The 144,179-nt window shown below is 36.3% G+C and overlaps 1 protein-coding gene across 3 annotated transcripts; it reads right to left on the reverse strand.

Annotated features, from left to right (window-relative positions):
* Positions 1–31,986: 31,986 nt before the first annotated feature.
* On the reverse strand, positions 31,987–104,074 carry LOC128814074 (cadherin-7). 3 transcript variants are annotated; one of them, XM_053989652.1, is made up of 12 exons: positions 103,865–104,074; positions 73,508–73,802; positions 65,920–66,039; positions 63,442–63,609; positions 61,913–62,100; positions 49,584–49,837; positions 45,725–45,861; positions 43,558–43,679; positions 42,031–42,148; positions 39,766–40,017; positions 38,603–38,614; positions 31,987–32,499 (listed from the first exon to the last, which is right to left on the reverse strand). In XM_053989652.1, exons 1-12 carry the CDS (start codon positions 104,072–104,074, stop codon positions 32,006–32,008), a joined length of 2,370 nt encoding a protein of 789 aa, XP_053845627.1. In that variant the 3' UTR covers positions 31,987–32,005. The 3 variants fall into 3 exon arrangements, with proteins under 3 accessions (XP_053845627.1, XP_053845622.1, XP_053845637.1); XM_053989647.1 differs by lacking the exon at positions 38,603–38,614; XM_053989662.1 differs by lacking the exons at positions 38,603–38,614; positions 65,920–66,039 and having other exon boundaries at positions 103,865–104,003.
* Between the last annotated feature and the right edge of the window lie 40,105 nt (positions 104,075–144,179).

The raw sequence follows: 144,179 nt of genomic DNA on the forward strand, positions 1-144,179 counted from the left end.
CAAGAAAGAGGGAAAAGAGAGCAAAAAGTACAAACCTTTGCAAGTCTTGGTTCTGTAATGATCTGAGTGACAGCTCATATTTTTCTGAAACTGAATTCAATGGAGATATTTCTATTTCTTTTTAGCTGATGAAAAGGAAGGATCATAACTAGTGTGTAGCCTGGCTCCAACCATCAGAGGAAGTAAAAAGAGATTTATGAAAAGATGGGCAGCTTTTCTTTACCAGAAGTAGTTTGCATACTCATGGAAGCATTAAATGCTTCTCCTCCTTTCCTCTTAATTCTTGAAAGCATTATGAGTAACTGTTAGGATTTTTTAAAGAATTTTGCACTAGAGTAAAAGCACCACTATCAAGGAAAGAGAAAAAAGAAAATATTTGTCAATAATATTTAGGAAGTACTTAGAATTTTGGGAATTGATCAGACCAGAACAAAGTGGACTGAGAACTACAAAATCATCAGTCTGTGTTCCTTTACTTACAATATTCCAAAACCTGGGTAGAAAATCACCCATTTTCTAAGAATCAATTTAAAGAATACTTCTGAAAAGGACATTGGAGACTGATGTCTAAAAAAAACATGTGTAATTTTTAAAAATGTTGGCACAAAATTATTTATATAGATAAACCTCTAGGGCACTTGACTCTTTTTTTTGTTTTTTTTTTTCCCTCATTGTTGTGTTGAGAGATACAGTCTTCCTGGCCAATATTCTGTACACTGCTTAGACATTTTTTCAAGAAATGTATTATTCTTTTTTTTTTCATATTCTGCAAAAAGTAGAAGCAAATATATGTGGATGAATACTTTTACTTGTAATTGACAAAGTAGGCAACATTAACTCTTAAAATTATATTTTTGAAAACTAGCACCAAAATCAGCCTCTAATGGGCAAGATTCATGTTTATTGAATATGAGCCACCTAGAGTATCACATGTAACTAATCCTTTTATTATCTTAGAACATGTGTCATTGCATTCATAACAATATATTAGGTATTGCTTAAATATAGAACGGTTTCCATTATGAGTGCATAAAGGAAGAAAAAATGTTGCTGAATACTGACGATTCTATGGCAACCAATTTTTCTCTTAATTAAAATGTTTGTATTTAATGTTTTAAAAATACTTTCATAGAGAGAATACGAGAGACATGGATTGCATATTTCTGCAGAGATACCACGTATAAAGGAATTTTATAAATGCAAAGGAGTATATAGGAACTCATTTTAAAGTCTCCTCTCCTCTCTGTTTCTCATAATTGGAATGAACGTGTTTGGCAATATTATGCTAACTAGTAGGCAGTGAGTCACTATAAGATGCCTCTGTGATATAATCTGTAGTTCACATTTTATAGCTTATCTTTCTATGAATATTCCCTGCAGTAAAACCATAAGATTTTATTTATCATACAGTAAAATATTAACTAAAAAAACCCTCTATTCTGCTTATATCCTTCTGTGTAAAATTCACCTCTTTTGATTGATCGCTACTGCAAGCCTGGAATTCAGGTTTCATTCTCTTTGTCTGTGCTCATTCCTTCCTTTTATACTCAGGTGAAACTAGACCTATTAGCGTGACACTGACAAAGATGCTGACATGAAGTGTTTGAAACAAAAGTTTTTGAATTATTAATGAAACTACAAGGACAAAATCAGATTATTCAATGGAAGCTAGGATCTTAAAAAGACCAATAATGGGTACTAAATTTTAATGGAGTTCCTAAGAAACACTGAAACGCACCATTTCATTTGCCGTTAACCTTTTTGATATGCTGCTCTTTGGACTTTAAGATCTTTTATACAGGGTGTCTCTTAGTGATAAGGACAGGTGACTGTTCCATTTAAGTGAACATGCTTAACTTGAACATGGCAGAGGAATTAAAATCAGTGTGGGATAAATATGAAGGGATACAGCAGCATTAGAAGATACCACCAGAGACAGAAAGGGGAAGAAGAAGCTGTGCAAAAATAGATAACACTTGGTATCCTAAAAAAAAAAAAAATCACTCAGAAACAGAACAAATATAACTTCAGAGATAATATAGAGGTGTGTATGTCTTCTCTGAAGAGGGGCTAACAGGATCATTCTTAGAGCTCATCATGCACAAATAGGTGTAATCCTAATGGAGGAAGAGACCACACAATCTAATGTCACTTGAAGCCTTGAGAATGAGCACTAATCTCATGCTGTGATGCAGGACCTGGGCCTACAGAATCACAGAATCACAGATTATGCTGAGTTGGAAGGGACCTACAAGCTTCATCGAGTCCAACTGTTGCATCCCGCGTTTGGGTTTAGATTAGGGGTTCGGATCTATGTTAGCTAGCCGAGTTCTGTGTACCCCCGTGCACCCCCTGTGTTTACCCCCCCCCCGCGGTGGCTCGCTCCAGGCTGCCTGCCATTGGAGCTTCCCCCCGCCACTCCTCTAACCACTCCCTGAGAATTCAGTGTCTGTCACCCCGATCCCATGACCTTTTCATCCCGGAGCCCCATGCTCACCCCTGCCACGTCCCCGTTGGTCGCCATGGTTCACGTCATTGCCTGTTCCCATTTGGGGGGGGGGGGGCTCCTGCTCCTCTCGCCCCGCCCCTGATAAAAACCCCGCACCTCCTGGGTCCCGTGGCCATTTCCTCCACACGGGCATTGGAAGCGCGGGTCGCGGCCTCTCTGCCGCAGCCCACCACGGCCATTAAAACCTTCCCACTTCCCTCGTCGGTGATTTGGACAATTCCTTCCCTCTTTGCCTCGTACCCTCACGCAGGCGACAGACCCTGGCAAGCCCCGACCGGCGCACTAAGGAAGCGGCGCCCGGGAGCAAGCAGCGAACCCGGTCTCCGGAGGGAGGTGGTGCCGCTCCAGCTGCCAGAGCTGCCCGGAGCCAGGAGAAACAACGGAGTGCCTCATCCAGCTTCTGGCCCTGGATAGCACCATCTTCAAGAGTCACACCATGTCCCCAAGAATGTTGTCCAAACAATGCTTGAACTGTGTCAAGCTGGTGCTGGGACCACTTCCATGGGGAGGCTGTTCCAGTGCTCAACCACCCTATGGGTGAAAAAACTTTTCTTGATATCCAACCTAAACCTCCCCTGACACAGCTTCGGGCCATTCCCTCAGGTCCTGTCACTGGTCACCAGAGAGAAGAGATCAGTGTCTGGCCCTCCTCTTCCCCTCACAAGGAAGTTGTAGACTGTACTGAGGTCTCCCTTCACTCTTCTCCTTCAGGCTTAACAGACTAAGTGACCTAAACTGCTCCTCATATTGGTTCCCCTCCAGACACTTCACCATCCTCATGGCTCTCCTTTGGATATTCTCTAATAGTTTAATATTTTTCTTGTATTTCAGGGCCAGAAACTGCACACAATATTCAAAGCAAGGCTGCATTAGTACAGTGCAGAGTGGGACAATCCCTTCCCGATTGCTGGACTTCTCTCTTACTGAATGGATCCAACTTGGTTAAGTTTTTAAAGCAAAACTGCAGGGATTTTTTTGAAATTTTATAAAAGTGAAATAATTTTATAAATGAAATGATAAAGAATATTTCAACAATTGGCAGAAAAATGAAGTCTTCAGTGCCTGCAGTTTTCCTGAACAAAAAACAATGTGAAGTTTCTTCTGCTCCCAAAGAGGCTGTTTTATAGTATTCTGATTTCTACTGGGAAGTTTGTGAAATCTGTGATTTTGGGAACTTTGGGGATGTTACATTTCTTAATGGGAAGGGCAAGAAGGACTGACTGATGAGAGACCGCTAGGAGGTATCTTACCTGATACTAACCTTTAGCCTTCAAAAATATACCCACTGCAGGAAAGTTGCTTCTGTTCTTTCAAACCATAGGCACATATGCATAGCCAAAAGCAGCAGTAACAGAAGCAACTTATTTCCACTTTTTAATCACAGGCTTCAAAAATACCCTATCACCATGTTGTGTTATCATGTTATTCAAAGAATATTTTGTATTCATTCATTTTATATTTGGGTCACTAACTCTGAAATATTTTTGTCTGTGGTCTTTGGGTAAAACTTTTAAAATTTTCTTAAAACTATATATTTTAATTCCCCTAAATCAGTTTGTTGGAGTATAGTGCTAATAATGCCAAGGTTGTTGGTTCAATACATGTATGGGCCACTCACTTAAGAGCTGGACTCAATGACCTTTCTTGGTCCCTTCCAACTCAGAATATTCTGTGATTCTGTGTCCAGACAACAGTTATCATTATTCCTTCTTTCTTCACCAGGTATTTTAATAGGTTTTTCTGTTGTTTTGCGGGGGGGGGGGGGGGGGGGGGGGGGGTTCAGTTTGTTTTTTTGGTTGGTGGTTTTGGGATTTTGTATGTGTGTGTGTGTATTTGTGTGCATGTGTGTATATTCAATTTTTCCCTTTTCTTCATTTTGAAGTACTTTAATGATTCAGAAGAAAGCTATATTGGAACACTCACTGACTAAAATGTTAATAAATTGTCTTCAATTTTTATTTTCTCTATTTTATTCAATAATTTCAGCCTTTCTGCCTTTAGAGAATCATAAAATCTTGACCTATATTGTTTATATACTTCATAGTCTTGTTGAAGGGTTTGAAAAATGTAGTTACTCAAAAGAGGCAAATAAAATTAAATTTTCTCCAGCAGATGTGATTAAGAAGAATCTCAGTTTTGACATGTGTAAAATTTCTTACTCAATATGAATGAGGAGAAATAAGAATAACAAGGAAGAGAGTCTCTGCTGCAGCTGTGTGGGGTGATTGAAAGAAAAATTACTATGAGATGCATTTGGAAACAGGAGTGATCAAATTGTCTATTTCCTGAGGTCTCCTCTCCTCTGTGATTCCTTTTTTAACAGTAGATCACATAGAGCACCTGGAGATGACACGCTCTCTGCTTTGTATTAGTGTATGTATGGATAAGTTAAAATATAAAAATCAAGTATGCATTCAACAATGAAATTATTTTAAAAGTTTTTGTCTTTTTAGGAACACTGAATTGAAGAGTTTAAAATTTATTACTAGACGTGTGTAAGTGATACTGGAGGGGCATATGTTAAAAAGGGAGAGATTATAAGTTCAGAGGTTGACTAGAGGAGGGAGTCAGTCACAAATATGGACTTATCTTGGCTTAAAACCCCTACCCACCCTGTTCAAGATGTCTCTTGAAAGTGTTTTGGTTTTTTTAAAATAATTCTGAACAGTTGTTAATTAGGAGAGATTTCTTAGAAAATCTGTAAAACTTTCTGCTCCAGACTTACTACTGTTAATAATTAAGGTAGATAGTCAGTAGTCACTTATATATATATTCATTTCTGGAATTTTAATACATTTTAGAAAGTAATGCTAAACTGTGATTTATAGGTTGGTCCCCAAAGTAAGTAATGCTCTTTTAGTATCTCTAGGGCTTCTAAAAACTTATGCATTCAAGAGAGATTTGATTGCTTGGCAAAGATAATGATAAAAAGGACTTGAAAAACTTGCAGAAACATAAAGATCAAGGTATGAAAGAGGTAATTTGGTGCAAAACATACCTGCTGAATTTTCTTCCTAGTTACAGCACCTTCAAAAGCATGAAGTTTCTATGTATGATGTGAAGAGAAATGAACAAAAAAAATCAATAGCTTGTTAAAAAAAACGTTGGAATGTCAGTTAGCTGACAAAAGGATATTTCTTTGTGGAGGATTTTGTGAATGACAGCTGTTCCTCTCACCAGTAACTGATGAAATGGAGGTGACTGCTCACAGAATAATAATAGCAATATGAGGGGCAAAGGAAGAAATGTGACAAAATGTCCAAGAAATATAATATTTGGCAATCAGAAGAAGAAAAGGGTGGTAAATATACTAATTGCTGTCCAGATTTTATATTCTGATGTTACTTTTTCAGCAAAATAAAGCAAGGTATCAGATTAAATACTAAGTAGAATTCCACTGACTCATTTAAAACTTAAGATAAAAATAAATTAAAAATTATAAAGGGTCATGAGGTTTTCAGAATAATCATTAAATTCACTACTGAACAGAGGCCTGTCCTCATCAAGTTCATTATAATTCATAGAAGCATAGATAACTTTAGGTTCAAACAAAACTGAAGCTCACTGAGCCAAGCTTTCTACTGAAAGCAGGGTTAAATTCAAACTGAGATCAAATTGCTCCTAGTCTTGTCCACCTGAATTTTGAATAACTGTCAATAATGATAGCTGAGGGACTGGGAGATTCCAAACCTATAAACATGAATTTCAACAGCTTGAGCTAAAAAGCCAATCTTTTGGCAAGTCTTATGTACTTATATATATTCATATCTTTTGTGAATTGAGGAAGGTTGAGTGCTTAGCCTATATTCACCAGTCTGCTATACCGTAAATCATCTTTAAAAGAGATTAGGTAGCTCCAGCCTGTACTGTGGAATAAAAAGTCTTGTGCTGTACAACTTGGGCTTGTAATGCTGAGAGTTATGCTGACGAGGGCAACTTTAAGTGTGTCTGTACCTGACACAATATACAAAAGAAATAAAAGCCCGGCAGCATACCAGATGATTGGAGGAAATGCTCTGACTCAGAAGGAAGTTTCAGAAATAAATTAAAGGAATCAAAGGAGAGCAGAAAGTAGTTTACATTTTAAAAGTGAGGAAGACTTGATGAGACAGCAAATATCCAGAGAAAATTCATTGCTCAAACATCTCAAAAAAGCAAGACATAGAGGATAAGCTACTGCTAAGGAATGTTCCATATTCTGATCCGAGCACAAGCATAACTTTAACATTAGCAGCAGCTGGGGAAGATATTGTCTATAGAAAGAAAAAAAAAATCTATTATTATTATTATTATTGAAAGTATTATTAAAAACAAAAAAGACTCAATAGGTCTATTCTTTTCATGCTCCATGCACTTTGCCCCATCCTTCCCTAGAGCAGTTTTTAATGTTTCTTAGGTGAAAATCACTCCTCCTTGCTCTGCAGACTAAGATACTTTTCTTACTTCTCCCAACATTTTTTTTCTGCTTGTCAGAACAAGTCCAAATGCCCTGAAACCAATAAAGAGTAACAAAAGTTAAATCCAGGGTGCATTTTTATGTAGGTCTTTCCACATTTGTTAGTTCCCAAGAACAGATTTCTCGTTTCTTTTTGCTTTTTGCTTTTTGCTTGTATTCTTGTAGTGAGGTAAAAGTATGTTTGCTATCAAAACTTCATGAAACATACCTTCCCAGAAAGCTTCTGTTTTTCCATATGTGACTTTTCTGGAAGTGGGGATGTCCAGGCTGAGATGATGATCAGAAGCAGCACTGTCCTTGTTCTGTCTGCACCTGTCCCCACAGCCCTGTCTTGGGCTCCAACAAGACGGAGGTGCCCAATGCCAGGGGCTGGTGCTGCCCCAGTGCCGTCCTGGCTGCCTTCTCCTGGCTGGGGTGGTGGGTGGGCCCTGGCTGCCAGGCTCTACTGTTCCATAACCCCAGCTGCCACAGAGCCCCAACATCTTCCTGTCAAATAATCAGGAATGAAACTGCAGATCATTTTCCACATGTTCAGCCTGTGTATGAACTTTATATAGTAGTGTTATAAAAATTAAATAAACACTGAATAGGAATGAGAAAATGAGAGGTCCTTAATTGTTTTCAATTAATTTTAATTGCTGACATTTTAAGCAGCAATTTAGATACCTGAGTTCTTCCCTTCCCGGTCTCTGGATGACATTGTGACTTCTGCTAATTTTTTATTGCTTTGGGTTCCCTCAGAGCTGTTTAAAAAAGGAGAGCTTTAACAAGTGAAAAGTTTAAAATCCATTTTGGTCAAGTGACTTCATGGAGACAGAATAGCATTTGAAAGGTTAGCAGTTTATTTCAAGGAGGGAAAAGGGATAAAAGGAGGCAGCTCATCAGCAGTAGACTGAAATCCACCTCACCAGTTTTGTGTATTTGTGTTATATATAGCCAGTGCTGCCACACACACATCATGAGCTATACAAAAGCAATTTTTGGAACCATTTGGACTAATAAAAATAAAGAGGTTTTTCTGATATAAAAGTGGGGCTGGTTGTTTTTTCTTCACTTTCTTCACTTTGGCTGGTTGTTAAAATAGGACAAACATTTTAAGGTAAATCTTATTAAACATGATGGAAGAAGACCAGCAGCCCATACTGACAATAAAAGGCATGTGGAATTTTAGATACCATAATCCATTTATAAGTATAGTCATTTTTCAGATGAATATTTCTTAAGATGCCACTTGCAAACACTTGCAAAACTCCCTGCAGTTGTCAGCTAGATTTGTCTCTCGTACTTTCCTATCCTTCACTGTGTAAATGCTGACACCTTGCTCTTTTCTTAAATCCACAAGCCATTAATTACTGACAACTTGCATTCTGCTTCTGAGGTACCTTAGTGTCTACAAGATCTATTTCAAGTTCAAAGTTAACCATCTTATGCTATGTCAGGGGTTTGCTGCTGCTGCGGTTGTTTGTAGATAAATAATTGAAATGTTCCACCTAGCTCATATGAGTCAATGTCTGTCTTATTCTACCTGTGCAGCTCCACACCACTGACAGACTTCTTGGTGCCAGTGTTTCCAGCATTATAGCCTGCATAGTCATTTTTTATGCACATTAGCCATTATGATCGAAAACTTTGATAATCTGCTTGTTTCCTGTCAAGACATACTGCCAAAAAAAAATCGTTCTGTAGCCCTCATGGTCAAAAATCACTAAATGATCAGTGATGTGTTCAGTGAAAATGGGAATGAGTCAGATTGATTTTCCTGAAAGACAGAACTTTTATGTATTATGAATAAATAATTTAAAATTCCTCTAACTTAATCCTGCATTTTAACAACTAAAATATGCTTCCACCAAATGTCCATTTTTATAGAAAATGGTTACATATTGTACTTAGATAAAGGTGCAGCTGGATCTTTATCAGGTCCCAGTTTTGTAAAAATATAAAAATTTGATAATTATCACTGTTGTGCAGCAGTAATAAGCTCACCTGGGGAATGTTGCTGCAGTTGTTTCTTTGGCTACAAATTTCAGGCTTACATGTTCTCTCTAGTTTTCACCTGCTTTTTTTATTTTACATGGAATAAAACAGCTTCAGCATATCAGACTTAAACCTGGCTTGGTCTGTACGTCTGGTCGTCAATGGCATCTTCCAAGGCAGTGGGAATGGAGTTAGTATGACTGGATCAAGCAACAGGCATCACTCAGAACTGAATCACTGATATGTCTGAGCAAAAGATGAAACTGAAAACAACAGCACTTGACTCCCTCTCCGCCCTCCTCCTCTGTTGTAAATTTCCTAGTTGTTAAAATAAAAACCTGGAATTATCTCTTAACCCTTTCATGCTTTCTTCCTACCTTTGTCTCTTTCCTTTTCGCCTTCCCTATTTTTAATTGAGTAATCGAAGACTGGCTGTGTTTAAACTAATAACCAGTATGGAAGCATGCTAACTGTGCAATGATAGACAGCTAAACTGAACTAATATTCAGGAGGCTCTAACTACTTTGAAATTATCTAGACACATAGGCACCTGGTTGCTAACATTCTAATCTGTCACTTGCTAATTAAATGTGAGACATTCACGTACAGACTTCACTTATAGCTTGTAGAGCTTTAACTACCCAACTTGGTAGAAATTGCAGTTGTTTCTTGGCTTTTTTAAGAAACTAGGCATTTAATTGAGGTATTTCATTTTACTTACTCTCGCTTTGTATTCCTGGAACCTATATGGAGCTGTTTTGTCTACTCCTTCCAACATAAGAGGATCAGACAGCCCGTTTTTGAAGTGCATCCTCCATGACCTGATACGATTATTCTTACTATAGAATTTAGATTATCTGTGTATCTGCCTTTGGAAACAAGATGTCCCTAAAAGCTGATTGGAAGAGTGTCCTTTGTTGCCCCTTTGCACTGGCCTTCCAAGCTGGCTAGCAATGCAGAGGACAACTGCATTTCAAACTGTGAAAACCATTGTAATGTATCTAATTCCTCATCCTTTTCTCGTTTTAAAACCAATAACTAAATACTACTTGAATCTGTGCCTTTGATACAGTTTTAATTTTTTGCGAATTACATTGATAGAGAAATCATGTAACAGCCAAGTCAAACTAACCACTGAACCTTTACTGAATTCCACAGGACTTTTAAGAGTTCAAGGTCTATGAAGCACAAAAAGCCAGAGTAAATTGTATACTCTTGAAAGAACATATTTGTTTAATTTCTGTTAAAGGAGTCATTTTTGAAACTTGTTCATTGTCTGGCTGTACTTCAGCTTCTGACAATCTTTCTTCTAAACCTCTGTGGCTGTAAAGCACTATCTGTGAAACAAATTTTAGGGTCTGCATCCTGATTAGTTATTTGGGTTTCTTGGAGGGGGGAATTTTGTTTATTTTGTCTTGTTTTGTTTTCAGCTCATGCAGAAAGAAAATATGTGATGAAACAGAAACGAAACAAAAATGGAGAAGGTAAGAAGTAATGTCATAACTTAATAGAAAAATTGTAGCAAGATTTAGTGCAAGCCCTGTAGAAATGAATGATTTTATTAAAAATGAAACAAAGTGAAAATAAATAAATAAATAAATAAAGGAACCCAACTACATTAGCTGACATTGACACCCATGCTCACATACAGACACCAAGACTTTTGTAGCTTAGCATCCCCTTCAGTGTGCAATGACCAAGGTTCATGTACAATAGTAGTTGGCCCCAGGATTATGCAGGTTCCAAAGAATATCAACTCATCAACTCCCCAGTTTTTCTTAGGTGAGTGATTTACTTGCCCATTTTTCATGTGTCTGTTGGATGCTTCAGAGATTAAACTTTCCATTTTGTTCAACCTCTACAGTCCTTCAGAATTTACTTAGTTTTTTGTTTATTGAATTGGATGTTTTGAAAATCAATGCTACATGCTATCTTAGTGTTCTGCTTTTTCTTCCATTGCTTCTATAGCAGAAAAATCCTATTAATTCTCCATTCACACCAATCTTAATGATTTTACTGCAGTTCCATAGAAATGAAAGTTGCAAAACCAATTTCCTCTCAACTAATCATGTCAACTAAGAGATTAAAATCATCTCTCAAAATGCAATAGCCTGGTTTTTGTGCAGTTTGTAACCAAGCTGTGCCAACAAGTAAGCATTACTGCCTGGTCAGATGTGGCAGCTGAGGGATATGCATGAACTCATAATGGTTCTTGGTTCTCTGATGAGTAAACTTATCATTACCAAAGAATATCAAGTCTCTGAAGTGAAGTATGTTTATACAGCAATGGGTAGTTTGTTTTGAGGAAAACAAAGTATGAGTGGGATCAAAGGCAGGAAGAACATATATGGCTAGAGATGTGAAAGCACTTTCCATTCTCGACTTTCAGCTGGGTAGTAAAGACTAGGACATATCATGTGCCTTGTGTCCTGGAAATACAGTTCCCATCTCAAGCCTCAGGAAGTTTTTTGAGAACCTTTCAGCATATCCTCTACTTGCTAAGTTTCTTCTAAATCAATTTTTCACTTTTGATTACAGGGCCTTTTGTTTGAACTATAGCCATTTTTAACATATTTGTGGAATATTATCTTATCTATGTCTTAACATACCTCTCCAGATTGTCAAGGTTTCCTTGAATGACATCTATAAGATTGATCATCTTCTTATCTAAAATGCTGATGTAGTATTAGAAATCATTCACATACATATGTTGTCATTTCTCAAAATTACAGCAGAACATGGATATTTTATATTTGCTGCAGTTTCATCCAAACTGCAGTTATTAACACATATGAGTAAGACTGTGTGAGGGGGAAGGAGAACACAAATGATGGATGATTACTCTCCATTATACTGCTGAAAAGCAGCCAGTTACATCCTTCTTTGCTGTAGACCTCTACTTTCAATCTGTGAATAAAAAAAATCTAAGTACGAATGAGAAACACACAGTCGATCACATCTTGTAAAAGATTTTGTAGGATCATATGTAATAACAAGCATCTAAACCCTGTTGAAGTTGCAAACCTGCAGTCCTTCACTGTAAACCTCGCTTTGAGTACATGACAATTGATTAGGGTGCAGCAAGATGTACTCAAAGAGCGTAAAAGATTAACAGATCTTTTAATTAGGTGTTGTATAATCATTCCATGCATTATTAGATATTTTAGTCCCCTAGCACTCTGAACAAAGTACTGAGAGGTACATTACAGCACCTCAAAATAATACAGAAAGAGTTTAGTTTTCTAAATATGCGTATAGGTTTTAAATAGGACTTCTGCAGAGATGAGTAAGTAGCATTTTATACAGGTATACCACAAAAATGTAATTTTAAGTGGATTTGAATGCATTGGTAATCCATTGGAAAATTGAATACAGTTTGAATATTTTAACACCCGTCTGAATTAATAATTAAAAAATGTTTAATGCTATTGCAAACAGTAGGGAAAAAAAGTGAGTACTCATGAAAATGCATGTGTTACTTCTTATTCTGTATTTTCTAACTTAAATGTTAATCATAAAGAAAGAATCCTCTTCCCTGTCTTTCTTGGTCTGGTTCCACACTGCCTTAGGTAATCACTATCTTGTGTGCAAAGAAGTGTGGGTATGATCAGAATAGTAGCATTTTACATGCAAACTGAAAAGCTGTAAGAAATTACAGAGGCATCAGGCAGTAAAAAATTTGGATTCCCTGCCTATGTTGGATTGTGCACTGCTGGCTAGTATCCAGTTTTGCAAAGGTAAAAGATGCACAGAAGATTTATAGACAGGTGTTCTGTTAGGCAGTGAAACTTTAAGCCCATACTTTCTCTTGCTCCTCTTGTTTTTTTACCAACTTATTTTTGTTCTTGTTTTTACTAACATACAGAACCACAGACCACCCTTCAGAAAGCATATATAGAGTTTGTCAAAAGACTGAAGTTATTTTCCTGGCAAACTTTTGCTAGTAAAAATTAAAAAAAGCCTATGTCAAGAAAAAAAATCACCTAAAATAACCAACTGCTGGTGTTAGAAAAGTTATGGTTCTGAATGTCTTTGTGCACTACTCATCCCTTGAAAGTTACACCTGCTTTGGGGAATTACTGTTCAGAAAGACACATTATGTTACCTCAGAAACAGCTGTGACTGCATGTGTATATTTAGATAGAAGGTATTTCCTCCACATTTCTGTCTGATATGTCATTTACTTTGTATTTAAGCTGTTAATTCAGTCAGTCCTTTGCTATCACATCTGGTTTCTTTTAGTCTTAAATCTACCCAGTTGTAAAAGATGGTCTTTTAAGTATGTACCTCTGCTGATGCTGCCACATTTCTGTTATTTCCAAAATTTCTACAGAAAAAAGAGTAAAAGAATGTTATTAACATATTTAGGACCAGAAAGATAAATTCTATGCACCATCTTTAGAGGATTCAATATTTCATTAAGACAGGTCACCTAATAAAATCACACAAGGTGACTTCATTTCCTTTCATTTCACTTCACAATTGAGAACAAGGATACTTGTCTGTAAGACAGATGCTTGGCAGGAATGAAGTATAGCTAGGTACAAAAGAGACTATAATTTTGGAATCTTATTTTTGTTACTGGAATTGAATTGTTGTGTGGCCTTGGTAAGTCATTTAAATTGTCTGTGCCCTGATTCTTAGCTTCCTGTATCAACAGGGTTTTAATAGTTGGCTAAATGCTACTGAGCTTCAAAAATACTTTGAATTCTTCACACACAGCATGTAATATTTATCTGAAATATTTTCACGATCATTATTATTTTTATTCTACACTGACCTTTCCCTAATTAGGGGAAACAGATGCATTACTGATTTAAATGAAGCATGATTCTGCTGTGAGTGAATCTAATATTTTAAGTCATTCTACTTTCTGTATATGAATGATATTTACTTCAAAAATATGTATTTCATAAAGCTCGTATGTAAAAAGTAATGCTTTAAAACAGATAACAAAAGAACTGAGAAAATACGCCCAGCAATTTACTGCTACTGTCTTGGCATTTTCTTGATAGAAAATAAAAAGTAGTGAAGAAGAAAAATATTATTAAAAAATCATACAAGTCTGTTTCCAAACGGGTCTACATTTATTTTTGCATATAAATATAGCAAAACTCTTGATTGTAATTATATTTATTCTTTTAGTATTAAACTTATGATTTTCTCCTTCCTTAATCTCAATTTACCTTTTTATTTTCATCTAACAAAACCTCTTTTTCTTTTTTCCTCATTTCTCTGTTAGAGTCCTGTAAAGAAAAATACTGCACGTCTTCCAGATTTCTTGCTCTTTTCTGTTCAGTGATATATATAGAGTAGCATCAGTCATGATAACTTAGTGATGAATAGTCCTGCGTGCAAATATCATGAGGCTATTCCTGCCAGCCTGAGCTGTCTTTTTCCAATTAACTCCTGGGAGAGTGATCTTGAGTGACCTACAGTAGAGGCATGATAACAGGTAGTTTCAGATATTCAGCCCAAAATGAGAGAAACTGGAAAAGGTGAGATAAGTTTTAGTAAAGAGAAAAAAAAAAAAAAAAGAAAATTCAGACCAGCTTAAGTAAAACCAGTGATTTTAGATATATATACATTTGCAGTGTTTAAGGCACTCTAACTTCTAGAATTTTGTTCCTTGCAATGTCAAAATTGTAAATTTCAAAATGTTGTTTAAGACTCTAACAAACAAGGGTTACACAAAATGGGGTATTACTTCTGTAATCATGTAGGGGGAAAATAGTCAATCACATAGCTTAAATCCATAAATAAATGTAAATCAGTAAGAAAAGAGAGCTTGCAGGGGAAAAAAAAAAGTTTTATAGCAATAGATGTCGGTGCTCACCAGTTATAGATTGAATGGCATATTCTTGGACAGACACTGGGAAATCTAAACTTAAAAGAAATAATAATAGTGTGTTCTTTCAACCAACTGAAGATTTCAGTATTTCAATATCAGATCGAAAGCTACAAAAATGCACAGAAATAAAGCTGAGAATATCAAGGACATTGACACTGTCTTAGATTACAGGAAGAATATGAGCATTTGTCAGATGAAACTATCTAGATAAAGAGACTGAAAACAAATTGAGACAAATTTTCAGTGTTTTCTGACAGTCAGTCTTTGATTACTTCCTGACTATTCCTCTAATGACATATGATGATCGCTTCAGTGTCTAAGTATGAAATACCATATAGATACTTGAAAAATTGTAGTATTGCTAGACCTATTTTTGGACCTGTACTGTAATCAGTGATCAATCTCCAAATGATTTTTGGGAAGAAGAATGAAAGATGGAACACCAAAACAGCAAATTTATTTGTCTAGGATGCAGTCTTGGTGACATATAAATTTGGCATAGTACCAAAAAGCAGGGTTGGCATTTTTGATCAATGAAGCCCTTATGTTTATTTCAACAACCTTTAAAGATTTAAATTAGTTGAATACATCTAATCTTTCATCATGAGAATTAGGATTTTTATGTAATCGTTTTTTTCTCTAATCTTTTCAACTTCAGTGTTAGAGCCAAAATCATTAGAAATGCTAAGCCAGGACCTTACTTAGAAACACCTTTCTGATTGTGATGACATTATTCATGACCACCTCATATCCCTCTGGTCATGCATAGGCATTGTCTTCTAAGGCAGATCGTTCTTGTCCTTCTTACATCTTCACACTTATAAAGAAGGTAATCTTCACTCCACATGTGTTTTACTATCTCTTCTAACATTAATTTTTCCATTTTCACAGTCATCCTTACTGTCTTTTTCTATATCAAATTCAGGTAAATTTTATGCTTATCAGTTGAGTCATATTGTTTACAATATTTTGAGTAAGATCATGACAATATGTTTCAAAATGGGAGTAACACTTTCCTATCTGTAATGGGAATTCCTTGTTTGATGCACTCCGGGATATTATTATTATATTCACAACCATGTCACAGTCATCCTGTTACTCACCAATGTATTCAAGTTTTCCTTTTCTTTCTTGCATACAATGAATGTAGTTTACATTTATAAGCTCAAATTCTCATTAATCATAAAGCATTTATCTTTAGAATTTATATTATTTAATTTAATATAATTTCCATTGCTTTAGCTCCCAAGTTCATCCAACTCTTCCACTTAGTGATCACTTTCTACTTTCTAACACTTCCACATTTCAGGGTGCCCACTTAGCTCCTGCATGAAAGTTTCTAATGAAAATGTTAAACATATCTACCACAGGAAGAATGACTGAGGGAAATCATTGTCTAATTTCTTCCCAGTCTGATTTGTTCAACTCAGCTTTTGCTGTTTCCTGTTACCTGGCTATTAATAATTTCTAATGAATATAAGTCCACTTCTCTATAGGGAACTGTATGAAGTAACTCCAGACAGATTGGGATGACTTGACTGTGATGATCTAACAGATCAGCTGTCAGAAAATATACGTATATGTGTATTTCAAAAAAATATATACAGAGTGTATCTACTGTGCTAGGTCATAATTTTATAACTTACTCAAGGGTCCACAGAGTTACATGGATTTGGCAATTTTTTCCTGAAAATAAGTTCGAGGCCATTATGCAGCGCCGAGGCCTATTATGTGCATATTTCTGATGTGTTTACAGTGCTGTGTTTTCCTTCTCTTCAATCAGAGACTATTCCCATCATTCATTCATAGTACTGGATACATAGTACCTACATAGTACATTCGTAGTACATACATAGATACATAGTCAATTTCAAATTATGTTTATTTAAAGGACTATATTCTTCAAGACAGATGCTAAGGGACTGTTCTATTTTTTTTTTAGAATTTGCAATCTAAAAGTTTTTATTCCCTTTCAGATATCCTTACTTCTGACACATAATTCTTTTTTGTTGTAATTTCTTTGGCATGGGGTTATTTAATTATAATTGGTTACTATTTTTTTCTATATGGCAGTTACATTGAAAAAAAGAAAGTCTGAAGCAAAATTATTCCTTTGGCAATTGCAATAGATTAACATTGATCTTTTCTCCTTTGTGATCATGCATTAGTATCACTTTTCTTCTGTTTCCTTTTCCTGCTGACCCTTTTCTATTTTTATCTTTGTCATTGACAGATGTAATTTTCTTTAAAAGACGCTGCTTAAATATATTTTGACTGTTTTTTTTTTTTTTTTTTTTCTGTATTTCCTTACAATTTTGTCATAGGAAAATTTCTTGGAGAGTCTTTTTCCATAGTTTGTCATTGTTTTCCTAATAATTATTTGGAGATATATTATGTTGCTTTGTGTTGGTTTTCTTTTTCTTCAGGAAGGCTTGCACTTCTTCCATATGAGTGCCCCCTTGCTTTGAATGAAAAATCATGCTCAAATTTGCCCTTTTTACAGAAAATAATTCTTTGCTCATTCCATTCCAATACTTGTGTTCATCATTCAAGCCAATCAACGTCATCAAATAGTAATAAAAAAGTTAGAGACTAATTTTTGTCTTACATTTCAATATATCAGATTACTTTCTGTGGCTAACTCTGTTATAAATTTGCTTTCTGACCTAAAAGAATTTATTTCTCTGCTTCATTTCAGCACATGGTAGCGATATCTGCCTCTCCATGTGCAAGAATATTTTGTCGCTAAAGTTATTATGATATCTATTTTTAAATATATGCCTAGAAAATTATAGTGTTTCAGACATGTTTTAGTTGTTACTTCCAGAATTTTACTGAGCTTATTGAATAGTGAGCTGCAATTTCTTATAGGTGAAAGGGAAAAAAAAAAAAAAAGCAAGGAAAAAGAAAAACTTTGAAACTTTATCAAAACCTGGATTTAAAGTCTATCTAAACACATATCTCATTTAATGATTACTTTTGACATGATTTGAACATAACAGATGTTTTGAAAGTTGAGCATGGTAGGATATCAGAAAGTTTTTATGACTGACCTTAACTTGAATTATCTTTGCTTAGTCAACAATCTTGTTTCCAATGCTAAAAGAAAAATGCTGAATTAACAGTTCATTAACATCTAAACCTTTCTTGTTCTTGCTGTGTGATGGCTAATACAGCTGGTGTGACTTAAAAAAATGGCCTGAAGGAAACATTTGGTAATCAGATGGACAGAGAAAGGATATTTTACTCAGTGTGCTGTTTTAGTTCTTTTTGTCTTTATTGAGATTGCTGAAAAAGTTGTTAAATTAATTGTCAGCAGTTATGTGAGGACTTACACTCTATGACCTAGTTTCAAAACAAAAGTAATTTGACATAGGTTCCCTGATTTTCACCTGAGTGCAGTCTTTCAAATATTATTGACTAGCAACTACTTCCTAGTCAAAAGTCAGTTCATATAGGTATGAACTAATACCTATAGAATTCCTTCCTAATTCACTTTTGACTTCCTGAGGCATGGAGTCCACTGTCTTACTCCATCCTTATGCTATACAGTGTCATAGCTTCTTGAAAATCTTTTCTTTTAGAATTCATAGAATATGAAGGTATTACATTCATATATGTTTATATTCATAGAATATACATGGAGAGAAAGAAAACATAAGGCAGTGTATTGATTTTCTTTTGCCTACCTTATATAAAATGAAGAAAATTCTGACAACATGTAAATAATGGTAGAGAAATTCGTTGAAGGTGGATCTAGAATGCAGCACTACTAGAAGCACTGATTACAAAACCCATCCCTGAAATCTAATTTTGCAACTCAATAGTGAGAGTGCCTCATACATCTTATGCTTTTAGAGACTGAGAAGTTGTATAACAAATCAGATTTATTAAAGGAGAAAAGAAGTGAAGGGGAATAAGAAGATGAGAAATAACAGAAAAAAGTGCAGGAGTATGGTTTTAACAGAAAAATAATGTGAAAAGTCATTAAAATCATGTAAAAATTCATTTATTTTCAAGATCCCAACATGTTTTACCTTCATAAAACTGGTGTACTATTGCTGCTAATTGACCTTTAAATTATACACTAATATTATATTTTATGTATATTTTAGAAATAGGAGAAGGCTAAAATAATTTTCTTGCAGACTATAATTTATATATTTATTCCTCCATGATCAATTACATTTTCTGAAGTGCTCTAAGTTTAATAAGTCATAGTTAACAGCTCTCTGATGAATGCACTCGGTTGTAAACCAGATGTGCTGTTTCTAAGCTGGTTAAAGTTGCATCCTTTTAACCTAACATCATGTCATCTTGTACACACTCAGTCTTCTGCCTGTTATGTGTAAATTAGACTTCCCTATGTCCTTGGACAATATGTATAAAACCCATTACATTTCCTCTCTGTCTTGAAATGCAAAAGTCAGTAGGATTGCACTTCGAGAAAAAAAATATTAAAAATAAAAATAACAAGTCATTTCAGGAGCTATTACATTTTTGTCCTAAGCCCAGGTAGTTTGCTAATCATCTAAAAAATCTAATTTTTTGACAGAAACAAGAATCAGAGTATCTTGTCTGATACTCTGATTCTTGCTTCTGTCAAAAAATTAGATTTTATAGAAGACTAAATAGTAAAAAAAAAAGAGCCTTATTGATGTATGGTTCTTCATCCAGCACATGGAGTGCATTGGTTTAATGCTGTCTGGATGCCGGGTGCCCACCAAAGCTGCTCTACCACTCACCTCCAAAACTGGACAGAGAAAATCATGAGTTAAGGACTGGGATTCACTCACTGTTTACAGTCATGGGCAAAGCAGAATCAGCTTGGGGATATTAATGGAATTTATTGCCTGCAAAATTAGAGCAGGATAATGACAAGTAGAACAAATCTTAAAAACACCTTTCCCCCACCCCTCCCTCCTTCACAGCTCTACGTCCTCCTACCCAGTGGTGCAAGGAAACAGATAATGGAGGCTATGATCAGTTCGTCACATGTTGTTTCCGATGCTGCTTGGGGAGAGAAATCTTTCTCCAGAAGCTTCTTCAGTGTAAATGCTTCTCACAGGCTACAGTTCTTTTTTAACTGATCAAGAGTGGGTCCCTTTCCACAGGGTACAATCCTTCAGGCACACCCTTCTCCAGCATGGATTCCTCACGGGTCCTATGAGGAAATCTCCTATTCCATGGACTGCAGAGAGACAGATGCTTCACTATGGTCTTTACCACAGGCTGCAGGGGAACTCAGCTTCAGCACCTGGAGCAGCTTCTCTCCCTCCTTCTCCAATGATCTTTGGTATCTACACAGTTGTTCCTCTCACATATTTTTACCCCGCTCCTCTCTGGCCACAATTACATCTGCACAATAACTACTTTTTCCCTCCAAACACATTATTTCAGAGGAGACATCACGATTTCTGATTGGCTTGATCTTACCCAGTGGCACATCCATCTTGGAGCCAGCTGGCATTGGCTTTGATGGACTTGGAGGAAGCTTCTGTCATCTTCCCACAGAAGCAACCCCTGTAGGTCCCTTGCTACTAAAACCTGGCCAAGCAAACCCAATACATAGAGATAGAAGGTATAGATAATTAGAAGTTTTAAAATACTTCATTTTTAAATGGTGAAGATTCCCAAGAATAATTAAGGAGACTTTCTAAGGAATTTAGCTTACAGGATTTTAGTGTGAATTGTGCTGATAAAGGTTAATGCGGTGCTTTGGTGATTTGTAGATAAAAGACTGGTAAGATCACTTTCAATACAATAACAAAACATCACAAGGTGAAGCTTATATATGACCCTTTTTTCTCCTATAACCAAATTTCCTAAGGTAGAAACTTCTGTCACATTCTGCTGTCTAAAGGATGTTGTCCTCAGATGTCTGGTCTCTGGGGAATTTGGAAGATGAGGGTCCTGTTGTGATCATGGCCCTTGAGGTCTTTAGCTGCCCCACTGTCATTGGTCATGTGACTAAATACCTCTAAAATTCTGAGGCTGAATACACTGAAAACCATATTGTTCTCTGGGTCAGTTCACTGCTGCTCTAGAACCAAATACAGCACCAAATATTTGTCACTATATTGGACAAAATCTGAGTTACCAGAAGGCAAATAAAACAACTGCAGTAGTTACAAACAATACTCTTTGAGAACTTTGAAGTCATGTTTCTCTGGGTATTGTGGGGTTTGGGTTTTTTGTTTTTGTTTTTGTTTTTGTTTTGTTTTGTTTTGTTTTGTTTTGTTTTGTTTTGCTTGGTTTGGTTTGGTTTGGTTTGTTTTTTTTTTTTTTTGGTTTTATTTTTCCCTCTTAAGCATGTTGAAAGCAAACAGTAGAACACATGTTCTGTGAGTTCCCATTTAGTTCTGAAAATAATTTTGCTGTCAGAATATTGACATCCATTTTAATTGACTCAGAAAAAACATCAGCAGTCCATATTTATTGGCCTGAATCTTGATTAATTATTTCACACGTTATTTTTGGACAGCATGATCATCTTTAAATCTAATAATCAATTAGATTATTCTGTATCAATTAGTTTATATAATTTCCATTCACCAAAAAATTACAGAAATAAAGTGATAGACCAAAACCTGTTTTTCTACTGAAGTTGATAAGAGCTTACCTGAACTGCCTCTACTTTTGTTTTCTAACAGAGTAGTGATTTTGCTTTTCTAACCTGATGATTCCTTAGGCACATGGCAGACTAATCTTAGATATATTGTTTGGTGAGGTAGTCTGTTTAAGGCCATTAGCTTTTCTCACATATTTCTTTGCCAAAAAACTTGCTAGTGAGGAAGCCTTTAATTTGTTTAATTCCTGATTTCCAAAGAGAGGATTGATTTTCAAAATTACAAAGACATTGGGTTTTCTTACGATTAAATGGCAAGCAAGATGAATTAATTATCCCTCCTCAGATGGAGCTTCCATTTCAATAAAGTTTTTAATTTTTAGTCTCATATTAGTTAAACCATAAGATTTTGAAGATAGATTTTTTTTTTTTTTTTTAATTAAGATTGGGTATTAACAAGCTTCAGCTGTTGAAATAAGTTAGCTGAGGAGAAAATACATTCTCAAAACCTTTCTGGTTCCTTGTAAATATGTCTTCTTTCATATTAAAACATCAATCAAGTATTTGTCTTTACCTCCTTAAATACTCAACAGAAGACTATGTAGCTTCCTTTTACTTCAATACAAAGTATACTACTCCTCCAAAATATTTGTATACCACTGTTTCATTGTGGATTTGAGAGAATGCTTTCTTCAATGACAGAATGACTAAGCAAATTAATGTCTCTTTCTTTGAAACTCTATGAGTCATAAAATGTATGAAATTAAAGTATTGGAAGTCATTTTGTATGGTTTTTTTTTCCCTACAGCATTCCATCCTACTGGTATGACTATCACATTGCATTTGTATGCCAAAGAATTTTCAGGACTGACTGTTGTTTTCTGAATCTTTCTTGCCATCCTATATACAGCATTGAAGTTGCATTGCTGCTGACATTGGCTAGGGAATAATTTATTCCAGACTTATGCCAGGAATGAAATAAACTAACAAAAACCAAACAAACAGTTACATGAATGTTGCCATATTATATTCATTCTGCAAAATATTGAAAGGGCTCTGTTCCTCTTCAGGACTTTTTGTCAACAGGTGACAAAGATGGATCAACCAGTGCCACAGATCAGATCACTGACAAAGCTGGGCAGATAACTATTATCTGAAAATAATCTGATATTCTGATTCCAAGATTAACAATATCTCTTTTTGACAGTGTCATTGTTATTAGTTGTAAGAGTAACATCAATATTGCTGTTCTGTTTTTATGGCTTAATCAACATCTGGGATCAGTGGTATGAACCACCATACACAGGGAATTCACAAAGTTACAACTCTCCTCTAGGAAATACCAGCTAGAGAAAGAGATGAGCAGTGGAAGGATGAAGAGTGAGGCAGCAAGACATTGTCATTCACTGTGGGGAAAAGACTAAGGCAAAAATTACAGAAAACCGGGAAGTTATAACAGTACGGAAAGAACAGGGGGGAAATGCAGTTGCTGTTTCTTGGATAGAATGCGGTCAATGTGCCTGACTTCCCACACACAATATATGAGAAGGAGAGATGAAACTGCCAGTGGAGCAGAGTGGAGAAACGTTGACCAAGCTCAGTTGAAATCCTTGCAGAAGAGGGAACTCAGCGATACTTTAGCTGATAAGCCATGCATTAGCTGCCGACTAAGAGAGATAAAAAGAGATGTCTTGCTGTTGAACCAGAGACCAGGGTCAAATCTCTCTCATCATATATAATACTGACGCTCATCTCCATCCAAAGGTTACCCTCAGATGTAATACTGATCCTCACCTCTGTCCCAAAGCTACCTGTCTCCAGGGTATGAGCACTCCTCTCTGAGCATGATGCATGCCTAGAGTCACTAAAGCTTCACCTAGACACCAAGAATATTATAAAAGTTAATAACCGGGATAAGTTAGGGAAGACTCTATAACTGCCAGGACCATCTGACAAGCTGAACATGTCTTCTCCCCCATGGGGATGTCTATTGGGTAAGAATCATACTCCATGCACACTGAATAATTATCTCTAGGTAGTTTTTTCAGGGATTAGAACTTATCCATATATTGCTTTGAATAAGTTTTTGCAGTCAAATACTGTTACCAGCAACCTTTGGAGCTTAACCTGTCAGAATTTTCTATTATACTAATAATATTGTTCCGTAAATTGTTCATGTGAGTCCTTGAAGGATGCTGGCAGTCAGTGGCAGTGGGTAACTCTCGACTGCGTGGACCTGGGCGGGGGTCTCTCTTATGCTGTTAGTGTGTGTCCTTGAACAAGTTAGTTGAACTGCCCTCCGTTTCAGTGGACTGTTCAGTGGAGAGTCCCCATAATGGGATACTGACGAACTGGTTGGGCACAAGGATCTTGGTTCTCCTGAGGTCCAGTCCTGACACATAAATCAAGCACAAGGGGTTTGAGGAAATCTTCCCTTTCATGTAACATTCAGCCTGCCCTTCCCATACCATCAGTCTTATTTATGTTGTAGGTGAGGCCAGACTTCCAGACTGCCAGTCTGCTGCAGCTTTGGTCTGTTTTTGCTTTACCTCTTCATGAATGCAAAATCGACCAGAAGGCAACATAAATCTTTTCAGCTTCTGAAGTTGTGTTTTTTGTAGTACACAAAGCCCAAACTAAAGTAAGACAACTCTTAATACAGATGATGCTAATTGGCTAAATTAGACTGATTAGAATGATTGTCATTGACAGATGCCTCCTGGGTTTCTGTCTTGCTTTCAGTTGTAGTCAATTGGATTTTCATCCATATTCACTACAGGTGTTAAATTTGAAGACTTTACCCTTTCTGACTTCTCTGCATATATCTACCTGTTCCCAGAAAGACAAGGACTATAGATTGTTGGTTACCTCTCTTTATTTCCAAGGAACAGCGGCTTCTGAATATTTAAATAACTCCACATTTTATAGTAGCTATTTCAATTAAAATCCCTTCATGGGGATGCTTTGTGCAAGAGGCAAGTTGGTGTACATTAATCTCTGAGTCCTAATAAATTATATTGACCTGTGCTAAGCTACAGTTAAAGAAAAAAAAAGTCATACATAATATATTAACCTATTTTTCATGATCAGCTGCTACTAAATATAATTTTTTAAATAATGTTTTATTTTGTTATCATATACTAACTTCCACTGAAAGATAAATCAAGTCACAAACTACTAGAAATTGAATGGGAAAAAACATGAACAAATATCCAGACTGAATCAATAGCTGCATCAACAGGCTGTATGTTAATTACTCTTTTTTTAATATTTGAATAAGATGAGGCCAGGCAGGCCAAGCACTGCAGACTGCTGGAAAACAATGTTCCACAGGATGGAAATATTATTACCTGAAAGGAAATTGTATTCTAGTAGAAACTGGTAAAACATTATTTTTCACATCATTAGATTATCTATGAAACACCAGAAACATCAGAAAAACCTTGATACTTTTAACCTCTCTGTAACTTTTTTGCTACAGCCCTTTTCTATTATTTAACAAAATCTGAAATATCAGCAAAACAAAATATTTCCAAACAAGATTATGGTTAATTTGGATTTTACCTGCAGTCACTGAAGTCAGTAAGGCTACAGATGGTCCCACAGTCTGAGGAAAATATAACAACTTAATTTTGATAGCCTGAAAATTCTCTGTGTCATTTATTTTAATGAGAAACTGTGTTTTGCTTTGGTTTGGTTTTTTCTCCAGGCAGTATTTTACTATTGCTACTGCATCAAATGTAAACCTTTCCTAACACTGTCTGTATTTAGCATGTGCACAGAAATTATTTTTATGAGCAAGGGTACTATTCAGTACAGCAAGGTTATGTGCATTATGCTGATAGTAAGTAAGTAGCTTATGCCATTAAAAACATGCTATTAAGCTACTTGCATTACCATTCTGAGATTGTGTCTTCCAAAATGGGAAAGTCAGTAGAAAAGATTGTGTAAAAAGAGAAGGTATCCAACTCAAAGCAACAATCTTCCATCATGATGATCTAAGTGATCATTTATCTGTGTCCCCTAACAATGGACAAATCTTGACTCCTCTTGAAAGTCATAGGAAGATCTGCCAAATACTTCAATATGATCAAGATTTTGCCTAGCATTTCATCGGTGAATCAGTAAACACCTCTTTCTCCATAAAATTTCAACAGTCTAATGACAATAATAAAGATGTTCTGATCATTAAGGAAATAGAAGAACATTAAAATTCACACTGAATATTCTTGTCAAACTCAAATGGTCTAATGTGGCTTGAATATCTGGGTCGAGATCACACTATCCTAATTTATTAGTAGTTAGTCTCAAAGAGAGGAAAAGCTGTCAATGTATGAGGAATACTCAGGCACAACAATTATTAAAACACTGCATTAAATGTTAGTGCACATAGGGGCATTTTGTACTTGGGCTGTTTTACTTTGCATTTTTTCCTTTTTCTGTGCATCGAGACCATGATATAATTATGATGAAACTGAGTTACAGGTAACAAACCTTTACAATTCTAAAATATTACTTAATTAAATGTGTAAAAATTGCTGATAGTAGTGCCAGAATATTTTAAGGTGTTAAGATTAGATCCATGTCACTATTTGAATGGTGTTAATGGCAGCTTAACTGTGGAATTTGTGAGTTTGTGTTTCAAGAAAATGACAGATTAGATTCACTGCAGTCTCTTGATCCTCTGTTTATCTTTTTCTTCATAGCTTCTAGACATCTGTAGTAAGCACATTTCTCTCTCTCTCTCAGGATTTCTCATAGAGGTGCACAGAGAGAAAGAAAGAGAAAACAATTTCTATTTCCCCTCCTTGTTTGTCCTATGTGGAATGTGCTTGGAGAATTGTTTACCTGGGGTGATTGCTTGATTGGATTCTGGTGAGGATTGTTTGAGCCTGATGGCCAATCAGATGCACCTGTGTCTGGACTCTCACGAACAAGGTCACGAGTTGTGAGTCTTAGATATGGTAGTTAGAGAAAGTAGGTTTGTAGTTTTAGTATCTTCCTTTATATAGTATATTAATGTATTTTAGAATAGTTATAATAAAGAAACCATTAAACCTTCTGAACTAGGGTCAGACATCATCATTTCTTCCCACTGAGTTCACCTGCATATTATCACAATAGACATCAAAGAGAGGGAACACCTCAGGACTTTCTTTTTGTTATTAACAGTACAGAAAAATGTGGGTGTGGAGTCAAAATAGAAGAAAAGTCAAGATATACATAGCTGGTACGGTTTTGACCAAAGAAAAACAAACCCAAAAAATTCAATGAAAAATGTCAGCTCATTCAAACATAAGCATTTCAGCAAGAATACCAATTTTAATGTTAAAAAAAAACATAAACAGACAAACCTCACCCCCCAAGACCCCCAAACCACAAAAACTTCACAGGTCTCAGGCAGTCAAGACATAATCAGAAAATAATAGAATGTGAATAGAATGACAAGGTAAATGTCTTTTAGCCTTTGTGAGGAAGAGACAAGATCTAATTACCTACTGTGTTCAACTTAGATTTGACATGATTTTGCTTTGGTGGACACTGCAATTCTGACTTTGACTGAGATACTGGTGAACAGAAGAAGAAAGTAAAATTCTTGATTTTTTTCCCGAGAATTGGTTCAGCATCCATCACAACAGGTTTATGACCTTAGTTAATCATCCAAATATTAAAATTCATTTAACTTTACATCATTTCTAGGAATGGGAATTTCAATCAGATACCATCTCTTAAAAATATTCTCAGAAATCACAGTCTTTGTGACACTTCTAACAGATTTTAAACTACTTTGGGTCAAAATATGGCACCAATTTGCTTTCATTGTGGGAGAAATATTAAAAGTTTTGCCTGAGTCCAAATTATACTTTTCTTCCTCAGTCATTGATGGGGATAAGCAAAGTTTATGAGAGTAGGATTACCTTTTTCCAGATACTCTCTGATTAAAAAAAGGTATTTTAAAGGGAATGGTTTGGGAGTGGAATGTTTAAACATACACACAATTTTAGAAAATATGTGCTCACGTATGCAGAGTTTTTGCAACACTCCACTGTGGCTTCAAATGAGATTTTCTTCTGATTTCCAGAAAATTCTTATGCTGATTTCTTCTTTCATTGTGTTTGATCAGATATATAAGGCTTCACATAAAGATTCCATTACAATCGCTTGTCATATAATGATGAGGTAAATCCATTTTTTTCAACCAATATATTTCTGTAAGCAATTGTATGGTCTAAGGTTTTGCAGATTTTATGTACCATTGGGAAAGACTTTTCTCTTTTGTGAGAAAAGGTAAATTATAGTAAAAAAGTAGAGCTTATGTTATGTAGATGGTTTTTTCATTCCTTCATGTAGAAAATAGATTATATTGTGTACTGAGATTTCTCTAGTTCAAAGAGCAAGAGTTAAGGAAGAAACATATAAAAAAAAATCTATGAACAATAAAATACATTTTTAGCTGCATTAAAAATGAACTGAAGAATAATTCTTGGTGTGGAAGGAGTCATTCTGGGGTGAAAATATATCTTAGGATGTATCTGAAAAACTTAGAAGTAGATCTGTCAAACTTAAGGATGGCATAGTTAAGAAAGCAATTTTTAGAGCTCTTGGTATCTTGTAGACTTTCCCATTTCTGTCAAATAAATAAAGTGACATTTCTATTTTTAGCGATTCAGTTTTAGAGTCACAGACCAGTAAAAATATACTTGACCCTTTCTATTGCTAATGAAGTGAAGACAATGATGCCTCAAAGAATTATTACTCTACACAGATTCTAAAGTAGACAAAAAAATCTATATTTAAAAAATTAAAATCTGTCACATGATGGACTGCAACCAAGAATTTAATACTAGATTTAATATATGTAATTGTGTTCACTTTTCAACTCTTTAAGGATCTTAAAAGCCAATGTAAGTGTATGCTTTATTTATATTTATTTCTTTTTCAGAATGTCAAACTATGACTTTTCTTTATATCGTACAAGAGTATTTTTCCATAAAAATAAGATGCTGCAATTTTATATTTTATCACATGCTTTCATCCAAAACCTCTAAAATAAAAAAAAAATATAGGAAAGTTTTTTTGTTGTTTTTTTTTTTTAATTAATTATTGCTAACACCTGAATTGTAAACAGGAAAAAAAAACTTAGAAAATACCTTAACTTAAAGAGGACATTGTGATGACTCCTCCCTCTGCCTTTCGCAACAACAAATAAAAGAGAAAAAGGAACTTATTTTTTTTTCTCCCTTAATTCTTCGAGTGTAGGAGAAATTTCAGTTGGTAACATCAAAGTTCATGAGTCCTACAGTGATTATACTAAGCAGCCATCAGAACTAGGAGGCTTAGAAAGGCCTGTGCTATGTCTCAGTGGGAATATAACCTAAAGTACACTGTTTATTCTTTTGAATAAGGAATATAAGTCAGAATGTCCATTGTTTGACTGTTGAATTCAGTATATTTCAAACTGGTCAAAACAGAGGAAGTCTTTACCTTAAGTCTTTTTCAAACAGCTTAATTTTATGTAGGGTTATTTTAGTAACACTCTTAAAACTGTGCACTTTTCAAAATTCTTGGAAATCTCAATTTAAAATAAGCCTATTCCACTGGCATATGGCAGAAGGAAAGACATGTTATTCCACTGTAAGATGGGAGTGATTGCAATGTTTGACCTATTTTTTATCTAGGATTTGTGGCCTCTAGTTAGATACTGAAGCTCTTCAGAAACTTCAATAAATAAGTTTGATTGGAAGTCTTTTTAAAGGGCTATTCTAATTAATTAATTGCCCAAATAATTTCATTACCTTTCCAGGACAGAGAAAATGTTTTTTTACATTTTATAGTATATCGTCAGTAGAATATACTTTATGCCATCCAGCTATGTAACATAAATAAGACTCAACAAAAGAATTCGAATCAGATTACAAAGTGTAAAAACCTATAGTCATGGTAATTTTTGGTGAGCATTATACAGTGTGCATATTACACACACCCTTATGTGTATGCTATAGTAATATCTGTCACCAAATGGGATTTCCACCTTCCTTTCTTACTGCCACAATACAATCAGCAGGTAAGCATGTAGAATGGAACAACAAAATTAAATTAGAACTGTGCAAGAGAAAACATATAGATGTGCAAGAGTTTTTATGGTATCAGAATAAAGCATATTTTTTTTCTGCAGAAAGCACATGAAAGAAACCCCACACTAACATAGTATCCTAATAGTGGAGGTTTTTGGGTTTTTTACAGATACAGAAGGTAGAAAACCAAGGTAATTGGGCTGTATATTCTAAACCACATTTAAATCTCTTGTGAATGTTATGTGCTAAAATCAGCATTTTTGACATCTTAATCCAGATGCATGAATTATTTTCCCACAAAGAACAAGGAGATTAATGAAAAACTGTTCTTTCAGAACTTTTCTGATTTAATACCTGCTTATATTTTGCAGCATATCTTGCTCTCATTAAACTGCATACACATGGGATTTTTTTCCTATTTTTTAATATTTTTATTGAAAATCTTACATGTATGACTAAAAGTCATGGACGATATCTTTCAGTTCCGTTACAAAATCTGTCATATATATATATATATATATATATATATGCTTATATATATATATTTCATACAACTAGAAGCAAATCTACTGAATTATGAAACCATGATTGTCTATTAACATGTAACTCAAATTAAGTATGTTGTAGATGACTAAAATTATTTTTCTTTTCTGTTGGAGCTGAAGGCCACTTTCACATAATTAATTGATAATGCTGGGCTGCAAAAATTACAGAGCCTTAATGACAATTTTCCATCCCCCAGCCTCACATCACTCATAAATTAGGATTTCAGTACAAGGATCCTTCTCTCAGAAAGAAGTACTTTTAGAGTGAGCATCATCCTCTGTGGAGCACCTTCTGTTCACAAACACAGTTCTGTAAACAATTCTGTGTACCTCTCAGTAATTGCAGGCAGGTCAAGTAATTTCAAGTTAGATACAAGCAAAAAATTTGCAGGAACAGACTCTAATTTAGGAATTCATCTACATTTTATCTAAAACAAAAAAAAAAATCTGAAATAATACCTAAACCCACTATTTTACTTATATATGAATATGTCTTATTATCTAGTAATAAATCATGAAAGATGAAGTATAAATATTGTCAGAATCATAAAAAAGTTGTCTTATTCTAAGAAATCCTACTTCAAAATCATACAGTATGTTAACCAACAATAGTTGTCCTTCTGTTTTGGCACTCCTGAACTAGCATAGAAATCACTTGTAGTGAGTTAACACCTTGGGGAAATAATACTTATGTGCAGCAGGATATAAAGATAACCTCTGAAGTTAATAGTATTACATTGCTTAACATAAGAAAGAAATAGAAAACATCTTTTACTGTGATTCATCTGCAGCAAAAGAGAAGGGAAGGAGAAGAGCGAGGTGTTTACAGTCTTTGAAGCATATAGCATGTTTAACCTTGAAAATTAAATCTTGCATTAAACACACTCCCAGCTACCTCTGCAGTCTTCTTTCAAAAAATTCAATGTACAAATATCTTCTTCAAATGTCTCAGACTTTGTAATGGCTCAGAAGAACAACTACACATCCTTGGTGCTGCTCTCCTTTCTGTGGGATGAATGGTGAGTGGCCTTGTTTACTGTAATTTCTCCACTTCCATGCTTCATTTCCTACATTTATCCGAGACTGGAGAAAAATCAGCATGTTCTGACAAGTCTAAAACCATGAGGCAGTAAAATGGACCTGAATTTAGTGGAGATTTGAGTTCCAAAATAAATATAACACTTCATGTCAAACAATAATAAAAAAGGATAAATTCTCCTGTACAAATCAGAAGAGAGAATAAAAAATAGCATATAGATAGCAACACCTTTTCTATACCTACATGAGCATCACAAAACTTCCCATCCATAAGACTACACCTCCATATTTATCATTTTATGTGGATTTTAGGCTACTTTGTAAGTTGATGACACTCTGTGGCATTTCTTAGTACAAACAATAATTTCTCAAAAGCTACCCAGAAAATTACAGAGATTTCTAATTAAATAACTCTGAGAACAAACAGGGAGAAATACAAAAAAAAGTTTCCTGGGCTTTTGTTTGTTTTCATTAGTCCTTCTGCTTTTGTTCTAGTAAGCTGTATGCACACAGTAAATAAAATTTGCTAAAAAAACCCTTGCCTGTGTAAATACAATGTACTGTAATATTGTATTGAGTTACATATTTGAAAATTTATTTCTTCTTAAGACAGAGACTTTGTATTCTCAATACATCAATACTGTGAAGGCATCTACAGAGTATCACCAGCTCACTGAGGTGACTGTATAACATACTCTTGAAAGTGAGTTGCCTCTGCAGGTATTTGAGGGTTGCTATCTATTTGAACGTGGCTGAGCATTTCATTTTATCAAAAATGCCTCCAAATGCTCATATTCTGTGTGGTCAGTGCAGTCCCTAGGACAGTCTAATGAAGGTATGTTCCACCAAGGCAAAAACAAAAAAGAAACAAACCCAACAACCTAAAATTTTAAAAATGGGAAAATATTTACAACTTTCCTCAGTCTGTTAGGTTGAGTTTTCTGTTTTAATATTCTTCAGTGCATTTTCAGAGAAAGGTTCCAAGGCTAGGAGTATAAGCATTCTGGTCCGGTCCCATACATATCTGCAAGCCTTTTAAAACGAGGGCCCCAGTCACTGAGGTAATCGTAGTTCTGGTCAGAGTTTGAGCTGATGGAATCTAAAGAACTGAGCGACTCTGCCACCGAGCCATTCCCCTCAAATGCGTATGTCTGCAGGGAGTCATAGGGCGGCGCGCAGGGGTCCACGTCAGCTTCTTTTAGTCTTTCCCAGATAAATTCCCTAAAAATGACATTATCTGGGATACTTTTAAAAGTCGGTCTGCTCAAGAACTGAATCTCAGGTGTCACGTCCCTTCTGGTCTTGGTGTCTCGCATGATGTTGAGGTTCCTCAAGGCAGCCATGTCAAAAGCCTCTGTGTCTTCTTCTCCACCACCCTCATCATCGTACCTGACAATGTTTTCTCTGATATCTCTCTCTTCATCAAAAATGAGGGGCTCTTTTTTCCGTCGCCTCATGGTGACAATCAGCAAGACAAGAACTGGAACAAAGAAAAGCTACTGTTTTAGCAGTGCTGAAGTTTTCTTGTATTTTTCCAAATGTTGGAAGTAGTCATTAATTAATATGGCAAAGATCCACGTAAATAGCAAGAAATTTATGCAGTTTGATGTGAAAGCTAGCTGATTATGAAATAACATTTAAACTATAAGATTTTTAGAGCCTAAAGAATCTATTTCCCAAATCATTCAGGATTAGCATCTTCATCTCTAATTCTAATACCCTATATTGTCTGCTAAACATAAATTTCAATACTGGTTCAGCCTGACTATGACAATCTCACAGCCAAGAAATTATAATAATTTTTAAAAAATAAAAAGACCTTTTCTTGAACTCTTAAATGCCCAAGTGATAAAAGCACATTCATAAATTGACAGAATAGAATTTAAAAACCATGGTTTGGAAAGTGACTGATTTAAAGTGTATGACCAATATCTGCTGAATAAAAACAAAGTTTAAAAATTTTATATTGGACAACATCGATTTTTTAAGCAATGTGTAAAATAAGACCATCTTAGTTCATGGAATAAAGCCACCTCTATATGAGATCTCACTTTCCTGAAAAGTGCAAAGTACTGCACTTGAGATTTATCCCTTACATCTTATGAGAACTGCTCGGGCTAGAGTTTACTGGATTAACCAGTACTAGAAATATAATTGGTTATTTAATTTTAACCCTTAAAGTTTCTTTCAGCTTGAAAGCTAATATTAGGCTGCAGTAGAAGCCAAAAACACTGAAAGAAAATAGCTCAGGGCTCCTCTTGTTCTAATGCAGTTTTGGTAGAGAAACATCACTGGTGACATACAAAATATGGAACCAGTACTATGAATATTGCATCCATCTGTGGGACATGATGGAGTGTGAATCATCCTCCTGGAAAATAATTAATACTATATTGTAGCATCTGGATAACATTTGCTGAGTTAATGACACCCCTAGGAAATCACAGGCATCACTATGATTGAAAAAATAACAGTATGTTGAAAAGTGTCATTCCACATTTAATTAATCTCTTCTGATTTTATGATTATTTTTAATGTTAAGAATATGTGATTATATGCATTGATAACATTTTCAATGTTTACTTACAATGCCAATTAAATGCTGTAGAAACATATGTATAAGCAAAATCTAAAAGGTGATAGAGATAAAATTAAGCTTGAGGTTCCCTAGGTAGTCTCAAAAGTGGCCTCCACAAGTTGCATGATGCAGGACTACCATTCTTGAAAGCCTTTTCATGGAGTGATCTTAAAGTCAGTATCAATCTAGTCATTGTGAGGAATGACTTAATATTAGGATCACTTGGCTAGAATAAAGCAGTACATCGTACAAGAAAGAAAGCTGTATATGTCTATAGATGTTATGGTACTATTTGGAATTGGCTAAAACCAGAAATGCCTTTCTGCACTATTTTTATTTCCCTTTGCAGCCACACATGTCTAAAAATAAAGCTGCAAATACATTTTTTTTCCCCCTAAATTTTTTCACAAATATATTAGGCAACAATTCTTTCCTCTTTTCTCAGTAACTACCAAACACATATCCAATAATCCATCTACTAATAGATGTCTCATGACTATATTACTACGTAATCAACATCACCCTTTCATATTTTTTGCCCCTGGCATCTACCTAATTCATCCTTTATGTATTGAATTCAGAAGACACTAGTTTGGGGCATTTTGCTTTGAACAATATTTACATATGCAGTTTAATAACATGAAATGTTGACCTTTAAAGTGACACTTGTGAAATTTCAAAGCATTCTGATATTTGTATAATAAGCTGTAAATTATACGGCAGAGAACATAAAATTGTCATCAGATACAATTGCACTCCACTCCTAATGTTTTTCTTTATTGTAAAAGATATTTTGAAGTGAAATTACCTTGCTGACAGTACAAATAGATATTTCAAACAAGATTTATATTGGCATAACTTCTTAATGATTGTTTTTAACATTTACTGCCACATTTTATTGCCTTATAAGTAAGCAGCTAATAATTTACTTTACTCAATAAATGCATTTTTACTCTACTGTCCCTCTTAACATACTTCATGTTGAAAGTTAAAGACATGCTAATAAGTGTAAAATACGAAACTTAGTAGAAAGGTCTGCCTAAAGGTACAATACAATGAATGTTTTATATAGTGTTCCTTCCACCTCTCACACTTGCTTGAAGCCAAGAAAAATATAGAGTCTTTCTAAAGGTTAAATATTTTAGCATTTAGATAACTTTATAAGATTATTAATTTCTAGCCTTTCCAGCAGCCATGAACAATAAAGTTTAACCTCTAAATGAACAAAGCTTTAGCTGCATTGCAGGAGCTGCAGAAATGAATACAAACCTTAAACAATTTTCACTGCTATTTAAATCAAATGCAAATAGTTTCAAATTTTTTTCATTTCTCATTAAGTCATGGTGGGCTTTTATTTCCTACATTTATGACAAAAGCAGACATTAAGTCAGTAATTAGGGACTGTCTGAACTTTTAAAAACCTAATTTCATGATTCTTAGAAAAGAAATAATACAGTGGAAAACCTTTAGGCACAAATGTATTGCACATTGAGGGCACTAGATTGGCTCCAAACAGATACACCCAACTCATATTAAGGAGATGAAATGACAGTTTTCATATGAAATACAGATTTCATATGTGATGCAACAAATAAACAAATCAATCAATATTTTAAGCTGCTAATTATAAAGTCTTAGTAACCAGAATTAAAAAAGACTGATTTAAACTAACCTTTTAATTCTTCCAATTTACCTACATTTTTAGAAATATTGATTTCCTTTAATAGGTACAGTAGCCAAGCAAAAAAAATTGTCTTTATATTAGCTGTAGTAATGCACAGTTTTATCATTGTGTCTAATATACATTTAATGTTTGTAGTTTCAGTACACCTAAATCAGTCTTTAAACAAACACCTTCAAATGCAAGAGAGGATTTTTGCTTTGCCACTTTTCAGTATGCTTTCTGGAATTACCATGAATTTTCCAATTTGGTATGATCTGGTAATTAGTCAGGTTTAGTTCACCTAAGCATATTTCTCTGGTTTAGTATTAATTTTTCCTTTTGTACTCAAGGCAAATGCAACAAAATTGTAAGGAAGCCATAAAGTCATGAGAGGCCCTGAGGGAGAAGACTACATGCAGAGCTATACAGAAAGGCGCAGAGCTAAATCACAAGCATTACCATGAATTGTATACACTACACCCCTAAGCCAGGAATTTACTATAGCAATAAACCACATCAGCTGCGAGCAGATCTGCACACTGGTTTATGCCTTAGGTGTGTCATGATTCATAAAGCTGATGATTGGAGATCCCCAGCCATCTAAGCAGCACACTAATAACCTATTAACTTTACCTTGCAGTTGCCAGTACAGTCAAATCAGGTTTGGGGATTACAGAGGCCAAGACTCGGGAAACTTGAATTTAATTCCCACTTAACAAACTTCACCTCTACCTGTTGTTTAATCAGTTTGGCCTGATATTTGCAAAGTGACTGTGACCTTTAAATGCCCGTACAGAGTGACCCTAATCAGCTCCCTAACTTTCAGAAAACAGCTGCTGCATTTCATATTCAACCATCTTCTAGAAGTGCTGCTTTGGGTTTAAATGTTTTGCCCCAGTTACACATTTATCACTTTTAAAACTGCAAGGCCAAACCCTACACATATTACATAGTCACATTCTGTACACATTATACCTATTTAGAGAGTAGAATTCTTATGACTAGAACTGCTTCTTCTTGTTTACAAATCACAGTTATGTGTTCTGATTTAATTTGGGTTTTGCAGGTATTTTGATAAAGATTACAAATTTGATGTCTTTCACCTGAAAAAAAATTATTTAAAGCTGTATTTTCAAGTTCTATTAACATATTATCCTTGTAAACTCTAGTGCCACACCAATAGGAAGCTTTCTTCAGCTTTCCTAAGAAAATAGGGGACACAAATATATTACATTCTGAGGTATAGAAGACAAAAATTATGAAAAAGTATTATGCCAATATAGCTTTCCATTGCATCAGTACAAAGAAAGTACTTAACCTCTCAAATGTGATGACATTATCTACAGGTGAATATTCTGTTTGTGTGATTTTATGTAGACATTTTATGCTGAACAGTTGTTACAAAAGCAATTACTGCTTCTGGAAGATGCTAACTGAAAAACAAATTACCTTGAATTAAATTACCATATAATTTTCTGAAAAGTTAAAAAAATTTCACTTGCTTTCCTCAAAATTATGTGTAGTTCAAAATTAATCAAACTGCCTTTTCATATGCTTTTTATGATTTTTTAGATTTTTTTCTTTCTGTGAAACTTAGCCTTACTGCATAATTAGAAAGCTGTTTTGAGTAATTAAAAAAGTACTGGAATTTTCTTGTGAAATAAAATTTACAATTTAATCTCCATCAGTCAGTCTTAAGATAGAAAGAGATTTTGTTTTTAAATATTTTTAGCTTTTAAAAATTATTTTTGTTTTGAAAAATAGTCTATACTCTGTTATATACAATTAACATAAAAGAGTGTAATTTAATAATGTTCTTCTTTCTTAGAGTCAGTGAAAACATTGTGCTTATCTAAAACTTATTGGTCACTTAAGTAAAAGTAGTAACACTAAGAAATCCCACTGAGACAATCCCGGTCTTGGTAAAGACAAATGGTTATAAAACAGCCATAGGGATGTATGGGGCAAGATCAAAAAGCATATCATACTAACTTTAAGAAAGTAAGACCTGGTTGAGAATTCAGGACCCTGGTGCCAGAATGCATGTATTCATTCCATCTATGCAAATTTCATGCTTTCTCTGCTTTACAACTGGCACCAACATTGAGATTACATTGATTAATGTGACTGAATTTGCACTGTGTGTTAATCTTGGGTTAGGAAAAGATATTGATTCAGTAGACCGTATCCTCTTTTCACTGATAAAGTCTTACCCAAAAATGTGCATCCCTTGTTCCAATCATGGAACCATTTGCCAAAAGCTGAAGCCTGTTTTTTATGCTGTACTAGTAGATCTTCAGCATTTTTTTGAGGAACAAATGCAAAGAGCAAAAGGGCAAAAGTAAATTCCTAAAAATACCACCATGCAGCTGGTCCCAGAAAACATATTCTAGGAGTAAATGAGAGAAGAAGAAAGGCTCTGGGACCAGGCAAGGAACTGGGTTGCATTGGGCATCAGGGATGCTTAGGTACCTCTTCCTTGTGGACACTGGCATGTGGCCGAGACTAAAATGGGATACAGTACCAAAATGCAGCACTCAAAGCCAGGGTTATCATACAAACACAGCCTAACCTGTTCCTGCAGCTTTGAACTGTACTCAAAAGGAATAATTTAGACTAGAAGTGATGGTGGCATATACAAATGTCTTTATGGATAAACAATGTTGATGCCTTCAGCCAGATGACTTTGGAAAACCAATATTTTTGACAAATAAAATCGGTGGTGAGGTGGTAATATGCAAGATTTTTTTACCAAACCTTTGTTCAGAACTCTTTAAAAATAACTGGAATAAAAGCTCAAGTTTGTTGGTTTATTGGTTGTATTTTGACTCCTGATGTACTGAGTAGAATAAGCAAGTTATTTGGTGCCATTCAGTGATCTTCTTGAAATCCGACTGCTTCTATTTAAGAAAAGTTTATGACCAGACCAAGCTGCATGGTACCTACAGCAGTTTCCTATGTAATCTTCAGAAACTAGCTTTTCACGTATAACAAAAATTGTGAGATTTTCTTTTGGGATCAAATGAATCACTATGGTTACAGGACTTTTTATTCCTAAGTATATTGGACTAAAGTTTAAAGTGGGTGTTTTTTCATTGATACTAATGCCAGTTGATATAAGAGAATATTTTTATATCTTTTTGAACTCTAACATTTAGCTTCATGTCCAAATAAAGTTCATTTGTGTACATAAATTGGCTAGAAATGCTACCAGAAAAATGGTATTTAAAAAATGTTCATTAAAACTTTTGGCAATAATTCCCTTCCATTTCTTAAACCTAGGCCTAACTACCATGTGTTGAGTGAGAATAAAGTCTTATGGTGTTAGATTTTTTATGTCACGGAGATGGAAAACTTTAGAAATGCCATTTCCTATATATATATAGCTACTGAGTAAGTTGGTTGCAGAGATAGTGATCTTTATTACGCTGTAAAAAAAGTATGCAACAGGTTTTTCATTTTGGAGTCCTTTAGAAATATTTTAGCAGAAGCAACATTTCTTTCTAATGGTTTCCAGTGACATGAATCAAAGTGCAAAAGAAGACATATCTGTTCATGGTGGAAATACTGTCATGGATAGAAGTTTGGACACAAGTCTCTTGATTTGACCTATGCAAATTGCTTTGATAACAGTGGCAGATAACACACCACTGGGATTATAGCAACATAAGAAGATTGTGGTCTTCTCCCTTTCCTTAGGCTGGTATGTACAGATAGGGAATAGAAATTTTTTTTAATTGATTGCAACACTGATGAAAATTCTTGTGTGCTGAAGCGGGTACCCTGTTAACATAAGAATTTTCAGACAAAAACCAAAACTTCATTTTGCTCACCTTATCCTTCATCTTTATTTCTTGATTTGACCCTTTACTCTCCCATTTACTGTTTAATGACTAGGTATTACAGGAGAAATGCTAGGCAAACTAGGATGTTGACACTATTCCACTCTTTTCCACTGCCTTTTATCTAGTTGCAGTTTCACTGCTCAACATAAAATCCAGCTGTGCTACCATTTGCAGAAGTAACAAAAGATCACTCTACAAATGATGTCAATTAATTATGATTCTCATGAGTAAATTGCATCTGTTGTATTTTCTGAATATCTTTTGTTCTATGCAAATCAGTAAATGTTTAAAAACAGTTATGCCTGTGGAAAAGGGACACACTGCTACTGGTTATATGGTGAGTATGTTAAACCAAATGCTTCCATAAACTGCATTGTCTATTTCTTAAATATTGCATTTGATGCAAGTAATATTTTTTTCTTTTACTGTTATTTCTTATATCTGTCTGGAGGCAGCTTGATATAGAAACAAAGTATCTAAATTGATAATCCCAATCTAAAGGGTTTTTTGTGCTAATGATACAAAATGCTGTTCTTTCTTGAATACTATCTGTGCCTGTCCACAGAAATCAAGGCAGAGGGGAATGTTGAAGCTTATATGAATGTATCTTTTGCCACGATACATTGAATGGAAAATAAGGGTAAGAGAAAGAAGACATACCTAGCAGTGTCAAGACACAAGCCAATATTGCTATCAAGGCTCCAGTGCTGAGTCCTGCAGGCAAGATATATGCTTCTGCATTGCATGTCTGAGCAATACCATCTGCATCACAATCACAGACCCTGATGGTGAGAGTATTAGTGCTACTAAGTGAAGGTGATCCGCTGTCCACTATGAATATTGGCAAGTAGAAAACAGACTGTTCCTGTCTTCGAAACCCATTTCTTTTGGTTAACACTGTCGCAGTATTATCTAGACAAAGGAATAAAAAGATACATTATAAAATATGTGACTTTTCTAAAACACAAGCCTATAAATAGTATAGCCTTCTACTTAAAGACTTTATAAAAACATTTATATAATTTCAACAAGTTTACCTTACCCAGTCATATACTTTGAAGCTACAGAGGTAAGATCAACCAAAAAATCACATGCAACTAAACAAGAAAATTTCTATTTTCAACAAAAGAATATTTCAAAAATGCAGAGGTCCATTTGTTTTCAGCTAAGCTTACATTTTAACAATCTGGATATACAGTTGAAGATGAGATCATGATAAAAAAAAAAAAAATATCCTTCAGTGATCAGATTAGGTATCTAAATACATGTTTCCAGCTAATTTACAAGCAACTATTTCTACTATTTACAGATATAGACATCATATTAATGGAAGCAATGACCATATTAATAGGAGAATAGGTTCTGAAGATCAATGAAATACTTTTTTAATTCAAAAAAATTCCAGTCCGTGCACAAACAAGGGAATTGTGCATGCAACAAAGAAATGCTGTTGTCTTCAGACTCTTCTGAGATTCAAGACGGCTATTATAATTAGTCTAAAATGTATAGTTTGACACTGATCTGAGTTGTGTGATTAAAAAGCCTGTGTGTTCAATAAGATACGTGAAAAACTCACTGTGTACAACACAGATTGAGAGCTCCTGAGAGGCAGGGAGTTACATTCCCCAGGTTGTTCATTCTGCTGGTCTGTCTTATCTATCTACTTACCAAGCTATCCATAGGCAGACATATTGGTAGCCAGTAAAGTTATCTTATTATGTCATCTATTATGATCTATCTGACAAAATATGTGAACATCTCTTGATATCACACGAGAGATGCATAAAATTAACTAATGTTGAATAATGCAGCTGCTGCTGTGTCTTGTACTTCCACTGATTTTACAGGCATTACAAAAGTCTAGTATTACTTTTATCAAATTACAAGTTCTCTGGAAGAGTGTCTCTTTTCATTAACTACTTTAAAGTTTTCATTAAGTCAGATTTCTGAACAGTCCTATTCTAATGCACTTTTATTATTTTGATCATTGCTACTATTTGAGACTTCAGTTTTAAACTGCAAGCTGCTCATATGAAGAAAATTAAGCATTTCATTAACTATATGTAAGGTAAGGCAAGGAAGACTTAGGTGAAAGAATTTTATTAGGTCACACTTACTGAATATTATTCAAAGTCTGTACAAATAGTGTTCTTCAGTGTCCATGTTTGTTTTTCCTGTTTTACTAATAGGATGACTTTGTAGCTCTGGCCAAGTACTGATCCATAAAAGAGCAATGCAAGAGCAATACCCTGTCTATTTAGTTCTGTTTGCTACAGCTAATAGCTAAACTGCCTGACACGTGCCCAGCTGCTGTACTGTGCAGTGCAACTAATGAGGGCAGTAATTAGAGTGTGTTCTCAGATATTTTAACTAACAGAAATGGGATGTCAGTGGGAGTCTTTGAGGAAACAGTCATAAGACGTCTGTGCAAATATTTTCATTATCAAAAGCATTCTTCAAAAGGGGATATACTTAGTTACTGAAAATATACGTTTTTCTAAAAACCAAACAAAAGCCCCACAAATCACAAAACATCTCCATCTATCATGTGCTCATTTTTATGCCCTGAATTATAGTAATAAGACATGAATTCCTGGACATATTTCAGTCACTGCTCCAAGGTAAAATCTAATTTAGATAAAAACCTATAAATACATGCAAAAAATGTGAAGAGTGACTGATGGGAAAAAAGAAAAAAAGGAAAGATTTAAAGATTTGATGCTGCTCTGTTTGGCTCAAGGCTTTATATGATTCAAACAACAGCTTAATTCTTTTGACAAATAGTCTACAGATAAAATTATTTGGCAGGCTGATTGTAGTTTATATCCTTACCAGAACAGAAGTTTATGTAGGTCATAATAAGCATGCTGCATTGAAAATGGAAGGTGCTATTGGTGAATATTTACCAAATCAAAATTTTCTTACCTTTGTTGTCCTGCAATGTAAAATTGTGGTTATTTGCTGCCTCTGCTGTTAAACTGAAGTAGAACTGATGGCCGTTTGGTGGGTCATCCTTATCAATTGCACTAATTTTTTGGATCACCTGTTTTGAGATACATCAGGGTTTCATTGAAGCATATGAACATGTACATTACATAACCCCTCTGTTACCTACAAAAATATCAACCCTCCCTCAAATTCTAATCATCTTGAATTTTGGTTTTCTAATCTCCTAAGGATGTAGAGTCTATTAATGTTTGACTCAACTCTTTACCTGTACCAAATTTATTGGCCAAAGTAATGCTGTGCCGCCTCTGGGAGAAAGTTAGGTCCTGCCATTCACCAGAGCTTGGAATAATAAACTACATAGCAACGGAAGAAGTGTGTCTTCTGGACACTTCTGGACACTAGTGTAGTTATCAGTGGCTGCAATCAATGTTGTAAACTTTCACAAGGAAACCATGATGTTTTTGAGAATTTGAATTCATGTACTTTTTTTTTTTTTAATATAATAGAAAACAGAAAGGCACATCATAAGTATATTATTATTGTTTTCTGGAGTTTCATTCCTAACATTTTTTAAAATTTCATTTTCTAAAATTCTGTCAAAATCTACCTCTAAAGAAAGTATCACCAGTGCTTAAAATCCACAAAAATTGGAAACTCCAATTCTCTGGTCCAATTCTAATCAGAGCACAGGGAAAACAGAGAGGGACAACAATAAGAGCATGCATAGTTTGTGTTTCTCATGAATACAAGCTAATAATCATGGTGGGTTTTTATCAGAATTTAAATTATGGGGTGATTTTGAAATGTGCAATGAACATCTACCACAGGAAGGACAATACACTGAGAGAAGGCACAAAAGCACAAAGTCTTCCTAGATGTATGCGGGAACTATGCAGGTGCAACATCTACACATTTTCTGGAAGTGGGAAGAGAGACTGAGAAAGTACATGTATTTTGTGAGGTCTTCCAAAGTAGAGAGGAAAAGGCAAAATATGCGGGACACCAAGGACAAACAACAAGTGATAGATTTATTTAAGTCTAGGACTACTTGGAAGATATTTGTGTAGTTGAAAATATGGAAATAAAAAATAAGAATACATTCACATTGTGAAACTGTGTCCTTAAGGTCCACACTTCCTAAGGGAATTAAAAGTATGTACTCATTTTTGGAATGGTGGACATTTAGTCTCAGAATGACCTTTGTTTTACTGTTTCCCACTTCCCACAAAAATTAGGAGAAAGTATGTGTTCTCAGTATAATTCAAAATTAGGTGAGTTAAGTAAAATGTATCAGTTATACAAGTAAGAAAGCCAGAGATTTTAACTCTACTTTCAACCAATAATTTTTATACCTGCATCTTTCCTACTGTTTGCTTGTATTGTTCATCAGGGCCTCATTCTTACTGTTATAAGAGGATTTTTCTTTATCTTAAAGCTGGAAGGCTTTCCTAAAGAATGGCTGATTAGCTGGTAAAAATAAACATAAAACCTATCAAGACACACCTGACCAGGCTGAGCATTTTCACAGACAGTTGTCTCATACTCCATGGCAAACTCAGGGGCATTGTCATTGATGTCAAGGATTGTGATGGCTACATAGCCTCTCCCAATCTGTGCTGGATTCTCTATAGGAAAAAGTCCAATAAAACAATTAAGAGGAGATCCTTGGAAGTTATTCTGAAGGTCATTATGTTTTTTATTTGCCTTCTTCTTTTGGATATGCATGTCAAATCAATTATAATCCCTCCCTCAAATACAAAGGAAGCTCTTGTCTTGATCTTCTGGACCAATATTTATGTGCTCCAGCTGCTTCAATTAACCTAAGATTTTACTCTCAGGATAAACTGGAAATCTTACTAATCACAGCATTGAGTCAAATCACATGGAAGAATAAAAGTAAGATGATGTAAAATCATCACCAAACTATCCAGAACATTACTATTCATATGGGGAATAGCATGATTGTTATGGGTTAAACTTTTTTTTTTTTTTGCTGAACTTCAGATGGATCAGTCTGTTGAGAAGTCAAAACCAGAATTTTATCAGCTATGTGTAAGAGAAAAGAAGAGAAGGCTGCATTCTGAAGCAAATCCCAAAGTATTTAAAGTGCACACAGAATTAAGTATTTCAATACTGTCATTAACATGTTGAACACCTTAAATATGAATGACATCCTAAACTGATACACTAGCTAAACTACGAGTATGTTCAGTCTCCAATGTCATACTTTAACCTTCAACACTAATTTTATTTTGGACTAAGCATAGGGACATCAGTGAGTGCAATATTTATTTTGCTTCTCTTTTGGAGCAGGGAAAAGGGCTGTTACAATCATTTTTTATCAAAAATGTTGATATTAATGTTACAGCAGGACAAAATAAAAACTTTACAAAACTTCAAATATGTAACTATCTTTTAATAGTGTATTGCAACCACATTTTAATAAATATTTTAAGCATCCAAATGTAAATCACAAGGCGGGTTTGTTTTTTTTTTTGTTTTGTTTTTTTTTTTTTTTTTTTTTTTGTTTTTGTTTTTGTTTTTTTTTTGTTTTTTTTTTTTTGTTTTTTTTTTTTTTTTTTTTGTTTTTTTTTGTTTGTTTTTTTTTGTTGCTTTTAAGATCACATGTGAAATACCAGAGAAGTAAGCCTTTTTGACACCAAATTTTTCCTCTGCTGAACTAAGCTTATTGAAAACCACGCCGGCATGCATATAGATTAAAGCAATACAAGTTTTCACTTGTGCTCCTAGACTCTTCTTTCTCTTCTTTCTGTCAGGTATGCCCCTTGTCTTCTTCATCAGTTTTGCTATAGGAAAATTTTTGGTTTCCATTTTGTGTTTTCAGACCAAAATTCTACTTGTTATAATACAAGATAGATTATCATAGAGACACTAAATGATAAATCTTAACTTTCAGGTTAAATATTAAATGAAGCTCACGCAACTCAAGAAGTGATGATTTTTACTATAGCAAGCCAGAGAATTGATAACTTTTTATTGTCACAGCCCAACACAGTAGTAATGAAGATGAAATTTGAAGATATAAATTCTTCAAATATAAAAGCACTTCACAAAATGTATTCAAAGCAGAAAAAGTTTGTTTTTGAACCTTCATTAGAATTCTTGTATGAACTTGAAGCATTACATTTTTAACACTTTTTATCTTACACCAGAAAAAGACACCAAATACAAATTAACTTCTACAATAGTAGTAGTATTTCCTGACTCTACCTTAGAGTCAGTAAAATGAAACCACATTAGCATTCACATCCCCTTTTCTTTATACCTTCTAAGAATGCTGTGGTTGACCAACAGCAATCAACTCTGAGTGCCCTCACTGAGATGGGGTAACCACCCTCCCCTATCTTCCATATCACCTTTCCTGTAATGACACTGAGTGTGAGACTGCTGACTTAACATATTTCATATTCCTTTGTACTTGTCTTTCAGAAGACAAAAGAATACACAAGGTGTAAAGCAAATGAAAGAGCAAACACCTAAACTGTTGTATTTTTAAATTATCATATAGATTTCTTTTGCATTAAGCAATATGTTACTTTTATCTGCCACAGTTTGCAACTGCCAGAATTTCTCTGAATGAAGCTCATCAAAACCAAGCCTGAAGCTTTACACACAAACTGTCAATAAAAATCTTTCTATGTATACTTACGACTTTCCATAGCCAAAACTGTGATATTATGAACAGCATTAGTTTCCCTGTCCAAAGATTTGGCAGTTGTAATGACTCCACTGTTGGCATCAATATTGAAATATCTCTCCAGATCTGTGTTTCGATCTATTGAATACCTAGGTAAAGGATGAAAGAAAATTTTACTTTATGCTCATTTACAGCATGTAAAAATCTTTCACAATTTCTTATTAGAGGGAAAGTGCTTCTGCTGTTTCCTTAGTTTGAGCATTGCTCAGTCCGGTTTCCCTGGGGCATTGAGTGAAGCAAAGGCGTTTGCAAAGGTGAGAGAATTACACAGTGACTTGTGCTGACAGTGGCGGGCTACACTCCCACAGTGTCCACTTAAGCGAGGTTATAGGTATTCCTCTGTCTTTTCTTTCTTCCTCTATGCTGTAAAACAAACTCAGGAATTAATCAAATAGCATCCTCCTGAGAGGCAGCTAAGGAAAAGGTGAGTTGGAATTTGCTACAAGGCTGTACCAGCCAGGCACTGATCCCATGGGGCTGGCAGCCTGAGCGTAGGGTTTTCTATCGCCAGCACAAGAGCCCCTGAGTCACCCAGAGCTTCAGGGGAAGGGGGGAAAAAGGAAAGATGATACAGCCTAGGGTCAAGGGATTGCATGTCATCACTGTCAGCTCACAGTGCTTTACTGTCATTAAACAAACACAGGTTCATGCCCTGAACTCTTTGGCTTAACACATCTTTACCTCCCAATTTGTTTTCGGAAGGGGAGCTCCTTAGGAGCTCCTTAGCAAGCTGAAAATAGCATAAGAGAAAAGGTCAAAACACCTGTGGATGATTTTCTTATATCCCTTTTGAGAGTAAGGGACAGCTCATTAGGCAGATTTAGATTTACAGCTAGAGTATTTTTGACATTAGATTTATAATTGGGTCAGATTCTTGCACTCTCATTTAGGTCAAGTATGTACTCCAGAGCACTTCCCTACACTCAGGATGAATTAAAATGTCTGAATTGGATCAAGTGTGATTGTTGCAGTTACTGACACACTTATGATATATTAGATTATTGATATAACATAAACCAAATTCTTTGTACAACGTGGAAAGAAAGAATTATGCAAGACAGTTAAAAAATGTGGCTTCCTAGACACAATGATCTTATGAAAATATTTGTTTGTTCTATGTTGTACTACACATCTTCTTTACTGTATTACTGTGTTTTTATCTTTTCCTCTTAACTGTATAATCTAAGTGCAGAGCCTTGTCACATAATTAGAATTGTTTACCTGTATTATGTCACAGTGAGAGAGAGAATAACAAGTCATAACAACAACACTAACAGCAGTTTTTGTGGATTACTACTTTCCCTCTTTCACTTTTTCTTTTCTTCTTTCATTTTGTCTTAACTGTAGGCCATTTTTCACTTTATTTCTTGCCAGCGCTGTTGTTTATTTGGTCAGCGGTGTTCTACAGCTGCTTTGAGGCTGGCAAGTTTCCCCATGAGACTATACCTGTCACCTCTGCTGTGTAGTCAATCTTGGCAGGCCTCTCAGCTGAGATTCAATCTCCTGCAGATTTCTCTTAGAAATCCTTAGATTTCCCAATTATTAAGACTATCATTATGCAACTTGAAGAGTCGAAGGAGGAGAAAGAGAAGAAGGAGAAAAGAAGGAGGAGATGGAGAGGTGAGAAATACAAAGAGGAAGAAAGCAGTAAAGGAGGGAGACAAGGAGGGAGAGAGGAAAAGAGGGTGGAAAAGCAAATAAGTTACATAAATTGGATGAGCTCCTTACGAAACAAGGAGAAAAATAATTCTATGAATAGGAAACAAGTAGTTTCCCTTCTTTATAAGCATTGTATCCATTCCCAAATTCTAAAAATAAAAATTTAAATATATTTAATCCTTTAATTCCTCACTGCCATAGTACTTGAAAATCTTTGAGCTGCAGGAGTTTTAAATCCTTTATTTAAGTTAGTTCAAACATCAATAGCTCTTTGGTACTTATGAGATAACCCCTTGTTTTCAAAACATTTATTATTTTCCCTAGTCCTTGGTATTGTCAAGGTTCTGCATCTGATCTTGTCATTTCAACATTTTCTGAGTTGTAACAAATCTAGTTTTTAATCAGTATCAATATAATCCAATGTTTGGAAGTTGGAATACTTATTTATAGATTAATAAACAGATCATGAAAAGTTTTATGCATTAATCCTCCTTAGCACATTCCAATTTTAGGTGAATCTGTCTCTGATGCATCAGAGCATATGTAGAACAGCTTTAAATTATATTATCTTTCAGTACTTTTGACCATGTACATAGCAGGTTCACAAGCACATAGATAAATCCTCACTACTTTTCTTTTTTCCCCTCCCTCAAATTCCAAGAAACTTTGATGCAGAAGGAATTTCAAGATGCTAGCAGGTGATATAATTTTTTTTTTTATGCTGGAATTGTAAAAATTAACCAGATCAAGGCCAATAAACTCATATTTATTTTTACAAAGGAGTCAAAAGCATTAATGACCTGCATTAATGGAATTGTGTTTAAGCCTATTCTTAATGATTCTGATAACCAGATATTATACACCAGATGCTAACATCAGTGCCAGAAAATACTGCCACAGCAAAGATAAATTTCACAAGTAAATCCATGGCAAACATTCATCTAGGACTTGTTTATACATTATAGGAATCAACTATTTTGAATATGTTGTAAATATATAACAAAAGAGATAGAACATTTGCGTCACCTTTAGGAGTGAAACATATGCTTTACTTTTGCAAAAGATCTCTGCTTTAGAAATTACACTTGATTCCCAAGTTCATTTTCAATGCATGAAAGACTTAACATTACCAAAACAAGTACCCACAAAGATCTTTCCTATGCATGCACTAAATGAGCAATAAAAACAAATGAAACTAAGCACTAACTTTTAATTGTGTATGAGTTCCTCCCCCTGCAGGTTTTAAATTCACAGAGTTCCTAAGTTATAACCATTACTCTCTAGATTCTTTGCTTGTTCCTTTGAGAATTAACACTCTGCATAGGAAAAATTACAAGTAGCTCATTTCTGGTGTAGCTAAGGTGGTGAGTCTTTGCCCTTGAGCTCTGACCTTAGATACAGGCAAACATAAGATTGAGAATTTGTGTTCTGTTATGGTTTCTTAATGATCTTAGACATTATATTGCGGAAGGTTTGAAGGTTTTTCAGACGTTGAAGACAAAGGAAGAGGGCCTTGACAGTTTATGAATCTCCAGTGATCACACCTCTTCCCATTCAAATGGAAGATGTTTGGCTGCAGTAAAATTTACAAAACCAAAGCCTTTAATAATTCTGACTAGAAGTGGATGCATCTCATCCTGTCAACTTTTCTCATGTGAAGAGTTTTTACGAATGTTTCCTGCTGTGGGACCTCCACTTCAGTTTCCTTGTGGGAATTTATGTCCTATTACATTCTGATTCCTAGTGCGCACAGACTATGAATCATTATTCAAGCATACGTGTATATTATAGATATAATTTTTGATCCTGGTTGATTTAAGAGAACATAACTTGCTATAGATAATAATAGACTCTTCCCAAGCATAAAGAGAAATAAATATGAGCATTATTTTTAGGTGATTTCTTTTTTTTTTGGGATTCTGAAACTATATCTTCTCTTCTTTGTTTCACAGAGATTTCAACTTTTTTTTTCTGAGGTTCTGTAGTTCAGATTATAAAAGTTAAACCATGCAAACTCAGAGAACATCTGAATGTCCCTCTGCAAGGGAATAAAACTTTTAATGACTTCCAGTGTAACCAAAGCCCCTCCCACCACAAGATGAACAACTTCAATGCAAAGGCTGAATAAATAATTAAGAACTCTTGCAATTACCTGACAGGACTATTTGAGGCATCTGGATCATGGGCTGCTACAGTTCCAATGATAGTGCCAACCTTTGCTGCTTCAGACACCACCATGGAGTACAGATGTGAAGTAAACACAGGTGGCTCATCGACATCCTCTACAATTATCTTCACTGTTGTCATATCACTGAAGGGTCCCAGACTCAGGAAACGAGGGTCAACATGCATATTGGCTGCTTCTATCCTCAAGGTATAGCTTGTCTTAGCTTCAAAATCCAGCTCCTATACAGGCGAAATTATTTGGAAATTTTATTATTCAGTGATGTTGACGCAAAACTGTTTTGCTTAAAACTTTCAGTAAGTATAAAATGAAAATAACTTTTCCATTTGTATACAACCATCACTTTTGACTGACTGACCACAGTTGATGGTTAATTTTTAGCTTTCTCAAAACACTATTTGCAGTGTCTCACTAGTGAATATTCTGCAATTACTTAAGTGATAAAGATAGTTCTATGTTGTGAGAGAAACAAATTTATAAGATAATTGCAAAACTTTCTGTAACTTCTATGAGGACCAGATTCTCACTGATTTTTTCACCATTGTGAATTAATACTTATTTTTGTCTTATTAATATTTCATCTAAGCTCATGGCAAATACAATGTGACATACTACCAAGATATAAGAACTCAATATAATCTTTACAGGTTACTTACAAGTGAAAACACCTCATTCAGAAAATTGTGGGTGGGATTCTTTTCTGTTTTAAATTTCTTTTGAATTTATTGATTTTTGCATAGTACTTGGATTGAATAAACAATCTTTTCTCCAAGCTCTTATAAATTTGTGTAGAAAATGTGGCAATGACTTAAACTACACTGTTTATATCACAATATTTTGTACTGAGATGCAGTCGGGAGATTGTTTTGGTTTGTTTTGTTTATTAAGCAAAATACATGTAATTTTTTTTTGCCTTCCTTCTGCTTTAATTTTCTTCAATGGAAGTACAGTTTCTTTTTGAATAAATACGGCATTAGAATCAAAAACTACTCCCTCAACAAATAAGACATCTGTGATCTGAGGACATTCAGATTCTTCAGAAAGAAGAAAATTTTATTTGAAGAAAGAATAATTGTAGCACACAGGCCATTACTGAAAAAAAAATCAAGTTAATATTAAAACCTTTTACGCTGTATCTATAATCTTAGTTTGTCAGCTTGCACCAAACATCCAACTAACTATTCCTTTGTAATTCCAAGTTTAATCATTTAAAAGCAGCAGCAAAATACTGAAGCACTTCCAAAGCTGCAGTCTGGTTACTCAACTATGTCTTCAAACTATAATTCCAAGTGTATAAAACAGATTAAAAATGTTTTTCTGCAGTTCTGCTACTGAATACATCACAGGGATCTGAGATGTGCTTGCAAATTAATCCTCCAGTATCTGCAAAACATTCCAGTATTCACTCAGAGGAGCAGCAGAGGTGAAACACACATCTGTTGACCTACAAGGGCCTAAGTTCTCCATCTAGTTACAGTCAGATAAATCCCAAATGAGCATCTTAAAGTCAGCGATTATGTTGATGCGATAATACAGCTGCAAACAGTCTAGATTTAAACATGAAAAAGAAACTGCAGCACAACACACTCAGAAAGGCACTGAACTTCTACAAACTCTATGTGGCAGCAAAAGGCTTCTCCAAATGGGAATACTTGTGATCCTCATATTATGCAAGCACGCACTTCTTGCATTGAATCAAAGCTGCAATATTCACAGCTCTTGGAAAACATGCTGAAATAGAAAGTTTCTCTGGATATTATTCACTGTACTGGATACAACTGGTCAGCATTCATTAGTAAAGCATGTTTATTAGGTTTTTTTTATTTTCACCTTGGTTTTATATTTAAAGGACAATGCATGTGTTGTGAAACAACCTCAGAGCCATAATGCAAATGCAATGTGATGTTGGAATGATGAAAAATGCTTCAGCAACTTCATTCTGTGGTGATAACAATTAGGCAAGTCATATGACCATATGAGTAGTAAGGTTAAAGAGTGGATAAACTCTTAAGACATCTTAAGACATTGTATTATCTAATAAAAGCAAACTATTAATTAAAAATTATGACCTAAAAAATCAGCTTAATAAATAAAGAAATGGTAACCCAAAAAATGTGAAAGGCAAAAGGCTAACATTTGTTGAACTAAAAAAAAACAAAAATAAAACCAAAAAAACCCACTAAAACCAAAACTCCTCCTCAATAAACAAAACCACTGACCCTTTTGTAAACAGTATATTTTCAGTCAGAATGTACAAAAGTGTGTAGTGGAGAATGGAAAGCTAATTTATCCTCGGTATCTGTTGAAATTGGATGATTGAGATTACAGTGATACCTAATCAAACACATAGAAATTTATCATGAGACTGCAGAAAAGATAGCAGCTTCTGATACACTAATGTCAACAGCACAGTCCTTCAAAGTAAAAAGAATTATGAAATTTCTGATTTAATAGACAAGATTTATACCATACATGTAATTGAAAAAAATATATAAATTTTAATTTTGTTTTAATACAAAATTAATTTGCACATACAATAAAATTTGCACAACAAAAAATAAATACTATTTAAATTAATTTTAAGACACTCCCATGGCTCTATATTGATTAAAGGATGCTACTTTAGATCTTTATTAACTGAAATCATAAAGTGTTTTTTCATATAAATGTTTATCATGAAGGAATGTTAGACTAGTAGGGAAATCACCAAAATATACACTCATGAGTAAAGTATTTCCTCATAGAAAAGGATGAAAAACTAACATGGTGTAGATAGATATTCTAAACAGTCTTACTTAGTGTGCATGTTCAACCTTCTCTAACTTACATCTGAGAAAACCACCATATGGTCCTTAGTGTGATTGTAGCAAAATTCTTCCAGGAAAGATATCAGCTGGTGAATGTCTGTTTTTCACCAGTCACTAGTAAGGAAATCTCAGTAACTGAAAGAAGTAAACATCTGCTCTCAGCAACATCAATCCTTCCACAGGATTCCCTCAGATATCTTCTGGTACCCAATGCTGCTGGCAGCATTCAAAATGGATAAGGATTCTTGTTAATGAAAAATAAATAAATATTTTTTTAAAATCTAATCTATGTACATATACAGTGGAGACAGTGTTTAGGAGAGGGTAATTATGGATGGATAAATGGATTTTACAGTATCAAGTGATTTTATTGCAGTGGCAATAATGTTATATTCAATTCTTTCTAGCAGAGCCTGTCTTCTGTGACGTGTGGTAATGTCTACAACAGCTACAGTCATCACCTTCAATCTGTTGCTCTGAGGTATACAACCTCAGATCCTATGGGGAATACAGAGGTATCAATCAGAGTTTGAGGCAGAATATAATCTGGGAAAAACAAGCAAAATATCTAAGATATGATTAATGTACAAGAGCTCTTGACCTGGCATAAATATTTCAACATTTCTCAGATAATATAATGAAGAAATTGCATGCTACACACACTAATGAAAGACAGAGAAAGTGGTCTGAAATATTTTCTTTTTCTGTTTCTTCTTATCTAATTATCATTGGTGTCTGTTTTACAGACAGCATTATTTAAATGGCTTTTGGATCATGCCTTCATTGTTTCTTGCTATAACAAAAGCACAAGACTCCAGTGATGGAACTCCAAGTTAACAGACTGCAAATCACTATATCAATGGTGAAGGTTAAACGGACAACATATACTTCCCGTCCTTCAGTACAGTGAATAGAGCTTAACAGCTTCATTAATATCTGTGCATTACTATTATCTGATTAGATCCTGTGCAGGATCCATAATCTTTCCTTTTGTGAGGCCTGTCTTTATTTCTTTTCCTTTTATGGGGTAAGAATTTTATCCTCTCTGAAGGAAATTGCAAAACAAGTCTTCTATTTTAGAGAGGCTGGATATAAAGTTATAACTCACAGAAAGCCCATTTTTATAATGTTCATTTTTATTGTATGGTAACTTTGTAATAATGTACTTTTCAGAGGTGAAAATCCCATTTTTAAGTCCAGTTGAGGTTTTACATTGAAAACTGCAGTACATCAAACAAATGCACACAATCTCTCAAAGGAACCAGGGAAGCTTCAAGTTCTTACATTGTAAACTCTGTTATAGAATTGAAAGAAAAATTTATAGCTAAAAAAAAAGAATTGTTAACAGTAACGGAAAGATAGCTTTTCACTCAAAAGCTTATGCATAAACCCTCTCCTTCTCCCAACTCCATTTTATAATTGCCAGTATTGCTTTTAGAATGAACTCAGGTTTTAAAATAATCTCTTAGCAGTCAATTTCCATGAGAAAGTACTTTATAACATTATTTTTTCTCTTTAACATGCATACCTGTTAATGGTATTGTGGTGGGGCTTTGTATTGAGGGTAGAAATGAAGGCAAAGTGAGTAAGAACTCTGCCATGGGAAATCTTAATGCTTGTCACTTTCTGCAGTAAGACATTGCAACCCTTACTTCGCAGAGTATTTAGGGGTCTTCGGTCTTTTTTTCCCCCCCACTTTAATCCACGAAAATCTCTCCATAGACTTCCAAATAGTTTGAATCAGGTCTCATAACATTTCAAAAGGTCACATATGATACATTAAAAAAATATACCTTGCAGCCTTTTTTTATTATTAAATTACCATAACTACTTTAAGTATGAAATATTTGGTAAAAGTGTAGGTGGATATAGAGAATCATGTTTTTATCTTTAGATATTTTGCTACTAAGCTATTAATATTACTGAAGTCTAACTTTAGCCTGCAGCTTTGTGGATAAAGTGAGATCTGTACTTAAATGATGCTTTTTTTAGTACACTGTTTCTAGGAATAGTGCTTTGGAAACCACAAGAAATAATGTTTTGTGTATGTACTTTGCTTCGAAAGCAAAGCCAAGACTCCATTCATGTGTATTAAAATTTGATTCTGTCAAAAATCAACATGAATTTGCTTCAAAATTGTACATAGCTTTGCATGGACCTTTCAAAATCTGTTGTATTAAGTGACTGAATCATCATTTGCTTCCATAAATATTTCTTCAATTCTAAGGTTTCTACTGCAGAGGAAAATCTGACACATTTTTTAAAACTCCAATATATGCAGAAAAATTACGCTTTTTCTCCAAACACCCTCAGCACTGTGAAATTGAGTTATGCAAATGATCTGAGTCCTTACTAACAGAGCATTGATAGCAGTATGTAAATTACAAATGAAACCACAGGAAGGAATTGATCCTACTCTACAGATGGAGAACTGAGTCACAGTGTGAGCGAAGAAAAAATTTTGAGATACTTCTAAGAAATATAAATGCCTGATTTCTGTTCATAAACTCTACAACTCTTTTTTTTCTGAAAAGATCACATAAGATGGACGTTTTGCTAAATCCAGCTTAAAGGCAACTTACACATCTAGTTTAGTTTGACTTTGGAATTGGCAGCCCATGCCTTCGACCTGTGCACTTTTCACACTTTTGAGTTAGAAACTGGACAGGCTCAGAGAGCTGGTAGTGAGTGTAGTTACATTCAGTTGCCATCCCATCACCAGTGGTGTTCCCAGGGCTCAGTGTTCAGTCCCGTCCTGTTTAATACCTGTAAGTAATTTGGACAGGGGGAACGAGTGCACCTCAGTAAGTTTGCAGACAACAATAAGTTGGGTGGGAATGTTGATCTGCTGAAGGGCAGGAAGGCTTTGCAGACAAGCTGGATCAATGGGCTGGATCAATGGGCTGAGGTCAGTTGTGTGAGTTTCAACAATAAAAGTGCAGGCTTCTGCACCTGAGTGACAACAATCCCTGCAGTGCTACAGGCTGGGGGCAGAGTGGCTGCAAAACTGCCCATCAGAAAAGAACATGGGAATGTTGATCATGAGCCAGCGTGTGCCCACATGCTTCAGAAGGCCAATGGCTTGTATCAAACCAGTGTGTCTGGAGGGACAAGGGCAGTGACTGCCCCACTGTACTTGGCATGGGTGAGACCACACCTTGAGTCCTGTGTCCAGTTTTGGGCCCGTATTCAGGAGGTGTTGGAGTGTAGGGAGAAGGGCAATGGAGTTGGTGAAGGGTCTAGATGATAAGTTGTGTAAGGAGTGTCTGAAGGAACTGGGGTTGTTTAGCCTGGAGAAAAGGAGGCTCAGAAGGAACTTTATTTTCTACAACTACCTAAAAAGAGATTGTAGTGAGGTGAGGGTCAGCCTCTTCTCCCAGGTAACTAGGGATAGTACAAGACAACACAGCCACAAGATGTGACAGGTGAAGGTTCAGGCTGGACATCAGAAAGACTGTTTTTCACTGAAAGGGTACTTAAGCATAGAAACTGACTGCCATGGGGATCATCATCCCTGGAAGTGTTCAAGAAATGACTGGATGTGCCACTGTAGTTTAACTGACACGGTGGTGTTTGATCAAAGACTGGACTTGATGAATTTGGAGGTCTATTCCAACCTTAATGATGCTATCTTATGATTCTGTTCTCTTCTATTCTGTTCTATTTTATGAATTACCACAGAGACTGTGCTAGAGTGCAGAGATTAGCCAAACTCACATTATTTGCAACATCAGAATTGTAGCATGAACTTCTCCGAACAGGACAAAAATAAAAAAGATTTCTTCTGTTTCATTTGACAAGTGAGAACTTTTCATTTATTTGTTAGTATTATTTAACAAAAGAGAAAGCGATTAAATGAAGAAGTAGGAAGATTTCCACAGGGATTTGAAACTGCTAGGCAACAAATTGTATGAATATAGTAGGTTACAGGAAAATTATCTTTCCTACTACTTTTCCACCCTTTGTTTAAGATGAGAATACTACTTATGGGTCTCATTCACTTGTTATTTATAACGACTTCTGAAGAAAGAAGAAAGACAAAGAAAGTCAAAATTTGTCTACTAGAATTTTTCATATCCTATTTCAGGTAATGAAATAGCTGAAAATAGCCTAAAATTGATTTACACACTTTTATAAACCATCGTAGATACATGCTGGATACATGTTTTGCACATGAAATTGGTTAATGTATTGCCGAAGAGAGTAGATTATTTTTTTTTAGTGCCAATAACCAAGTAAATGGTTCAAAACTGTTTTACTAGCTTCTGTCATCAGATGATCTTTTAGCTTCTCTGTTGCATCCCGGGTTTGGGTTCAGATTAGGGGTTCTGATATATGTTAGTTAGCCGGTTCAGTGTACCCCTGTGTACCCTCATGTTCCCCCCGCGGTGTTTCGCTCCGGGTCACTTACCATTGGAGCATCACCATGCCAGTCTTGTGGTCACCCCCCTGTCCACTCCTGAGAGTTCTGTGTCTGTTACCCCGTCCCTGCATTCCCTATTCGTCCCGGAACCCTGTACACACCCCTGTTGTGTCCCCATCGGTTACCGTAGTCCACGTCACTCCCCCGTTGTCTGTCCCCATTGAGGGAGGGGGGCTTCCGCCCCCATTGGCCCACCCCCTATAAAACCCTACGCGCCCTCGGTCCCGTCACCATTTTGTCCATGCAGCACTAGAGAGTGGCCGCTGTTCTCCATCACAGCTCCACGTGACAATAAAAGCTCTCCAGCCAGCTGCGAGGACAAGGTGCACCTCCTTCACCTCTCTGCCTCACCCCAGCGCCGGCCACGGAGCGTGGCCAGCCCCCGCTGGTGTGCTGAATGCCACAGCGCCCGGGCCACGCGGCATCCCAGTCCCACCGAGAAACAGCGCCTTTAGCCGGGCTCTCCAGAGCTGCCCGGGACTGGGGAAAACAACGCAACGCCTCACTTCTCTAATCTTACAAAAACCAATTCTACCCAAACATAACCTGCTGTCATTATGTAAGCCATAAATTAATGAACAAAATTAGTCCTTGTCCCAAATATTTTAAAAATGCTGTGTGTGAGGGTTTTTGTTTATTTGTTTTTGTTTGATTGGTTTATTTGGGTTTGGGTTTTTTTGGTGGGGGGTGGTGGTTTTTTGTTTCGAAGGAGCTTAAGCAACTTCCTGAAATACATGAACTACTTACTTCATTCATTTAATTATGATTCAAGTATCCTAACTGGGATAAAATAAAATAAGATGCAATGAGTATATGAGAGTCCATACGGCTGTAAAAGCTCTACAGTGATAGAAGCACACGTGCTTCTTAGTTGTGCTGCATAAGGTATAGTACAACCCTACTCTTTATTCTTGGAAAGGACAAAGACCAAGTAGATAGAGACACAGAGAAAGCATTCTTCCCTTGTCTGCTTCCATATGGTCACAAGAATAATTACAGGAGTGCCAGACTATTGCCAAAATGTTATTTTGAGCTGAGGTTTAGTCTAGTAGTTAATCTACACTGACATTAGGCACTAGGTAGTAACAGTACTAGCATGTTCAGGGACAAGTAATCCCTAGTCCTGCCATGGCTCTAAGAACTATGAGTAGAACTACCACTACTATTCAGAAAACAGCACTGTTCTAAAAATGTTAGAGAAAAATCCAGCCTGAATAAACTATGCAAGCCAGAGAGATATCTGGGTTTATAGTAGGGCAGAAGAGTTATAAAGGAAGGAATACACTCCATATATTTCAAAGAAAATCAGTATTAGTAGTAAAAACACAATTTTTTTTTTTTTTTTTTGCTGACTCGTGATGTTATGAAGTACAGAGAAGAAACTTGTTCAAACAGGCATGGAAAACAATCCAAAACAAAGAATTAAGCATACCCAAATCTGTTCATCAGTAATCTTGAGATACACCTTACCATGTAACACTTTTGTCATTCTAATATCATGGTACTTGGTGTTTCTCTGTTTCAAACCAGATCAGTTTCCTGCAATTTTTGCTCATCCCTGGGCATTTTTCTTTAATATTCCATAAAATGAGTGTTGTGGAATAAAAATAAAAAAGAATATAAAAATCTATCTTTACATGGTGAATTCTTAAATCTCACTTGTCTTCCTGCAATTTTCTTTTCTTTCTTACAAAAACTCTCTTTTTTTAAAATTTAATGCTACTTATGTGTTAAAAGAAGTGTTAGTTTTGAGTGAGGAAGTCAACTTTCGAAGTTGTCTTGAAGTGGTTATACTTCTAAAAACAGAATGCAAAATCCTCAGCTTGTGTGTGGAACTCGGATAACCAGGTGCCAAACTTTCTCCAACACCCAGCACAAAAATGAATGGAGAAGTGCCTTCAGCTGCTCAGTTACTGCCGGTGATTTTCATGCCCAGCCTGCTGAGCTTTATGTACAATTGCAGCAGAAGTACACAAAACTAAAGCACCCATTTGCATTTAGAACCAAAGCGTGCCTTTTCATTAGTCTTTGCCTTGGCATTTTACTGCCTGATGTGTACACAGACATGACATCTAAGCATATCAATAATCAGAATTTGAAAAGGATAGGCTTGCATTTTGAGGCTGAGCTGTTTCTCAATACCTCAGCTGATTTTAGGGCATGAAAAGGAGAAAGATCACTCCATAGTGATCTGGCAGGTAAGGCTCAATGATTGAAACCTACTTAACCTGCATACGCAGTTATTAATAATGGTCTTTAATTCAATTTATTGTCCAGAAGACAGTGCAGTTGCCTGTTAGGCACTGTGCCTCAGCTCCTCACTTCTATCCTAGACAATGCTCTCAACAAGGCTGGCAGGGAGGGTCTTTCAGCACTGGGCAAAGCACAAGGTTCCCTGGAGTCAAAATGAAAAGCTAAGGACATCCTGAGGTTTGAGGGTGGCCCTCACTGTGAGGAATCACCTTTGGGTATGTCAGAATGTGTCGGGTTTGGGTGAAGGGCAGTCAATTTTCCCCACAGCAGAACAGTGCTGTGCTTTGCATTGGTAGCTGGAAAGGTATTGACAATATGCCAGTTTCTGGCTACTGCCAAGCAGTGCTGGCACAGCATCAGTGCTGTCTCTCCAACATTTCCCACACAGATGGGCAAGATCTTGGGAGGAGGCACAGCCAGAACAGTAGACCCAAATGGACCAAAGAGATATTCCATGCCACAGGGTGTCTGCTCAGATATAAAACCTAAGAGAAAGGCGAGGGTTGGAATGGGGGAGTGAGCATTCATTATTTACAACCTTTGCCTTCTGAAGCAAATGCAACCTGAACTGAAGCCCTGCTTCCCAGGAAGTGGCCAGGCATCTCCATAAGGAATAAAATCTTCTGTTTTTTCGTTTTGCTTGGCATGCATGTGACCTTCAGTTTTGCTTTCATAAATTGCTCTTATCTTGAACCACAAGGTTTTCTCCATCTTATTTTCTCACACTGTCCTGCTGAAAAGGGGATGATAGACTAGTTTGGTGGGCACCTTGCACTAGCCAAGGACTACCTACCATACAGAGGAAAAGAAGTCAAAAATTGTAGGAAAATTAGAGAAAATTTAACAAGTCAAATTTAACAATTTAAGAAGTCTTAAGTCTTGTGTCAAAATATAGAAGTATGTAGGTACAAAAATTAAATAACAGATTAGACCATTTGATCAGGTCAAATATTTGTACCTTTTTAATGTAGTCTAACAGCTATTTCATAGAGCACTTCTCTGGACAAATATTCAGTATTGAAAAGTCCAGTTCAGCTCCCTAGCTAAAATTATTATAGAAATAATAAATGTCAATTATTTGGTCCACTGTATAGCACTGAAATCAGGATATTCGAGGAATAAATACCATGATTACAAAATCATAAAAAAAAAAAAAAAAGAAAAAATGGAAATGAACTCACTAGTTCTCATATTAGATCACTGAAGATCCTGACTGATTCAGTGTTGCTCATTGTGGCACTGGTAAATGTTCTGTATCTAGGACAGGCACATTTCTCCCAAATCATTGCCCAAAAACTTTAAATGAGCAAACTGAAGAAGCCACACTGAATTTGGCTGTTGAACAAAAAGACTACTAACTTTTCATCACTCGTATTTCAAATGTACTAAGCAGAAGTACATTTTGTAAGAAGCCTAAGATGGATGTTTTTTCCTTGAAAAAAGATTCACATTACACATACTTCAAGGGTGAACATACTTCATTTGTTGTGACATCTCTTGATGATTACCAGCTCTCAACAGGTGTTAAGGACATCAGAAAGTTAGCCCTTTGATTTGCAACATCTTGCACTCTTAACTTCTTTCAAAGGAGAACTATAACTTAAGCTTTATATTGCTTGAAGAAGAAACTGATACATCAGAGAAGGGAAAAAAAACTCCAACAAGACAAGACAAAAAAGCTCCCCCCAGCTGATAGGTGAAGTTTACAAAGATTAAAGAATATATAGTTTACAAAGATTAAAGAATATATAGGAAGAAAAATATGTTGTGGAATAATATTAAGTACAAACATAGGTCCTTTCTTGGAAACATAGGTACATGTATTCCAAAATGCCAAATCATTTCCACACATTAAGGATATTAAATTGTTGAGGAATCCATGCAGTGTAGGTAGCTGGGTAAGCAGCTGCAGTGGGAGCTGCAGGTTGAGCTCTGGGTGGGAAGCCCAGGCTGTGAAATACCACCCCTTGCATAACAAAGGTCACAGGGACCTTGCCAAGCATTCACAAATTAAGATTAAGAAATTATATGAGAGGTTCTCCTAAGGTGTTGTATTTCTTTTATTGTTCAAAAATTTTATATTTTCTTGAAAAATATTTCATCACATTTTTACTTTTTAAAAGGGTAGTCTAAAATGTGTTGCAGCAATGTAAGAAAGCTTACTTTTAATAATTTTATATCAACATGATTTTTCAATTTCATAACGTTTTCTAGCTGCACATGTAGAAAGCTATGAAGAAAAAATACTTATTTAATTTTTCAGTTTTTTTAAATAATATTTTTAATAATACATTATTACATTTAATAATACATTATCTTGTAAATCTACTACTTTTGCTGTTGCATAATTTTAAATTAATAATGTGTCCTTTCTGAATAGTATCACCTCAGCTATAGACATCCAGATAATTATTTTTAAAGTTAATTTCAGGATCTATTTTTTATTTGGAGTTTCCATTTTTGCTGCAAGATATATTTTCACACTTTCTACTATTTAATACAAAGACAAATGAGACTAAAGTTTAGATTCCCATTCAAATGCTGTGCTTTAAAACATCCACCTCACAAAAATACAAGGTCTTGTCAAAGAAAATGCAGAATATTTTTCAGTATAAGTCATTAAAAACCTCATAATCACACAGTCAAGTCAAGATGATAATAATCACACAGTCAAGTCAAGATGGTATATTGTCAATATACCAATGGAAACTTTTACAGCAGACAAGGCACTTAGGAACAAAGGCTCATACTCTCATTACCTGTCCCCATCTTGAAGAGTTCTAAACAGAATCAGGGGGTAAAATCAGACTCACCTTCTGAATAGTTATGATTCCCTCCTGGGTGTCTTTGTCAACAGAAACCTTGAATACTCCCAAACCATCACCATCCACAATCTTGTACTCCATTTCAGCATTAGGTCCAACATCTGCATCTGCAGCTTTTATTCTGGCCACCACAGAAGCCACTGGCAAAGACTCTGGGACATTATACTGATATGATCCTACAAAATTCAAAATTTTAAAGAATTCAGAGTCTTCTGGGACTGAAAGCCAAAAAAAAAGAAATCTAGCTTTCTTAAATCTACCTTCCTTTAAATCATGTGCCTGAACACCTACTCGGGCTACAAGAATATATTTTTCAGTTTTGAAATAGAATTGCCCTTTTTGTTAGGTTTCATTTGTGATAGAATCTAGGTACAACAGGCATAACTTCTTCATATGACAACAAAAGTACAAGGTAAAGATGCAAAAATAAAACTCAAAACTTAAATGCAAATCATGACGTGAGTCCCTGATAATGCATTTTTACTTTGTTTACCAGAAAAGAGGAAATAAATGTAAGTAAAATAATATCAATATAAAGACTTATTATTCTATAGCTTTATATCTTGATTAGGCAGCTTACAATTGGAATATCATTAGAAACTAATATATATTAATTCCTTTAACAGTAAGTGTACCATCTTGAGAATTCTAGCTTTTTTTATTCAAGCACAAAATGATATATATGCTGTCAAAAGGCTATCAGAGTGCATTCTGTATCCAATAACACCCTCACCTTCAAAAACAACTTCAGTTATTTTATTATTATTTCAAGCAGTTGGTGGCTTGAAATAACAAGAAATCTATTATGTACAGATATATTTTTTCTATCGTTGGAGGTGAGGCTGGAGCCAACATGAATATATCCTTCACATTACTCTCTATGTTACCATGCAATTTTTTGTTTTATTAGTAAAAAAGCACCCCAGACAGAACTCTATTAATAAACTGAGCTCTTCTGGTTCGAGCATACTACTGTGTGCTCCTTTCTTTAGGTTAAAATGAGAGCCACCTTGGTCAAAGAAATCAAATGGAGGAAAGGTGACTTCCCAGCTCTTTGGTATTTAACTCTTTAGGAAATACTGTAAGCACATGACAATATCAAAGGAATACAAAGGATTAAGGGTAAAATTAAAGAATCCTGAAGCCTAACTGGCAAGACTTAAATATCTGTTAGGATATATTTTGTTGCTTATTTATTCATAGAGAGGAAGTAAAATGCATTCATAAATGTCCCTTTTGCTGTACACCATTTCAACTAATCTGGTATGCATGAGACAAAGAAAACCAATAATTATTAGACAAAGAACAACAATTATTATTATTATTTGAATAATAATAATAATAATAATAATAATAATAATAATAATAATAATAATAATATAGTCTTGCAGTCAGAGTTTAACAAAGAACTTGACATGGAAAATAAGCACTTTCTGTTTAGAAATAGCACAGTGTGTAAAGAAAATGCCAGTGTTTAGGAATAATATTACAAGTCACTTATTTACAAAGTAACTTACTGCGTGGAAAGCGGGGCGGGTTGTCATTAACATCAGTCAGGGTGACAGTTACAGATGTAGTCCCTGACAATCCCCCATTCTGCCCAACCATGTCCTTTGCTTGGATAACTAACAGGTACTGGTCCTTGGCTTCTCTGTCCATATTCGGAAGGGCAGTCTTGATAACACCTGCAGAAAGACAAGGTGTCAAGGATCACACAAGCAAAAATATGCTGCTGTAAAAGCTGAGTTTGCCTTTAAAACATAACAGTGGATCAGTGATTGCATCAAGAGTGGAATGAATTAATTCCAACACTAATATAACAGGGTTTGACTAGGAGTTGCGCTGACATACCGTAACCTTATTTTAAATGGTCACCAAATCCACTAATTTTTATTTACTGAGTAATGCAGTAAATGATTGTGTTTTTCAAGTATCTTCTTCCTGAACTAGTCTTCAAAGTGTCTTGGGTAACGCTTCCTTCCCTGGAAGATGTAATCTTCTTTATTTGATTTCCCACTCTTTTTAGAGCTAGGAAGAGCAGAATATTCTGCATTCATTTTTAAAATTCTAAGGTCAAGATTAATTTCACTATCTTTTGGATACTCATTCAAGACATTCACTCCTACCAATACTGATAACATGACACACTTTGCAGATATATGTAATTATCTTATTTTGCCATATACTGGGTTTACCAATATCCACTTCTAAATCATTAGCATAATTAAGAAATTTTTTTAATTTAGTAATGAAACACTTAAATATCTGAAGTAGTTTTTGTTATGTCCATTTGATGATCTGCATAATTAATTAATTTGTTACTAATTGACATGAAATGAAAACTAGAAGAAAATTCCCTGTTTCATTCTTTCAGCTCTGTTATACATCAAAAAATAAATATGCCGTCTCAAAATATGATGATTTTATGAATATTTCATGGACAGTACATAATACAGCTGCTAACCCTGATTTTCAGAGAGGCAGCCGTTTGCTCCTCCAGCACTTAGTGTCAGCAGTAAAAGAAATATAAACTAAATAAAGAAGAAGCACACTGGGACACATCTCTTCATCTGCTATTTGTTGAATGTTTGCTTAGAGTTTTATTTCTTTTTTCCCTTATGAATGTTGGACTTGCCATTTATCACTTTTGGGTTGAAACATTTATTTCAACAACAGACTGCCTGGCACTATTTCACCCATTTTACAAGATGTGTAAAAATACAATTAATATATAATTTAATAGTGTTATTGTTTCTACCTTGCTTTTCCTGGCATGCTTGTTTTTCTGTCATAGTTAAATTACCAGGCAAAGTTACCCAATCATTTGGAAGCAAACTGTCATGCACACAGGAAATTTGAGTATCACATCAAAGTGATGAAAATGTACGCAAACAATTCAGTCTGAATTCATCAAGATTTTTATTTAGCAGAAACTAACATATTATTGTTCAAGGGCTGCCTGCAGCCATCATCACAACATATATGGTACATATGCACACATGGAGAGGGAGAAAGAGAAACAGAGAGAAAACCACTATGAAACATACTCATTGGAGGGAAAAGGACAGTGCTATATATCCCTGCTGAGCATGGATCTCTTGCAATATGGACATAATTATGCTAGTTATTTCTACAAATTTAGATGTTGCTAAATAGAGTGTGACTCTTTGGTCACAATATTGGGACTCAGGTCTGATTCACATCACAGATTGTTTATGATTAAAAGGTGGATTTTTTTTTTTTCTCTTTTGTCTCAGATTGGTTATATACAGAATGAAGATTATAATTCTTCTCCTTGCAGGTGTAAATGAAGGCTCAAGCACTAAACTGAAATGAGCAGAGCAAGAACCTACTTTCCTGCATTATAAAATGATCCAGCAGGAAGGGTAATATTTCTTAAACTAACAGAGGATTAAAGGTTGCATTTGGTTGTGGCTTAAAAATGTTCACAAAATTTCAAGAAAATTGTATACATAAAGTTTCACCAGCAATATGCTTTCAGAGTGGCAGCAAAATATTTTATCTCATATGCAAAAGAAGCACAGTGCTTTCTTCTTCAAATTAATAAAGAAGGGATTCCTTTCCCACAACAAAACTTCAGTTGGAAAAGTAGAAAATTAGAATGTAGAATAGAGAGTAACTGAGTCTTAAATCTATTCTTATGGAACCCAGATATGTGACATTTACATATTTCTGAAATCTGAAAAAATGTTCAATGAATTTTGAAATTTTCACTGAAAAGAGAGATGACAATGGGCAGCAGACCAAGTAGCTGGTAGATTGAAAAGACAATAAATTCTATTCCAGCAAAGTTTTTTTATTACATAGCTCAGACATGTGGCTTTCATAATCTATTCTACAGAATATGAGATTAAAAGATCAACAAAACCCAAACTTATTCAATTAAACAAGAGGTCATATTAATAAGTTCCTAGCAAGTTTTAACTTTTTCCTCTTTTTCTCAGCATTATTGCAATTGGTTTATGTAAATTTACCTGTTTTGGGCTCCACAGAGAAGTAAGGCTGTCCTTGCAATATGCTGTAAACCACTCGAGCACTGTTGCCGTAAGTAGGATCATCCGCATCAGTGGCTGTCACTTGAACCACAGAGGTACCTGTAAAATGTTTGAGGGACTGTTGCACATGAAAGATAGAAAAATCTGAACTACACTTACTCTATATGCTGTGCCAGTACATGTCTGGAACAGTGTGAGGTGGGTTTTTAACAACTGTTCATCATTTCCATGCTGACTCTGTTTAGTGTATCAGGTTCTATTTGTAAATGAATAGTATCAGCTATTACAGAATTCCATTTTCTCAGTCACAAGCATTGACTCACAGCAGCAAAAACCATCTCACTCATTAGCTCCTCCTCTCTATCTCTGCCTTTGCTTGGTGGAGGATATGTCAGCAAAATTTCTGTAATGATGATGAAGCCTGAAGTCTGTTTGCATATGAAATACAGTAGTAGCAGTTTTCCTTTTAAGAGAAGTCTGCTTGCTGAAATTGTAATGACTCATTAGAAATTCAAACATACATACATATATATTTTTTACAAATTTTGATAAATATACACAAAATTATTGTTAGTCTATAAAATTATTTACTGCTTCATAAGGAGATGGCTGAAGAGTTTCTTTCTCAGCTCAGAGAAAACCTGGTTAAAGTTGTCTCTAAATTCCTTTAAGAAGCAGTAATTTCCCTCAATAATCTGCAATACTAATTTCCTTCAATATACCTGCAGTATCAATTGTGGTAATCTATTGTGTAAAGATTCCTTGAGAAAAAAAAACTGTATGAAAAAAATCTATTTTAAATAGATTTCATTTTTTAAAATGAAAAAAAAGTCTATTTTAACAGGAATAAGAAAGAAATTTCTAACTGGCTAATGAGAAGGTTATGCTTTGTGAGGACCTCATTCTACATCCAGCTCTTATTCATTATGTTCTGCATGTCAGTTCCCATTTGTTTTGTTCTAGACAACAGCTTTCATCGTGTGTGCTGAGAGCAGAATAAAATAACACTTGGGAGCCAGGGCCTTGGCCGTGGTCACCATCCTTTGATAGACAGAAAAGATTATTTTTTCTCACTGGCAGATTGTCTGTAACATTCAGACCTTCCATTGAACAGCCCAGGGACTCATTTGGAGGTGAGATTGCAAATTAATATTGTATCAATTTGGCAGGTGTCCAGTAAAGGTCTTCAAGAGAAGATCAAATTGCTTCATAGACTTTATTTAGACACATGATTAGAGAAAAGCATTTGTTAAACACAATGTTCACTTTCTGAAAGGACATGTTTTTGACATGTGAAAATGAGACCAGCAAGCCTTGAAATCACTTTTTAAGAACAAAGTGCAACAGCAAGTGTCCAGGGTGAACTTAACATAAATAGTATTCTGGTCAGTTTTATGTGGAAATGTAAAGTTTTTCTTTCAGGAAATGGGAGAAAGCTCTGAATTTCTTTTTATTTTACATAGTACATCACCCATCCATTTTCCTTATCTTTTCCATTCTCTGTTAAGTAGAACATCTAAATGGAGCTTGGGACTAGGTTGAAAGTTTGGAGAAATTATTAAGTGCAGCCCTCCATAAAATGGAGCAGACTGCAAAGGATAGTTCCTCATTTTAAGAATTCTGACCAGAAATGATCATTTGTAAAACAAATTTACTGAGGTTATGGCCTAGTTAGCCCACATTCTTGATCTCGATTCCTGAAGTATCCATGACAAAGTAGTATGGTTGCAATTCTATTTAAATGCAATTTTTCTGTCTTGTGACCTGTCTAATATTTTTGGACAGGGAAAAGGTTCTTCCCAACCTGAAATTTTGCATGCAACTGTTAAGTAAAAAGAAAATTGCTAGTTAATCCATCAAGTCATTTATCAGTTATGAGACTTAAAATACATCCATTTTCTGTTCACCAGTAACTAAGAGCTTTGATTCATTATGTCAAACTGATTTTACAGATTACTCTATAATGTAATTTCATACAGGGACCTATTTTAAACTTGCCAAAGTCTATCCAGCTTTTGAGAACAATGGTATCATAATGATTGTTTGACATCCCGTGTTCTTTGTGAAAGCCAGGCTTACCACATTTACAAAGTCACTAAGTCCTGCCAATGAAGCTTACAATGTCTGCAAATATTGGCAAAAGTGCTTATAAACTTCTCACACAGTTATGTCTTTCCCCCTGTTCTTGCTGCCTTCAAGGGCCCCAGACCAATACAAGATCAAAGAAATTACAAGCTCTGCAATCTCAGCACAGACATTTTCTAAATGCTGCAAGTTTAGAAGTGCTTGTTTGCTGTAAAAATCTATTGATGTAGTAAACAAACCCTCTACATTCCAGGAGACAAATAAAGTCATTATCTCAATTTGATTGTCTCCCTCCTAAAACACATGAATACTACAGAAAAGGGTGGTTTTTAAGTAGAAATTCTAACATCAAATCTTTCTGCGATAATTACATTTAAATGTAATCAGTAACTAAAAAATAATGATACTTTTCCAGTCCTTCTGTGATAATCAATTTCTTCTAAACATCACTGGGGGAAAGATCTAAAACCCATGATATTGTCATTATTTCTTTATTAATTGCACACACACAGAAAAAAAAGAGCTTTTGGAGCCCCATGCTGAGAGGGAGATTTCTGCACAACATTTTTTTCAAGAATATGCAAGATAACAGAAGGTATTCTAATTATGTGAAAAGTCCTATGTGTAGGAAATCTGTTCCAAGGAAACAAAATGCACAGAAATATCTGTATTTGAGGATTTACAGAGATTTTTTTCCAGAAGAAGCAGATTGCTCTTGAAGAACAGGAATTCCTTCAGAGTATGATAATTGCCATGTATGATAATTGCTGTCCTAATCTTTCTGCAATGGATTGATGTCAAACTAAAATACTTACTTCCCTTTTAAAAAAACCTAAATCATAAAGTTGTTGGGATACTTACAGATAGTAAATAAATCTAAAAGTGTGAGGAAAAATGGGTAGTTGCATCGTAGTTCCAAGTACAACATCTTAAAAGAGTTTGTGCTCCTGCACTGAAATTGTCTTCCTTGTGTCCATGAACGCTTTGCCTTACCCTCTAGCAGAGACAGTCAGCTGTCATACCTGCATCCAAGGTTAGGACTTACAGGTAACAGGGAAAGTCAACAAATGGTACCACACCTTTACTCCAACCAATAAATCTTGTTTAGTCATCATTGTTCAGAGCCCTGGAGTGCAAGTGTAGACAGGACACTGACCCTACCCCAAACTTTCATTAATGTCTTAATATAAACTGTGGCTTTGCAACTATAACTTAAAATATTACTTACAGTTTGTGTACTTTGTATGGATTGAAAAAATAAACGTGCATATTTTATTTTAAAAATAGCTTTCTCTTTTAAGTATGGATTGCTCTAAAATTATCTTTCTCTACAGTTATGTCTTTTTAACAAAACTTGGAATCTGTTCATTAAAAGGAATTCTACATGAAGCAACATCATAAACTTTTTCAGCAATTGTAGCAAGTGCTGTGAAAAAATCTGTGCTGCTTATCAAAGTGTTTCATGTAATTCTTTTCTTGATAATAGTTAGTTACAGACTTAATTCTGTGTGACTGGTACAGATTTTTGATTTTATTTTCCAGAATTTTTAAGATAATTTGTAACATAATATTTATTAGACATTGATAGAGATTACTAAATTACAGTAATCTTAGAACTTGACCTATTAACTCTGATATTAAGGTAAAAGGATGGGAGGATATTTGCAGAGATGACCTTGTATTTAGAATGCTATTTGTACTTAAATTTAGCCAAGGCTCAACAATGTTCCTGACACTGAAGAGATTAACCTTTTCGATGATAGGAAGAGAAAAAGCTAAACTGATTGCTGAAAATTGAGTTGGAGATCCTTCAAAGGTATCCATTTTGAATCTCTAAGTGTATTATTTTAGAAACCTCTACAGAGCTTTTTAGAAAAAAAGTTACTAGCTTTTTGCTAGTAACTTACAGGATATTTTATGCAAATTTTGAAATAATGTTTTATGAGAAATGATTCTGTGACTTCTATTTTAATATTGGTGAGATCATTCAAAATAAAACTGGTTTCTAAAACTAGAATAATTTAACAAATACATAATTTTTAAACTGCACAAACTCTTATCAATTTAATTTTAGCCACATTAAATTGAAAATAGAGCTTTAAGGCAGTCAATTATTAAAAGTATTAATTTATATCAGTTAACGATGTGTACTATGTCTAACATACAATTCCATGATGGCACCACATCTCTACATGATATCAGCTGCTACTAAAAACATTAAACACCTTTACTATCAAGTTATCCAGATCTCGTGCATAATCCTTCCATACAACAATCCAGACTGGTTCTGCTTGGTACCTTGTGGTATTTCTATGCTTCCACCACCAGGTCTTACCCACAGCTGATGCAGCATTGCTTCCACAGCCTTTCCCCTCCAGGAGTGTGAAAAGGGAGAGTCAGAACCCTGTTGAGCTCCTCCCTCCCCTCCCACAGCCTCGTTATGTTGCCTTCACTTGGTGAAAAAACTCAAGAATGGCTCCAGCTAAGCAGCAAGATCAGACAAAGGGAAGCAGAGGTGGCTTGTGCTTGGAGAAAGACACTTCATGCAGGCTCTCAAAGCCCACAACACACTGTATCAAAGATGTAAGCCTGATACAGTGCTTTTGCTTTCTTTACTTTGTTATATAATTCAGATATTTCAATCCATCTCAGTCAGGGGTAATAAATGGCAAGAGATATATTTGTTGTGCTGGGTAACAAGCAAAGCTGTTGATATGGCTGGAGAGAAGAGAGGATTAAACAAACCAAAACTATGTTGGGCATTGGAATTCTCATCCCTACTTCCCTTGGTTATAACTCAAACAGACCAGTATCCTTTTGTTTGAAATATAATGCTGCTCAGTTTTTTAAGTACCAGACACACTTAAAAAAAATGACAAAACCAAATCCTTATGATTTTCAGATAAGCCATGTCTTTGGGGGTTTTGCCATGAATAGATTTATAAGCCATCGAGATATTTACTCTGTTCAGGATAATCAATATAATTGGGCCTGACCCAAATATAATTTAAACCTGACCTGAAGTCATTTCAAATAAAAGAAGAGATTGACTTCAATTAGCCTTAGATAATGTCCAAAAATATTTGTCAAAAATACAGAACCATTATACTTGCATAACCAGCCTGTAGGTTAAAGGTTATAGTATTCTTAGCTTTATAGTTAATTTGGGTTTATAATCCTTTGATCTCTTTAATTTCCTTTAATATCCAATTAAAAATCCTTGTCATGGATACAATTTTAAACAAAATAAGAGAGAGATACTTTGTATCTCCTTAATATTTCATGGATGCTCTAGGTGATTAATTAAAAATTATGTTATATGAATAAAGTATGAATTGCTCTAACTATGTAAGACAAAATGTGACAAAGTGCAACAAAGTCTGACAAAGGAATTTCAAGTTAATCCTTAACTCTGTAACAATGCAGTATTTGGTAGGTGTGTAATACTAACCATGAAGATGTTTAAAAATGCAGTTTCAGGAAGTTCATGGATCTGAAACCACCCTTAGTTGACACAAATTTCGTAGAGTGCACAAGTCTCATTGAATAATTTTGCATAATACTTACCTGAATTGAAAATACATTTGGTGTTGTATAGTCCATATGGGAGAAAATTTATTTTACTCCTTTATGATGTAAAGATTCAACAAGATATGCAAAGCAGCTCATTTTGAAAAATAGTCCTTACATTCTCCACTGCACACAGTGCACTCCCCATAGATTGATTTCCAATATATTTTTGGAACAAATGGAGCATAGGAAGGAGTAGAGGCATGGATTTGTACGTGTAGGTAAACCTCATATATCTGTAGTAGTTGTCTGTACATCAATATGCCAGTGCAAGAAAAGACAGAGGTGATAAATGCAAAAGTGAAATATGGAGATAATTTCTTTTCAGGCCATAAGACAAAAGTGGAAAAAAAACCTAATAGTTGCTGAATGCTGCATTTTACTGAAATAATCTTATTCTAAAGTAAAAGGGCAACATATTTAAGGAAAAAAAGATGTATTTTAACACAACATATTTTTGAAGTGGAATATTTAGGTTTTACAGTCTTCGATTATCTGTTGTCTAGATTTTTTCAAAGTTCAGAAGTAAAAAGATCCCAGCAACTTCATCTCCTCCCTGTTACTCTGCAAAAGCTATGGTGTCTGTCTTTCTTCCAAGGCTAATATTGTCTCTTCAGCCATCCACATAGTGCTTGAGTGACAATGAGCAAATGCCAAGTATCAATGAGAAATAGCGTCTATGTTCACTGCTTAGTAAAATAAATGTATAGAAAACTCATTAGCAATGCTTTACTTATCTTCTATTGACTCCTAAACTGAGTTTCACATATATAAGCAATGTTTGCTACTGATTGCTGCAGGACACTTAGCTAGGGAAGATTCTTTTTCTCTCTAGCTCCAATTTAGATGCATTGTTTAACATTCAAAAACACAGGAGATCATACTGAGGAAACTACAGCAAATTTTATATGCAGTCTTACTGTAAGGCTACCACATTTTAATATGGTTTAAAATCAGTTAAGCAAAGAAAATCTTTATTTCAATCACCACAGAACTCTCTCAAGCTGAAGTGAGCCTTCCCATATACATATTTGCAGTAAAGTAAGATATTTTGTTTTGGTTTGTTTTTTTCTTTTTTGTTTTCTTTGTTTGTTTTTTGTTTGTTTGTTTGTTTGGGGTTTTTTGTGCTTGCATTTACAATTTCATCTTAAAGTAACATTTACCAAAACATCTCCAGGCCAAGACTTAATCTGGTCTGAAAGAGTCAGCTTTCAAAGGAACAGTGGCACCTGACAATGGATGAGCATTTGGTCACTTTATAATGAAGAGATAGTGGATTTGATTTTGAAATTCTTCCCTAATTCAAAATCAGGAAAAATCAGCATTCTTAGTTTCCAACACAGGGTCTGAAGCCTCTAAAACACATTCTTCTCTGATTTCAATAGAACTTTGAACTATCTCAAGTTGTATCCTGGTTCCTGCTGCTTGACTATATTCCCCAGAAAATGGAATTTCAGTGTAAGAAATAAATATCCAATAAACTATTGCTAAAATGTACAAAACTTACAAAAAAGGTTATGCTATTCACTAGCAGGAATTTGAAGACTTTGTTATGAACAGACCTTATCTGAATGAAATTATAAATTATAACCTCTGAATATCATAGCATAGGTGTGAAACTTATTACTGTTAATGGGAATTATAAAACAAAGCCTCTGGGCCTGGAATGAGAAGTGCACCATAAAATGGTTATCTGAATCCTTGCATAGCTATTTGAGTTTCACAACATTTTTGAAAGGGTAAATACTTAATCTAGCTTGTTATTTCCAGTTTAGTCTTGAAATATCTAACTGTTGCAGGTGCCTCATAGATAATTAAGTAGCTTAGTGTGAAACAGTAAAAAATAATGAAACTTTTAAAAAGGCAATAGGAACAAATTTCCCACAACACCAACAGTGTATTTTGCACTTACCCACAGGAGACATCTCAGGAACTCCAGCAGTGTAGGGACCATCCAGAAATTTTGGTTCATTGTCATTGATGTCCTGAATCTTAATGACGAACTCAGACTCTGGCTCCACGGGTTTATTAGTCAGCCTATCTAGTGCTTGTGCTCGGAGCGTGTAGTAGGCCTGCTCTTCTCGATCCAGCCTCTTTGTAGCATGAATATCCCCCGTGTTCTCATCAATAATGAAAATGGAACTTGCCCCTTCGCCTGACAAGATGTATTTGATGGAACCATCTCCTTTATCAACATCAGAGTGAAGCTGGTGAAAAATTGATGAGAGATGAGATTAACTTACAAGAGAGGCAGTGGCATGGAGATATGTAAAAATAATTCCTATGTTGAGCAGTAGTACATGAAATTTTATTGTTCCTGGAAATATAAGCTGAATGTTTATCACACACAGCATGTGAGGGACCATTAGAATCTGTAAATTTGCTCCTTTAAGCACAAAACCATCATTCTTTCCTGCAAACAATCTCACTTTTCTCATGCCAGATTTTCACATGGACAAACACATGCACACATATGATCATAACCGTGACTTTATTCCTATCTGAATGTAACCACATTGTTCACTTCAGCTTATAATCCTTCAAACAAATGGCAGTATAAACTTCATGTCAGTGTGTGTTTGCTCTTGTGTGTATTTATGTATTCTCTCATGAGCAGTGACAGAATTCAAGAGAATGGCGTGAAGCTAAGTCCGGGGATAGCAGGAAAGTTTTTCAACAAGAGGGTGCTTGGGCACTGGAGCAGGTTCCCCAGGAAAGTGGTCACAGCACCAAGCCGGACAGAGTTCAAGAAGCATTTGGACAATGCTGTCAGGCAGTTGGTGTGATTCTTGTGGTTTCCTGTGCAGGGCCATGGGTTGGACTTGATTATCCTGATGGGTCCCTTCCAGCTCAGGATATTCTATGATTCTATAAAATGAGGTAAAATGTACTGGTTGATAAATTGCTCACTACTAACTGATGAGCCTGTAACTTCAATTCTTCACTTCCATGTCTTTCTTTTCATTATCTAATTACAGAAAAATGAAGACTCTGATAAAGATCAAGGTGTCTTGGCACTTTTGAAGCACACAGCAGTGTGCTTGAAAAGCCAGGTGCAGTTTCCTGGCACTACTTGTAGTAGGCATACAAGAAATATACTTGAATACCTCAAAATGTATCTTCCATTAGAAAGGCAAGACAAGTTCACAAAAATAATTTTTTCCTCATCACTCAAGGTATTTTAATTTACAGAGCAGTATTCCACAGGTTTTCTAGCTCTTTTATGTTCACTGAATTTCATCTTCCTGTTATAGAGCATGGACTTAAACACCTCTTACATATTTCTCAAACTTGCATCAAGAGTGTAATTGATCTGGATATCATGTTATCATAACATGCACATATGATATATTTAATACTGTACAGGGGAAAAGAATATCAGTAAAATTTAAAGTACTTTATTGCTTGTTAAAAGTGGATTAATTTGTAAAGAGCTGAAGACAATGTTAAATATGCTTGGATTTTCTATCTCATATCTTCTTTGTTCCTGTCCTAATTCCATGTTATCTTGAGTTTGGAGGTACGTCCACTGTCATCATCATGATCATCACAATTTCCATCACTAACTTTTTTTTCTTTCTGTTAGGAGTATCACTGTGACAGTATTCACTTCCCAAATACATGCAGAAAATTGTTATCTTGGGCATGACTTAGCACAGCTGCAAAATCTTTTCCTATTTCAGCAGGGTAGTATTCATGCTCAGTTTTGAATTTTTCATCTGGATAAAAAGCTGCCTATTTCTTACACATTATTTCACTTACACTGTTTGGATATCTCATACTTATGCAATTACAGTGCATTCCTCTCTTTTAAGACAGAAATGGAATGCGGAGCTTTGGACTGGATTAGGGTATCTAAATCAGATTAGCTACATTATTTTGAAATATGGTTTATCCTTATTCTGCTGCTGCCTAAATCCAGAGACACCTAAACAAGCCTAAGATTTCTTTGGTGGAGTTCCCCAAACATTTAAAGCCCTGCTTCTCTGCACACTCAGGGATAAACAATGCAGACACCGTGAGCAAGCCAAGGTAAAATGTATCTCACATTCAGGCTCTTTTGAGATCCACAACACTGAGTATTCCTCAGTCCCAATGGGTGGGTCTATTGAACAAACCATACCTCTGTTCAACTCACACATCTGACAGCTGGGCTTTTCAATGCTTTTTCAAACTTAACTGGAAGAAGAATCCATCTTCCCCACAGAGGAGCAGTGGCCTGTGCAAGTAAGAATCTGTCTCACTGGTCTTTGATTTTGTTTGACCTTTTTTTTCCTTCCACTTTTCTTTCTCTAATACCTACTTCAGGGTGCATAAGTCTCCTGTGTGCTACAGAGGAACTGTGTGTGTTTCCCTACATAGCCTATAGTCTAGACTGAAATGCTGAACATCACGTTACACAAGAACTGAGGTTATGGGATAAAAAGATTCAATGCCTTTGTCTTTCTTAAGTGATTCTGTTTTCTCCATACCCCATATTGTAGCTGGTCTTTCTGTGGTGGCTGAGACTCTCACATTCTCCCTGCCACCTTTTCTGGCATACTTTAGGATGAGAGAAAAGCAGAGGACACCAGCATTTCATCATGTAGAGCAGTTTTCTAATGTTAGAGATGTACAAGTAAATCTCTTCAAGCAGAGAAAGGAAAGTTTCCATATCTCAGTTACTGAGAGCAGCACAGCTCTGTCCCATGGGGATGGAGCTGAGCCCATTAGCACACTACAGTGGTCTCAAACTGCAGGGCTGCACAGCCTACCTTTTACCCTGTATTTACACCCAGCCCTATCCTGAGTAAATAACTTTGAAAAAAATAAAAAAAGAGACCTTCAGGGGAGAGTCCAGTAAATCCTTGAAGATGCACTGAGCAAGGCTTTCATATCCCAGGGAAAGGAGAAATTCTGTAGCTTCAGCATTTCCCATTTGCTCACTCAGTGGCTTACTGATTAACAACACATTGTTCTTTAAGGAGTTCCACTTTGAGGTGCATAAATCTCATGGATTTTACTACAGTGGCTGGTGACCTGGAGTGAAATGCTGAGCAGAAGCCACTTTTTGGAGCGATGCCTTGGTAAGAAAACTGCTACCACATGGATTAGTAAAGTGATTAGTGAGGACCTTTGTTATTCCAAGGTTAAGGCTCTGGAAATGCAAACTTCTTTGCATCTTTTATTAAAACTTTGTTCTAATAAGCATTTAAAAACTGTGCTGGCCCATGCTCAAATTAGTAATGTACCATTCTCTACCTACTTAACCCCAGGAAGGTGATATAGCTCAAGATTAAGTTTATCTTTGGCACTATGGAACAATCAATTCAGTATAAAGCACTCTAAAGAGATTTTCTTTCAACACTTTTATATGCTTTTTAGAGGAGATCTGAGAAAACTTAAAAGTACAGTACAAGAGAACAATGCAAAAAATAAAAAAGTACTTTGCTGAAAATATTGAGAATTTTGATGCAGTTTTCATGTCACCTATATTCCAGTTTCACACGATATAATTCTTCCATACAGTGATCTTCAAAGTCATTAAATGCAGAGCATCAATGCTTTGTAACTATGAACAAAATTTTTGAATTAGAATGTTATGTATCATATTCACAGCTCTGCTACTAACAAACATGACTGCAAACTACCTGGGGTTCCAGCTATTTAATTTAACATTGTAGGAAGTGAGAAGTACAATTTTCCACATAATGTTGGCTTTAGAAAACACTTTGTATATTTTTTGTTGTTGTCAGGTTTTCTCGTTTGCTTTTGTTGTTGTTTTGGGGCATTCTTTGCCCCCTTTTTAATACAAGAAAGAGATTAAATAATAAGACCCTGGATTTTTATTTGTTCTTGTTATTAATTTGGCAACAATTATATAGAATTATATTAGTCCTCAGGACAGTAGTACTTTGCAGGAAGGTTCCAGAAAGCATCTATGGCCGTGCCATCTGCTAGCTTGTCTTTCACTCCTTCCACTTTCTACAGGGCCATTCTTGTAGGAGACAGAACTGCAGCTCAACCCATAGCTGCACATGGGGACTATGACTTTAGAAGTAGAGAGGCTCAAGACAAAGTTACTTTCCAATCCGTGTTTCAAGAGACATGGAGGATTCAAGGATTCACTGGCTAAATATCATCTGGTTCTATTCTGGGTAATTCCTGACAATTCTTCTTTCAGAATCAGTTTGCCATAGATATTGCAAACAAAACACCGTGTTTTCAGAAAGAGGAATGATAGAGACAGTTGTATCCTTGCAATTAATTTCATCCATTGCCACCTCCACACAATACCTATGATGGTGACTCTCCAGTTTGCCTTCCCTTTCAACTAGGATTATTTGCAGTATAAGATTCACAATCTTATAAGCTGATCCTATAGCTTTTTTTGTTATATACTGCATACATTTGACATGAAGATTCTAAGAGTTCTGGGTTTGTGTGATCCCTGCATGTACAAGAGCACATGAGAAGAGGAAAGGGAAGCAACAATCCTCTAGAGAGAGATGATGTATTTTTTGCCAGGAGGATAACTTTTGATGTGCTAGGAAAGTTAGCAGAGAGCAAATAGATCTAATAATAAAAGTCACATAAGCCTTGTTGAGGCAGGGGGACAATGCACATAAAAAGTGCACTTTTTCTTGTTCTTTAGAAGATAATTTATTGAGTGTCATCTGTTGACTCTGAACTCAAGGTAAAAAAAGCACTTAATCTCTTTAGGCTCTCAGTTTTAGAAAATACTTGCTTGGATATGTGTGCGAGAAGGAAGCAGTCAGCTTCACTAAAGAGCAAAGGTGCTATTACCATAACTCTTTTAAAAAGCTCAATTTTTTCCTCATGTTTTTTTGGCCCTACAGCAATATAGCTTAGTCTAGGGTGTCCCCTAACACACTTATGTCTATGTGGACTTTCAGGCTGGTGATTAGTCTAGGGAAACCTAAATAAAACACTTTTTTCAAAATTCCCAATGCTCAACAGTTTCTAGATACTGCCTATGTTAAGATCTGTAAAACCAAAGATGATATCCTTTTGCATCACTTGCCATTAAAGTACTAAAGCAGTATTTCCAATAGAGAAGGAGACTTATTTTTCTCAGTAAGGAGAGATACTGCACTGCATTATTAAAAGCATTTAAAGTACTAAAAGCAGCTTATCTGTCCACTACTCGTCTCGTGTATGTCTGAACGGGAGGTTTGCTCTTTTTCCGATTTTCAGTTCAAGCTCCTTTGAAGCAGGTGCAATGTTCATATGCCTCTCTTGTCCGATTTCTCTTCCCTAAAGCTCTATCTGCTTTTGCTTCTCTCTGTGCCAGCATGGTTAATGATTCATTACAAAGTTTATAGATTATTGGTGAAGAAGAAAATCGAAGGGAGAACATGAGGAGCTGATGGTTTTTTGACATTAGCAGAATAACAGAAGCAATGGAGAGAAAGAGATGGACAGGGGAAACATTAGATGCTTCAATACAATCTAGCTTCATTGCTCTCTGAGACCATAGGAAATGTACCCTCCTTTGCAGAACTGAAAAGTTTTCTTAAGGAGGATTTGCCTTGTCTGTATCCCTTCCTTTCTCTCTATGAAAGTAGCTAGAAAGAGAGGAGAGGAATGAAAACTGCCTTCTCCTCATGCTCTGTGCAGCATCCATTGTTATTGGTGATATGGAACTGGCACAACTGAAGCTTTTTCCTGCCTCCTCACAAAATGCAAGGAGGCATTAAGAATCAAAAACAACCACAAAAAAGGAAAAAAAGAACTCCAAGCCAGAAACAATCTTCTTGTCCATTTTATAACCATAATTTACTATCACAAAACAACTAAGAACAGATTGTGGGAAGAATAATCTTTTCTTCATGCCACCTTCTCCCCTTCATCCTTTCCGGGAAGATTTAAAAAGGATATATAAAGATTAAATGTATAATTTCTAAAAGGCTAAAAAAAGCTGGTGATTTGAAACAAAACCATAATTTTTCCATTTATATTAATTTTGGTCATCACAACAGTCAGATTCTTAAAATTGCTGTTCTTGGAGTCAATATTTACTATGGTTATACATACAAAGTTTTCAAATCCTCTTTCCCCTTAGATTACCATTGTTAATATGTGTTTTGTGATGACTCATAAAGTACTAGATATTTATAGGGGTTTTATCTCCTTTTCTTTTTCTTTTTTTTTTTTTTTTTTTTTTTTTATGTAACACTATATCTCTCAACTATCAGGATAACTAAGGGTTCAGTGCTGGTGCTTTGGAACAATTTCAATGCAAATAGTAACTAATATTCAAAATTCAACCTAGACAGTGTAGTTAACATTTCAGTAAAATCTAATGTGCACACATACCACGTTTCTGCAACGTCTAAGGACTTCACAAACACATTAGTTACTAATAGGATCATTGCTCTCAGAGGGAGCCATGAAACTATTATTCTTTTAAACTGAAACCATATTTCAGTATCAACAGCCTAAAACATCTTTTTAAATTTATCTTTCAGTCTGATTACAGAAGTCATGAGGGAAAGAAAAAGATTCCTCAACATTTTATTGATGTCAGCAAAGGCCTGTGATTCATATAATTGACTTCATACCCAGGCACCAGTGAAAGTATTATTCAGTAGGTAATGATTTTCTTATAAAAGTCCATTCTCCAAGAAATGTTGAGAAAGTGATAAAGGAGCTCCTGGAGGGCTTTTGTTTGCTTTTGGTTTTATTAATTTATGTAAAACTATAGCTTAGGCCTAGGCTCAGAAAGAAATAAGCTCGTCTACATTCTGTACTTTCAGCATAACAGATAATACTGAAGACAAGAGTTCAAGTCAATATAAATGGCTATACCCAAAACTCCAGCATGTTTAATTAAAGTTTGAACAGAAGGAATATGCTTGTAATGCTGCCAGAGTTTCCTTGTCTCAGCAATGTTGTCAGCATAGTAGGGAACCAGCACAGACAACGGTGTCACTGTGGCACAATTTGCCACATTGATGTACAGGCAATTTCATGCACTGTTTTGTTGCCTTTGGACTTGCTCTTTGTCAGGCAAGTGCAGAAACAGTCACGAGGGAATATATCAAGGTCTCATGCTGCAGACCACATTATAACCATGTTATATTTATCTAACACAAGAAGTTGGTGACTGGGTTACTAAAAATCTGGTCAGCCAAGACAAGACTTCTCTTCTGACTTGATTTAAAATATCCAAAACAGTGTCTGGAGTGCTCAGAGCTGATCAAAGACCTAAGAACTTCTGAGATAATTAAGGTCCAGGACATTTCAGAGATCTCTTCACCTTCAGCACTGACCCTACAGGCTGCCTGAACTCAGACTGCCTCTGAATCATATTTTGTTTTGACACAGGTAATACTAGGGTCTTATGAATGACCACAAGGCAGATATATAACTGCCCAGGATCACCACAAGTGCAATGAAGTCATCAGAAATTACCTATCAAATGAACACATTTCAGATTCAAGGTAAAACTGAGGCACATCCCTTTGGAAGTATCAGTTTTCATCCCACAGATTATAGTCCATAACAGTCCTCCTACAATCAAAATGTATGACATTTGGTGTAATTTGAACCTCCAAGACCTTCATATTTGCCAGTACATAAAACCAGTGAGAGTAAATCTTCATCTACAATCAAGGTATTCAGTCATTAATAAGAAAGGAGAGGATGAGGTAAAATAAATACAAATGTTTAACAGGAAAGGGAGGAAAAAATTAAAATAAATAAACAAATAAAAGGTAAAAATATTCAGGAACCAAAAGCCAAAGTGAATGAGAACATGGATACATCTGAAGTGCAAGAATAGTATTTCAGAGTAATGTTGTATAACTTTATAAGCATCTTCTTTTCATACACTGCTTAATGCAACAACAATTTAAAAAGATGATTACCTGAATCTGGTCAAGTGTCATTTTACTGAGGATGTGCAATACCACTACTCCAAGTGCATTAAAAACAAAAAAATTAAGGAGGTAAAAAAACAAAAATAAAAATTGAAATTTAAATTGCCATTGGTTTTCAAGTCCTGAAACCAGAGGAGAAAACAAAATAAACATGATTAATGGGCAGGGAGCGTAGCATAACTGTCAGCTGACTTTGAATGAACTAGGTATTTTTCTTTAAAAAACCTTAAACAATCCTTATTTCTGCTGTTAATGCAGTTTTTTAACTCCTTCTTTTCTGTTACAGAATGTATGTTTCTGTGCCTAAGAAACTAAAATAGTAAGAATTTGTATTAATTTACTTATGCTCTTCCATCATCAAACTTGGAATAAGCAGTAAGGTTTTACTATTCCCTCCTTCCTCTGTATTGTTTCCAAAATAAAATGTTCAGAGATACTGATGGAAGAGTTTAGTTAAAGCCCTTATACAGCCCTTATACTTTTAAGTGGTGGATCAGTGCTTCAGGAGGATAATAATCTTATCACCTCAGCCACATGAAGTGAAGTGAATATTTAATTTTGCCAGCCTTTCTAAAATGGGGGTTAAAGAGGAAAGGGAGCAGTGAAACTTCATATCCTTGATGGCTATTATTCAAACAAAATTCAAATTAGAAGTACTAGAATTCTAAAATTTTCACTTCACAATATTCCAGTTAGCATCTAAGTAAGCCCTTAAGGCTTCTAGGCTGAAGACAAAGTTCAGAAGAATAGTTCCCGTAGAAATAACTGATACTGTTATCTAAAGGCTAGTGAGTTGAATAATTAATAGGAAATACTGAAAACTTGATGTGATAAGATCATCCATGTCACATTTCTATATTTTTTCTCTTAATAATACTCAGCTGTGTCTGTAGTGTTCTCTCTCCTCGTGTATACTCATATAATGTAGCTCTTTACATAGCCAGAGATTGTATATCTATACACACATTTAAGTGCCTGTATGTACCTGTACACATGTGCATACACACACACGTACCCTTCCCTTTTCTGGTCCTTTTCCAGTCTCTGCAGCTGCTGTAGTCACAAAACTGTGCCTTTTCCACTCCCCAGTTTTAATAAGAACACAAAATGCCCTGTGGCGACAGGGAATTGTGCAGCCAGACCATTAAGTTTACTGCAGCTACAGGAGGAACTCAGAAGCAGCTGCTGCTGTGGATGGAGCTGAGTGGGCATATGTAGCTGGCTGAGTATTCTTGAGGAGTTTTAATGGGCCATCATCATGACATGTCACTCCCCAGAATGACTATTTGTCATTCACTCTCTTAAAAAGACAGTTTGGCAGCTTTGGGAGGTAAAAACCATCTGCATACTGTGCATCATCATGTACTAATTGCATAATATTTATTGGGGATGGGGGGGACAGCAATACTGTATTGTAGCACCACCAAGAGCCTATAGATAACATAACATGTTTGTAACAAGAACTGGAAAATAGGAGACCTGCTTTCCCCTCATGCACTGGCTTCAAACTTTTCAGAAATCGGCTTCCTAGAATGGAAACAGACCGCACTGTTTGCAGACAACATGCACACTGAAATCCTCACAGAGATTTTCAATATTCAACATTGTGTGGGTTTTCTAGTTCAGTTGTTTTCTCTTTTTTTTTTGGTGTTGGTGGTAGTGGTGGTGCTTTTTTTCTTCCCCACACTACTCACAGTCTATCAGTATTCCTAGGACTACTCATTCTAAACATGTCAGTAAAAAACCAGCATCATTGACAAACCAACATAGAATGGATTTGCCATCTGACTTACTTTTTATACAAAAACAGCTGGTTTTTACTCAAATAAATTTAATTTTTGGTTAAAGAAACCAATGACTCAAATCTCATTTATACAAGTGCCTAATACAATTAAATCATGTGTAAATACCACTGCAGTGAAACTCTATTTATTTACAAATTCCTGAATGTTTACTCTTACTAGCTCTATTTTGGGTCTTACTTCTTCTCCAGGAAAGGGCCTAAGTTCACTTCCACACGTGCCAACAGCATTTCCACATGATCCATATCTATTCATAGTGCATAAAACAACTTGCTGTTATATACTAAAGCGATGGATTTGCTGGTCCAGTGGTTTAATTTATTTTGTTGCCAAGAATCACTGAAGCTGTAAGACAAAATTCCCTTAAAGTCACTATACTCTATTTCAGCAGTATAATAAATTTGTTTCAAGGATGCTTCCTTGCTGCATTCCCCACATATGGCTTCTACGAATGTGTTCAGGCTTTAAAAATGTAGCATGGCAAACAAATACCAAAGTTTCCAGCATACTTCATAGAAGAATAGCTCTGAGCTAGCAGATGTCCATGGGCTTGAAAAGTTTATGTATGTGTAGCAGCTTGCAGAAACAGAACCTTCAAGAACCTTCACTCATTCTTCTTCTCAAATTACTTCCTCACTATACATGAAATAATTTCTGTTTGCACAGTATTAACACACATACAGTGAAGTACTGTTTCTTGAGCATGTAATTTTCTTGAATGAAACGCATACATAGATGTAGAAATATATATATTTATAGTAATATGAATATTTTCCCTTCTTATACCATCGTACATACTTCTATTAATTATTTCAGGACTGTTTTTTTTTTTTTTTTTAGTTAGTTAGTTAGTCATTATGACCAGACAATGCATGCATGCACTATCCCTTATATCACAGAAAGAAAGGAAAGAGGGTAAGTGAAACAAGAAAGGCAGCAACAGAATTTATGTACCTTCAATAATCAAAAATTAATGCTTTTACTTTTTTTCTGTCCTTGAAAACAGAAATAAGACATTAGAATACAAATATGGTAATTAGAAAGTTTCTCCCATAATGCTTTTTCCATGCAGCCATAATATTTGGGCCTAGGATTTCAACCATGGAAAATGAGAGCACATTAGAGGATCTATTTTTTCATCTCTAACTCTGTAATCTATAGAATTACCTGTAACAGCACTGCACAGGAAAAATAATCATACACACTTCTTGTTTGACTACCATATCAATAATACCAAATTTATAAACAAAAATTCATTTGGTATTAAAGTATTTTCTGAGATAAGATACTGAATGTATTTATTTTAGATTGGAAATTATACCTCCCATATTGTCTCTTCTTTGTCAAACTACTGATCTATAGTTTAGAGTGATTATCCTCTTTCTGCTTCAACTATCCAAAATAGCTTGCAGCATTGCTTGGTTGATAATGATTTTTCTCATAGGAACCTGCTTCCAAAGAACATTAGTACCAAGGACTAGACACCCAGAGGGTGTAGAGCTTTTTTCATTTGTTTTCGTTTTGGTTTTATGTTGTATCAATTCCTCACATTTAATTTGCTTTTGAAAGTTTAATGCTACTAAAGATAGACTCATAATCTTACCTTATGTGTTAGTGGGAAATGCTGACACCCTGACAGACTGGAAGACAATGGTAAAATACCTAACTGCAAAGCAGTGTAAATAACTAGGGTTAAGTGTCTGGAGAAGTTTATAAAGTACTGGACTACAGAAGAGAGTATGATCTGATAATTTTAATGGTTAAAGACTTGCAATGCAGAAAAAATGAACTTAACTGGGTCCACGTACTCACTAATCTTTAATTTCCTGAAAACAACTACAGACTTGTTAATTAATATTTACAAAACTGTCATAACAAAGCAGAATTTACATGTTGGTCTAAATACTAATTTTAATTTTTAACAAAAATGATAGTACAAATGTCAAGATAACAGTGCTTGTTATTGTGTTTTTCTTCATAAAAACTAAATTCCTATTGTCTTTCTTTATGCAATTCTATATGTTTGAAAAAATGCAATACTTGATGCTGACTTCCATGAAAGATATAGTCAACTTTAAATTGACAATTTTCCACATGAACAAATTGGTTATATGTTATAAAATATTTCACACCATCCAGGTATTTCCCAAAGCATTTTTCGGAAATCTAATCCCATAGGTCTTCTCACTAAGATCAAGGGGACTACTCCTAGACCTAAAGTGCAAAATTAAGATTTTGACACAATGCCCACATTGGACATAATTAGTACTTTGGAAAGCATGTTGTGGAGAAAGTCACAACTGCCCAGAGCTGACAGTGGGTCAAGGAAATTAGTCAGTAACAGAGAATTTGAACACAAAATTTCACTATAGCATTTTTAAATGAGTGAATTATTTCATATGAAAAGGGCAGGAATGAATATCTATAGTAAAGCATTATAATTTTATTGTTAGTATGACAACATATGATGAAAAACCAGTGCATAGCCAAATAAAGTGGAGAGTATTAGATACCTTCATGTAGACACTTATCTTGTGTCTTAAAATGAGCTCAGGTAAAAAAGAGCAAAATAATTCCTTGGTTAATTTGTTCTCATAAAACAGAGGTTACTGTTGCTAGTGTGTTTACATTTCATTTAGAATCTCTTTTAGAGTCTGGCTTGATAGACACCCTAATATTTCTGTGAATGCTTTCCATTAACTACTGCAACCCATTTCTAACTCTGCAGTAAAGGTAAAGTTAAAACACTGAATGACAAATAACACGCTCTTTTTTTCAGTAGATTGTAGCACAATTTTTATTTTCTTTCCCCTACTATTATGTATTTCACTAAGGGTAGCTTATCATATTGATTTTTACCCAAAGAATATTTCTCAAGTCCATCCATCCATCCATATATATATTGGCTTGTTAATTCACAGCCCATTGTTCAAAATTCACTTCAAAACTTAGGGAAATTTAATCTGGTGCTACATCAAATTAAACCTGGTTTAGAATTTTCTAAATTAGGAAATCATCCTTATCCATATAGATCATGTCAGGACTTGCTTAACAGTCATGAAAGCTGGTACTATGCATATGTCTGAGTATCTTTTTGAAACAGCCCCTTAACCCCTGTTCTAAGAGGAAGGTTGCTTTAATGAACATGTGTGTCACATATGCCTAATTATAAGAAGCAGCATTGAAAGATTAAGAGATTTCCTTACATAAATTCACACGGTAGCTATTCAGTATTCAGAACAAGCTAAAGCAGAGTATGCACAGTAAATATAGACACTTGAAAGTCTGCTTGAAACTGTTCAGATCATTTAAAATGATCCTTTGTGAATAGATACTTTAAGAAGTTTGATTTCTCCCTAGCTTTTTTTTAACCATTCAAATTTGCGGGCCTGCAAGGATTTTCAGATATAACCAGGCTGATCTCAAGATAGTAATTCATATCTTGATAAGCATTTAAACTCCACAGGATTAAAGGCTGGGAAATAAATGCTTTTAGTGCCCAGGTTTTCTGCTTGTTTTTCAGAAAATATTTGAGGGGGAGGATAATACCTCATTCAAACCATTAAAAACTGCCTTAACATGAACAATACTAAGTTAATTGTAAATCCTCCCAGCTTAGAAGGATTTTAACAGTTCTATGTAAAAGGCAGCGTTCTCCTAGTGCCTTTTTCTATGCTGTTGTTTACAACAAGCATTTAACAAAGAAAATCTCATCAAATTCCTCTGAAGTAATTATACCTTGTTCCCTTAAATCATATTTTGTCATTTCAAATGATGTGAGAAGATATTTATGATTTAAGATTGAACTTCACTTGTATTAAAAAAAAAAAAAAAAACAAGGATATGAGATTTGCCATACACAATGATGATGCCAAGATTTTTTCATCTGTTTTCACCATAACATAATCTTACTGTATTTTTTACTCATTGCCATTAAATGTCAATGTATGTGCCACTGATAAACAAATTTTGAGAAAATAGTGAAATGGAAGGTGTTATTTTACACTGCTCGTGTATACTTGCTGAATCTACCTTAAAACTCAAATTGTGCAGACCTTTTTCCAATTCTGTAAGCTATCTGGATTCTACTGAAAATTTTAGTGTCTTCTTTCAAAACATTTCTGAGGCTTCCAGTATTTCACATATATTGAGAATTTTCAATTTCCATAGAGGCCCCTCTGATTATATAAAATGACATGTCCTTTTGACACTATAAAGAACATTGATAAGGGTACATAACTCAAATTCTTATGTGGCCTCTGATGAAATTACAGCACTCTTACCTAATAATCATTTTCTTGTTGATCCCCTTCTGAGTGAGCTTTGGTTCAATGAAAATAGTGCACACAGTGAGAATGAGAACACTCCCTGCTTCTGAAACACTGTGGTGAACATGAAGGTACAGGAGTTACTAGAATTGTGCATTCTGTTAGCTGCAAACAAGATCAGTCATCTGAATTTACTCACCTCTACCTCAAATGTTGTAACTTAAATGACTGTTGCTATTTTCTCTGTCATACTTGTGGTGTACCATCAAACATCTCTGTAAGGGATCTTTTATTATAATATCTGATTGTTTCATTACAGTATCTGATCCATTTTATAACTAAATCTGAAAACAATTAATTACTCTTAGAGATTAGAGTTTGAATCACTATAATACTTGCCCCCAGCATCCAGGACTGATCTTTGCTGTTTCACTTGACACAGCATGTAAACTTCTCTACCAGATTGTCTGAGCACTCTCAAAGCTTAATTGATCCAATTTGCATGTCTCATCCTGGCAGAATTGTGCATCATTTCTATCCTCTTGGACTAAGTGATCACAATCTAATCACTTTGTATACAAAACAGATGCAAAGTTTCCAGCTCCCTTGCATGCATCCATATTAAAGCAAGTCTAATTTGACAAACAATCTGATCTTTCTGTATTTTTATAGGCTTACTGTCTCATTGATAGGCCTTCTGTCACTAATTGTAATGTTCAGAACTTTATGCTCAAGCATTTCCACTTTTGTCTCGTACCTTCTGTGTGGTCCATTAAAATGATCATTTCATTTATGGAAGTCCCCTTAGGGAAGTTCTATAAAGCTTGGTGTAAATCAGCACAGCTCCGTGCACTGAAAGAAAGGTACAATTTCTATTAATTGAGGATCCCATAGTTTTAAGGGAAAAAATAATTAATTATATCCCTATTCATTGGCCTCTCAGACTTGTACACTAATAGATAGTGCCAAACTTTTATATTTCTTAAAAGGAAAATGTTATTTTCAGTAAATATTTTTCAAATAATAATTGCTTCTGCACATGAAAATCTCTTATTTATGTTATTTTGCTGTACATTTTCCCTTCAAAACTGCACAAATTATCATATAAACACAATGGCATTTTAGTAAATAGTTATGTTATTCACAAATAGCTGAAAGTTACCTTTTGAAAATAGCACAAATAAGAGCTTCTGCAAAGAAAAGTCACAAGCAGATTAGTCAAATTAATGAAGAATCTACAGACTCCAAATCACTAAAATCAAACTTTCTGAAGTAGACAAAAAGTTCTCCTTCCTAATCTCACAAGTGATTTGCTAATAGAATTTATGTTCTCCACCTGTCACTAGTTTATATACATGCTCAAAGGTTGTTGTACTTCTTCAGCCACACTCTTTCCACATATTCCAACTTGTTGAATCCATTGTCCAGTAGTAGCCCTGCTCTTCTGGAAGTTTGTGGCTGGCTTATTTTTTTACTACATACATCCTTTTCATCACTTCTTTCACTTTTCTTCTCTCCATTAATCTCTATTCATATTTGCCAAATAAAAATCACGAGAAGGCAAAGTGATTGTTCAGATATTTTTAAAATTTCTTTTCAGTGAAGAATACATGAGAAACTCTAAAGCATGTTATTCACAGAAGTCATCAATCACTGGTGGTCAGTGTTCATGACAGCTCAAGATAAGGAATACACTTCAGCTTGCTTTGCAGCTACTTTTAAAACTTGTGGAAGACTGGAAGGTAAAACCAGTGCCTATATAAGAGAGCAAAGGAACCACAATGAACTTTTAAATTCTGTAATAATTTTTGTCAAAAGAAAAGCATGCCAGTTCACTTATAAAACCAGGCTTTTGTGTCTATATATACACAAAAATAGTGGTACAAGGCAGGATAGTAGTTCAAAAGCAAATCTAGTGAATTCAATGTTAACTGGTAAAAAACAAAACTAATTAACCAACCAAGCCAATTTAATAATTAAAAATTGCATTAGAACAGTATACAGACCTTCTATTAGTATGCAGCATGATAAAAAGTAATAGTATAAAACCAGCAATTCCTTTCTTTGTCTTGCACTTCAGACTCAGTGGACAAGTCATATGCAAGCTGTTAATATTGCAATCTTGGTTGAATCTTTCCCCTGGTTATAAAAGCAAGTAAAGCCACTGCTATCTTCAGATTCTGTTCTAATTTTAAAAATGCAAGGCCCCATAGCTTATAATAGGATTTTGCAGGTGTAAGTCAGTGGAACATAACAAACAAGTCTGTGGATGACACTCAGTTTGCTGTCTCTCAGCTGTGTTAGCTCAGCAGGACTAATGGCAATAATAAGTGGGAAAAAAATTATCACTGGAACAGGCAGGTGTGACTCACACATAGAATTCATCTACTGGAGTAACACAGGATAATTTTATGCAGTCTCTTTTAAGAGCAAATTTTCTTCTAGTCTGTAAACCATCAGACACATATTAAACCATCATATTTTTTGTATCAGTTTCCAAGCCAATGTGAAGACACAGGGCCCTGAGCAGCCTTTGCCATGTGAAAACCTACTGATTCTTCTGACACTCCACCCTGAAGGTATTTAAATACTGAGATAAAAGATTTAACAGTATTAAATGTTTTTGTTGAGCCCAAACTTACAGGAAAACATCAGAGAGGGTCTATTGATTACTGAGACATACAACTTTAGGAATATATAAAGAAAAAATCTTACCTTGCCTTGCAAGACATAATTTATAAAGTGATGTTATCCTCTGCCAAACATTATTAAATAGTACCTTAATATTTCTTAATGTTTAAGAAAATCTACCTTATTTTATTGCACTAGTACTGTTGCAAACCAAAGATGCACTTTGATTTTGAGCATACACTGAATGTACTGCTCATCCTCAGTAGTATCCATATTTTCATTAGATTCAAGTTACTATGGAAGAAAAAGCATCTGGTTTCACTCCACTACTCTCTACAATGTCACACATACAATTTCTGCTAAAGTTCTCTTACCAATAAAGGTTATTTACAGGTACAGGAATATTCGATTCCAGGAAAATTTGTGATATTGCCGATCATTTTGTTCACTCTAATAAATTTAACTCTTCTAACCTTGAAGGTGAATCTGCAGCATGTCTCCCCTTTATCCTGCTAATTATTTTACAAAGTAATTTTCAAAAAAATATAATCTGAGACAAAAATTGTTAGCACATCCTGCTAAAGCCTCAAACTGCATTCCAAAATGATATTTGCATTTTAAGTATAATACAAAGCATGCATCAAACAATCAGAACTGGAAGGTTGGCCACTGTCTAAAACACATATGATAACATAATTTCAGAAGCAAAGGTAAATATCTTCCTTTTTAATATGGTATATAGATACAGACCCTTATATCTTTAAATCAGAAGGATCTGTCATCAGAGTGGACGTCTTAATCTTTCCATCCTCCTCACAGTCTCATTTTCTGCTTGGCAGGTATTTTGGAAGCCTGACAAAGCACCTGGGCCCTCAGTCTGTATCATCCCACACATAAAACAGTCATTGACTTCACTTTGTGCTGCTAGAAGTAAAATTTACAAAAAAACAAAAATCCAGGAAGATGACTTTGTCATCAGACTAGCAGAATGGACCATCATTGTCTACCCATCTCTGGTTACAGAATTTCCATTCAACAATGGAAATTGTTGAATGTGATACTGTGACTTAGATAGTATAGAACAGCATCTAATTTTGACAGGACATTGAAATTAGTCTGCATGAAAAATTCTCATGCAGCCTGCAGATGGGAGGAAATATAGTTACATGAAATGATCAATGTCAAAATACCAGTCTAGAAGGAAAGGTGTCTACTAAAGTTCTGAAAACCATGGATGTCACTATTTCATCCTTTTAGCACCCAAAAAAAAATTGCTTTGTAAGGGTGCGAGCTGCCTTCTTAAATGGTAGACCAGAGAACTCATAATTTTGATTTTTTGCTCTTAATTTGGAAACAGTCTGGACATGGTCCAGTTACTTCCCTGACATCTGCACATATTTGCATCCTTACATCTCTCTGCTGAGAGCTCAGACTTGCTTGGACTCCTCCAGATCTTCATGTTGTTTTTCATTTATCCATGCTTTATCTTGACCCAGTAATTCTTGGAACCTATAGGAACTCTATACATAGGTATAGAATGCTATTTTGTCTTGTCCTGTGCTGTTTGGCACTCTGCTGCTCATGTTTTAGGCTTTTTTTGAACAAATTCCAAATTCTTCAGCCCTCTCCAGTAATGTTTTATAAGAAATATTTACATTTTTCATTTTCTATTCATTGTTTCCTTCGTCTCATTAAAGAAGCATAAAAACTTGTTCTACTAGGTTTTGTCTTGATGATATTTGCTTTTGATGTCTTGTATCATAGATTACCTTGCTGCAAATGGCATTTTCCTCTTTTGATTAAAAATGAACTTTACTTACCTTTTTTGTCTCTTTCAAATACATCTGCTGGTTAACAGACCGACTACCCTGTATATTTCTAAAACCTGGATGTTACTGGATCTCTGGCTACCTGCCCTCTTTTTCCATCTGTGCTAACATAACCAAGTCAGGCCTGCTTTCTAGAATCCATGGGGTAGATTGAGGTGACCTAAACCAATGTGTGATCCATACAGATGCATATAGCTTCTTTAACAAAGAGCACAGGGAATCAAGACCTACACTTAAGGTGATTCTCACCTCAATGCCTAGCCTCATTCAAAAGACTATCTCTATCCATGTGGATGACAAGTTGATCAGGAGTAGTCAGCATGGGTTCACTAATGGTAATTCACACTGGACCAACCTGATTGCCTTCTGCAATGAAACAGCTACCTGGAGGGATGGGGGCAGTAGACATTGTCTACTTTGACTTCAGCAAAGCTTTCAGCACTGTCTCTCTCAACATCTTCATAGGCAAATTCAGGAACTGTGGGTTGAATTAGTGCACAGTGAGGATCATTGAGAACTGGCTGAACTAGAGGGTTACAGTCAGTGGCACAGGGTGTAGTTGGAGGCCTGTCATTAGTGGTGTCTCCCAAGGTTCAAAAATGTGTATTCATCAATGGCTTGAATGAAGGTGCAGATGTCTACTCAGTAAGTTCCCTGATGAAAAAAAGCTGGGAGGAGTGGCCAATATCCCAGAAGGCTGGGCAGCCCTTCCGAGGTACATCGACAGGTTGGAGAGATGACCAGAGAGGAACTGTCTGAAATTCAACAAAGGCAAATGCAGGGTCCTGTCCCTGGGGAAGAATAACCCCATGGACCAGGATAGACCAAGGGTGATCTGCTGGAAGGCAGCTCTTTGGAGAAGGACCCAGGGGTCCTAGTAAACAACAAAATGTCTATGGGCCAGTGTGTTCTTGTGGCCAAGATAGCCAGTGAGATCCTAGGGTGCATTAGGAACAGCATTGCCAGCAGGCCAAGGAAGGTGATCCTGCCCCTCTACTTAGCCCAGGTGAGGTCACATCTGAGTGCTGTTTTTAGTTTTGGACTCCTCTGTACAATAGAGAGCTCCTGGAGCTCCAAGGAGCTCCTGGAACAGGTTGAGTAAGCAACAAAGATGCCTAGGAGACTGGAGCTTCTTTCTTTACAAAAACAGGCTGAGAGAGCTGGGCTTGTTCAGCCTCAAGAAGAGAGAACCGAAAGGGGTCCTCACCAATGTCTATAAGATTCTGAGGAGAGGTGCCAAGAAGATGGAGACAGACTTTTCACCAAGCAATAGAACAAGATGCAACAGACAGAGACTGATGCACAGAAAGGTCCACCTGAACACAAGGAAGAATGTTTTTATTGTGCAGGGGACCACATACTGAAATGGGCTACCCACAAAAGTTGTGAAGTCTCACTCATTGAAAATATTCAAGAGCTGTCTGGAAACAATCCTATGCCACGTGCTCTGGGATGACCCTGCTTGAGCAGGGAGGTTGGACCGGACAACCTCTATGTTCTCTCCTAACCTGAGCCATTCTGTGATTAATATAAATTTATTTTCTCATTGATTTCAGTTTTACATCAGGCTCCAGAGTGATAAAAACAAAGCAAAATGCTTCATCATGTTCCTTCCTATCTCACACTTAGTCTTTGGCATACTTTTTCTTCTCTTTAACTTTTTCAATCCTTATTTTCCCAAACTAAAACCAATACAGGCTAGAATTTTTACATTTTCTTTGAATCTTAAGATAAATCTGAATTAAATAAATATGTCAGTATAAGCAGGAAGTATTCTTCAATGTGAGGTCCCTCAATTGCTTCCTAGACATATATACCCATTTGTGTATATGCTTCATCAGTGCTATCATTCTAATTCCTGCATGTTTGCTCCATAAAACTTTGTTTGACGTGGCTTCACTTGGTTTGTCAGTCAAACAAATGGAAACGTTTCAAACAACTATTATTTCCATCGCTTTGGGACTGATACTCAGAAGTATGCTTGATTCAGCATAAAGATAAAAAAAACAGAAAAGCAATAAGACTTTAAGATTCTCAGCATGGTAGCGGACATGAATTTGCAAAGAAAGAAACAAACATGAATAGTGCAATTTGAATCTTACAATGAGAAAGGAAGTAACAGTTTCACTTGGCTTATTTCCTGTTTAGATGAAGCAACAATAGTGTGCTTTTGTTCACAGCTTTTCACTGTCAAGAAGATACTCAGAAAAGGAGGGTATGAATGAAAGAGCAGTATGGATGAACACAGGACTACAGTGTTGACTCAAAAGGAAAACCTTTTAAAAGTATTGCTTGGCTAAGCAACAGCTAAGTGGTAAAGGGTGAAAGATGGTGGGAAGGATAATAGTCTATAAGGATAACAGTTTTTAGCATGTAGACTGTAGAATGACAGCCCTGCCAGTTAAAAAAGAAACATAAAATCATGTCAAGCGCTTTTCCAAATGCCTGCTCTGCCCATATAATGTGTATAGATTGTGTAAGAAAGACAAATTAAGTATTTTGCTAATTTATGGCATTATGTTTATACCATGATTATGGAAACTTAAGAAATTACTATCTGCTTTTCCTAGCTGTGTCTGGAAACTTTTCATTGTTACAGGGTAACAAGCTAAAATTCACCTAATACAGCACTTGCCTACCTTGTAAGGAAAATGAATTGCCTGATTGCCTAGTCAGCAGGGTTACAATTTGGTACCGCAGTATGAAGTGTTTAAGCAGCTTATCATCCTTACACATGTAACTACCAACTACCAGATTTTCCATATTTTGGAAGCATTTCAAATGAAAAAATAACTTTTTGGGTTCAATTCTTCTCACACATACTCCAGAGCAACAGAACTGCATGTTTTGTTAATCCTTAAGGTAATTTCTCATGATTTACAGAAACAGAAAAACTAAATGAAACAGTATGATTCTGGCATTGTTTTGTGGAATTCATGCAGAAAAATCTTACATCACCTAGAAAATGACATTAAATTTCTTGTTTTCTACTCAAGGAGGGCCTAAGAATTTTCTGTGTTGTAGGTAGAATATTATGTAAGAGTGTCCTTAGTTGTTTTTCATATACACCTTTTCACCCACATACAATGCCACAAACACCAAACCCTTTAGTGTTTTAGTAACATTAAAGCACTATATGAAAGGAAGCCACTATTTCTTCATTCTCAAAATGTGGAATGTGTTGATATATGTTGCAAATCTATCCTCAGTATTCCTCTTTCACTAACCTACAGAATAAAATATCAGTTAAAAATTCAATTTTGAAATGACCAGATATTCGTATTGCAACATTAATACTCTCAAATTATTTCCTAGGGTCAATAAAACTGAGCTGAAGATTTTGGACTAAATCTTCAGTTACTCTATGAACAGCATAAAATAATAATCCAAACATATTAAAAAACTTTCTGCCTTCTTCTTGAATGTTTAGAATTATCTTCTTCTCCCAGGGGAGGACTCTGAAAAAGACGGCTTGAGACCAAGTCAGTAAGGCATATTTTGTGTTTCCTGGTACATGAGTAATGGCGCATGAACTTCTGTATGCAAAAGAACTATATCTGTCTTGGCATTCCTATTTATCTGGAAGAAAAAAATAAGGCTTATTCTTTGCTATGTTTATGACTTGTAGTGTGCTACTACCATGCTATGTGCCTTATTCCTACATAAATATTACTTTTGCAACAGCACAGGGCTGTAACATCACCAAATATGTTTACATGGATAGAACTGTAAATGGCAGTGACTTTTTTTTCAAGAACATCTGCAAGAAATAATATTAAATATATTCTTCAATTTTATGAACCTATTTACTGATTTTGGTGATCAGTATCTGATGCCAATGAGCTTCTTCATTGGCTAAATTTACATTTGCCTGGAAAGGTTAAGAGAGTTCCCATTTATACATTGAGCTCAAATGAATTATAGTTAGGTGTTCACAACATTTATTTATATCATGTAAACAACCCCCATGCCTATTTTAACTGCCTAATCCTCCTTATAACCTTGAAGTTATGAAAGATTAAGCATTATGACATCCTCAAACTTCTACTCTTGGTATAGGCTGGTACTCATACCATGACCATGGTTTGAACAGTTGGGAGAGAATTAGAGTTCTCCTAGAGCACACACTCCACTGCCTTTTCTAAGAGCTACTTGTCTCTAATTTACATGACAGTTAGTATCTCTTCCAGTGCAAAAGTGACAGAGAAGATGCTGGTAGCATAAGGTAGCTAATAGTTATTCTAAAAGAACTGAGCGACTTAGTGTATTAACATCTTTCTTCTCTCATCAGCTCCACTGTTAGCACTTTGCTCAGCTATCTCTTCCAAGGAAATGCATAGTGCTGAGAGAATAAGATAATACTGAAGAGAGTTCCAGTACTTATCATCAGTGTATTTATGTAAAAGCCAGCTTATTGCACGCAAAGGAACCATTCCCTGTTTTTTTTTTCAGAATCTTTAAATATATTGTCCCAGGTTCTCCCTTTAAGTGGTTAAAGTTAGCACTGAAACATTGACATATGTACACAGGTGCTATTTTATTAAGTGATTACTGGGGAGAAAAAAAAGAGGGGCCAGGAAATTAAGAAATGCAGTATAATATTTAAAGACAAATGTGAAGCAAAGAAGAAATTCAGCAGTAGAATTATGACAAGGCAGCAACAGTCCTGGCAGCACTTTTAGATGGTGACACATGGAAAATACTTAATACATAAAATGAATGCCCAATGAGTCTGTAGACAGACACTTATGGCTAACAGAAGAGGTATAAGTGAAAAAAAGGCAACATGAAAAAGGTAGTGTGACAGCAGGCTACAAGATGTAAAACTATAAAGCACATGCAGTCTGATATTTTGAAAGCAATTGGAAAACATCCTTTATCTTTACTGGTCTGAAAGTAGATGTAGCCTTGTACTAACATAGATATTAAATAGGTCTGCACTTAGAAGTTTCAAACAACTTGACATTTATAAACACTGGGAAGTCAAGGCAGGAAAGAGCTCTCTATTATATTTTCATAATGTTTTAAAATGTTGCATGAGTCTCATTTTCAGAACAAGAAATATTCTATCTTCAATGAAAACAGCACTAGTGACCCACTGTTCTCAAACTATTTTCAGATGTTGATTAACACCATAGTTCTCTGAATTCTGTCATTGCTTCTTAGTCTGCTATTAGTTCTTGCCTTATAAAACCACTGCCTCAGAACAGGGGTTGTGTCTGCTTGCATTTTAGATAGGAAAATAATTAATGAATGGACTTCCTTAGTCTTAGAACAATGCAAATACTCACCGTTCCTGATAGCCATAGTTTTACAGTGCTGTATTTCTAATGCCATTAACATAGAACTGTGAGACAAGAGGATGGACATAAAACTGGATGCTGGATGACAGCCAAGAACAAGAGCTAAGGGACCAAGTACAATCTCTGAAGATGAAAAGGAGAAGGAATGTCAGCTAAAGCAGCATCAGCCTGACTGACATCAGAGCTTTAAATCTCATTCTTTCCTGAAAATAAGGCATTTTCTGATAACCAGCCAAGCATACAGGAGACTCTCATCTACATATAATTGCAAAATTAGCTTTTACTCTTGCTTTTCTATTTTGTCAGAGACTCATAAAATTTAATTTTAAATAATGCCCAAAAGACATACAGAGCAGAGCACTGCAGGTAGAGCCTCTCATTCTGCTGAAATACAGAAATGGCATTATAGGATTACATAAATAGCATGGCTGTGCCATTGAACGAAAAATTGCCACGAGGGCTGCCTAATTTACTGATGTTGTCATCACCTTCACTAACCTTTCTCTTCTGTAATGGCACATGTTAAGGATCAATGTTCTATATTATAGAAAGAGATCAAAAAGCTACATGCTCTGGTTCAGTATCCAACTGTAAGTCTCTCAACTCTATTATCACTTTTAATAATGAAATTACATACAAATTGTCTTTTAGTGCTTGGGCTTGTGAAATTGTCATCACTTTAAGTCCCTGGCATAAAACCTTCTCCAGTATCCAGTCAACTGAGAGAAGAGGACTTCCAGTAAAGAGGTAAAGAGGAAATTACACTGTAGCTGTTCAGGCTGATGAAATCAACCAGAAAAAGGCAGCAGATTTTAGGTTATCCTTTTGGATAATTCTTTCTCTGTGCTTTAATTTCACCATTCTCCCCAGAGACACTTTAGCCCTGCATGCTAAGGAGGGAACATTTGGATTTTCAGTCATCTCTCAGTTATTCAGGGTAATCCACATAAATTATAGCATGGAATAGCACAAAGCTCACAGTGACTATCCAGTGAAAAAAGTGTGTGATACTGGGACTGGACAGAACAAGTTGAGATGGTAAAGTCATACCTGTGCAGTACCACTGAAGCATCACCTCCCCAAGACTTATTCAATATATAAAGCAAGTAAGCAGGACTTAACTGTTTTAGCTGTTCATCTGTTTCATTTGCAGCACTTGTGGTATGAAAATACTTGACAAGAATGGCATGTCCCATTTTACTTAAAAGGTCAACTATTATCAATTTTCATAGGACAGAAAAGCAAAGAGTTTCTGAGACAGATAAATAGCAGATTTTCTTTCTCCCTTTCATAAATGGCCTTCTGGGAGTATATAAAACAACAGTGCTTCAAAGATTATGATAAAAGTAAAGATAACACAAATAGAAAGGGAGGAAAAAATATAACAGTGGGGAAGTTTCCTTCTCAGTCATTATGCTGTCTGTTTTCCACACAGAGGCCACAAAGACAGATGAAAAATAGTTGGTCTGAGTGTTATGTGTTTGAATGGTTTTTTTTCCAGAACTACTTGGGGTGGAAAATGAACAAAAATCTGCAGAGCTGTGGGTGCTCTCAGCCAAGAGCTTACTTGCAGAGCAGACATGAACATTTACCTTGCACAGGATGCTTGGAGGGAAAAAAACACAGACTGAAGCTGAGCAGAGAGCCCTAGTCCCTGTGGGTGCCTCTAGAAGCAGCATGAGGGTCAGACCCCTCCAGGAAATTGCGCTTGACTAACCTCCTTCTTCACTATGTCAAGTGAGGCAGCCCAGCTCTTTTTACCTATATTTAGCCCTTGTAATATCACCCCATGTCCCCTCCATTTCCCAAAATGCCAGTAATATTCCCACAGTTCAGTCTGAGTTTGACTGAGTCGCCAGCACTTCCACAGTACTCACTGCCTTAAAGTATTTTAGCAACTCAGTCAAAATTCGTCGGTCACATCTGAAAATGTCAGGTTACAATTCTATGAAAAGAGCCCTACTGCTGACTGTAGCTGTATGGCCTGAGACAAGGTCATACCACATATAAATATAGTATGCGAGTAACTCTGTCACCTTATTGATATATTCAACAACACCTTTGAAAAACAATGAATTAATCCAAAACCCCAGTATCCTCCCCTATCAAGTCTCCTTCCCTCCAAAATGGGGAGACCGGAAAAAACGTACCCACTCTATGCTAATAATAACATAAACTTGTTATATGGCTTCTTTAAAAACCCATCCTTCCTGTAAGTTCTCTTAAAACTTGTAGAACCTGCAAATGATCTTAAATAACATAATTTTATAGGAAAAGCTTAAGTTCACTTCATTTTTTTTCCACATGCACCTCATTCTGTACTACTCCAGAAATAATAATGCAAATATTAGCTTTTATGCACTTTTGTCCATGTTTGAAAAATTAATCCAACAGGTTTATTTACCTTAAAACAGTCAGAAGAGACAGGTAAAATTGTGTTGGAAGGCAATGATTTGAGATCTAGGAAACGATAGGTTCTTAGTTCACTTATTTAACCTTTTTTCTTGATTTTACAATCTAGAAAATGCATGTTAGGACTTGCTCTTTACTTTCTCTTACATTATAATTAAAAAACAACATTCGGGGCATCTTACGAATTCAAAGTGTTATTTTTGAGAATTACCAGTGAGCCTCTCAAAGTTACAGACTAATTTCTTGTGTTTGTGCTCAGTCAAGTCTCTGGTTTTTATTTTCAGTCCTTCATATGTTGTGAGATCTCAAGGGAAGAGTTCAACTCAGCAAAAAGCTTGAAACAGCTCTGTAACTATACCTAAATTTAGAGCCATTGGAAAATGAGAGCTGGTTTGGACCCTAAAGAAAACAGTGAAGCCAGCTATCAATCAGCATCTCACATGGAGTTCAAAGACCTGTTTTGCTTCTTCAGGTTTGTTTGTGGCTTCTTTTGTTTGTTTGGATTTTTTTTTTTTTACTTTTTAATAAGAAAAATTAAATTCTTACTGGCAGAGATTTTGTGTCATTATAATGCTTTTGGTGAGACTGACAGAATTGCAGCAGAAGACAAATAATAATAAAAAAACCCCAAACCACCAGACCAAAAAAACCCAAACCCTGGATGTCTGGTATTTATGTAATAAAACCAAAAAAGTACCAACAAAATGTTCAAGTTCTACTTTTACTGCAGCCCTTTTTGCCAATGTGTACCCATGGAAACTTCAATTACAAGACCACATACAATTTTTCAAATATTCAACATAATAGCATATTCAACAAAATTTTTCCTAATTTTAGGTGTTTATGTTTCAAATCATTTAAAACTGCTCTATGCTATTTTTTTTGCCTAAATAGATTCCATTACCATCATTTACAAGGAAAATATGGAGTAAGGCATTTTACAAAAACATATTACCAAGCAATAGTAAACATTTTCCAGAAAACAGAAGCCAGCTATGCTTCTAGCTCAATAAGCATCACAGTTAACTGCCTCACCTCCTACATGGCATGTCTGGAAGAGAACAGCGTCTATCCAAACAGTTTAATGCGCTAAACAGTTAAATGCTTCAGCCCTTCAAGTGAACATAACATATGCTGTGCTGACCGACAGAAGAGAATTGTATATGGTTCAGTCCACAATCTGATTACATGTTAATCATCTCCCAAGAAGTGCTCAAAATTATATCCAAGATGATTAAATTTCATATCACAGAGAGGAAGGACCTAAATTTTAAAAGAAGAGAACAAAAAGGCACCAAACTTCTGTCACCTCTGACTGCTATTAGAGTGAAATTAATGGAACTCCTCCAGGGGTTTCTCCAGAGTCACATGAAAACAGGGTCTGCTGCCTAAATAAAAAAAAATACATATGCATTTGGGAAAATGAAGAAAGGATGTCCAGAAGGAAGGCTGCAGCACACCTCAGGTATAGATGTGAAGCCTTGGTAAAAAAGCACATGAAAACACTGAAAAATTAAGGGAAGGACTTGTTCTACTGAGTTGAATAGGAATCCTACTACATTATTTACGAGGAATAGGATTTTACCCTGCATGATCATGTAATTATAGTGTCAGCATGCAGACACCCAGGAGGACAGAGCTAGTGCTGAACATGGAATTAACATTGGTATTTCACAACTCTTGAACGATTTGCCATGTAACCCTCACATCCCCCAAATGCTGCCTTCCAACCAGAATTGCCTAGGGTTTTGTAAAATTGAATAGTGGTGGGGAGACAGTATTCCCCATTACAGCTCCATTTGCTTGAGTGTTTCTGAAGCCTTTTTATCTCACAGCCCTTAAAAGCTGGAGGAAGGTCCCTCCTTCCTGGATGTGCAGTTAGATTGGCACCCTGCAAAGCATCCTGAACATAAGGCAGTGCAGGACTGGCCTCCCCAGAAGCAGAGCACTCTGCAGAGTCTGGTCGCTGCTTCCACTTCATTTGATGAGAAAAATGAGTTATGAGAGCTTTTTCCTTGTTGCAGCCTCCTCACCAAGGGAAAAAAAAATAAAAAAGGAAAAAATATCTGTCCTTCCTATCCAAATCTCAGTCTTTGTACCTACCTGCCTGCAAAGGATTTGAAACTAGAGCAACGATGTTTTTAAGAGGAGAAGAGGGGGAGGAAGGTGACTGCTGCTCACTTCAGAGTGGTGCTACACATAATACACTAAGACACAGAAAGAAATTCACTTCTTCACCTTTTTGCTCCCCTGTGTGGGAATGTGGCTTCGGTCATGATTGCACCTCAGAAGCCACACAGTGAAAAGCCTCTACAGTGAGAAGGTTAGGAACTGGGCACATCTTATCTTACAAGAGGCTCAGCAAGGACTGTGTTTCCAGGAAGATGGGCTTCTTTTTGTAAGTGAAAATTTTTATCTGCTTTTCCTACAAAATGGATTGCTGGTACAAATTCCTGAGCCAACAATTCATACTGCTGATACAAAAGCAGGCTGGGCACAGAATGTTTCAGGAAAAAAAAAAAAAAAAAAAGGTTGCATTTTGGAAGATATCTGCTTGTGAATGCTGGGACTCTTGCAAAGGACGGGAAAGAGCAGACTGTGAAGCTAAAAATAACCATATGCATGCAAATATCATGTACTACAGCACTACCACAGCATTTCTGGCCATAATATAGAAATCGACTGAATATGAGAACTACTACAGATCAAAACTAGTCTTCACTTGAGTATTTCAAGACGCTTCTTTTCCAGGAGAGAAAGTCAAATTTGCAAGCCACACTTCTTTTTTTATCAGTGGGAAAGAATGCCAAATAGGCCATTTCCAGAGCCACAAGAGAAACTCCAACCTGGGGACAAATTTGCCTAAAAGACAAACCCACACAGGCAACCAGCAGCTGTGTGGCATCAGAATGGATACTGCTGCATAATGTAAAACTTTACCAAAACTTTCAAGACCACTGTAATGTCACCACAAGATGACATTTCTGATTCTAGCACAGCTTTCTTAAGGGTTCAATTATGCAAAGTACCAATCCCAATTCAGAAAAGCACCTAAACACAAAGATAGCTGTAATCATGAAAGCAGTTCCCTATTTAACTTGATTATTCAGTTGGCATGTAAATTCTAAGTGCTTAACTGCATTAACACAAACATCAAGGTTTTGTCTCAGTAGGATGAATTAAGTAAGCTGAAATTCATTGCACCGGTATATTTGAAGCAGTGGATTTCAGATTACTTCATCTCTTTTTCTGTAAGCGTGCTGTTGTGCCAAAAGCTGTCACTCCCCTGTTTTCTATGCATTTGCTGTATTTTAATGAGAAACTCTATTTATTGATTCTGATATTACCGAGAAAATGGGTTTTCCTTTCAAAAAGATGATTACACATAAATGTTACAGAGAAACACAAGAGGGGGTTTTGTTTTGTGGGCTTTTTTTTCCCCTGCATAATTGCTGAAGGCAGCGTATTACCCACTAGCACAAGGCAGTAAATGAACTAGGTCCCGGATTCACAGCTGTGCTCAGTGTGCTCCATATGCAGCGACGGGCACTTAGAAAGAACCATTTGGGATGCCCTGATGTAAAAGGGCTGGCTCTCTACTGGATCCATGCCCATCACAGTCAAGGTAAAGCCACAAGGCTGTGCCGTGCACAGAAGACAGCAAGGTCCCCAAGGTGCCAATCTGCCAGCCAGGCAATGTCAAAGAAAAGCAGTAATGCAGACATGGCCTCTTTTTCACTCATCACACCCACAGACGCCTGATTCTTTCTCTCTTGCTTTCAGTAGTGCTGAGTTTTAGGGAGCAAACAACATAATACAGAACTTCTTTTCTGGGACTAGCTGTTAACCCTTAAAAAAGAATACTCATCATTATGCTTCTCTGTTTAAAACCTAGTATAAGTAATAAATATTTTCTTTCTATCGGTGGTGGCAAAACACTTTCATTACTGTACTCTGTTAAACAAGCAGTACTAATATGTAGAGCTCTTAAAGAAAATTGCAACAGGAACCTTACATTCTTATGAGAATGCAATGTGTTGCTGTTCTCGGCTAACAGCATTACAATTTTTTTGAGTGCATCAAATAAACACATCAAAAAGCAAGCATCTGCACCCTCCAAAGTTTATTTAAATCCCCTACCTTTCCTACATAGAGTGGGTCTGTACCCATGTATTCTTCCAGCACAAAGAACTGATTCCACACCCAGCTGCGTTTGGTTCTCGTCCTCCCTGATTGAAAATAGGGCTTTGACCTGGACCTTGTGATCTCTGCTTGATTCATCCCAGAAAGACAGAGGAAAAGAGCTAGTATCTGAAGAAAATGGCAAAACTCCACTTTGCCCAACTTCATCTTTCTTTTTTTTTTTTTTCCTCGGTGAAAGAAAAAACCTTGACCAAAGCAGGCACAATTCCAGTTGTCTCAGTAGCTCTAGCTTCCGGCAGGGTGTCAGCAGGGAGTCCAGAGATAATAATCTGCAGAGTGGCCGATTGGAAGATGTCACCACTGCTGAATAGCCTTCACCAAAGAAATGGTGTAATGGGTACCTATCCAGGAAAAAGACAAAAACTGTTGTCAGAATTTTAATTTTTTTTAGAGAATGAAAATTCTTTGCAGCTTTGACATAATGCATTGAAACTGTTTATTCATTACTTTTCTCCTCATCAACACCAATGAGTTTACATAAATCTCTCAGAGTTTATAGCAAACTTCTTGGATGGCATTACTACTGCTGATACAACTGTATTTATAGCCATAAAGTTTTCTCCTAAATGTTCTCTTAATACACTGTTTTTTTCCAGTATAAATGCTAAAATTGTTCCTCTTTAAAATAATCAGAGTAAGTGTAGTTATTTACAGTCATTTGGTTTGATATTTTCTCTTCTGTCTGCTATGGTCTGCTTTACTTGCCATTACTATGATATAATTACAAACCAGCTAAAGGCAGCAAGTTGTAATAATGGCAGGGATATATCCTAGCTTAACTCTCTCCCATATAACAAAAAAGTAAAATGAAGGAGCATAAGATGAATCAGAACAATTTGATTGATTCTTAGTCACAGTACATCAGATGCTATGATTTCTTCTGATCTGAACCTGACCCAATAAAAAGCCCTGAGTCTCCCCACTCAATTTCACTACATTCTTAAAGCAAATGTCAGGCACTGTAAGAAACACGTTAAACTACTTTATATATTTATACCGAAATATGCCCAGAATGATCAGAAGATAATGTCATTTTGTATTTTCAGTGGAACCTTGATTTAATTAAAAATGATTTTCCAGAACTAAAAAATGTAAATCAGTTTTTATTTAAAATTTTAATCATTTAATAACTCATAGACTTATTAATGAAAAAATTACTTTTTTTTTTTTTAGAAAGACAAACTTCAATACTTAAACAAGATTCTTTTCTGCCTTTTATGACTTTGAGTCTTCTCTGCCCATGTAAAAATGTATACTTAGTATAATGTTTTTAAAAGTGTAAATTCTGTCAGTCAGAACCAAACATAGCTTTGTCTTTTGGAAGAATCACCGGATAAGCAAAGCTGTCTCTTATATAGACATCCTCCTTGTCCAAGTGAGCAATAAGGGAGACAAGAAGCATTTAAAAAGTGCCAAACATGAAGTGGAAATAAGGATGAAATTAAAATAGATAACGGCATTAATTTGGAGTGAACTGCTGCTACTTAGGAAGCCACAGAAGAAAGAAGATTTCATCCTTTATACTTTTAATTAATCTAAAAAGGCTAGACGTTAAATCACATACACATTAAACACTCTGGACTGATTATCATAGTCCTACCCATTACTACTAAAACTGAGTGAAATGAGATATCCACTATCTCTTTTCAGTATGTCAGGCTCTTTCAGCTGCAGAACGCCTATGCATAGTGCTGCCAAAGGTACCTAGAGGGCAGAAACATGAAACAAATAAAAAGCTCTTCTGATTACAGACTGTATTTAAAGCCTTTTATTGTAATCCCTTCTGTGGTACTGCCCTGCACCAGAAAGGCTTTGCTTAGAGGCTGGTGGGATAAACCACAAACCCACTGAGCGTGTTTGCTAAGCAGCAACAATTTGAAAGCTTTCAAATAGGAAAATCCAGTGTCTCCCTACAGGCAAAATTAAAAGAATAGGCAAGCTTTACCTAAAGACCCTAATTTTGAAAACATGATGCTACAGTTGTAAAAGACATCACTCCAACATGGACTAGAATTATTGTAACATCAGGATTAACAAGGAGGTGTCATCCTATTTAGAAGAGCCTAGTTTGAAATTATTAATCCCAAATAGTCATAACTCAGTTTTGATCTGGCCCTTTGGGTAAATCATGACCATATGACAGTAATTACTGAGAGTAATTACTGGCTGCCAATGAGTGTTAAGGAAGTAGCTGTGCTTTCCCTGTGATATGTTCACTTCCTACTGCTCTGTTCAGCTATGGTAAGTGTTGTTCGTAGTAGAGGCTGTTTATGCATCCTTGATTTCCCCTCTCTGTGTCTAAGTTACATCATGTTAAAGACATCTGATATTGATAAACTGTCAGTTTATTTCAAAGAGGCAGCAGATTGTTATTTAACAGAGATAAAAATACAAAATGGATTTTCTTAAGAAATGTCAGTAAAACATTTACAATATGTTAGAGTCTTTTCACTAAGCAGTTTGAAATGTCTTGTTCTTGCTCAGAACAGACATTTCAAACCTAGAATTGCTCTAACCTTTATCTCGAACACTGTTCTCTTATATCCTTTCTTTTACACCTGCAGGAAAGTATGAAAGCCACCATATGGAGTGCCATGGTCCCCAGCCACACGCCACAGCATAGAACTGAAAAATGCACCCAAAATACCAACTGAAAAACAGTCCATATGCTAGACAGCACAATCTGATGAAAAGCAGAATACTCACACCTCCTGGAAAAAAAAAAATGTTGTTGTGGTTTACTCATTCTCAAATACTTTCACCACACAGACTCCAAAATTTCAATTATTTTTATTCAGCTGTGTGGCAGCACTTTCTGCTCTGAAACACTCTTCCCTCCCTTTTTATTTCTTCTTCATGATAAGTATTCCTATTCCTCTTAAAGCCCTTTTTTTTTAGGTTTTTTATTTATAGTTCTTCCAGCACACTGCCTTTTATATGTGATAACCTCCAAAAGCAGAAGTCTCTTGTATTTAAAAATCATTTCTGTTTTGGGAATAATTCTTTATTAAATAGCATTTCATCACCTTTCTTACTGAGATGGATGGATGGATGGATGGATGGATGGATGGATGGATGGATAGATAGATGGATGCATAGATAGATAGATAGATAGATAGATAGATAGATGATAGATATATAGATAGATATACATTTTATACAGATTTTTTTGATTAATTTTTTCCAAGCATAACTAGCACTTCAACATCACTTGTTTGTGATGTCGATAAGTATCAAGTCCACAAGATCACATAAGCAATGTCACAGGATTCATAAAATTGAAAACTAAGAGGTATTGTTGGGGTTTTTTTCTTCATTAAGTCACAGCTTGAGTGTTCAGGGTTGCACTTGCAGCAGTGGATAAAACTAACACTGACAGCGACAGAGGGTATTCAGTGCTCTGATTCCAGTGTCTTCACTGTCATCTGTGTTTGCTGACTTGAGTGTGATGGCAAAACTGACCTGCAACCACTTTGTACCTTTTGTTTAAAGATGCTCTTTTACCAAATGCCATCTCTTTCTGCACAAACAAGATTCAGAATATACAAAACTGAGAAATATTTACGCCTTTAATTGATATAATTAACTACTCTAGAATAAAAGGGTACCTTTACAATTTGTTTCTCATCTCCCAAATGCTACTCCCCTCCCCAAATAGGGGTAAACCAATCATATCTCCTCATTCACACTTTGCCAACCTAAAAAGTAACTTAGGCCTTTAAAAATAAAAGTCTGCTAGTGTATTTAAAGCATTAAACTCTAGCTTTCACATCTCAGCTCGTTTTCCCTATTTACTTTACATGTAGTCCCGGCAATCAAAAATATGAAAAATACAAAGTAAAAGAACTGGTGTGTAATTTGGAGAGTACGTTATGTGATCTGTACAGTGCAAGGTAGCATGTCTTAACTGAGCAGTAACATGCTGTCCAAGTGAGCAGCTGTAAGAATCAAAAAACCCACAAAACCCCCAAAAAATAAACATAAAAAATCCACTAAATATCCATGTTTATGTTGTTAAATAGCTGGCTGATACATAAAACCTCAGACTGAAGAATACACATTTGAAAAAAATATTAACCTTTTCATTCACTATACATCATCAACCTTACATTTTCTCCCATCTACTGTGCAAAAATTAATCTATATTTAAGCCACAGTGTACTGGTATACACTGCTAATCTGAAAAATGTTACTACTCTACTTTACCAAAACAATCTGCTAATGTCAAAAAGACACTATTATGCACTGTCTCCAAGGGGCAATCTTGATTTGTTGAAAACATTCAGATCATGAATAAGATCCTCAACTTAAAGGAATAGTCCCTCTCACTGCAAGCAATTAAGGGTAATTTACACCCACTGAAAATCTCTCTGAATATTTTGCTTCACTCCATAATTTCTGAAACAACTCATCACGTCTAGTGTTCATTGTTTGCGTGACACAATAAGCACCAGTAGATAAGGACAAGTTTTCAGTCTCAGAGATATCATCTTGGAAGCCCTCCTTCCCCACATCTGAGATCTCCCCAGCCCTGTAGGGCAGTTTGCTGAATGCTCGTGAGATCATCTTTGCACCACCTAACCTTTGCAGCCAAAATGCAAATTCCTGCAGACTTCTGCTCACACATTGCTACCAGTGTCACAGTGCCAGCTTAATCTATGAACCATATCATTTTCCTGTCAACCTCTTCAACCCAACAGAGGATTTTGTCCTTCAGCATATTTTGTCCTGAAGTGTTTCTAACAAGTAAAATGCTTCAGGAAGAAGTGGAAATCCAAACCCTTTTCCATTACTAAACTCCATCAGTGTGGATTGCAATACTCTAGTTTGAAATCTCACTGTCAGCCACTCATTGAAGTTGTAACTGAAGAGTTTACCACTCCTATTTTATTGCCTTCTCTTCCCTCATCCTCTCTCCTGCCCCTTTATTCTCCTTTCATCAAATTCCTTCAATTTTTGATACCATTGCAAAATTTACTGCACAAATATGGACCTCACTGACTTAGCAGCCACCACCTGCTAGTAAATCTTGCATTAGCTTGGTCAACAATGCAGCTATCCCATGGGTTTTTTTTTTTTTGTTTTTTCTCTACTTTAGTGATTCAGTAAAGTCAGAGCCAGGGTGTTGAAATAATTCCAAGGGTGACTGTTGCCACTGGATCTTGAACCATGATCTCTTAAACAAAGTAGAACCAGCAGGTGAGCCCCCTGACAGCTGGACTGCTCGCACTGAAATATTTATGCTTTGACATTCAATTTTACAATGCCCATTGGACAGGGTGCTACATTTAGTGGCAGAGAAACTTCCCCTTTGTTACAAGCTTGCAGCTCCTCCATGTCACACACCTTAAATATTACAGGAGACTCCTTCACAGGCATACGAACAGGATGTGGTACTTGAGACAAAAAGGTTTTGAGAAGATATCAGGTCTAATTACGGTGTCAATTGCAATGTCTGGTTATCACTTTTTTCAGAGAAAGAAAAAAAGAAAAGGAGGGTGCCTTGGAGCAAGTGAGGTGGGGACCCTGTGATGAAATGAAGCTCTGCAAGTCAAGGCAGTACAATGAAACCTATTAACTCCCTGTGCCAGATGACATTACAACTACAGACCACAACCTCCTGCCGCTAACTGGCCTAAATATTCACATGGGAGATCTGTAAATGTAGTGCACATCCTGCAGTCTGCATCTGGTTATCAAGCAAAAAACTATCACTGCTCCAAACATATGGCACTGTTACACTAAACTGGCTCCAATACCCTCTGACTCAGGTAAAAGGACCTGATGAGATGACAAAAAAACACTAGGCACACTGCAACAAATTATATGGCTTAAAAAATATCATAAAGAAAACCAGGCAACAGCTTTTGGTCTTTTATACTGCTCTGCAGTTGATCATAAGATTGCACGTGTCTAGAGTGCTAAATTGTTTGGGTCCTTGGTAAGTTTGTTTTCTTCGCCATGCAAAATTAGCAGAAGAAAGATCTTTTTTTTTTCTAGTATCATTTTCTCCATGTGAACGGGTTTTATTGGTTTTTCACCTTGCTGTGGTGCATTTGAAAGATCTAAGCTGCTGGGAAGGATTATGCTAATTTGATCAGTTATTGAAAAGAAACACCAGCAGTATTTTTGGATCTGGGACCAATCAAGGCAAATATTTAAATTTCCACAAGCTCAATTTTTGCAGCCTCATTTCAGCTGAAGAACGTCACATAATGCCTAGGGATGACTTTCTTGCAGAACTGCTGAATTCCCAGAGGAGGCACTCCTGCATTACTGCTTAGAGTTAAGCCTGGTTTGACAGGAAGAACTGAAGTAACCATCTATTTTATGCACCCTTCCTCAGATAGAATTTAATGATTTTTATTGCCACAATATAACAATACCCAGTAGTAGCATGAAAGCGTACAAGAAAAAATGTGTGTGATAAACTAAAGGAAAAGGAATGGCTCAAGAAAGGCCTTCATTGAAGAACCGCTGAACAGATCAGATATTGAAGTCAATAGACTGAAAACACACGCAAAAACTTACTAGATATCACTAGGACTAACTCCCAAGCAGTATATTCATCTGTAAACCACTTGAAGTTTAAAATATTTTCTATTTTCATCACACATCAGAGTCAATTTGTGAGTTGAATCCCTTTGAGAAAAGGCTTAGCCAGGTTTAGAGCAAAGTAGGAATTTAAGTTGGACTAGAACAACTAGGTCTTGCATTAGTAATGATTTTCTTCAGTCAAGTCTCTGACTGCTGAAGAAACATAGAAAAATGTGGGCACGTGTATGTACACACCATCATACGTGAAAAGGATAGGCGAAAAGCTATGTGGATATTGTATCCATTCTCATCAGAAAATTCACAGTTAATCTGCAGCTGTACAAATGCTTTACAATTACCTTTTTACATGAAAAAATAAGAATATTTTGCTACTAAATCAATAGCAAATAATCAATAGTGCCTTGCTATTAAATCAATGAATGTAGACTTAGGAGAGTTGTGAGGCTGTCATCTGACTTTTAACACTATTCTAATGATCCATATCAGCCTTTAATTACAGTAAAGTCTCCCATTATAAGGGTGAAATGTTCCTTGATTAAAACTGCAATCTTTAATGGCTTTTTGCGAGAAAATAAGCTGTATTACTGATGTTTGTATTTTCACTCACATTAACTGACACACATTTCCAACATGCAGTGGTAGCTCAGATTATTACCTTTGATATATTCCTAATATTCCTGGTAGTTTTAAATCTTTATTGAGTACTCAAACCCTTAATATTACTTAACTTAATATTAAAAACTGTCAGAGCTAGGCCCTCCCTTACTGTGGATTTTACTGCAACTGTTTTTTGAATTTTACTTAGCCTTTATTCATGACCCTGAAAAAAGCGTATGTCTAGATTAGATCCCTTGGTAGTTGCAGACAGAAAAGCTATAAAATTTTGTAAAAGGACTTAAAAATAATAGCACATTTGGTCCCTGGATAGTTCTTTTGGGTTTGTTAAGTGGGTTTTGTGTTCTTTTTTTCCTCCAAAGATGGTAACACACCCGTTGCACTGAACTAGCTCTAATGAGGCACAATCGCACCATTTCCAAATATCCTCACCTCACTTTCCCATCGTTAAAACTGTTATAATATTGCTAAGAAAAAATCAGCATCACTTTACAGCTGATCTGTATCTGTTGACCTGTTGTACCTTCAGAAGCTACATAGTAAGCAAACTTAATTTAGTTATGCAACTTTCATGCTACTGTCCTTCTGAACAGCTCTGCACCTGGGGTTATGTAGACCCACCTTTCTCAGAAACAAAGTACCTAGCTTTCACCAGTAACAATTCCCTGCAAACTCAAATAATGTAACACAGAAACAATTAGTAGATATAATAAAGATAGAAAAGTAAAGTCATGCATCAATGCCAAGGAGAGACTGTTTCAGAAACTGGCATGCTCAGGAGTTTGGCTCTTTTATGTATTTATTTATTTGTCCTGGAAAAGCAATTTATTTTCTGCAAAGCTGCACAATCACCTATGTTTTAGCTGAAAAATTGCAAGGCAGGATGTCTTGTTAGAGAGACTATGAAGTATACTCTGCCCTTTCAAGTCTCTGGTTTGGCTTGAGCAAGTTATCTATCAGAATATAAGATTTTATCCTTGCAAGGGGAAAAGATGAAAGTATCAGCATTTCAGTTCCCAGAATCAGAGCACATCACAATTATCCATCTCCCATCCTTTCCCACATCCTGGGGAAGGCATCATTTATAGAATCTTGGCTCACCTGAACTACTTCACCTTTTGAAAGCAGTATAAAGGCTAAACTGTATCTCAAAAAGGGATTTTTTTTGCCTCCATTAGCAACTAGAAGTCTGAGAATCCAGATGACAACCCTCTTGCTACTGGTGTACCCAGCCTATTGTAGGAAAGCAGGACATGCCCGTGTGTGGATATGTGGATGGACTGGGGGACAGGGCGGAGGGGGAAGGGTCAGCATCAGCCAAGCACTGCAGAGCTAGCCTTACTAGCTGAATACTAATCAAAGAAACAGCTCCCATAATTTCAACATTTGCGAACTCTAGAACATCCTTGACACAGAAGGACAAAAGCTCTGGGAAATAACTCAGGAAATTTCATTGTCTCTAATATTTTGCATTGTAGCATCACTGCCAGACTTTGAGCCCAAGCAAGACAGCCGCTGTGGCTTGGCAGAACGGACTGAGACTGTCAGGACTTTGGGCTGCCTATATTTTGCAGAAGTCTGTGGTCCTCCCTTCCCCCACCACACTTCCCCATTTGTCTGTGAGACTTCTCCAAAGAGTCAAGAGTGATGCTATTGTTCTCTTATTTCTCAGAAGGTGTCCACGCGCCTATAGTCCCAGTGCTCTCACTTTCCACGGTTTCCCCACCATACCAGGTGTTGGGTGTTCCCGCGGCCCGTCCCAGCCGCGCTGGCCGGGCCGCCCCCAGCCCGGGGAACGCCAAACTTACGGCCGCGGCCGCGCCGCCCCCGGCGGCTCCGCAGAGCCGCGGCTCCGCTCCGGGCAGGAGCCGCTCCGGGGCGAGCGGGTGCGGAGGAACAGCGCACAGCCCTTTCCTGCAACTGCTCCGACCGCCCTCTGCCTACACGGGAGGGAACGGAAAGGGGAAGGAAGGCGAGGAAAGGTACAGGTGCAGCCAGCACTTACCTGCTCCCCCTTTCCTTCGGCTGCCCAGCGTGGTGAGTATTTTAATTCCAAGGGCCGACCGTGCCTCCGCGGCGAAGTGCTGGCGGGATGCTTCCGAGCAGGGGGGGGCGGGCTGCGGGCGGCGGGGCGCCCACCGGGCATGAGGGCTGCGCGCCCGCCCGCGCACTCGCCCGCACCCGCGGAGATGGGAGAGCTGCCGCTGCTCCGCTCCTCCTCCTCCACGGCACGGCGCGGCACTGCACAGGCAGCCGCTGGGCACACGATGGGAGAAGTGGGTGCCGGTGCCAAGCCCAGCTCCGACTGGGTGCGGATCGTGGCTGCGGGAGGAGGAGGAAGAGGAGGGAGGGAAGGAGCGGGGAGGGAGGGAGAAAGCAGAGGAGGTGGGGATGCTGCTGTGGGCAGGGGATATCACGGCTCGGTGGCTGGAGCCGGCTGCCAGCTCCGTCCGAGGGCGCGCGGAGGCGGCACAGGGACTCTTTGTACCTCCCGAAGACCCAGCGGCGGCTATTGAAGCGGGATCCAGGGAGCAAGCATCCTGCTCGGCCCCACTACTCCCCCCCCCCCCCCCCCCCCGCCTCTTCTCCTCCTCCTCCTTGACAGGATATACAGATGGAGTCCTTTGGATAAAAATCAGAAGCCGGGCTAGGGGGTGGGGCGGGAACCAATCTCTCTCCCTATTTGCATTTGAAACTGGGAGTTGAAGGAGAGACTTCAAGATTTTTTTTTTTTTTTTTTTTTTTTTTTTTTAGCTGTCCCCCCCCCACAACCCACCACACAATTTGTCCTACAAGATGCGGCTTGAGCTTTCAAGGCGTGAAGACAAAGTCGCAAAACTAAACCGAACTTGCGGAGTCCCTGCTTTAAAGCTTTGCCCTTTCAGCCTGCCTAGCCTGCCACTTGTGAAACCCACTCACCCTGCCCTGGCCCGTCCTCCTGCCTGGCGTGGGGCAGCCGCGGGGCCGGGCCGGGGTCCCCTCTCCAGATCCCCGGGCAGAGCACGGAACCACCACCGACCTGCTCGGGCACTTAAAACCTCGCAGCCCTACTGCCCTCTGTCTCCCTAGAGCTGCTGTCACGCCTCCCCGGCTACTGTGTACAGTATACACAGTATACACAGTATACTGTGTATATCGCGGTGGTGAGCGTAAAAAGTGAAAAATACGTTGAATAACTAAACCAGGTGCTTTCCCAGAATAAAGGGTAGAGAGAGTGGAGTGTGCACACCGGCAGCAGAAGGCTCAGTGTCACGCTGGGGCTGGTGCCCGGCAGCACCCACGCAGAGCCCAGCAACCCCGGAGCTTGTCGGGGCAGCCGCTCTGTGAAATGAGTACCTGCTTTGTTTGGACGTGGTCCGGCTGGGAAAGCGGCAGCACAAACTTTCTGCCTCATTTCAGTACTGCTGAAGCCGTTTGGGTCTGCAGAATGAAAGAGATTTACAACTGAAACGTGATCAGCCAGGAGTCAGCACGCCGCCTGAAAAAAAAAAAAAAAAGAAAAAGAAAAAGAAAAAGAAAAAGAAAAAGAAAAAGAAAAAGAAAAAAAAAAAAGCAGCAGAGGTTCCAAATGTTGGCAGAGTTGCTGAACTGACATTCTTCATGGACAAAAATAATTTTAACATGTACTGTTTTTAGAACAAGGGACTGTACCAAGGGCAACTCTAAGAGATGCACCTTGGCCAATGTCTTTTGGTTTATATTTACCAGAAAAGCATTTTCAACATGATATAAGCAAACTAATAATGTGAATATATAATTACTTTTCATTCCTCCTATACATTATACTATGAAGTGTGTTGTCAACACTAATAAATTAATGTGTGGATAAAGTCACTTCAATAAGAAAAAAAACAGCAACAAAACAATTGGTTTGGATCACAAAGGTTTTTTTAAAAATAATTTTAATTTCTGAATTAGTTTATAGTCTTTGAATACACAAATGCAGCATGCATGACTATTTTAATAAATGTAATATGTAACTGCTATGTGTTTCTTGTTTTTACGCTTCACTTTCAGATGTGATTTCCAATGTCACCCTTCTAATCAGAGGGAGGCAATTCAATATCATGGCATTTGTGAACTGAAGTAGTGGTTTAAAGAGAGCAACTAGAAGCAATCTACATTCTCCAAGTTGTGGAGTGTCTGAGTCCATGGTTCCAACTTAATAAGATGCATTCAGGCAAGAAAATCCTGAAACATGATTGCACACAGTTGCTTAAGATTGTAATTAAGCATTTGCTTTTCCTTTGTTCACCTTCCCCCAATCCCTAATTCATCTTTTACAAGTTAATCAAAATAAGACTCTCTGCACTGATCCTTAGAGGACAAGGTTCAAGGACAGATTATCTTTTTTTTACCATGAAATATCATAAATATATCTGCTTTATCTTCTTTCAAATTCATTCAGAGATGTAACCATGAAAATTTATCTTTTTATCACTTAATTCAGTAGCTATGACTTCAATGATGAAAACAGGACAGTTAAAAACAGAGAAAAAATTCTTTGTTTGCAAATAGGATGATATAAAAAAAAGAATCTACAAGTGGTCATGAGCTTCATAAACTTCAGCAAATATCCTCAAACTTTATATTTGCTCTTCAGGTTCAAAATAGGAACTAAAAAGTTTTACAGTCACTTAAAATCATTATAAAGGAAGGACTCTTTCTTATTAATTTTGATTCTGATCCAGATATTACTAATGGAAAAGTAGAATAGTCAATTATCACCCAATTAAAAAGCTTTCATGTGTAGCTTCACAGAGTATTTCATGACTTCTTCCTAACAGACCTCTCTCAAGGATGTGCTTTATGTTCCAAAAATCTAGTCCCTCAAGCAAAACCTTTCATTAAGCTGTATGTCAGTGAAAATATTTGAACTTATTTTTACTCTGTTGAAAATAGGATAGATATTTTTGTCTTATTATTTTTCTAAATGCTTATGTTGTCATATCAAAATAAAATGTATGAAACCCTTTGACTTTCATGGGAGTAAAACATTGACTCCAAGCAAAATATGTGACTAAGCAGACCAATTTAATTTCATTGCACAGGCAGAATAAAATATAAAGAAGCAATTATTCTTAGTCACTTTTGGCAATCTACCATTTTTAGTAACATAAGCAAATGTATATTTTTTAATACAATTTGTTCTTGACTGTCTTCATTGTGGGTTTTTGCCAATGAGTCAGTCCATTCCAAAGCATTGACTGGATCATCTTGGCAGGAATCCACACCTACAGCGCTGTTGTATTTCTTTCTAATATATTCTGTAGTGCATTTAACCATCCTGAGAGGTACAGGTGTAGCACTTCCAGAGGAAAGTACAGTTTGTACGATCAAACCTTGGACCATGCTAGACTGTCTGTTAGGTAGGTGCTGTAAAGAGTAACTGCAGGCATCAAAACACATCGGTGGTACTGGCACCTTTCCCATCTTTTCACTTCTGGAACAATCAAGGATGCCTCTTCACATTACAAGTCACATTGCTGTTTTGTAGAGTGGTTCCATAGGCAGATTTAGGACCACAAAACCTGAAACTGCAAGTCCTGAAACACACTCTTAAATGCTTCTTAGACAGTGAGAGCTTTGGTGGCCACTGCTTATGAAGGATTTTGACCAGAAACACAAAACAAATTTGTTTAATGGTTGTATTCAGTCCTCTGAGCCTTTGACTGTCCCTCTATATTAACATTTCTATCTGTACACTCATTATACACATTCTGAAAAAGAGAAGTGTCAGGTAACTGCTACCTGGGTCCTGGTAACTCACTGTGTGGGAAGAAGCAAGTTCCATTATGTGCTCAGCAATAGCTTGTAGAGTTCCTTCAATATGAAAATGTATTACGCTTAGAGGCAAAATGCTAACTTTTCTTAAAAATTTATGTGGATATTGGTCTTTCATAAAGTAAACAGGTGAGCTTGCAGTTTAGTATCTTTTTTAAAGGAAAACATTTCTTAACACCATTAACACATGGTTTCCCTGTACAGGTACCAATGCCTTTGTATGCTATTCTTAGCTAACCACTTCAGCTGTCCAGAAATAATACTTACAAATGGCTATAATTCTGATGTGAGAATCTTACCTTCTGCATCACAGGGGAAGTCATTGTCTATTGCTGTGGTTATGCTAGCTCTGATTCCAGTCTAGAAGTGAGCAATGTTTTTTCTTCAGTCTTCTTTTTTCCTCATTTCTATAAATAGAAGAAGGCAAAAAAAAAATAAAGCCTACTGAAACTGAAGACACTCACAGCCTTTGACAAGATGTTTAACAGAGGGGGTGTCTCTGTCTTTCTGTGTCCTCACAGTTATGGCTTATTTTCCGATATAAACTTTGACATTTTTTAAACAATTACAATGTTGTCTATATTCCAAGAGTGTTTTCCACCCAATGTAGAACCACAGGGGACCTGCCTAACAATAACAAGTTCAACAACCTGTTCTTTAGAATATATTTTGCAGAATATCCTCTAAAGATATGCCAGTCAAAATGATATAATAATAAGAACGAAATTATAGTAAATAGTATTGTGATTCAATTGGGGAATTTATGAGGTTACTTTGTGTATCCGCAACCAACCATTCTGCTTAGGAAGTGTTACCTTATCAATTAAACATTACTATCATGGCTCCATCTGTCCCTCTATGGCTCCTCTCTATCCTCCCTTGAGTTGCCACAATCTTTGGATGACATATTTGTTCCACGTATACTGGCAAATCCGAATTACTGATATATTTGCAAGAGTGATAGTCTTCAAGATTAAATCTAGTTAATCTAAGGCAATGTAACTGTAAAAGTAATAAGAAGTCAAAGTTGCCTGAGGTAATAAAAGTGAATGCAATTAAAAATGGAGTTGATGTTGTCAGGAAGAACAGAGAATAACAATAAAGGGAGTTGTAGGAAGCGAACTTGTAAAGTTAAGAAACTCTAAACTGAAAATAAATTTGTTTAATCATAAGGAAACTGCAAAATTAAAAGATTCCACTACTGAGGGTAGTTTATTAGTCACACACCAGTAAGAACAGCACAACAATAAACAAATTGAAAAACAAAAACATGGAAAGAATTTTGAAAATGTCACAGGACTATGGCAAATGGCGGGTAGGCTGCCAGAAGACTGAAAAGAGAAATGGAGAATATCATTATGGCCACACAGGAATGGGCGATTTGTATAAGCAAGGATAGATGGCTTTAAAAAGCACTAAGACCAGAATGGAGGCTGTGTGGCCAAGCTCCAGATGCTATTCATCATATTATAAGTAGATGTACCAAGCTAGGCAGCGCTGAGGTACAATACAGAGTGACAAAGCTGGCAGTGTGGTACAGTGAGTGCTCTGCAAGAAGTATGGATTACCAATAGAGGAATAAAACAGAAATCAGCAGCATACAAAAAAAGTGCTGATAATAAAAGGATTAATATTATTTTAAAATATTAGAATTAAATTAAAAAAAAAAAGGGGGGGGCTAAGAATAAGAGCTAGGAAATGAAATGAGAGGATTAAAAGGGAGGCAGAATTATTAAAAAAACTATTTTATTCTGTTTCATTCAAGAATATTGTCCAAACAAAAAATTATCAAAAATGCAGTCAGGGCAGGAGCAGAAGAGAATCCAGTTTCTGGATTCTCTGGATGGAGAAGAGCATGCAAAATGCGAACTACTTTTATATCCTTGGACCTGCACTAACATTAAAATGGTGCTAAGTTAAATAGTAACTCTCTCATCAGACATCATGTAACTGTTTTATGAGCACCTCTTGATGAAAAAAATAACTCAAATTGTGTTCAAAAAAAGTACATGAGTGTCAGATTGATGTGCCATGATGGAAAGATCCTGCTGGTGGAGAAGAAGCATCAGTCTCCCTAGAATCAGCACTCCTCTCTTTTTTTTTTTTTTTATGTATGCTGAAAAAAAATAGGTTAGATGCATTTCTGCTGTATATTAAGATAAATTCTGCCAGGCATTCATACTGTGGTATAACTGATGTATTTTTTTTCAGAGGAATTGTGATAGAGAATCACAATTTGTCTGATTCCATGAAAAGCTATACATAGGAAGTCCAATTGACTTCAGGCAGTTTTGCATGCTTCAGGGAGATTGCTACTGTGCAACATCCATCAGAAAATCTGCAGCTAAGTTACTTGTGAAAAATGTCAGTATATACACAATTAAACCAGTAACTTCCCATACATAGCAGGATGTCTATCTTCAGGTCAGACCCTATACTCTATAAACTTTATCAACTATACAAAATTAATACGAATAATTCCTCCACTGACCTCTAAACCCAAACCTGATTTTAGTGTTCCAGTGTGATTTGTCAAGACAAGCTTGAACACTTGCACAAACAAAATCAGCAATTAGAGCTGCAATTTTAGAAGTCTTTTCTGAATAAATGGCCTGAATTATGTATACTTCTGCATCATAACTGGTATTCAAGATGCTCATAACCTTCCCTGTGTGAAAACTTAAGCTAAGTAAGCAACTTTTTTATTATTATTTGTAGGTTTTTCCCCTGACCACAGCAAAAATTGGACACTTTCTTTCAGAAAAACCCTCCCAAAACAAAAAAAAAAAGGTAAAAAGTCCCTAACAGCCCCAAAACACCTTTTCAAAATGTAGAGTATTATAAGCACAAGAAACACTAAAAGCAAGGAGCATGCTGATGACCCTTCCTTTTCCCCTTCAAGCAATCCAACTTTTCATGTCTGGATGTTAAACAAAATGCTAATCTCCTATACCTGAATATTTATGTAGAAAGAATTCTACACCAGCATGTAAGCAGTTGTACAGGAAGCATATGGAAATGTCTTCTAAGTGAGTTAAAGAAAAAAATGTCACTATCTTCATCATCCTGAACTGCCCACTCTCAAAATTACTTGGTGTGAGTGCTGAAGGAGACATAATTTCATATGTCAATTTTCCACCCAGCTAATGTATCCATCAAATTTTTTATTCCTCTAGGAATGACAACTTAGACATTACTTTTATACTTAAAATGTTAAAAGCCTTATAAATCCCTTAATCCTATCCAACTGCTACCTTTCCTTGGGATAGATTCTGCATTCATTAAAATCAGTGGGAAAACATTGTTTAGTCAATGAGACAAAAATAAGTTTTATGAAAAACCTAAGTTATTGCTGAAATAACTGGCTTTGTTGAAAAATAGTTCAGAATATGAAGCACAGTATTTTGTACCATTCCTGCAGAAAGTGGTGGAAATCTTTACAGGTCCCAAATGGTGGAGATGAAGATGCAAGTCCCAAAGCATTACAGCAATGTTTGTGCTGCAAGAACAAAACCAGAGCCTGATCAATCCTTATTTCCTTCTACTTCTACCTACAACTATATGTATAAGGGAAAAAAAGGGCCAAGGGCAGATGAAAGAAAATAGCAGTTCTGTGGAACTTGCTTTCTCCCACACTTAGCAGGTTAGTAATGACCTCACACCACAAGTAATTCATTCAATCCCCTTCACTCTTTTATCGTATTTCCTCCAATCTGGAGGAATCCTCTGGAGACATCAGTGTTGGTCACTGGGATGCTGTGCCTAGTCATTCAGCAACGCTGACCTTGGTGTTCAGAGCCCTGCAAGCCTTGCTTTTCAAAAGTACTGCTTTTGTTTTCCTCTGAGTCACTGAAGTTTGTCATATATATTTCTGTTGGGAACTTTCTGGGACAAGAGGTTTTTTAGGTCAGTCAAGGGACACAGAGCACAAGCACCTTTATCTCAGCGTGAAGTACTACCATACACATATATACTAATAATTTACTACACACATGAGTATAATACACACAAGTCAGCTACTCTAAGACATCCCATGCCATGAAGCTTGTGCTCATCTATAGATATTCATCTTGCTTTGAATTTTATGAGCATGGCCTGATCAAAACAAAATTCCACATCTCCTTGAGGATTCTAGCAATATCTTTTGTGTCTACAGACATGTACTTAAAGCAAGCTTCATTGCAAATATATGTAATTGAATAACTCTTTTAGACTTCCTCTGAGTAGCTTTTATTTAATTTATTGTGATTATCCTCAAAATAGGGGAAGGCTGATAAGAATGACTTCATGTATGGGATGCAATATACATCCTCTGTCTCAAGGCAAACAAAAGAATAGGTGCCTTTTGAGCAGCAGATGCCTGCAGGAGGATAACATAGCCACCAGTTACTCAGCTGCTTCATCTGTCATTTTTATGAAGGCATGTCATGGATGGACAGAGCAAAATTGCCTGTGAAAAGCTATGTGAGGAAAAAAGGGAGAGAGAAACAGGTAACTGCCTCTTCTTAAGTGCTGGATGAAATTAATGTTTATGGGGGAAGGGGGGAGAGCATACAGGAAAACAAATATAAGAAATAACTTTGTAAAATATGTCTTTATACAATATCACTCATCTCAATACAGCTAAAATGCTGCAGTTGCTCCACTGCTATTACTAGTCGCTTTAAAAGATAAATTGATGCGGAAATTAGAAAGTAACAGATGTGAAGCCATCTTAAGTATAAATTCCTTCACACTTCTTATTAACTGTGGTTAAGATTTTAGTCATCAAACACCCTTTAGTTCAGACAATAAATGCAAAGAAAGGAAAATTTAACTGTTCTTCAATGTTGTAGGCCCACTGAGCTCTGTAATTTGCAGAAGATTCGTTTTCTGACACTTTCACCAGGAAAAGGGGGAGTGGGGGAGGGAGTGGAGAAGTATTTCTCCAAAAGCATTCTGACCCACAAAAAGACCCAACTGTATGTGTTGGGAAACATGTCCAAACACTTCTCTATTTAAGCCTTTCTTCTCTTTCAGTAAAGTGTCAGTAGCTCTTTGAATAGCTATTGGCCTTGGCCAAGACCCTAGTGAAAGGCAACAGATGTTGCTAAGATTGTACCCAGGCTATCCTCGATCCTGTTTCATTTCTGAAAGGGAAAAAGAGAGAAAGAGAGAAGAAAACTTGCATTAAATCACTGGACCATTTTGTACTTCAGCAAATCTGTTTGCACATGCTCGACTGGCCTCGCCGAAAAGGCTGAGCCTTTTGCATTCAGCCTGAGGTCAGTCCTAATGCTCTGTTCAGTGGTCCACACTCTTTTCACTAGGAGCAGCTGCTTCTGATTGCTAGAACAAATTGAGGTGATTCAGGCCACCAGCAGGGCCACGGTGCAAGTGCTTTTCACCAGAAAGGGAGGGAAAGCCTTAGAACAGGACCAACTGGGGCTGTCCACAATAAACCGTAGGATTAATTTGATACAGTCAATATTAAGACATGCACTTGCTGAAAAGTGGGCCATAGTGACATAAACTACAAGACAGTTGGACTGAAAGAAGAGGGAACAAAGTGGTGTTCAAACATTTATTAAGTTACACCTAATTATTTAATTGGGGAACATTTAAAATTGTAATACTGACAGTTCAGGCTTGGGAATGACTTGCTGTTTAACCCCTGGCAGAATATTCTTGATGTAAGTGGGATTCAAGATCAGTTGCATCATCATCCCCCTCACAATATTGATTGAAACACTGAATGCAACTTCTCTAAACTATTTCTGTGATCAGTTTAAAGGGAAGAATAATTGACAGCACTATTTAATACCATATTTATAAACCTGTTTCAGTGACTGGAAGTGGCTACATAACTGTTCAAAAAGTAAAAAAAAAAAAGAACCAAAAAAACAGAGAAAAAAAAAAAGACTTGGTATTTACCTCTTTTAAAATTCTTTCCCATCTATGAAAAGAGGTAATAGCACAGAGCAAGCACTAGCAGGGAAAGGTGAAGGCAAAACCCTCTCCCTTTCCCTGGTGCAGGCAAGCTCCTGCATTACTTCCTTCAGTCCCAGCTATCAGATCACAATATATTCTGCTGTGTGAAGGATCAGGCCATCAGGTTTTGAGTCTGAGGTCAAGCAAAACAATACACTACTGCATTAAGGCACGACACCAAGCACTTCCCACTTCAAAAGGAAGCATGCTTTGATGCCTCTGAAAGGAAAGAAAAATCTCTACACATAGGTAATTTTACCAGACGGTCAAAAAAAAATTAATGCTAATGTTAATTCATAAAACTGTGGATTTAAGATCAGGGGAAATTAGGAATTACAGCATTTAGTCTGGCTCTGCATGTAGATGGGTATAGCACATGGCCTTTGAAGTAGAGTTATCCAAGAGGTAGCTTAGTAAGCTGAAGAAGAAAGATCTATTTAGTTAATTAGCTGATATAGAAAGAGAATTTAAGGGAAAATATATGCAAAAACCTTGCTTTCTAACTCAGAAAAATTGAGATGTAAAAAAGTGTCTAGATAGTATACTAGAATCTGTGACACAGGACTGCACAAAAACAAAAATAAAATTTAAAATATCTTTTAACTACTTGATTTATGGACAAAAACTGAGGTACATTTCAATCTTCCTTTAATAGCATTTCATCCTGTTACTTGCCATTGTTGTCACACAGAAAAAATAGAAAAAAAAAAAAAAAGAGACCTGTGTGTTCAAAGAAAAGTTTTGAAAGAAGATCAGGAGGAGTTGTATCTTCAACAGAAAATTCACTTCTTTTATTCTCCTTAAAAACATTAAGTAAGTAAATATACATATCATGAAATCATCATACCACTTCTTAAAATTTTCTTTTCTTTAAGGCATTGCATATAATGAGTGTATGAGCTTTGAATAGCTGCATCTGAAAACTCATTCCCAATTGTAATATGCAGTTTTCAGCTAGGCAAGGGGTGGAATTGTGTGTTTCAGTGTCGCTGACAGCAAAGACAGCTGAGACATTCCTCTTCTCCTTCCTTCCTACCCACGGTGCTGGCATTCACACATGTGATGTCACTCCAGCTGTAAAGAGAGTAAGTCTACAAAATAGAACAGCTCAATTATTCAAGTTAAATCAAGCTATAAAAAAATATATTTTTTCAATTAATTTTGTTTAACATGTATTGCTTCCCTGATCAACTTCACAGCATGAATCCATATGTGACTGTGCAGAACAAAGAATAGGGATGAGAGGGCAGGAGCAAGCAAATTAAACTTATACTTTCCATTTCCTTCAGAAACTTTCCAAAGATTTCTTCTTTGGGAAGCTTAATTTAAAATTTATTTGGGCATATCTGTTGTTTTATTGTCTGGATTTGATCTCATTCTTCTAGTTGGGTATATGCTCTTCTGGTCTTCTCTTCTGGTCTTTTTCCAAGCCTCTGCCAAGTCATAGTTTCCTGATGTACAGATATTGAATGAGAATGGAGAAGGAATTGAACCTTACCAAGGTCTTCAGTGCCAAGTTCTGGAGATGAAAATGGAGCCTTCTGGGATTAATCTGACAAGAAAGATCAGAGTCACTTCAGCATGCTTCTGCCTACACTTGCCAGATTTATACAGCATGTAAGCAGGAATGTATGACTGACAGTGTCAAACACTGCTGAGGAGAACAGTAGAAAGGGTATGGGCATTTGCCAGTTGTCAGTCTCATGTGATACAGGCTTTAATAAGATAGGCACCAGGGTATAGAAATGGACTAGATTCATGCTTGATAGAAGCAAATTCTCATTTGGGCTTCTACACAGTTTCTTCTTGTGTATAAAAGAAAATAAAATAATAGTGAGTGTGAAGAGCTTGTGCCTGCCCTTTCTGGACAGCATATCCTATTTTAAAAAATAATATCAGTTAATTCATTTTGTGGGCACAGGCCTCAGTATTCAGGTGTGTCCATTGTTTTGGTGACATACAAAAGAATAGTTATATATATACGTGTGTGTGTATATATGCTTCAGCAGAATGTAACCTAAACCCAAAATACTCAAGCCCTCAGAATTTAAGCAGATAAGCTACTAGAGAAAAGAAATTTTAAAGACCTCCTCATTAGAGAGAATTCATGGATGGTTATTGCTATGCCATGTTTTAATAAAGTTACCATCCATATCATATTAGTTGTACTGCAGGCACTTTCAGTACTGAATAGAACAGTCAAGAACCTTACAGATCTAAGTCTGAGTTCCTGTATGTGGATGCCTCCTAATTGGTATAGCACTGACCAAAGGTCTATAAGAGTCTCTAATGAGTACAACATGAAAAGGAAAAAAAAAACTACAAAGCTTATTGTTACAGAGATTATTACATTTTTAAAGGGTTGGTACTACTTGGGATAGTTAACAAAATACATAATAGAAGCAGGTAATATAACTGATTTAGAATTTCAAGAGCCTTTTGAAAGATTTCTTCATTTGAGGATATTAAGCAATGAGAGGGGATGATGCACAGTCATGTCATGGATTAAAAAACTAATTAGGAGACAGTACACAGAGTAGGAATGTATTCCACCTCACAACCCAGAAGTGAGTGATTGTTTTTACACAGCAGCGCCAGAGCAAACCTTATTTGCACAAAACTGCACTCACTGTTCTCCAGTATTCTTATAAATTAAAGAAAAAATAAATCAAAACACTATTTCAAAACTTCTTTCCTTTTTCACTATAACTGAAATAGAGTAATCTTCAATATTCAAAGGATACCATGAATTTTAGTTTTGTTCTTAAATAGCTACATGGAAGAAAGAAGTAAAACAGAAATCTCAAGACTGGCATAGCATTTCTTTTTCTACCTGAAGCAAGCTGATGAAAACTGAAGGGAAGTGTTCAGAGCTGAAGTTCATTCTGCAGAGAACCACACTGGTGGTAGTTGGCATGCAAGATGATGACCTGACTAATTTCTTGTTTACATGTGGTACCTATCTTTGGCATGTTGTCAAATCCAGGGCTATCAAGAAGACTAGACAGCAGCTCAGAGATTTCACCCACTATAGATCCACGGGAACACTTCAGGGCAAATTATGCCCATTTTATCCCTTTCTAGTCCTTTATGGTGCTCCCTTCAGAAATTATTATTTGCTAACCAGGACCTCAGGTACCCATTAGCATATGGCCATGCTGAAGGGATGGGTGATCCTTGTAATGCCACGCTGGCTGTGGAGGATACCCCAGTGAGAACTCACTACCTCAGTTTAGTTCACAAGCCTCACTCTGTTTGGTCCTTGAGGCCACAAACTGCAGGTAGTCACCTAATGAAGTTAGGAGCCCAAGGTAAGGAACTTCTCAACAAAGTAAGAAGCCTTTTACTGCACAGGGATCTGCTATCCTCCTTCTTTTTAAAACTGAACAGAACCTGATAACCTAACAAATTAGGAATGTAATCAAGGATTTAGAATCAACTTCAGGCATGTTTTCACTCATTCTGGCTTGTGCAGTATCATTTTAGTCTCTTGCCAGTATCTTTAAGGTCTATCAAAAATTATCCAAATGAAAGGCAAAACAAAAGATTATGAAGAGTTTTGATCTTGATTTAGTTTTAAACCCAGAATAAAGAAATTATTTATGGATGAGAGGATTAGCGTAAACACAAAGTTACACTGCATTGTAATCCTTTGATAGAGAAATAAAACATCAGAGAAACAGAATCAGAACATGGATGCAAAATACTTGACTGAAAATAAGATCATGGATAACAGAGGTAATGGAAGTTTTAGGAGATGAAAAAGAGCTAAAGGTTGGAGTTTGTATGCACACAGTATTTTTATTTGAGAAACCCTTGCACAATTGTCAGAGTTAGGGCAGCCCACTGGTTCACTCAATTGCTTCCTTGTACAACTGCCAAAAACTCTTCTTCACCCACATCTACTTGGAGAATTTAGCTTTTTTTGCACACAATACATAAAGTACTGTATTTTTGTACATAGAGACATATTGAAGTGCTTCATGATTCAGGGTTGAATCTCTGGTTGCAACCAAAAAAATATCAACAGTGAAGGCAGACTATGTGATATGAAGTGCCTGTGGAGAGGGCTCCAGGACTTCAAAGCATCTGACACTGGCCACTTTCTCAGATAGTAATCCTTCTCAGGATAGGCTTTGGATGTGAATCAATATCACAGTTCCAGTGTAATAATAGAATAAGGTAGTCACAGAACTAGACACAATTTTGCAGGAACACTTCTAAGTGTATATAGTGTGAACATAGAGTTCCCATCTTTACCTTTCCAGACCACTTCAATGATGTGCTCATTCACACAAGTTTTACCCAAGATGGAAAGCTGTATCTATTACTGAACAGTTTTAAATGATGTATTGTGAAAGTGATAAAACAGCTAAAGGAGCTGCATGATATTATGGTAAAAATAAGTCTGGTATTATGTAATGCCATGCTTTCTCAAAGCACTTTGTAAGCATGAACTAGTTAATACTCCATAGAGTATACATTAATATTATTTTTTATTTGTGAATTACCGTTAAGTATTTTACTTGAACAGACAAGAAAAAAAATGCTAACAATTTCTTATAAAACCCTTTTAAAGTCTTCACCTTCCTTTTTGATGGGATTAAATAAATCACCAACATCTTAAAATAAAAGCATTTCACTGTTGTTGAATTTAAATATAGTTCTTACTTGGCAGCCAAAATGGTACCCTCACCAGTTCTAAAATCTGACAGTCATGTTATTTTAAATTTTTTTCATTATCTTTCTTCTTTCTTATTTACCATAATTTAAGATTTGCCTAATTCACACTTATGGTTCCATATGTATGGTTTTGTATCTACGTGTGTATGAGCACGTGTATAGATATATATATAAAAATATGGATAGTTCCTTCACTACTTAGTCAAAGCTCTCACTGAAGTAAAAAAGAATTTTATTAGCCATAGAATGAAGACTTAATATGCAGATTTCTCCCAAAGATGAAGTGTTTCTTAAAGTAATATTCCTCAAATTCCCTAGGCTACATAGGCTTGAAAATGTCACTGAGTTGAATATCAAAATAAACCCAATATCACAAATAATCAAGAATAAGCTCCCTTCTATTCTAGTTTTCATTATTATACTAATTTACATTCAGTATATTTTGACTTCTCTCCATACCTTATGAAGCACCTTATGATAGTTTATTTGGTGTTGTTCAAGAAAAAAAAAAAAAAAAAAAGAGGCATAAGTAAAAAAAAAACCCACAACAATCTGTAGGATGACTTGAGACTAAGTCATTCTGAGAAAACACACTTCTTAAAATACTTGAACTGTGGCTTTGGACCTCTTTTTGCTATTTTCAGTTCAGAATAAAACATTATTCTCAGTTTGATTAGACTGAAAGTATAATTTGGATACTTTTCTATGAGGAGGCAATTAGAAAGATAATGTAACTACTTACTAGCTTAGAGACCTCCAAACCATTTTGTGCTCTTACCTAGAGTATACAAAAATGTTTGAATACTGTTTCAAATGACAAATTTATAGAGAAATTCCACTTTAAAAGGCAACTCCCACATAAATCCCTATGGTACAAAGTATATGAAATGTTAGTTAATTAATATATCAGTACTCTGATGTAGCAAAATAAAACTGATAAAATTTGTCACTTTAGAATTTGGCCACTGTAGAATAGCTGAGGGTTACACAGGTTAGCTGACCTTCCCATCAGACACAGTGCACTCACAGAATAACTGCAGAAGAAATTTGCTATAGATTCACATCCAAATATATTTAGCCCTTAGTGGTTCAATTATTTGATCCAACAGCAGTCCTTATATTTTGAAAAAAAAAAAAATATATAAGAAATTAAGTGAAAAGAGCACTATAATTTAACAGAATAAATCTATAAAAGAAGAATAGGAATAAGTCATAGTTCAATTATGCTGCAGTCTCTTAAAAGTCTTAACATACAAAGCATAAGCCATGAAAACTTGCATGTCTAATTAAATACATTTAGAGTGAATTTTGGGTTTCTTTTCCTGAAACTAAATTCTGAATTTAGCTTTGGTCCCCCAAGTAATACTTATGAGATCCTGAAATCTTTATATAGAGAGAGATTAAGAAAACTTATTTGTATGAAGTGGAGGAAGAGAAAATATTTTTAGGGTTTTTTAACTTCAGTTGTTATTTTCAATTGATAAAAATATTCCCCTTGAAAAACCCAAACAGTATTTTTCTAGTTGTTTTATGTTCAGTAAATACAGCAGTCTTAACATAGAAAAGGACCAAAAGGACCCAAAGACCCAAACTAAATTTATTCTTATGAAATATCATGGCTACACAGAGCCACTTTGTCCCAAGCATGATCTGTAATTAAAGAGATCATGGCAAAGGGCATTCCACTACTGCTTTTTACAATACTTTTCAAAAGGAAATACATTTTAAAAGAACATTTATTCTCAAATGAAAAGAAGAACTATGGAAAAAAAACCTGATATCTGGTGAGGTTACTACTTTCTAAGAGGCATGAAGGAATTGAACTGGATATCAAATGTCCTCTATACTGTCAAAAATCACAGTCATCTATCAGACACTGAAATGTATAAAAAACAATTAAAGCACTCATCTATTTTACTGTAATGTGGCATGAAGAAACCTTGAGTAAAAATACATAGTACTATCTTGAAGAAATAAAAGAATATTTTAATACATAGACCTCTCAGCCTTATGTCTGGCTGACCATTACAGTGTTACAGCTGCAAATGTGTTCTACAACCATGATTTCTAAAACTAATTTTAACTATATGAAACACTGGACTGATTTGTTAAACCTGAATCTAACTCTGTCCCTAGCAAAGCTGTTCATACTTAGATGAGCTTATTGACAGTAAGAATGCCAATACTGTGAGATTTACAGGTTCATGAAGATGCAGATGATACTTCATTTCTTAAAATAAAAATGCCTCACTCATTCTACACATCTAGGGAATACATTGCACACTTTGCTATCAAATTCTGAAATGTAAATACACATTGAAAATTAGGAGAGTAAGAATATGAAAAATTCAGTTAGTTGCCTGGTTCACCACCAGTAGTTCTGAGAGGTAATCAGAAACCAAAATGCAGAGTCACTTTTCCAGTCAATTTACTTAGTTTAGAAGAAAAATGCATCAAACTGATCTGCTTGGATGTTACAAGTTAATAACCCTACACTTTAGAATTAATGTAGATGCTGAATCAACACAAGGCCTATTAAAATAAGTGTAAAAGGGTTAAATTGTAATACATTATAGATATCTAAATGCATTCACTAGTCTGCACATATAACATATCAAATGAATGATTGGCATGCAATTTGTTGAAATAATTCTGCAAATAATGCAGGTCTTCTGAAATCATTCTATTTTTAATTGTAGAGCATCTAAATTTAGACACTTAATATTTCAAATTTCTTTTTATAGTTTTGAATATTAGCCTCTCTTTCTTATCTAGAGGGACCCTCTACTTTGGTCTGGGTAGTTGTTCGTATAACTGATGAACAATTTCTCAAAACATAAAATGTTCTTCTGGGCAGAGATCCCAGGTAAGGAATCACAGGAACTGAAGAATCCAATGACTAATAGATCTGTGTTTCAAGTCATCCATGGGGTCAGTTGTCTGTGGCACAGCACTGAAGATTGATACCAATAAAATGTATTCTGCACTCAGCTCTCATTTGCTTGAGTCTGAGAATCAGGATTTCAGCTCCATAAATTTATTGAATCTCCTCTTTGAAAAGAATTACATAAGCTGCATTTAACCTGGCCTCGGTTTTCTTTAGGGATTGCTCAATAACTGATTTGCCCTTCACTTTTGTTTTGACCTCTATTTCATGTTGATTTGTGGGCATTCTGCTGATAAATTTGCAGCAACATTTTCTTTGCAGTAGCTTGCCCTGTAGCTGAACTCAGTGGAGAGAAAGCACAAGGTATAGGGCGGATATTCTTGCTCTTTGAAAGTGCATCTAAACAACTTTGAAATAGAATTAAAGCCCGTGCCACAGATTCTTGGGCACATTAACCAGGACCACCCTTGCTTACGTGAAATATAAATGGCAACAAAAAGCAGTAGTAAAAAAGGGGAACACAGCCCGTCAAAAAAAACCCTAAAATCTCCTCAAGAAATATTAGCTTGTGTAGAATATTACTTACCTTAGTTTTCACTACACCATCAAAAGAGACGTTGCATCACCAGGCACAAAGCAGGTGTATTGGGTTTGCATGGCCAGGTTTTGGTAGCAGGGGAGGGGGCTACAGGCATCTGTGAGAAGCTGTCAGAAGCTTCCTCCATCTCCAGCAGGGACAATGCCAGCTGGCTTCAAGATGGAAGTGCCAGTGGCCAAGACTGGGACAATTAGAAATGGTGGTAATGCCTCCATGATAACATATTTAAGAAAAAGAAAATTAAAAAAATATTGCACGCATCTAACTGTGGCCAGAGAAGAGTGGAGTAAGAATATAGGAAAGGAATAACCATGTAGACACCAAGGTCAGTGGAAAAGGAAGGGTAGGAGCTGAGATTGCCCTGCAGTCTGTGGGACAGATCATGGTAAAACAGCTGAGCCCCTGCTGGCCATGGAGGAGCATGGGGATACAGAGACTTGCCTGCAGCCCCTGAAGGACAGCCACACTGGAGCAGTGGAAGCCTGAGGGCAGGCTGTGAACCCATGTTGGAGCAGACTTCTGGCATGGACCTGCAGACCTGTGGAGAGAAGAACCCATACTGGAGCAGGTTTCCTGGTAATAATAGTGATGCTCTGGGGCAGAGCAGCCTGTGCCTGAAGGACTGCACCTAGTGGAAGAGTGACTTACATTGCAGCAGTTAATGGAGAACGGTTGCCCATGGGATAAACTCATGTCGGAAATCATGGAGAACGAAATCCCATGGGAGGAGCCCCATGCTTGAGCAGCAGAAAGATTTCTCTCCCTGAGCAGAGGCAGAAACAACGTGTCATGAACTGACTATAATCCCCATTCCCTGTCTCCCTGCACTGCTTGGGGGAGGAGGGAGAGCTGGGAAGGAAGGTGGGGTGGGGAAAGGGTGTTTTTAAGGTCTTATTTTACTTCTCATTATCCTGCTCTGATTTTGTTAGTAATAAATTCAATTAACATCTCTAATTCAGGTCTGTTTTGCACATGATGGTGTTTAGTGAGGGATTTCGCCTAGTTGTAGTCTCAATCTAGGAACCCTCGGTCAAATTTCTTTCCCCCGCTCCACTTAGAAAGTGGAATGATAGAAAAGCTTTGGTGAGTGCCCAGCATTCTGGCAGGGTGAGCCCTCTGCAGCAGGGAAAGCCCAGCTCTGTTTCAATATTTTTCAGAAGTTCATGATCTTCCTCTGGTTTATGATGCCTTTAGACCAGTTCGGCTACCATTTAGGTCTCATTTTTTGAAAGTTTTACCAAAGAAAAGTTTTAGGAAATAATATCTGAAGACTGAGCAACTTTCTCCACATCATCAAAATCAAATCAGTTTAACTGTGTGGGTCTAGGAGTGAGATATGGATGCAATACTTTGTTCCAGAGAGAGAATTTCAAAGTAGAAAATGTCCTCAATCAAAGGTTTGTATTTTAGCAAGTTTGTTTTAAATCAAGAGTGTACCTGAGAGTTTGTCATTTCTGGGCTGTCAAACATGTTGTTACATTTCACCCTTAAAAACATTTTCTATTGAATATGTAATTAACCCTAGAACTTTCATGCAGTGACTCTCTAAGTCATCTAAATAGTAAAAGAATGACTATCCTTTCTTCCACAAGTGTTCTTCTTGAGATAGAGTGGCCACAGGCTTGTCAAAGGAGACTCTCTTTCATAATGATCTTTAGTCATTTAACAAGACACTTGAAAATCAGTACTGCTTTAAAAACCCCATCGAGTCATGCTTAATATTAATGATGAATATTAACATGATTTCTTTCAGTAATTCCTCCCACATAAAAATTTCTAGAATTCAATTATCTGTACTTGAAGAACACAACTTTCTCAACAGAACTTGCTTGTCTTATTTAGGACCATGTGAACTATTTTGCCACAAAGAATTGCTTTTCACAAGCCTGCTCTGAGCTGCAGAATCGTTTATAGACTTCAGAAAATAAAAAAAAAACATGCTTTCCACTTGTGTGAAACTTTCTACCTGAGGCTCAGAAAGTGCTTTCTGATGCTTTTATTTCACAGTCTTTGCAATACAGAATAACATTGTTATGATCTTACAGATGGAGAAATTTAGGAAAAACATCTTTGATAATTTATATGCTAGAAGTCCTTAGCAGAAATATACACTGGACAATGAAGTAGATTATTAACATACATATAAGCTAGGACCATACAAGTAGATTTCCATGTAGTTATTCACAAAACTTACAGGTTTTTTATGTTTGTCAGGAAAATTTTTACATGTCTTTGAGCATACAAAAAAATACTTGTCTGATACATCCTGGACCCAGTGTTACAGCTAATACTACACAACATTTCTCTCTTCATCTTCCCAGCAGCCAGGGCAGGAGGGCCAGTGGGCATCTGCTGGGAGTTCCCTCTTACTTTAGGTCCAAGAAATCTCTGGCTAGTGCGTTGGTTCCTTGGTTGCTGTATGTTGTCAAACAACAGTTGCCTTATTGTTTAGAGCATGATGTGATCGAGTTGTGCTGAACCTTAATAAAAAAAACAGGAGGAAAAGATATCTCAAGCTGCATTTTCACTCATATTCAGAGGATTGCAATGATGAGCCAGAGTGGATCAGAGCAGGCTAACACATGTGACATAATCCAGACAACTTATCTAGTTGTGCGGCTTTAAGTGTAAGTTTGGACATTATTTTGAAACACATGTGTCCTAGATCTATGGATTAACAGATTGTGAAATGCTTTTTTTAATTTTGCCTCAAGAAAGAAAAATACTGCAGTGAAGGCATGCCAAAGGAGGGAACTTGGTGCTAACGTAAGATTTCAAACATGTTGGTGTCTATTCCGGAAAATTCCAGTGAAGTCAATAACACTATTCTGCTTTCATACTATCTAATTGAGTCCAATATTCTTGAATTTCTCTGGTATCACACCAAACAAAAGAAAGCTTAAAATATTTGGCAGTGTTCTTTAAGAGAAATACACTACAATGTATTTTCCCTAATACAGAAAGGACTAATTCACATGCAATGCACCAGCACGCTATATTTCACATTCCCACTCAGAAATATACACATGTACTCACTCTCACAAGAGTATACAGTAGCTGCAGTCAGATTTGTGTCTCTGTGGAGCAATTTGAAAGAGTGTGATCCAGAAACTAAGCTGAACATTAAGCCTGGAGGAGCTGTTAAGCAACAAGGCTTTGCTGATTAAAACATGAACTTTATTTTAGTTTATTTAATTTGTTTTGCATTCGGGTGTTTTATGTTAATTAACTCTTATGCAATTTTTATTAAATTTACTTTAGGCCCTAAATGAATATTTCAAGTTGCTATTGATAATTGTTTATTGACTATGGAACCTACATTGAATGTATTGCCAGATTTAATTCTCGACACAATTATGAAAAAGAAGTTTCTCTGTGGTCAAAGACAAGGATAGAAATTCAGGGGGTATAAATATAAACAGGAATCTGCAGTGTACTCTCTGTGTAGTCTGGAAAACTACAACTTCTTTAGACTGGGATGATGACTGATTAGTAGCAAGCCATAACCTTTCAATGCTTGGAAGACGATACCTTGGAAGACCTTGTTAGAGGATGCTCAAGCCAATAGTAGGCCCTCAAAACAAAATAATTTGAAAGACTCAACTTTTTACTGTAGGGGAGGATAGGGAGAGTTACCTGGAAGAAAACCCAAAACTTGTTTTTCAATCTCCTCATTTGTATTTGGTCAGGGCTGCCTGCATGTTTGAAGTGCTTCAAATTCTCTAATGCCTTACGAAACAGATTCAGTTCTGGTACAAGCAGATACAGTTTGATTGGCAGTTGTGCTACAACACTGGGGAATCTTTTAAGTAATAAGTACTATCAGTAATGACATTATTAAAAAGCATTACTATCTTAGCTTTGCAGAGCAAGGCAGAGTGGAAAGATGATCTTGTTACAGGACAGAAGTTATGAGTTTGATATCCAATATCCAGGTTTATTATACACTTACTTAGCAAGCCAGGGGTAGTGCCTTCACATTTCAGTAAATGCTCTTTCTGCAAAACTACATAAATTGTTAAGATTAATTTTTCTATGTTTCTATGTTTAGCACAACCACAACAGGACAATTAAAAGATATTCTGAGACATTGGCAGATATTTTTTATTTGCCCTGTTGATATCCTCTGAAACAGTCTAAGCAGTTTAAGAACTGTTATCTGTTACTATGCTTGCTTTCCCTCAAGTTATTTTTTAAAATGCAAAGTTGGTAACAGTGGACAATAAAATTCATTTATGCATAGGCTAGGAACCTCAAGAAAGTGAGGTTTCTTTCTTTCACATCTGGAAATTTCTGCAAGGTAGTTCATCTTTTCAGTGTCTTCTCTCTTAAAGCCACTTAAAGATAGTAACATCTGTTCTAATGGTTTTTGCTGACTGGTATGCCTGATGAACAGGAAATGGGCTGAAATCAGCCGTTTGTGTGTAGGCCAAGCACTGCAAGTAGAAATAAGTCCAGGCAGTCAGCTACTCTAAAAAGAACCAGGTGAAACAGTCCTCTCCAGGGGCAGAAGGACTTGCAGCCCCAGCAGATGGCTGCTTTACTCACAGGAAGTAGCTCTGATCGGGATGTTTGTAGAAAGATGTGAGGTAAATGAAAAATGGTGCCAGCCACTGTGTTAAATGACTGAGGAAGTATAATGGCTTTTATCACCTTGCTTCAGTCTTTTTGCTAAAAAAGAGATAGTGTTCTTTTCTCCCTGCAGAAATTGGTACTGTCTTGTCCACTGACCCTATGACACAAGTGATAACAGTTACCGAGTTCATAAATGTGAGAGGTCTTCTGGAGTTATAGATGGATACAGCCATGAAAATGTAGGAAGATGAACACAAAAAAAAGAAAAATTTATGCCCTTCTCTAAACAGAAAGGGCAATATTTTATCTTGGAGTTGGTGCTTCAACATCTACATGCAGAACAGTTCTTTTGGCTAATTCAGAAAATGGCAGTAGTGTTACAAAGACGAGGGGTATTCTTTTGTTAATCATTTTCTGATCACTCTTCAGGAACACATCTGGGAAAAAGATTCTTAGAAAAGCCTGCAATACTTTGTTCTTCCTTATGTCTTCCATTTTAGGGGCTTGCTGAAGTCAAGCCAACAGTTTTCCTTCCCACAGAAAAATATGAAAAGGATAGTAGTTCTAGTAGGGAAGAAACCTCTTCAAGGACCTTCAGCAGAGCAATTACATTATGGCAGAAAACAGATGGCAGATCTGAGTACTGCTAAAAGGATGTACAAGAAGTTAATCTCATACACACTGTGATTTTTTCTTTTTTTTTCACTCAGCTACTGGCTTCTCTCCTGTGTTTCTGGTAGACTGGCTGAACATGGATGACTGATGACATGGATAACCTGAGTTTCATTCCCTCATTACTGTTGCTAACTGCAAGAGGAAAAAATGCTGGTTTGTGCTAAAATCATGCTAATCATTAAAAAATTGTAATGTTTAAAATTATCTCAAGATAATAAACTGAGAAGTAGGAAAAATGCAATCTGTTAAAATACTACACTGCGTGAAAAATAGAGTTAAAGTTAAATTCCTACTTAACATTATTATCTGATAAGGCTTTCTTCATCTGACTATGCTGCACAAAGGCAAAAGATAAACAGCATGTACTTTAGATGCTTGTAGTCTCCTGAAGAAAAGGTCTTTGCCATTCTACAGTAGGGGTTTAAATGTTTATTTTATGTGTGAGTGTAAATTCCCCCTGGAAAAAGCACTGGGGATGATGGAAGATTATAGGGTGTGATTTACTCACATGCATATCCTGAGAGACAAAATGCCTTGATATGGTCCTCCTTGTTATCTGATGTAAATTATCATGAAAGTAATAAAGGTAATGAAGAATGTGTACTGTTTCATATGTAGAAACTGATATTTCACATATCTGAGAATCTACTGGCAAAAAAATCGCGTTTTGATTGCACTGCTATTTCCGACAAATCATCCAAGGGTGTTCTGGTTGGCTTTTTGTTCTGTTTTTAATGATGTGCACTTTTGCCCCACCCAGTGGCCTTTACCTAAATTGCCAGCTCTGCTTGTTTTTTGGAGGTGTTTTCTCCCCTCCACCCCAGTCTACGGGGTGGATCTGCCACTGAAAACTGAACTAACGCAGCATCTGTCCCCTGTTGCTACCCTGAGTATATTAGGCTATCATTATCTGCAATGACACTACCATCTGTAATGTGCTCTGGGGCAAATACAGGCACTGCCAGTAGCTTCAGCACCACAGGCAGATGCTTCATCATGCAAGAAGATACATGAAGCCAAAATATGCTGCACATGAATTCAAGTACTTGAGAAGAGAGAGGGAAGGAGAGAGAAACAAGCAAATAAATGTTGTTCATGTGTCTCATCAACAAAGACAGAAACAAGGAAGCATAGGCTAGGTCAGGTACATTACTCAGTCTAAATAAATAGCAGGTATAAAAAAAGAGATGCATTTTATTGCACTAGGAAATCTGAGAGTCTATAACTTCTTATGGACTTTTATGTCTTCCCTCTGTTCACAAAGAACTTACAAAATATTGGTTTCAAATTTAAGAAATAGAAATTTGGGTTTTTTTCCTCAAAATTCCTGCACTCATTTGTAACAGAAAAAAACCCACACACACATTGAGACAGAAAATAAAGACATGGAAAGTAGTTTGTTTTTTCTTTTCTTGTATATTTGTGATTTTCTTCTCTCTAAATCTCAGAACTTTTATGTAGAACTCCTTCTTCTCCTCTCTGAAGCAATGTCTCTGTCATCAATTTCTCAAGGAAACAACTTTCTCCCTGGACCTTGTAGCCACATGCAAAGGCACAAGTGCAAAACAGAAAAATAAATATTTTCAGAAGCTACAAGCATTCTGGCCAATCCTCTTTTATACTGTCTTGAAAGTTTAGAATGCAAAATCCTGTATTTGAACCAATCTCCTGATTTGTCTACCTGCAAGACACACATTCAAAGAACACAGTTCTCTCCATCTAGTTATAAACTAGATGATTACTGGATATGTCCATTTTATGTCTATTACAACACTTGCTGAGTGTCTTGGCCAAGACTTGACCTTCAGCATCATCTATCTTATATTCATACAGCAAAAGAGGCCCACTATCAATAAAAAAATGTACTTTCCTTCCAGAATGTAATGCCTCTACAACAGCTACTTCAGTACTTTATAAAAATGTTAACATTGATTTCCAGAAGTCCCCTAATACATGGGGAGCATCAGATGTGCATTTTGGTATCATTTTGTTCCCACCTCTCTGTCCCCCTTCCTCCACATGTGGTCTCAGGAATTTACTCTGGACATTCCAGAAATGGACTACATTGCTGCAGGCAAAAATCCATCTCCTGAAATATGCAAAATGCACACACTCTTACATGACCATACATAGCACATATATAAATCAGCAATGTTTTCCCCACTATTTCATCTACTCCATTAAAAAAAAAAAATAAAATTAGGCATTAAGGCCTGCACTATGTTCACAGAAGTAGAGAAAATATTTTTCTATTAATGTGTTGAATTAACTAGCTTTAATGACAGTTAGGTACAGAAGAGAGGACTGTAATTATTCAGTGTTGAACAGAAAAAAACCCTGAAGGATTCTGGCTTCCTAATGCACAAATTGTTGTACGTCACCCTCCAGTCACGCTTTTATTGAGCCACAAGGACACCGTCTCGTTGCAGGAGGGAAGGTACGAAATGTTACCTTTGTATGAGGTGGTCCAGTGCTGCCTCTATCAAGATTAAGTAGGTCATTTATAAGAGCCCAAGCACACACCGTATTTTGCAGTAGGAGTTTGGAGTTTAACAGACAAGCAGCCGTCCAGGCAGCAGCAGCGATCACATTGTATATGAGACAATATTTTTCTCAGAGACTCTGCTTCCAAATAAGAACAAAGTATCTTTAACATGTCTAGAGGGAAAATGGTGCTTTCACTATGTTTTTTTCATATGGTAAAGGTTCTGTACACTACACATCATCACAAGAAATCTATTTCTGGGCATTTTTACAGGCCTGTTATAGTATTCCATATATTTTTGCTTCTTTTCTAAAAAGACCCTAAGTAAAAATACAGTCCCAAAGAGTTAAACCAATTGAAGCTATTCTAAACTTGCTACATTTGTCTAGGGGAAGTTTCAGGGGGGTTGTCAATTTTAATTAGAAATGGTAAATGATTGTGCACAATGCAGCAGATTATCAGGGCTACTTGTTAAATTTTAAAAGGCTGGCTAAGCTTCAGAGTGAAGCTAGTGTCCAAATTAGCAAATCTGATAGTTTATAGTTTATGCTCACAAAAATAATTGCTTTTTCCTCCTTTCTTTTGCAGATTGTGTTTTTTGTCTGAGGAAAAAAAAAAGCTTATTGATCTCTAGCTAATTTTTGTGAATTAAACCTGTGTTCAAAATAAAAAAAACAAGTACAATGACATGCCCTTTCATAAGCCTTATCTGTTTTTAACATTTCTAAATTTTTATTTTAAATCCATAATACACCCTTTGCCAGAGTATAGCATTTTTTCACCTCAGAAGGTCATTTATTGTGAATTCTGAAAAGCAGTTGAAATAAAAAAAAATCTATACCTAAGAGGTGCTATGCATGGATGGAAAGAGAAGGAGGAAAAGTCCTTACCTTTTCTATTAGGACTGTCTGTCATGAAAGACTGCTCCAGCACTGGGGCAGTAGCCATGTCTTCCTTTACCAAAGTGGCCTGAAGAAAACTGACCTGGCACTGGACACACACAAAATTGAAGCTTGGGTTTCTGCATCCTCCCCCATCATCCTTGGATAATTTTCCAGTGTTGTTCAGACTTGCCTTGTAGGACAATTCTGATTTCATGGTAATGTGCTGATTTTCTTTCCTGTAGAGCTAACTCTGGAGACAATACAAAGTCTTAATGAAAGTTAAGCCAAAGAAAGATACGGATGAAATTCTCAAATTATAAAAGTCTCAAATACTAATCCATGACACACCAGCCATTTAATAACACTACTGGTGGTCACTGGAAGACAGTGCTTCTTTTAATCTTCAAGCATTACCTTATGCTCAAACACAGGAAAACACTGGGTAAGAAGCAAACTATATTTTCAAGTAAGCAAAATAGATTTCAGGAAAATCTATCAGAAATGTAAGATCTGAAGCTTGACTAGAAGTAGTTCTTAAGATGCTGTAAGCTCTTATAACTATCCAAAATTTTGGATTCATTAACTAATTTTTTGTTGTTTATGAAACAAAGGTTTTCCAAGCTGTGTAACTGCATGTAGCCTCAAGCCCTATATATAGTGCACTGTTAAAAAAAAAAAAAAAAAAGAAATTAAAGAAGTTAACATGTTAACATCCTGCACTCTGAAAAGACAAGTGAACTGTTGCATCCTGGAGTTTGGGTTTAGATTAGGGTTTTTAATTTATGTTAAAATAAGTCAAGTTCTGTAATCCCACGTTTCCCCCGTGTTGTTCCCCCCCGCGGTTTCTGGCCTCACGCTGCCTGCTGCCAGATCTTCCCCCTCTGCCGCTCCTGTAACCATCCTGCCATCCGGCCCCGGGAAACCCCATGCTGGCCACCCCAAGCCACATGATCCCGCTCAGCCCGAGGCTCGGTGCCCGTCCCTGCGGGGTTCTCTGGTTGGTCGCTGTTGCTGGCGTCACCGCCACGGCAGCCGCCCCTATTGGGCGGCAGGCCGTGGATCCTCTCGCCCCGCCCCTCCATAAAGCCCTATCCCGCCGGCACCCAGGCGCCATTTTCTCCCATGCGTGTGACGGGAGTGGTTGCGTCTTTCCATCGAACCGCGCCACGTGACCAATAAACCGTTCCTGCCAAGCACGGAGTAAATGGACAAATTCCTTACCTCTTTGCCGGATCCCTAGTGCACGGTAACAGAGGCTGGCCAGCCCACGCGCCCGAGACACGGAACCGTGTCCGGGAACCCGCGGCAGCAAACCCCGGCAGCACGTGGAAGCTACGCCACAGCCGGGCTCCCAAGAGCTGCGTGCAGCCGGGGAGAGCGAAAACCCACGCCGCAATGAACCAATGACACTCTGACTCTGAAAAAAAATTCCCAAGGATAAAATGTGAACAGAAGCTAAAATCCAATTTCTATGTATCAAGTCCAGCCTCTCTACTGATTATCTGAGTTGCATTGGCACCTAAAGGGCACAATAAGCTCAAAAATGTACCAAGCATACATCTTCCCTCTTCGCAGTCATGTAGTCATCTTCTATCTATCACACGATCAACAAGCAGGTGGTCTGCTGAAGTGAAATGTTTCCCAGTACATGTCAAGGGAGTCAGAGAAAGGTATGGTGAAGAGCTATTTTTAATTTTCTCCCTGTTTTCCTCTTCCACTCCCTCCCTCCCTCCTTCCTGCCTTCTTTTCTCCTACTTACTCTCTTTCTCATATAGTGTGTTGATTGTCAAAACAGAATATCTGCACTAATATATTCCATCAAGAAATAATCTCTTGCAAAGTACCTTATTAAAGAGTAAACCCGTATAATGATTAATTTCATTAAGCAACATTCTTCCCTGAAGGCTTCTGTTTGTAATGAAATCTTCAGACAATCACTACCTAGGGAAGCAATATGTCTGCTAAGAGCATTGCAAAATAATTATCAAATGACAAAATATGACATACCAACCTTTTTAGATGATTGAGTAATAAAACTAGATCTAAAGAACACCACCCCACCTCCTCACCCTCATTTTTTTTATCTACATGCAAGCCTTGCCTACATGCAAGTTTAAAATGAATGCTGCAAAATGACCACTAACTTAACTAAAGCTTTACAATACCAAAAGTCTCTCACTAGAGCACACTTACAACATGCAGAACAAACAGAGTGAACATTAGAGAATCCTTATTTTAAAAATACTGTCACACACTGTATATTCCAGAACTGAGGATATTCAGTAGGGATACTTACTTACTGTATCTTTATATGTCACAGTAATTTAATGAAATCCTGATTGTTTTGTTTGCAGATTTTACCTAATGTAGGAAATAAGAAAACTGCCCAACACACACAAGAAATAGGATTTTCTTAAAACCATAATTTAGAGACTTGATTAAAGCTCATTGTGGAATCTGTAATAAGGAGCTTGTTTATACATATTTATTGAATGAAAACATTTCAATGCCAAGACTCGAGAAAGACTTATTTCAAATTAGAATAAGCTTCATTTAGGAGCAAGAGATTAAGTTTACAGTGGACAAAGTGTTTTTCTCTTTTCTCTACACAGACTGCTATCTTGTATTGACAATAAGCTATACTGGAGAGGCCTTGCTCTGAAGGAATAAAGAATATCTGCATTGTGCACACATTCTTATGCTGAATATTTACATTTGCCTACAAGAGTTTAGACTCCAGTAAATAAGGATTATGCGGTGGATCTGCCCTTACAAAGGTTTGCTTACTGTGTGAAAAAGCTAGCTTCTTCTATTGCTCCCTTTATTGCTGATTTTCTTTTCATTTCTCAAGAATTTGGAGATAAAACATGTTTTGAGCCCTTTTTCGGTAAAGTTGCCTCATGTGCACAATTCACCCTGTATCTCAACCTCTGCATTTTGCTAGTTTGCTCTAATTTATTTAAATGTAAGCATCTTTCAGCACAGCTTTGTTCTGCTCTATATTAAAATGATTGCAAAGATATTAAATTTTCAGAATAGTGTATTAGCTCAAACTACAGAATGGGCATTCTAGTAGAAAAAATCTGATTATTTAGCAATGCAACTCATACTTCTAGTGTTCTCCACAGAACAGATGATGTAATCCCAATTTCCCTACTGTTGCAACTATCTGAGCTAGGAGTTGAAGAAAAGGAAGAAGATAAGCAGGAGGGAAGTGTGTCTATTGTGATGTTTTTTTTCCAATTATCTTGTTTCATGTTTCAAATAAAATTATCAGCTTCAGGAAAGTACTGGTGTTCATTATTTTTTTCATGGTTTTGAGAAAACAGGATTCTTTTTTTCTTAGTAGATAGCAGTTTTTTTACCATTTAAAAAGTTGCAAAATGTTTGCAATTTACTATTATATACAACATAATTTATTCAGTAATTAAAATGCAGTAATTGCCATTATGAGTTCAATATTTGCTCACAATTGTTGCATGTTGATATCAGAGACAATTTGAAATTACACTTTCCTTACCATGGGAAGGTATGGCCTCATTCATATCCCATGCAGAGCACTGCATTAACCACCACTGACACTCTCATTAACTCCTGGATCTTTAGAGCTATATTTGGTATGCTGTGTAGGATCATCTTTCACGTGTACTCTCACCATTCTGTGTAGATACATTCATCTTTTACCTTTCATTTCCCCTTTTTCATTATCTCCAAATGATGGGGCTAAATGGAAGCCATTTCAATGAAGGATACAGTTATCACTCCTTAGAACTGCCTCAAGTACCTGAGATTTTCACATGATTTCTGTAATCCTTGGATGGATACAGAACAGATTTGTTTCCAGGTTCACACTCCTGCCATTAGAGCAGAGAGAGGATTTAATTGCTGTGGTAGTTTACTTCCTCACTTTTAGATATACTAGAGTATTCCTGTCAAATTGTTAGTAACAAAACTAAAAGTCTTCCCTATTCTGTTTCAGGCACTAGTTTCTGCTTTGAAATCTGTCTTGCATACATCCTGCCCAGGGATTCAGAGGTCTGTCAGCTGCTGATGATGACCACACTCCAGCCCAGGCAAGACCCCTGGAGTGGGAAGACTGGAATAGGCTGGACTTACAGAACCCACAGCAGCCCCAGGTTCTCTGGCACAGTGGGGCTGTGGGCTTGTTTGGGCTTCTGATCAAAACTTCTGATCAAAACTTCTGATCAAAAAACAAAGCGCAGCAGCATGGGGAAGGAGAAAATGTGGCCTTGCAAGCAGGTATTTTTCCTAATTTTCTAAGGAAACAGTTAAAATGACTTGTTAAAAGTGGGTGTACTGAGTTTGGATGGCAAGGTTTTGGTAATGGCAGTGGGGTGCTACTACAGTGGTGGTGTCCATGGGAATTCTGCTAGAAGCTTCCCTCATGACAGACAGAGCCAATGCCAGCTGGATCCAGCACTGGACAAGGCCAAGCCCATCAGCAATGATAGTAGCACCTGTGAGATAACATAGTTAAGGGGGGAGAAAAAAACACTTCAACAGTTCCATTCAGACAG

This window comes from Vidua macroura, chromosome 1 (genome assembly GCF_024509145.1).
Source record: "Vidua macroura isolate BioBank_ID:100142 chromosome 1, ASM2450914v1, whole genome shotgun sequence".
Taxonomy (NCBI): Eukaryota; Metazoa; Chordata; class Aves; order Passeriformes; family Viduidae; genus Vidua; species Vidua macroura.

Coding starts and splice junctions, on each gene's coding strand:
- LOC128814074 (XM_053989652.1), bottom strand. CDS start 104,074: ATGAAGTTGGGCAAAGTGGAGTTTTGCCATTTTCTTCAGATACTAGCT. Junction 73,803..103,864: donor ACCCACTCTATGTAGGAAAG/GTAGGGGATTTA, acceptor ATTTTTCACCAG/CTTCACTCTGATGTTGATAA. Junction 42,149..43,557: donor AAAATGCTCAGCCTGGTCAG/GTGTGTCTTGAT, acceptor ATCTCAAAACAG/GTGATCCAAAAAATTAGTGC.